The following is a 144,179-nucleotide window of genomic DNA, read 5'->3' on the forward strand; positions in this document are numbered from 1 at the left end:
GGGGGGGGGGGCTGCCTGTGTTAATTGTGGCCAGTGTAGTTAATTGAGGCTTGATTTACTTTTCAGTAAGACTAATTTCAGTAAGACTAATTTCAGTAAGACTAATGTCAGTAAGACTAATTTCAGTAAGACTAATTTCAGTAAGACTAATTTCAGTAAGACTAATTTCAGTAAGACTATTTTAAGTAAGACTAATTTCAGTAAGACTAATTTAAGTAAGACTAATTTCAGTAAGACTATTTTAAGTAAGACTAATTTCAGTAAGACTAATTTCAGTAAGACTATTTTAAGTAAGACTAATTTCAAGTAAGACTAATTTCAGTAAGACTAATTTCAGTAAGACTAATTTCAGTAAGAATAATTTCAGTAAGACTAATTTCAGTAAGAATTATTTCAGTAACACTCGTCTCAGAGACTAATTTTAGTAAGACTCATTTCAGTAAGACTTATTTCAGTAACACTCATCTCAGAGACTAATTTCAGTCAAACTAATTTCAGACCAATGGTATTTGTGGTATTTCAGTAAGACTTGATTCAGAGGACAGATTGTCACTCATCATGTTGATGCAACAGTAGCTAAGATGGGGAGATGTCTGTCCATAATAAAGTGTTAGTCTGCCTTCTTCAACTCATAAGTGTATATACTGTATTCTATTCTTCTGTATTTTAGTCTATGCCACTCAGACATTGCTCACCCTAATATTTATATATTTCTTAATTCCATTGTTTTACTTTTAGATGTGTGTGTATTGTTGTGAATTGTTAGATACTAGTGCGCTGTTGGAGCTAAGAACACAAGCATTTAGCTACACCCGCAGTAACATCTGCTAAATATATGTATGTGACAAATACAATTTGATTTGATAACAACACGATCAATGTACTCAGAGAGCTAACATTAATAATATGCATGTAAATCTCTCATGGTTCAAAGTGGAGGAGAGACTGACTTGATCACTACTTGTTTTTGTAAGAAGTATTGACATGCTGAATGCAATGAGCTGTCTGTTTAAACTACTAGCACACAGCTTGGACAGCCATTCATACCCCACAAGACATGCCACTAGTGTTCTCTTCACAATCCCCAAGTCCAGAACAGACCATGGGAGGAGCACAGTACTACATAGAGCCATGACTACATGGAACTCTATTCCACATCAAGTAACTGACGCAAGCAGTAGAATTGGATTTAAAAAACAGATAAAAATACAACTTATGGAACAACGGGGACTGTGAAGAGACACAGACACAGGCGCATACACATGATAACATACGCACATGTACTCTACACACATGTACTCATGGATTTAGTGTTGTAGATATGTGATAGTAGAGTAGTGGCCTGAGGGCACACACTTCATGTGTTGTGAAGAGTGTTATGAAATATAATATTTGTAATTGTACATAACTGCTAATGGGGGATCCTTATTAAATACAAAAATACAAATAACCCTCCGCGTGTTATGCAACATAACAAAATGAAACACTAGTACCACATAAAAACAAAGGAATGGACAGGCAACTCCAAGTTTCTAGTTAAGCTAATCAAATGAACAAAGCAGCAAAGGGCTGCTGTAGTAACACGTCCGCTCACGTGTCCCATCGCATCTTACTGCCTGAGGTCTGAAGGATGATGGCACTGCAGAGATTCAGCTAGGAGGCTTTGTCAAAACAGCTGGAATGCTTACAAATGTACCCACACAATGTATTGTAGGGTGGAAAATAATGAATCTTGAGGACTTTGTCTTGAAAGCTGCCAAATGTATTTCCTTAATGTTTAGAAAATGGGACCTTGGTAAGCACTTGTGAGAGAGGGTTGCCATTGACTGGCTCTATCATGATGGGATAAAATGCAGATTAGTTTTATAATTCGTAAAGGATTATTCTGAGGAGAATGGAAATTAAACTGGACACTATGAAGTGCTTTGAAAGGCTGGTAATGGCGCACATTAACACCATTATCCCAGAAACTCTAGACCCACTCCAATTTGCATACCGCCCAAACAGATCCACAGATGGTGCAATCTCTATTGCACTCCACACTGCCCTTTACCACCTGGACAACAGGAACACCTATGTGAGAATGCTATTCATTGACTACAGCTCAGTGTTCAACACCATAGTGCCCTCAAAGCTCATCACTAATCTAAGGATCCTGGGACTAAACATCTCCCTCTGCAACTGGATCCTGGACTTCCTGACGGGGCCGCCCCCAGGTTGCGAGGGTAGGTAGCAACACATCCGCCATGCTGATCCTCAACACTGGAGCCCCTCAGGGGTGTGTGCTCAGTCCCATCCTGTACTCCCTGTTCACCCATGACTGCACGGCCAGGCACGACTCCAACACCATTAAGTTTGTCGAAGACACAACGGTGGTAGGCCTGATCAATGACAACGATGAGACCGTCTATAGGCAGGAGGTCAGAACCTGGCAGTGTGGTGCCAGGACAACAACCTCTCCCTCAATGTGATCTAGACAAAGGAGATGATCGTGGACTACAGGAAAAGGAGGGCCCAGCACACCCCATTCTCATCGACGAGGCTGCAGTGGTGCAGGTTGAGAGCTTCAAGTTCCTTGGCGTCCACATCACCAAAAAACTACAATGGTCCAAACACACCAAGACAGTCATGAAGATGGCACAACAAAGCCTATTCCCCCTCAGGAAACTAAAAAGATTTGGCATGGATCCTCAGATCCTCAAAAGGTTCTACAGCTGCAACATCGAGAGCATCCTTACCAGTTGCATCACTGCCTGGTATGGCAACTGCTCGGCCTATAGAGGCACTATAGAGGGTAGTGCGTACGGCCCAGTACATCACCGGGGCCAAGCTGCCTGCCATCCAGGACCTCTACACCAGGCGGTGTCAGAGGAAGGCCCTAAAAATTGTCAAAGACCCCAGCCACCCCAGTCATAGATTGTTCTCTCTACTACCGCACGGCAAGCGGTACCGGAGCGCCACGTCTAGGACCAAAAGGCTTCTCAACAGCTTTTACCCCCAAGCCATAAGACTCCTGAACAGGTAATCAAATGGCTACCCGGACTATTTGCATTTTCACTGTCTTTTTACTGTTGTTTTTATTTCTTTAAAAATTGCACTGTTGTTAGGGCCTGTAAGTAAGCATTTCACTGTAAAGTCTACACCCGTTGTATTTGGTGAACGTGACACATTTGATTTGGTTTGAGAGACGCTCAGTGGGGTTTGAAAATAGCTCCCATGGTGTTCAGTGGCGGTATTTTTTATATGTTTTATTTCACCTTTATTTAACCAGGTAGGCTAGTTGAGAACAAGTTCTCATTTACAACTGCGACCTGGCCAAGATAAAGCAGTATACTATTACCAAATATCCCGGGATGGCACAATGTCGATAGGAAGGTATGACAGTCTGAAAACCACCCAAGCCTAATTAACATACTTCAGATCCGTAGAAAGGGTATCTGGGGCCGCCTCTATTGCACTCTCAGATGAACTGAAGGACTGCAGTACATGTATATGCAGTTGTCAAATTGCATCAGGATACATCAGGATGCATTCTGACAAGTCTCTGCACTGAAGCAGAGACTTGTCCTGTTGGCGAAGCCCATCAGGGCTCCTTATTGAAATTCCACATTCATTATTTAAAGTGGAGAGCTTAAGAGTGATTCATATATTGAACTTTGGTTTAGTCCACTTGAACTTTTTCTATTTTATAACTTTGTGTTTCAGTTGTCTTGTTTTCCCATTGGTTGTGTAAAAAAAAACTACCCCAGAACATTTTTAGAATAGATGTTTTATAATATATGTGAACATTATAAGAGTCATTTTAAAGTGAACTGATGCTGTGTAGATATACATCTCTCCTTCAGGATGGCCCAGTCAGAGTTAGCAGGTTTTAATGAACCGGTTCCACAGCATAATAGATGGTGGTCAGAGGGGATTGTAGCTCTGCAGGTAGATGACACCCTGACAAAACAGCATGCTTGCTATGTGTCAAATCAGAAAACAGCCAATACTGTGGAATGATGTACCCTGGACCGAGATCTGTTTGTGCTGTTTTGTTTTTAGCCGTGACAATGACCCTAGCAGTTGACAAGACAGCACAAACAGATCTGGGACCAGGCTATGGATTATTAGCAGATGAAGTAAAGAAAACATTTCAATTTAAACAATATTATCCCACAAACTTGTTAGAATTTGTTGATCAGGTTGTGAATGTTCTAGATGTTTTTACAACTGCTGACTATAACCGATTACAGTACTGCCGTCTAGCCTTGCAAAGATTACAGTACTGCTGTCTAGGCTAGCACCGATTACAGTATTGCCGTCTAGCCTAGCACAGATTACAGTACTGCTGTCTAGGCTAGCACCGATTACAGTATTGCCGTCTAGCCTAGCACAGATTACAGTACTGCTGTCTAGGCTAGCACAGATTACAGTACTGCTGTCTAGGATAGCACAGATTACAGTACTGCTGTCTAGGCTAGCACAGATTACAGTACTGCTGTCTAGGATAGCACAGATTACAGTACTGCCATCTGGCCTACTCTTTTAGAAAAAAAGGTGTTATCTAGAAACTAAAAGGGTTCTTCGGCTGTCCCCATAGGAGAACCCTTTGAAGAACCCTTTTTTTGTTCCAGCTAGAACCCTTTTGAGTTTCATGTAGAACCCTTTCAACAGAGGGTTCCCAGTACAGTACTGCTGTCTAGGCTAGCACAGATTACAGTACTGCTGTCTAGGATAGCACAGATTACAGTACTGCTGTCTAGGATAGCACAGATTACAGTACTGCTGTCTAGGATAGCACAGATTACAGTACTGCTGTCTAGGATAGCACAGATTACAGTACTGCTGTCTAGGCTAGCACAGATTACAGTACTGCTGTCTAGGCTAGCACAGATTACAGTACTGCTGTCTAGGCTAGCACAGATTACAGTACTGCTGTCTAGGATAGCACAGATTACAGTACTGCTGTCTAGGCTAGCACAGATTACAGTACTGCTGTCTAGGCTAGCACAGATTACAGTACTGCTGTCTAGGCTAGCACAGATTACAGTACTGCTGTCTAGGCTAGCACAGATTACAGTACTGCTGTCTAGGCTAGCACAGATTACAGTACTGCTGTCTAGGATAGCACAGATTACAGTATTGCCGTCTAGCCTAGCACAGATTACAGTACTGCTGTCTAGGCTAGCACCGATTACAGTATTGCCGTCTAGCCTAGCACAGATTACAGTACTGCTGTCTAGGCTAGCACAGATTACAGTACTGCTGTCTAGGATAGCACAGATTACAGTACTGTTGTCTAGGATAGCACAGATTACAGTACTGCTGTCTAGGCTAGCACAGATTACAGTACTGCTCTCTAGGCTAGCACAGATTACAGTACTGCTGTCTAGGCTAGCACAGATTACAGTACTGCTGTCTAGGCTAGCACAGATTACAGTACTGCTGTCTAGGATAGCACAGATTACAGTACTGCTGTCTAGGATAGCACAGATTACAGTACTGCTGTCTAGGATAGCACAGATTACAGTACTGCTGTCTAGGCTAGCACAGATTACAGTACTGAAAGTGATGAAGAGTATGAACTAGCGGTGCTTTTACGTTTTTTTTAGGAACAAGATCACATAATGTACAGTAGGTGAAGAGCTGCATTTGAATAATTAAGGTATGAGGGCATTCTGTTACCACAGAGACGATCCTTCTCTTTTTAAGACTTTCACACCCACTCAGAGAAATGATATGCAGAATATATTCCACACGCCATATCCATCTTTATTTAGCCAGGATAGTCCACTCAGCGATCTTGTCACGGTTTTCCAGTGTTTTCCACAGAACCGTGTTTTAGAACTATACTGAGACAATAGCTTTCCCCAAACGGCTGAAAAACACTTCTAGTGAACACGGTTTGGATCCTTGCAGAGAGCATCCAAAACATGCTGGCTAGTTTCAGTATATGGCTTGAGAATTAAACAGCCTGAGTATTGAAATGTGTTTGATATGCTGCAACGATGAAGTAACATTTGTAACATTAGCTGAGAAGATGTAATAAAATACTAGTAAACAAGATTATTCACTTCAATAGCTATGGAAGTTGCTGACTCAGACATGACTGTTGTTTCCCTGTTTACTTCATTATCTGTGAAATATGGGAACCCTTGACACAGATGCTCTCCAACTAAGCAAAAACAAACTGACGTCAATTAAGCAAAAATGAAATTGGTCATCACTATTTGGTCATCCTCCAGCAAGCAAGATTGTAACTTAGATGTAATTGTGCTATGAATGAGATGTGAATCATATAGTATAGTGAGTAGGCTCTATGCTGTATGTAAGAGATTTAAGAGAGAAAGAGAATGTGTATAATGCAGTATTGAAACAAGTGTGTGTACTGAGCTGCAAGTGGACCCCAGAAAACCTATATTTGACTGTCTTTGGGTTATTTGTGCAATCGTAAGGCATATTTACGGCCGGGACGCCTAGGGACATGCACGTATGTACATATATGCATTGTGACTGTGCATTAAAAATGCTAGGCTGGATATATGCAGCGAGGGCTTTTATGTGGTGGAATATTTTGTTGTTTGAGATATACCGTGTTTACTAAATAAACCCTAACAAACTTCCCTCTGGAACAGGCATCGGGAAAACACTTCATGACAAGAAGTACACACATCATCGCGAGACATCTGGATCATCCCGGCAAAAAAAGAGTAGGAGTCTTTGATGATTCAGCTGTGCTTCTTTTTCCTTTAAGTAAACGTTATAACACACTGAAGCATTAGTACCATGTTTAATGTTAGCCTCGTCACACTCATAATATTTACAATCAGATACTTTAATAGTAGTCTTTGTGCTGTTCTTTTTGGCCGGCAGAGCCTTTTATGGCGGTAGAAAACTTAGACTGCAACACCTGTGAGGTCAGTCTATTGATTTTCAACTCCCACGCGTTGTTCGAAAGAGCACTGACGAGTTACCGAATCCAAGTCCAAGTTACACTCAAAACGTTGGTCTTTCTATGGTCGCAACCAAAACAAGTTGCAACCTAAAGTGCATCTTCCAAATGTGTTTATCTAATGTATGTCCACTCCACATGGGTTTCTGATTCAACCGGGATAATGCAATCCATTACAATGATCATCCCTCATTATCGTCACTATAAAGAGCATAGACCGTATACAGTCTCATATCAACAAAGCCCAAGCAACCACAGTCAGGCTATTTATTTATGTCATTCTTAACCTCTTCTGAACTCTGAATGTCCACACACCAAAGATGCGTGTGCAGTGTGTGGACATTCAAATGAGACACGTGAACTGAACACATGGAGATATGTGGAGATATGTGGAGATATGTGGAGATATGTGGAGATATGTGGAGATATGTAGAGATATGTGGAGATATGTGGAAATATGTGGTGATATGTGGAGATATGTGGAGATATGTGGAGATATGTGGAGATATGTGGAGATATGTGGAGATATGTGGTGATATGTGGTGATATGTGGAGATATGTGGAGATATGTGGAGATATGTGGAGATATGTGGAGATATGTGGAGATACGTGGAGATACGTGGAGATACGTGGAGATATGTGGAGATATGTGGAGATATGTGGTGGGGTGGTATAAGACTGTGTATGACTTCCCCGAGGAGCGACACCGACCGCATCCATAAGAAACCAGGCTAGAAATCAAGAGAAATACTTTAATGGAAACCTGTCTGCTCATGTTCAAACAAGCTACAAGAAGTGAATAGAGAGAAGCCACTCCTAGCAACTAAGAAAAAAGGAGCAGACCAAAAGGCTGTATGATTAACCCTTTCAGGGAAGAATATCTAATCAAGAGATTTACTGTGGTTATGGCAACAGAGCTTTTCATTCCACAGCGTACTGTAGGTTGGATTTAGAAAACTTTTCAAGAATCGCTTCAGAATTGCCATTCCTGTCTAGGAACACGTTTGCATTAATTCACTGTCCTGAAGTAAGACACAACCCCTCACATGCTGTGCTCGATGAATGAATCAATCAAATCTGAGGCACACTTATTTGTAGCGTTTGTTTTGATTGGCTTTCTGCATGTAGGCGTCATGTTTACTCTGACGACACACACGGAAAGGCAACATTTCTGAGAAAAGGCACTTTGGAAATCTGGGGTCCACTTAAGTGCCTTGACCTCAGCACTATAAACTGTTTGGACAAAACAGCCGTCGTAGGTGAGGAAGACCCACCATGTACGCAGCTCGTTCAATCAACGTGTTTTGGAGATGACAGAAACGAACAGCTCACTCAGTCCTTCACGACTCAAGGCCTGGACTCCCTCCAGAATTTGATGCCACATAAATAGAATGATGATTTAACCATTTAGGACAAAAAGGACCAAAAGGCTTCTCAACAGTTTTTACCCCCCAAGCCATAAGACTCCTGAACAGGTAATCAAATGGCTACCTGGACTATTTGCATTGTGTGCCCCCCCAACCCCTCTTCTACGCTGCTGCTACTCTCTGTTCATCATATTTGCATAGTCACTTTAACTATACATTCATGTACATACTACCTCAATTGGCCAGACCAACCAGTTCTCCGGCACATTGGCTAACATGGCTATCTGCATTGTGTCCCGCCACCCGCCGCCCACCAACCCCTCTTTACGCTACTGCTACTCTCTGTTCATCATATATATGCAGTCACTTTAACCATATCTACATGTACATACTACCTCAATCAGCCCGACTAACCGGTGTCTGTATGTAGCCTCGCTACTGCTACTCTCTGTTCATCATATATGCATAGTCACTTTAACCATATCTACATGTACATACTACCTCAATCAGCCTGACTAACCGGTGTCTGTATGTAGCCTCGCTACTGCTACTCTCTGTTCATCATATATATGCAGTCACTTTAACCATATCTACATGTACATACTACCTCAATCAGCCCGACTAACCGGTGTCTGTATGTAGCCTCGCTACTGCTACTCTCTGTTCATCATATATGCATAGTCACTTTAACCATATCTACATGTACATACTACCTCAATCAGCCTGACTAACCGGTGTCTGTATGTAGCCTCGCTACTTTTATAGCCTGTGTTTTTACTGTTGCTTTTATTTCTTTACTTACCTATTGTTCACCTAATACCTTTTTGCACTATTGGTTAGAGCCTGTAAGTAAGCATTTCACTGTAAGGTCTACACCTGTTGTATTCGGCGCACGTGACAAATAAACTTTGATTTGATTTAACCTTTGACATGCATAGATAATATGCTCACTATGAGCTCATAAGCGACTGTTTATTCAAAGGCAATTATTAAATTATGTAACTACACCACACTGTATTTTGCCTGCTCAGTTTGCCAGATGTTGAGCAACCTTTCGCCCCCTGCTTTAAAAGTCAGAAATATCAACTAGCATTTACATTAGAGTGTTGCAACCGACAGACGATTTTTATGCACTACACGCTTCAGCACTCACAATAACAGTTAACCAGGCAGCTCTAGCAGGGCAGAAATTTGACGAACTGACTTGTTGGAAAGGTGGCATCCTGTGACGGTGCCACTGAGCTCTTCAGTAAGGTTATTCTACTGCCAATGTTTGTCTATGGAGATTACATGGCTGTGTGCTCGATTTTATTCAACTGCCAGCAACGGGTGTGGCTGAAATAGCCAAATCCACTAATTTGAAGGGGTGCCCACCAGCGGAGGCTGCTGAGGGGAGGACAGCTCATAATAATGTCTGAAATGGAGTGAATGGAATGGTATCAAACACAAGTGTTCCATTCACTCCATTCCAGCCATTATTATGAGCCGTCCTCCCCTCAGCAGCCTCCGCTGGTGGGCACGTACTTTTGTATATATAGTGTACGTCAACTAGCATTTACATTATTTCATACAGTTGAATGTCAGCTACAAACAGCTGTCTAATTGTTCAAACGTAGGACCACGTCACCACAATATGCCTGACAAATACTTGCTTTTTTCAGATGTCATTTTTTTATGGACATGGTAAAATTCATTAGATGTCAATGTTACAGCTATAGTAGAACCGTGCTAATGGCAGGGAGTAAGACCACAGGCTTATTAAAACATTTTTAGAACTGCTGATAAAATGAATGCTTTCATTTATCTTCCAAGTCGATGATCTCAACAGTAAACTATTACTAATAATGCTGATACGTTGATTTACCCATATCCAGTGTTTTCCATCTCAAACATCACATTCACCTTACACCTCTCCTCTTCACCACCTCTCTGTTCATCTCTCCCTTATACCTCTCCCCTTCACCACCTCTCTCTCTCTCTCTCTCTCTCTCTCTCTCTCTCTCTCTCTCTCTGAGGTGCTTGCAGTTCGTTCTCTCACGGCTCATTGTTGACACATGCAGTGGGGCCCTTGTCGCTGTCCACAAGGCCTCCACTGTGGTCCATTAGTCCAATACAACCAAATGACTCCCTAGGCTCCGGGTAATGTTCAGTAGGGCACACTGTAGGAAAACAATTTGCAAGAAAAAATGAAAATCTGTGTTCTTATTGGACATGTTCAGGTAGCTCATCCTCCTTTCTGTTTTGTCACTGCTGAACACGACCCAGGTACCCCTTCCCCTTCCTGCCTCTGACTCACTGTCTCTGACTCACTAACGAGGAACGTTTAGATTCAAAAGGGGATCATCCCGTTCACCTTCTCCTGCATAATCTCCCATCCCATATTGACACGACCAAGCCATACCTGGGAGTGCTACATTTATTATTGAAACAGACCCATTCATCCAACACCCACACTGAGCGAAACTGAGCAGCGATCAAAGAAGACCTGTGCAGCATATTCAGCAACATGCTCCTGCTTGTCGGCACCAAAAGCATGTAAGGGGAGGCTATAGGATGACCAGTTGCCCGTGATTGTGTTCTCTCCAAATAGGATGTAACTGAGATTCTAGATGCTTAAAGTGGTCATTCAGTGTTACAGTTGTTTGGATTTCAGTGCTAGCTTGTTTGGATATTCATGACCAGTTATGACAGGTTAGTCTGGAGACTTTATGTCAGGTCAAGTAGAAGTAAGGAATTACTGCTCCCAAATGTTATTTTTGTATAAAGGACATTTACTAAAGAAGTACGAGTTATAAATCTTTATACTATTGTTCCAACAGGCCTTGTCTTGCCGTACTTGCAATGCTTCCTGCCAAAATACAGTAGGATTATGACTCAACAACTTGCACAACACAGTTCATTTTAACATTTTAGAATGTACTTAAATAAGCTCATTTCGAATGACACTCTGCTACACTGGAAGTATTCACACCCCTTGACTTTGTCCACTTTTTGTTGTGTTACAGCCTACACACAATACCCCATAATGTCAAAGTGGAATTAATTTGTTACAAATTAATTAAAAATAAAAAGCTGAAATGTCTTGTGTCAATAAGTATTCAACACCTTTGTTACGGCAAGCCTAAATAAGTTCAGGAGTAAAAAAATGTCACACAATTACTTTCATGGACTCACTCTGTGTGCATTAAGTGTTTACCATGATTTTTGAACGACTACCTCATCTCTGTACCCCACACATACAATTATCTGTAAGGTTGAGCAGTGAATTTCAAACACAGATTCAACCACAAAGACCAGGGAGGTTTTCCCATGCCTCGCAAAGAAGGCCACCAATTGGTAGATGGGTAAAATAAAAAAGCAGACATTGAATATCCCTTTGAGCATGGTGAAGTTATTAATTATACTTTGAATGGTTTATCAATACACCCAGTCACTACAAAGATACAGGTGTACTTCCTAACTCAGTGTCCGGGGAGGAAGGAAACCGCTCAGGGATTTCACCATGAGGCCAACGGTGACTAGAGTTTAATAGCTATGATAGGAGAAAACTGAGGATGGATCAACAACATTGTAGTTACTCCAGAATACTAACCTAAATGACAGAGTGAAAAATATTCCAAAACATGCATCCTGTTGCACTAAAGTAAAATAAAATAAAAAATAAAACAATGAACTTTGTGTCATGAATGCAAAGCGTTATATTTTGGGCAAATCCAACACAACACATCACTGAGTACCACTCTACATATTTTGGTGGTGGCTGCATCATGTTATGGGAAAGCTTGTCATCGGCAAGGACTAAAGCGATGTTTAGGATAAAAAGAAATGGAATAAAGCTAAGGACAGGCAAAATCCTAGAGGAACACATGATTCTGTCTGCTTTCCAACAGATACTGGGAGGCAAATTCACCTTTCAGCAGGACAATAACCCGAAACACAAGGCCAAATATACAGTGGAGCTGCTTACCAAGACGACATTGAATGTTTCTGAGTTGCCTAATTACAGTTTTGACTTAAATGGTCGTGAAAATCTATGGCAAGACTTGAAAATGGCTGTCTAGCAATGATTAACATCCAACTTGACAGAGCTTGAATAATTTCAAAAATAATAATGTGCAAATATTATACACTCCTGGTGTGCAAAGCTCTTAGAGACTTACCCAGAAAGACTCACAGCTGTAATTGCTGCCAAAGGTGATTCTAACATGTATTGACTCAAGGGTGTTAATACTTATGTAAATAAGATATTTCTGTATTTAATTTTCAATAAATGTGCAAACATTTCTAAAAACATGTTTTCACTTTGTCATTATGGGGTATTGTGTGTAAATGGGTGAGACATAAAAACATTTTGAATTCAGACTGTAAGATAACAAAATGTGGAATGAGTCAAGGGGTATGAATACTTTCTGAAGGCACTGTATATGGCCAATATTCACCCAGTTCCATCTCAAGATAGCAATTCATATTGAATATGGACTGATACAAGCTATGGCAGTGTATTAAGGATAGTACTACAATCATAATGGAAGTGTGATGTGTAGGGTCTGTACAGACATGTGGTTGAGCATGCTCCAGAAACCCCTAAGGAAACCCTCTGTCACACAAGCAGGAGGACGGCACTGACTAAAACTGGTGGAACATTTCTAAATTGGTAGTATGTAGTGCCAAAGCCATCGCCATCCTATGTATGACCCTATAGGAAAGCCATCGCCATCCTATGTATGACCCTATAGGAAAGCCATCCTATGTATGACCCTATAGGAAAGCCATCCTATGTATGACCCTATAGGAAAGCCATCCTATGTGTGACCCTATAGGAAAGCCATCCTATGTATGACCCTATAGGAAAGCCATCCTATGTATGACCCTATAGGAAAGCCATCGATACATAATGATTTTTACATGGAGCACATGGAGCACATCGATACATAATGATTTTTACATGGAGCACATGGAGCACATGGAGCACATCGATACATAATGATTTTTACATGGAGCACATGGAGCACATCGATACATAATGATTTTTACATGGAGCACATGGAGCACATCGATACATAATGATTTTTACATGGAGCACATGGAGCACATCGATACATAATGATTTTTACATGGAGCACATGGAGCACATGGAGCACATCGATACATAATGATTTTTACATGGAGCACATGGAGCACATGGAGCACATCGATACATAATGATTTTTACATGGAGCACATGGAGCACATCGATACATAATGATTTTTACATGGAGCACATGGAGCACATGGAGCACATCGATACATAATGATTTTTACATGGAGCACATGGAGCACATCGATACATAATGATTTTTACATGGAGCACATGGAGCACATGGAGCACATGGAGCACATCGATACATAATGATTTTTACATGGAGCACATGGAGCACATGGAGCACATGGAGCACATGGAGCACATCGATACATAATGATTTTTACATGGAGCACATGGAGCACATGGAGCACATGGAGCACATCGATACATAATGATTTTTACATGGAGCACATGGAGCACATGGAGCACATGGAGCACATGGAGCACATCGATACATAATGATTTTTACATGGAGCACATGGAGCACATGGAGCACATGTGCTCCTAAATTGAAGAAAAAGTAGGAGAACATAAAGAAACTTAGGAGCACAATGACAAACATTTGGGGGATTAATGATAAGAATTGCCAGCAATTACAAAATATAGGGTTAAAAAGCACAAGAAAATAGATTTTAAAAATGTAGATGTAGCCTACATTGGGCCTATATGAATCCTAGATACTTTTGAAGCACATCTCCTGAAGAAGCTCTCCCTTTTCCTTTCCTTCTGTTCCACTAAATCTTATCATCTTGGTGATTAGTTTTTCTAGGAGCACTGGTGCTCCCAAATTAAAATTCCAGGTAGCACAGCAAAATATTTAGGAGCATATGCGACCAAAGTGGTAGCACTGTAGACCACCCAAAACCCACATAATGATATCAAACTATATATATTCCTTAACCTGTGGTAAAAGATCAGGAAACTGAAGTTATGACAACCGGCATGATATTGTCTAACTGTCTGGCCTTTCTACTTACTGATGCTGGGATAAACACTTTTAACAATAGATAGAACTACAGTACGCTGGTATAATGAGTAGCCTAACTTTATCTGGGACCTAATGATTTGTTAGTTTCAGCTCAGTGGGTTAAAGTGGTTTTAAGTTGTGTAGACAGTCAGAGTTCAATGTCTGGTCTGTCAACTGTATCAGCTGCTAGGGCTGTAGTGGGTCAAAGGGAGGGAAGTGTGGGGCAGGTGGTTCAGCGAACTATCTATCATGTGATTACAAGGTTTAGTGTCTAGTGTGGTCTGTATAATGTACACTGTCAGGTGTGATAAGCCATAATGCTACAGTGCCAGTGGTTGTCATATATCCAATGAAATGGAAAATTGTAGTTTGCTCTTAGGTTAGGCTATTGGTCAGATAATTGAACAATATTACAGAATCATCCATTTTTAATATTATAGCCTTCTGCTAACATATACAGATGACCAACATGTTTTAATTGTCAGAAGTAGATCTACTTACAAAGCAAATGTTTGAAAAGAAAACAACATGACAAGTTATGCTTTACATCTGAAACACGGCAGGTGTACTTCAGACTATGTAACCAATGGTAGGAGTGGGAAATAGATGCAGTGATTTTTAGTAGCGCATACTAAATCACAAGGCGTTACTTACCGTGTAGGCTGAATACGCTCCTCCCATCCAACTTACCAACATGCACATGGAAACTTTGTTGCATACGAACTATTCCAGAGTTGACTGGAGGAACACTCAGGAGAACTGCAGGCAGACGACACTTTGGAAAATACTCCGGCGTTAGTTTTATTCAAGGAATCGATTTACTACACAGAATAAGACATGTCTGAGCAGAAACAAGGGAAAGAAAGGGAGAGAGGTGGAAATAAAAAGGGTACAGGTAATAAAAAAGATAAAAAGGAGAAACCAACGGACAACTCTCCACCAGGTAAGTTGTCATTACTTTGATTTCTTAATACGAAATAATTAATTGCAAAAGTAGGCCAACGGGAAGCTATGGCTATTATGTAACGTGATCTATTCCAAGCCGGTATTTATGAAGTAGAAAGTCGAGGTGAGAGCTACAGGTGTTTGACTGACGGTAACTCAAGGCCACGAGCCTACGAACTTTCAGTTCCACTCACATTTCTTCTATTATTCTATTACGTCTAATGGAAACACATTTGTTCTATTATTCTATTACGTCTAATGGAAACACATTTCTTCTATTATTCTATTACGTCTAATGGAAACACATTTCTTCTATTATTCTATTACGTCTAATGGAAACACATTTGGACATTATTCGAATATATAAATGATTTGCCTTGACTAAATGTGACTACATTTTACATTACATTTTAGTCATTTAGCAGACGCTCTTATCCAGAGCGACTTACAGTAGTGAATGCATACATTTCATACAATTTCATACATATCATACATTTTTTTCTGTGCTGGCCCCCCGTGGGAATCGAACCCACAACCCTGGTGTTGCAAACACCATGCTCTACCAACTGAGCTACAGGGAAGGCTGGTGTCTGACTAGAGTAAGTTTGTTTGGATACAATTGTTGTTCCTCTCATAACCAGTTTAAGCCGAAAACATTGTCTTCTTGGTGCACGTGAGACACAATGCAGTGAAATTTTAGCAAAACTTCTCAGTTAATTATTTAATTGCATTGATTTTAATCAAGTTAAAGATTAATTTTTGGCATTGCAATGTACGTATTGAAAACTTGACTAGTAAAGTAGGCGCCCATCAAGACTCGTTTATATCACAGACCTGTGATTTGACAGGTGCAACCCATTTTAAATTCCTGATATACCTGATAAACTGTAGTTCCAAGTCAAAATGCTTCCTTTAACTGTCAGCCGTGGGAGTTCAATTTCTCAGAATCGCAATATCTAGGTCAGATCATTGTTTAATACTGGGAACTTTCATGGCTAACAAAAGAAGTGGCAATATCTTGGTTTTGACACAATCTTACCCAGCTTTGATCCATATTGTTTTGTTTCCTGCTTGTGGCATTGTCCATTTGTTGGCAGATGTGGAGTAATTTGGGGGTCTTGGGGGAACTTCCTATTTGACAGGTGTTGGGTCAGTTTTTGCAAAGCTCAGTAATAGCCAGACCTATGCTGCTTTTATCAGCTTCTATTGATCGTTTTATTTGTACAGATTCATAGATCTTTTGTCAACATGATGCTAAATGGAGTGCATTGGATTTGAAACGGCAGACTAACATCTGTGTCCATATTGATAGATGGCCTAGCTGTGTGTTTTGCCATATGAGAGTGAATAGTGCACATTGTCAAAGCAGATTCCACTGTGATATACAGTACCAGTCAAACGTTTGGACACTTCTACTCATTCCAGGGTTTTTCTTTATTTGTACTATTTTCTACATTGTAGAATAATAGCGAAGACATCAAAACTATGAATTGACACACATGGAATCATGTATTAACCAAAAAAGCTGTTAAACAAATCAAAATATATTTTATATTTGAGATTCTTCAAAGTAGCCATCCTTTGCCTTGATGACAGCTTTTCACAGTCTTGGCATTCTCTCAACCAGCTTCATGAGGAATGTTGTGTATCAATCATGTTCTAACTGTATAGGGATGTATTGTCCTGTGATCAACATGCACAGTAGTCTGAACCTACAGGTAGAGAGAGGCATAGTGCAAAGCATTGTTTGCTTGAGGCCTTTGACAATGCATTGTTCAATTCCATTTCAATTCAATACACCTTTTGAATTTTTCCTGCCCAAATACAGCATAGAGAGAATTCTGGCCAATGTGTTCAGCACTGAAATGAAATACAGGAATGCCTTCAGCAGTCCAATGGCCACCTCATTCCTGTACTGAACAGCGATGCATCATAATTACTGACAGTGGTTCATCAAACACATCCCTAGCAAAACTCTTCTGTTTGAAAATTGTGTAAATATGCTGCATTGTCTGATTTGTATAAATTAGCACACAAAAATGCTTTGATGTGATTGACAATGACAGTGGGGTTGGGACCATCTTACTGTATGGTTGCTCTCCTCTCTACCAGAATGACTTTGAAGACCATAACATCTGCCATATCCTTTTATGAAATTATAGAGAATTAGACTAAAACAGGGGGAAAACTCTGAAATAACCAAGCCAGTCACAATAGTCTTGGGTCTGCTGGTCAAGAAGCCTGGCGATGTCTGGACCGTTCAACTCTTGTCTGGAACACAGTATTAGATCATGGAATTCCTCCCTTACTGGGGTACCATGGCTTGGAATGTTGACTGATCCGTGTAAATTTGCGGTTTGAAAAACGCAGAGGAGTTCCCCCAAAGGGAGATCCTCCATGACATGGGGAAACAGCTGAAAAGACTGGCCCGGACTTAGCGCTGTCTCAACCCTGAGCAAACAAAGAGATGGGCATACATTAAGTTATCCCCCTTGCAGTTGTGCTCCCTCTATGCACTTTTATAGCCACAAGGTTCATTTCCAGACAACATATGAATGGAAAATGGCTGTTTAATGAACTCTGTCCATGTTGTTTGGCTTGGTGCTGGTTTCTGATATTTTGGTGCTGGTTTCTGATATTTTGGTGCTGGTGTCTGATATTTTGGTGCTGGTGTCTGATATTTTGGTGCTGGTGTCTGATATTTTGGTGCTGGTTTCTGATATTTTGGTGCTGGTGTCTGATATTTTAGTGCTGTAATGTGTCATTGACAAAAATATGAACGTAGATGTTCTCATTACATTTATTTTACTGGACAGATGATCGCATCTTCCTCCTCCAAAAAATATTTAATTCTAGCTAGGTTTCCATGAAATTGGCAACAGACTTTCATGCGAATATTCAAAAATCTACATAAAAACAATATTCCCCACCAGAGATGTTTCCATCAAATGATAACTGTGCATGATGACGTAGTGCACATAAAAATACATTTTGCATTAAATTCCAATCTACCAATATATATATATATATATATATATATATATATATATATATATATATATATATATATATATATATATATATATATATATATATTAAACAAAAGTTAAATAGGTTTCCATGGCATTTTCAACTCTACTGATGGTTTTCTCACAACAAAATAGTGTGTTATGTTACCAGTGTTCCCACTCTGGTCGTGGGCATACAGGGAGCCAACAGCTGGCAGATAGTGTGGGTATAGCCTACATGATGACATTATTATGGACAAAACGGCAGCCAAGTATCATGATCATGTCACCAGAATAAGAAGTCGATATTTATTAGAAAGGGGCATCACGCTGGTCACCTTGGCGATGCAGGGTCACCTGGCGGTTAAGAGCGTTGGGCCAACAACCGAAAGGTCGCTGTTTTGAATCCGTGAGCCGCCAAGGTAGGAAAATCTGTCATTCTGCCCTTGAGCAAGGCAGTTAACCCCCAATAACAACTGCTCCCCGGGCGCCGATGACATGGACGTCGATTAAGGCACCACCACGCACCTCTCTGATTCAGAGGGGTGGGGTTAAATGAGGAAGACACATTTCAGTTGTGCAACTGACTAGGTATCCCCTTTCACCACCCTGTGAAGTTCACAACTTATTTAATCTGTAGCCCAATAAACTGTTCGCTTTCCAGACAACGAGTCGTAGTGGGAGGACCACATAACATTTCTCGCATAATACATTTTACAGACACAAAAAAACTCCCACCTTGTGTATTTTATTTAATTTTTTTTCATTTGGACAGTTTACTTACAAATGTTCTGTTTTTAAATCAGACCTCTCATGCCTTTTTGTATCCAACATGTAACATCTCTTATTTGTCCACTGTCTGCATTGTGACCAGTTTAGCTGGTCAAATCAAAGTTTATTTGTCACATGCCCCGAATACAACAGGTGTAGACCTTACAGTGAAATGCTTACGTACAGGCTCTAACCAATAGTGCAAAAAGGTATTAGGTGAACAATAGGTAAGTAAAGAAATAAAAACAACAGTAAAAACACAGGCTATAAAAGTAGTGAGGCTATAAAAGTAGCGAGGCTACATACAGACACCGGTTAGTCAGGCTGATTGAGGGAGTATGTACATGTAGATATGGTTAAAGTGACTATGTATATATGATGAACAGAGAGTAGCAGTAGCGAGGCTACATACAGACACCGGTTAGTCAGGCTGATTGAGGGAGTATGTACATGTAGATATGGTTAAAGTGACTATGTATATATGATGAACAGAGAGTAGCAGTAGCGTAAAGAGGGGTTGGCGGGTGGCGGGACACAATGCAGATAGCCCGGTTAGCCAATGTGCCGGAGAACTGGTTGGTCGGGCCAATTGAGGTAGTATGTACATGAATGTATAGTTAAAGTGACTATGCATATATGATAAACAGGGAGTAGCAGCAGCGTAGAAGAGGGGTTGGGGGGGGGGGCACACAATGCAAATAGTCCAGGTAACCATTTGATTACCTGTTCAGGAGTCTTATGACTTGGGGGTAAAAACTAGTCTTTTTGTCCTAGACTTGACACTCCGGTATCGCTTGCCACGCGGTAGTAGAGAGAACAGTCTATGACTGGGGTGGCTGGGGTCTTTGACAATTTTTAGGGCCTTCCTCTGACACCGCCTGGTGTAGAGGTCCTGGATGGCAGGCAGCTTGGCCCCGGTGATGTACAGGGCCGTACGCACTACCCTCTGTAGTGCCTTGCGGTCGGAGGCCGAGCATTTGCCGTACCAGGCAGTGATGCAACCAATCAGGATGCTCTCGGTGCCTCCCTATATGCAAATTATTTGACAGATTCTTTCAAAATATTATTTATTTATTTTTGGGGTAACAATTAATGACGCCATAAGTCAATGATGCTAACTGTCAATGATTTGAGGCCGGTATAATGGTAATTTAAATTATTTGACCATGCAGGTCTGTTTACACTTGATTTATATCCAGACAAAATGTGTGCCTGGCTTTACTTTACTGACTTTATTGTCCCAATGGGGAAATTTAGTTGCAGTGTCATTAAATACAGTAGACATCAAATTGACAATACAAAGTTAATAAATTACATAGAGTATATACGGATGAAAGAAGACCAGCCTGCTGGCCTCACTGGTTGGATAGGAACTGTTTACAAGGGATATCACACCTTACACATATTATTGTCTACTTCTGTTTAGTTCAAACTACCTCACAATCAGATCACAATGTGTCACTTTCTTTTTAATTGTCTACACCTGTCTAAACATGTGTACACCTGTCTACACCTGTCTACACCTGTGTGGACAAGATCAGGACAAAGGGTGCATGTGAGCACCAGGTATAAATTATACCTTTTCTTTAACCTTTTATTTAACTAGGCAAGTCAGTTAAGAACAAATTGTTATTTTCAATGACGGCCTACCCCGGCCAAACCCTCCTCTAACCCGGACGACTCTGGGCCAGTTGTGCTCCGCCGCTCACGGCTGGTTGGGATACGCCTCTTGCACTGAGATGCAGTGCCTTAGACCGCTGCGCCACTCAGGAGCTCTTATGGCTCATTTTATTAGTTGTATGACTGTTGCTTATTAATCAACTCTCCTGAAATGAATGTAACAGTGCGTTAACAGTTATAGAACTGTAGCCTACTGGCCCCTCTCCCTAGTCCAGTCATGACTCAGAGCAGTGCCTCTATTGCTCACAGGAAGCACCACTAAAAGGATTAGGCTGAAACGAGAAGCTCTCAAATATGCAACTATGTGTAGGGTATTGTTTTGTCTGAGGTCATATTTTCTTTCAGTATTGTGCTGTATTCCAGGTATTTTTGTCAGCCTCTTCCTCGTCAGTGTCTCCTTAGATGCCTGTCTATTTTCACAGGCGTAATATCATGAGAATGTTAAAGTCCGCTGTCATTTTTTAAATTTTTCGGTTATCTGTGAGAACAGAGCTTTTATCTAAGCTTTTCAACAATTGGGAATGTTGAGAAAGTTAGTGTTAACACCTTGACACAAAAGGGCTCATGTTTCTTGTTTTGCACGAAGGCTAGAATTACTTTTCCTCCATTACTCAATGAATTCCGTCTAATTTCTTATCAGATGAAATATTTTCTTTTAAAGGAAAAGTTCCGGTTTGGGTTGGGCTCCTGCTCTCAGAAAATGATCATTGGGGAAGTGAAAGTATAGCTGCTCTGACTAAGGGAGTTTCCCTTTTGCAAACAAAAGGGCATGAATGAACACACACATGCCCTTTTGTGCCCCACTGATTTAGGTGGGAAACCCTTGTGATTTCCTTTAAGCTTTGCCCTGTTCAGGTGCTGTGAGCTCTGTTGAGGTTGGGCAACAGTTGTGTAATAATGACAGACCTGCCCAGAAATGAATGGGGTTTAAGTTTAACCCAGCCCAGAGAGATTGCAGTGTGTCTGGGTCCAACGTCTCCAGAGAGCTCTCGTAACATACCTGTGTCAATTATCTGTTCCTTCAAAGAACACCTGAGTTTGTAACCATGGAGATAAGATTCAGTCCAGCATTTGGATTGAGACTTTAGCTCTCTAATATGAATTTACATTGATGCACATATTTTTGTAAAACGTCAACTTCTGGCAAGTTAAGTGTCTAGAATAGTAAACTAGCATCCTCAACTATGCAAGAGGAACTTTTTATTTGACACGTTGACTTGTTCAAAATGGTTAAGAGATTGGTTGATAAAACCGGCTTGTTTTCACCCGGTGAAATCTCTCCTGTTTTCTATTTGACGAGGTTGACTAACTTCTGACACCATGTTATGATCTTAGTCAGATATGACTGTACGGCACAGCAGAACACGAGCAAATGGCTCAGCTTCAAAATGTTACTGTTCAATTTAGTGATACCCTGACCTACAGTTGAAGTCAGAAGTTTACATACACCTTAGCCAAATGCATTTAAACTCAGTTTTTCACAATTCCTGACATTTAATCCTAGTTAAAATCCCCTTTCTTAGGTCAGTTAGGATCACCACTTTATTTTAAGAATGTGAAATGTCATAATAGTAGAGAATTATTTCTTTCAGCTTTTATTTCATTTATCTCATTCCCAGTGGGTCAGAAGTTTACATACACTCAATTAGTATTTGGTAACATTGCCTTTAAATTGTTTAACTTGGGTCAAACGTTTCGGGTAGCCTTCCACAAGCTTCCCACAATAAGTTGTGTGAATTTTGGCCCATTCCTCCTGACAGAGCTGGTGTAACTGAGTCAGGTTTGTAGGCCTCCTTGCTCGCACACACTTTTTCTGTTCTGCCCACAAATTTTCTATAGGATTGAGGTCAGGGCTTTGTGATGGACACTCCAATACCTTGACTTTGTTGTCCTTAAGCCATTTTGCCACAACTTTGGAAGTATGCTTGGGTCATTGTCCATTTGGATGAACCATTTGCGACCAAGCTTTAACTTCGTGAGTGATGTATTGAAGCAACATCTCAAGATATCCACATCATTGATGCCATCTATTTTGTGAAGTGCACCAGTCCCTCCTGCAGCAAAGCACCCCCACAACATGATGCTGCCACCCCTGTGCTTCACGGTTGGGATGGTGTTCTTCGGCTTGCAAGCCTCCCCCTTTTTCCTCCAAACATAACGATGGTCATTATGCCCAAATAGTTCTATTTTTGTTTCATCAGACCAGAGCACATTTCTTCAAAAAGTACAATCTTTGTCCCCATGTGCAGTTGCAAACCGTAGTCTGCCTTTTTTATGGTGGTTTGGAACAGTGGCTTCTTCCTTGCTGAGCGGCCTTTCAGGTTATGTCGATATAGGACTCGTTTTACTGTGGACATAGATACTTTTGTACCTGTTTCCTCCAGCATCTTCACAAGGTCCTTTGCTGTTGTTCTGGGATTGATTTGCACTTTTCGCACCAAAGTATGTTAATCTCTAGGAGACAGAACACATCTCCTTCCTGAGCGGTATGACGGCTGCGTGGTCCCATGGTGTTTATACTTGCGTACTATTGTTTGTACAGATGAACGTGGTACATTCAGGCGTTTGGCAATTGCTCCCAAGGATGAACCAGACTTGTGGAGGTCTTTTTTCTGAGGTCTTGGCTGGTTTTCTTTTGATTTTCCCATGATGTCAAGCAAAGAGGCACTGAGTTTGAAGGTAGGCCTTGAAATACGTCCACAGGTGCACCTCCAACTGACTCAAATGATGTCAATTAGCCTATCAGAAGCTTCTAAAGCCATGACATAATTTTCTGGAATTTTCCAAGCTGATTAAAGGCACAGTCAACTTAGTGTATGTAAACTTCTGACCCACTGGAATTGGGATACAGTGAGTTATAAGTGAAATAATCTGTCTGTAAACAATTGACAAATGACTTGTCATACACAAAGTAGATGTTCTAACTGACTTGCCAAAACTATAGTTTGTTAACAAGAAATTTGTAGAGTGGTTGAAAAACGAGTTTTAATGACTCCAACTTAAGTGAATGTAAACATCCAACTTCAACTGTAGTTATTGCTGAAACAACAGGCCCTACCTGGCCCTACCCCGATGTATAATGATAGGCAGGTAGCAGAGCTCTAGCACACAGTGCAATGAAATGCTTATTTGCAAGTTCATTCTCAACAATGCTGTGTAAAAAAATTAATAATAATAATAATAAAAAGGAATTATGAATTCCTAGACGAGTAGAAGTTTTCTGAGTCAGTCGAGGCACTAACTGCCAGTCATTGGGTGGCGAGTCATCTTTCCTTGCATAATTCCTTAGTAATTACTTTCTTCGACAGCTGCACTGACGAACCATTACTCAGATACAAGTTCTGGTGTCCCATTTCACATAGTTTTCTTTGAATAAGCATTGTTGGGATTTTTCTGCTGCTGCTTCATTAATGAATGAATACTGTTGGTGAACAGAACAGTGGGTTGGCAGGTTATTCCAGATTAATACCCTTCCTCATGATGGAGTGGTGGTCTTCTGGTCCTGTTGTTGAATTCCTTGGGATTGTGACAATCGACTAATGCCTTCTTTCCTTGACAGGCCCAAACATTGATTTCTAAATATCCTACTAACAAGTCATGTCCCGTACTGCACATTGACTAGGCCTAATTTTCAGTAATCGCCATTTGTACAGTAATCACATTTTTGTTTGAGGAGAGGATTAAAGTGGTTGTACAGAATGTTTGCCTCTGGGGGTGCTCTTGAGCTTAAATGGGTCCTTATAGGCCCCCCCCCCCCCATCTACCCAGGGAGTTTACTACACCCCTTCAATGACAATAACAAGTGAAATCCAACAGTACGCTGCCCATCAATGTGGATATTTTTGCTATTTTGAAAATCTTTCTTACATTTTTCCACTGCTACTACGGTGTCGTTAGTGAAGTGAACCTGTTTTTTGTAAAGTTTTTTTTTAGGAGAACGGTGCTACCCATTCTGCCTCACTCCGACAGGAAGTGAACCTGTTTCGACCTGCTGTTGTATGACTGTTGACCTGGTTCTGTGTTGCAGCTGAGCCCAAGCTGAAGGAGATGAAGAGTGTGGAGGTCGTGGAGGGGATGAAGACATTCTTGAAGTGCGAGCTCGGAGCGGGGAACCCATCCCCCAAATTCAAGTGGTACAAGGAGGGGGTCGATTTAGCCAGCATCAAGAACAAACTCAAAGGCACCAAGTTAAAAAGAAAGAAAGAGTAAGTACCTCCGTTACAAGTTCTGAGTTCTTAATAAGTTTATAATACTTACACACTGTCCTTCAAAATTGTACATTTATCTGATTTAGAAGCTGTTTATTTGTGACATATGCAGAATCTGGCTGGCAGTTGCAGCGAGGAATGATTCATGACTTGGTAGCTTTTGGTTCTTGCTGAGGTGGCGTGAATGTTATTTACACCCACAGCCACCTCTAGTCTCCAGCACGCCTCTGATGCTATCTGACGGGGGCTCGACACCTGCCCCATCACCTCTCTGCCATATCAAATTGTATTAGTCACATGCGCCGAATACAATACACCTTACAGTGAAAGGCTTACTTACGAGCCCCTAACCCACAAAGCAGTTAAAAAAAAAATACAGATAAGAATAAGAAATAAAAGTAACAAGTAATTAAAGAGCAGCAGTAAAATAACAATAGCAAGACTATATACAGGGGGGGTACCGGTACAGAGTCAATGTGGGGGGGGGGGCACCGGTTAGTTGAGGTAATATCTACATGTAGGTAGAGTTATTAAAGTGATTGATGCATAGATGATAACAGAGAGTAGCAACGGTGTAAATGAAGGGGGGGGCAACGTAAATAGTCTGGGTAGCCATTTGATTAGGTGTTCAGGAGTCTTATGGCTTGGGGGTAGAAGCTGTTTAGAAGCCTCTTGGACCTAGACTTGGCGTTCCGGTACCGCTTGCCGTGCGGTAGCAGAGAGAACAGTCTATGAATAGGGTGGCTGGAGTCTTTGACAATTTTTAGGGCCTTCCTCTGACACCACCTGGTATAGAGGTCCTGGATGGCAGGCAGCTTGGTCCCATAATGTACTGGACCGTTCGCACTACCCTCTGTAGTGCCTTGCGGTCAGAAGCCGAGCAGTTGCCATACCAGGCAGTGATGCAACCAGTCAGGATGCTCTCGATGGTGCAGCTGTAGAACCTTTTGAGGATCTGAGGACCCATGCCAAATCTTTTCAGTCTCCTGAGGAGGAATACATTTTATCATGCCATCTTCACGATTGTCATGGTGTGCTTGGACCATGTTGGTTTGTTGGTGACGTGGACACCAAGGAAGCTCTCAACCTGCTCCACTGCAGCCCAGTCGATGAGAATGGGGGCGTGCTCGGTCCTCTTTTTCCTCTAGTCCACAAGCATCTCCTCTGTCTTTATCACATCGAGGGAGAGGTTGTTGTCCTGGCAACACACGGCCAGGTCTCTGACCTCCCCCCTATAGGCTGTCTCGTCGTAGTCGGTGATCAGGCCTACCACTGTTGTGTCATATGCTTGTTTAGAAGATGAGAGGCTCGTATAATTCCATCACAAAAGGGCCCATATTCATAAAGCCTCTCAGAGTAGGAGTGCTGATCTAGGATCAGGTCCCATCTGTCCTCATAATCATATTCATTATGATCTAAAATGCTAAACTGATCCTAGATCATCACTTCTACTCTGAGATGCTTTTAAGAATACAGACCCTGGTCAAGTCCATTGAATCCTAAATAGTGTCATTTTTCATTTGGAATAAACAAGACCCAGCGTTAATACTAAATGGAGAATAACTCCATAGTTCCCCAGGATCAACACATTAAACCCAGGAATGGTTTCAAATCATCTGTTTTAATAGTGTCGTGCTCAGGCCTCTATGTACTGTATATACAGTAGATGGAATACTCTGGTCATGCTCATTGAAACATGTTTCATCCCAAATGTGTCTGTCTCCTACAGAGGGAAAGTCTCTGAGCTCCACTTCAAGAAAACCTCTGATGCACATGCTGGCTCCTACACATGCGAAGCCATCAACAACCTGGGGAAAACCAGCACCGTCGGTAACGTGACGCTCCTCCGCGGTAAGACCATTCATAAACAATGTTTAACCTTAAGTTGACATGATTGCTTCATGACAGCTAATTGCAGAGGTAGTGTGCGAAAATGTGCGTGTTGTGTTCATGGGGGATTTGTGACTGAATTAGTAGCATTGAGGTGTCCCTCCTCAGGGCTAGACTGGAGATGTGGAGGTTAGGGTCCTCTAGGTGGGGGGGGCTAGGGGTCCTCTAGGTGGGGGGGGCTAGGGGTCCTCTAGGTGGGGGGGCTAGGGGCCCTCTAGGTGGGGGGGCTAGGGGCCCTCTAGGTGGGGGAGGCTAGGGGCCCTCTAGGTGGGGGAGGCTAGGGGCCCTCTAGGTGGGGGGGGGCTAGGGGCCCTCTAGGTGGGGGGGGGCTAGGGGCCCTCTAGGTGGGGGGGGCTAGGGGTCCTCTAGGTGGGGGGGGGCTAGGGGTCCTCTAGGTGGGGGGGGGCTAGGGGCCCTCTCATCATAGAGCCACACATCAGAGGGTTCTGACCTGACACTTGGTTTCTCTGAGGGAGAGTGAGCTCTTCACCTTGTGGTTGTCCATGCTCCTCACTGGCATTTTAGTCAATAGGGGGCAGCTGGCATTTCTAACCTGCCATTTCAGCTTAGTGGTACAACAGACCATTTTCCATGACACAACCCTTACCAATCCAAGCTAAAAGGGCCTTTATTGTAAGCTGTTCACAGATTCACCACCACAGGTAAGTCTGAACATTTTAAGAGTTTGATTTTGAAACACGTTTTACAAGTTGTGGTATACATATTGCAGCATGTTATAACATTTTAAGTCGTCACAAGATGTGGAAATACAGGTATAAACGGTGATGTGTAACTTGCCCAAAGCGCATACAGTTTGTTCTGCGCTAGAGCAACTACTCCTTATGTGCTCCGCCTTTTCTCGCCCCGCCGGTTTGCCAGTCTTGCCAAAAAACACTGACGTTAATCAACTTCTGACTGATAGAGGAAAAAATCCCGGGGCCATTAATATCGCAGACAGGTAAATGCTCGATGCCTCCAAGTCTGATCCTCTCCACTCACACACCATTTTGCGACATTGCAAGAGTGATCAGTATGCGGGCCAGTTTAAAGCGGCCACTTAATCACTTCTTTCAATTAGCCAGTAGTACTTCTCTGAACGGCTGCCAATGGAGAGAAAAGAGCCATGTCAGCCACCTCTTGACTGAGGAGTTAGCCCAGCAGAGACATGCGGTGGGAGCCCCTGGAAGCCATCTATGCTAATCACAACTAGTTAGCCCTGGTCAATGTGGACGGCTGGGAGACTCAGTCACTCATTGTGTCTTTTGTATTCTGCTGCTGCCACTGGCAGATGATATGATATTACCGTGGTCTGCAGTATCTTGTCAAGTCTCATTGTCTAATCACATTGGGCCTACTGACACACACAGACAGATCTGATTGGGTGGCTAAGGTTAGCAACACATGAGCACATCTGATATCTATGAGAACATACTGGGTTATCATCTTTGACATGCTTCCTGTCTGTTGGCCTCCTTGTTGTACATAACCAAGTTGTTGTCTGTGCCACAGTTTCTGCTTTAGCTGTACTCTGGTGAATTGGGTTAACTCTGCATGCAGATGAATTCCTGGGGTGATTTTTTTATTGATGTAATGTCTCCTCCATTTGCTGCTTCCTATTTATTACAGTCGCACAATGACAACTTGAAATAACGGTCTGTCCAGTCTTTCTCACATAAAGTCTCTCAGGCTAGGGTACAACAGAGAAATAATTAGTATACTTCAGTTTTTGCTGGGTATTACTCAGTTTTGCAGTGTAATGTGAAGGATTTTAACCTAACCACCTTCAAGTCTGTTGAAGACGTTTGTACCCACCTACCCAGACTTTTGCCCACTAGGTATTCGGCAGGGTTCGGTAGTGGTGGCCTGAGGAAGCCTGATCTAATGGAATGCGGACTTCAACTCCTTTACAGACTTCCTATGAAAAATGAATGGATGTACTAAAAATTCTCACAGTACAAGTTTTGTTGAGCTTTGCGGCACTAGCAAGGCCCTTTCCTAAACCAGCATGTCCCTGCTACTCCGTCCGCCTGTCCGGCATCTATTTACAGTGATTAGCTGGCTGCTTTCTGCTAGCTCATTTTGATGCTAATTAGGTTTTGGGGGCTAACGTTTGCGGTCGAGCAGTTTGATATTACTAACGTGTATTTGCAGTGTTATTCTATTCTCTGGGCGAAATGTGTGATTGACCTCTACTGTAATAGAAATAACCCACTCTGAAATCCTCTCTATGTTCTTCTAAGCTCTCCTCTAAGCTCTATAAGGTTGTGTGACTTGGTTTCTGGCTTCTCTACCTAGCTAAATATCAGGCTGTTACCCTAAACCTATCATGAGATACATTTAGATTATCATAGTTACATGGTTACCAACTAATTATCATACCAGTGTACAGTGTGCTCTGTGTGGCTACTACGATGTCCAGTAGGAACAAGATGCAGGCAGGAACTGTATACAGTATGTAAATAAGCAAGGTGAAGGGAAGGACTTCATGTAGCATCAGGAATGTCTCTTGGTACAGTGTGTTTTATTCATTATATTTGTTTTGCATGGACTATTATTAACTCACCTTGAGTGTATTGTTACCTGAACACTTCCATTTTGGAGCCAGTTCTCTCTGGTTTCAAGGAGTCCTACTGTTTTGCGAGGGCATTTTTGGCACCATGAGTGATGATCTCCATACTGTGCTGTGTGGTAATGGAATTGCCTACTGAGAGGGTGTACAGTGGCCAGGTTCCCAAGGGTAACAATCGTGACTGTGGATAACCTTGACATGCACAGACCGATGCACCCCGTGTGTGTGTGTGTGTGTGTGTGTGTGTGTGTGTGTGTGTGTGTGTGTGTGTGTGTGTGTGTGTGCCCGTCGTAATCCCAGACTGTGTCCTTTATTACAAGGGTACACAATAACAGCAAGAACAAATGTCAGATCATGTCTTAAACAACATTAAAAAGCCAGTCAACTAGAATCCCTGGATTGGATCTCAGCCAGAGCTGCCATTTTGTCCTTTTGTGTCATCTCCCTTCAATGAATAAACATTGGCATATATTCTCCTCTATTAGTTCATAATGATTATACAGGCCTTGGTTCGACACGCCATTGATTTGGGTGCTTATGTCTGCGTAGTTTCCCCTCAAGTTTCACCGTTTAACTAGCCCTTTTCTTACAACTTGACAGCTCAGGCCATCACTAGCCCATCCATGGTCACCCTCCTCTGCGTTAGCAGGGGCTCTTCATTTGTTTACCTTTTTAAAGGAAGTCATTTCTCAGTGTTTCCAGGGACATAATGACCCTCATTAGCCAATTGTAGCGGGAAATTGATGAGGCTTGATCAGCGATGGCGTAGTGTTGGAAGGTCACACAGAATGTGAAAAGCATGTTGGTCTCCTCCTCAAATAGTTTGAATATTTGAATAAAATTTGTCCTGTTCACCAAAAATCTTCATAACATTAGGTTTTGACATTTTGTCGATATTCTCTCTTTTTCAGACTTTTTCCACACTTCAGGTAGGAGTGATGGTCCCATACTGTGGCTTCTGACTCATCAAAAGTTGGAATGGGTTCAAAACCAAATTGCCCTTAAAAAATATACTGCCCTTAAAGGCTGTTTTGAACACCCACGAAATGTATGGATATTGATTTAAATGAACACAGCTTTTTAATCTGGACAGATGGTTGGAACGAGGGTAGGGGGGAAAATGGGCTCAGTGTTATAAAGTGGTGAGTGAGTTGACATTGCAGTTGGGGGAAAATGGATGGCTCGCGGCTTGTATTCGGCTGGCAGAATTAAACCGTTACAGAGATCATTAGCCTTGACCATTTGCATATTTAGGGCCCAGGTATAAATCTGACATTTGAACCTTGTCATCAGATGCTATTCTTCTTCTTCTCTGGATGTATATTCTATAAACAGATTCTGCTGACAGCTTCAACCAATCCCCATGAAGTGTTCCCCTGTATCGGCAGATACATCATTCAAATCAAATTGAATTAGTCACATGTGCCGAATACAACAGGACCTTACAGTGAAATGCTTACTTACAGGCTCTAACCAACAATGCAATTTAAAATAAAAAATATGGATAAGAAATAAAAGTAACAAGTAATTAAAGAGTAGCAGTAAAATAACAATCGCGTGACTATATACAGGGTGGTACCAATACAGAGTCAATGTGGGGGGGGGCACCGGTTAGTTGAGGTATTTGAGGTAATATGTACATATAGGTAGAGTTATTAAAGTGACTATGCATAGATGATAACAGAGAGTAGCAGCAGTGTAAAATCCAATGGGTAGCCATTGGATTAGATGTTCAGGAGTCTTATGGCTTGGGGGTAGAAGCTGTGTAGAAGCCTCTTGGACCTCGACTTGGCACTCCGGTACCGCTTGCCGTGCGGTAGCAGAGAGAACAGTCTATGAATAGGGTGGCTGGAGTCTTTGACAATTTTTAGGGCCTTCCTCTGACACCGCCTGGTATAGAGGTCCTGGATGGCAGGCAGCTTGGTCCCAGTGATGTACTGGGCCATACGTACTATCCTCTGTGGTGCCTTGCGGTCAGAAGCCAAGCAGTTGCCATACCAGGCAGTGATGCAACCAGTCAGGATGCTCTTGATGGTGCAGCTGTAGAACCTTTTGAGGATGAGGACCAATGCCAAATCTTTTCAGTCTTATTGGGGAATAGGTTTTGTCGTGCCCTCTTCACGACTGTCTTGGTGTGCTTGGACCATGATAGTTTGTTGTTGATGTGGACACCAAGGAACTTGAAGCTCTCAACCTGCTCCACTACAGCCCCGTCGATGAGAATGGGGGCGTCCTTGGTCCTCTTTTTCCTGTAGTTATTGCCCGGCCATGGGCATTCATGCCTAATTTGAAAATAAAACAATCTGAAATACTTACGGAGACATTTTCTTATGTTCGAAGAAGGCAATGTGATGCCGAAAAACCCAATAAATGACTGGGAAGCTTGTGTATAGAGTGTGACTCTTATTTGTGTAGCCTACAGTTTACTCTTCATTAGTCAGCACCTCCACTATCTGTTTTTGGGTGTACGCCAGCTCATGCCTTTCACTTGACATTTCTAATGTGAAACAATGTGCGTGTGTCATGTCACACAATGTGTTATCCAGGCCTGCTATGTTCTCATTGTGCTGGATAGAACGTTTCCAAAGCCTTGTCACTCCTCTCCTTCCAAGCAACAGTTTACTCATACAACGTGTCAGTATGGTGAGGGGTTGTTGTTTTTAAGAACAGGAACGTCTGTGGTCAGGTTAGCGACGCTACATGCTATAAGACCAGTCTGGAGCACATGGCCGGGCAATAAGCAGATGTTGGGCTGTGTGGAGGGATAGTATGTCAAATAAACCCACGTCAGTCATCCCAGGATAAAGCCTTTCTGCCAAGAAAACAGACAATGTCATGTCAGTGGTATTTGGACATGACGCCATTAACAAAAATACCAAACACATGTCATGTTGTTTTCATAAGCCCAGTATCTACATGGTTCTGGTTTCAAATACAGGGCATTAATAAAAACGTCTAGACATCTGACGTAGCGCTCGTCCCATTGGAGTGACTGGCCGGTTGTAGTCAGGGGAGCTTCCCAATGACAGGATTCATTTCCTGCAATTCCGCCTTGCTAGGATCATTGTAAATTGTTTTCGATGTGTTACGTTTCACAGGAGATATGAGGTTAATCTCTTCAATTTAATTTGTAATCCTTTCGATTACATTTTAGTCATTTAGCAGACGCTCTTATCCAGAGTGACTTACAGTAGTGAATGCATACATTTCATTTCATACATATTTTTTTTTTTTTCTGTGCTGGCCCCCCGTGGGAATCGAACCCACAACCCTGGCGTTGCAAACACCATGCTCTACCAACTGAGCTACAGGGAAGGCTGATTACACTTTAACAGGAAAAACAAACGTCTGCTATTAGTATGATTGGTTTTCTGAGTAGAAGAGGCTTCCATTTGGTATATGGTTTGAATAGGCCTAAAGGAGGAGAGTTTAACTTGGTTAGGGATATGAGGCTCTAGGATCTCTACATAGGCACACTATTGGTCTTGTACTCTTGGCTAGTTCCTGTTCAATGTTGTCAGAGAGGTTCATGAACACACAACATGCCCTCTGTTTGATCAGCCCTTGGGAATGGTGTGTCTCTCTTTCTCGGGGAATGGTGTCTCTCTCTTTCTCGGGGAATGGTGTCTCTCTCTTTCTCGGGGAATGGTGTCTCTCTCTTTCTCGGGGAATGGTGTCTCTCTCTTTCTCGGGGAATGGTGTCTCTCTCTCTTTCTCGGGGAATGGTGTCTCTCTCTTTCTCGGGGAATGGTGTGTGTGTGTCTCTCTCTCTTTCTCGGGGAATGGTGTGTGTGTGTGTGTGTGTCTCTCTCTCTCTTTCTCGGGGAATGGTGTGTGTGTCTCTTTCTCGGGGAATGGTGTGTGTGTGTCTCTCTCTCTCTCTCGGGGAATGGTGTCTCTCTCTCTCGGGGAATGGTGTCTCTCTCTCTCGGGGAATGGTGTCTCTCTTTCTCGGGGAATGGTGTGTGTGTGTCTCTCTCTCTTTCTCGGGGAATGGTGTGTGTGTGTGTGTGTGTCTCTCTCTCTCTCTCGGGGAATGGTGTCTCTCTCGGGGAATGGTGTCTCTCTCTTTCTCGGAATGGTGTCTCTCTCTTTCTCGGGGAATGGTGTCTCTCTCTCTCTCTCTCGGGGAATGGTGTCTCTTTCTCTCTCTCTCGGGGAATGGTGTCTCTTTCTCTCTCTCTCGGGGAATGGTGTCTCTCTCTCTCTCTCTCGGGAAATGGTGTCTCTCTCTCTCTCTCTCGGGGAATGGTGTCTCTCTCTCTCTCTCTCGGGGAATGGTGTCTCTCTCTCTCTCTCTCGGGAATGGTGTCTCTCTCTCTCTCTCTGGGAATGGTGTCTCTCTCTCTCTCGGGGAATGGTGTCTCTCTCTCTCTCTCTGGGAATGGTGTCTCTCTCTCTCTCTCGGGGAATGGTGTCTCTCTCTCTCTCGGGGAATGGTGTGTGTCTCTCTCTCTCTCGGGGAATGGTGTGTGTGTGTGTGTGTGTGTGTCTCTCTCTGGTAATTGTGTGTGTCTCTCTCTGGTAATTGTGTGTGTGTGTCTCTCTGGGAATGGTGTGTGTGTGTGTGTGTGTGTGTGTGTGTGTGTGTGTGTGTGTGTGTGTGTGTGTCTGTGTGTGTCTCTGGGAATGGTGTGTGTGTGTGTGTGTGTGTGTGTCTCTCTCTGGGAATGGTGTGTGTGTGTGTGTGTGTGTGTGTGTGTGTGTGTGTGTGTGTGTGTGTGTTTGTGTCTCTCTGGGAATGGTGTGTGTGTGTGTGTGTGTGTGTGTGTGTGTCTCTCTCTGGGAATGGTGTGTGTGTGTGTGTGTGTGTGTCTCTCTCTGGGAATGGTGTGTGTGTGTGTGTGTGTGTGTGTGTGTGTGTGTGTGTGTGTGTGTGTCTCTCTGGGAATGGTGTGTGTGTGTGTGTGTGTGTGTGTGTCTCTCTGGAATGGTGTGTGTGTGTGTGTGTGTGTGTGTGTGTCTCTCTGGGAATGGTGTGTGTGTGTGTGTGTCTCTCTGGGAATGGTGTGTGTGTGTGTGTGTGTGTGTGTCTCTCTCTGGTAATTGTGTGTGTGTCTCTCTGGGAATGGTGTGTGTGTGTGTGTGTGTGTCTCTGGGAATGGTGTGTGTGTGTGTGTCTCTCTCTGGGAATGGTGTGTGTGTGTGTGTGTGTGTGTCTCTCTGGGAATGGTGTGTGTGTGTGTGTCTCTCTGGGAATGGTGTGTGTGTGTGTGTGTCTCTCTGGGAATGGTGTGTCTCTCTCTCTCCTGGGGAATGGTGTGTGTGTGTGTGTCTCTCTCTCTCTCCTGGGGAATGGTGTGTCTCTGTTGTGTAGCAAGGAAGGTGAAGAGGGAGACATCTCCTTTTAATAGATCTAGATGGAACAAAGGTGCTGACTAGAATGTGTTTAGCTTTCTTGTTTTGATCTATTTTCTCCATCCGTGCCTGTAGGATGGCTTTGAAGTTTACAATCCCCTCGGGCACTCCTCCCCACATCTCATCCTCTGTTAATGTGTTACCATGATGACTTATATCCAGCAGTTTATTATGTCTTCTGACTTATCTTCCTCTTTTTCCTCTGTCCTCTTTTTCCTCTGTCCTCTTTTTCCTCTGTCCTCTCTCCTCGTGTCTCTTTCTCACTCTTAAAGTGACAACGGGCACTTTCTTCCCCATTTACACACAATTGCGTGGTCAAAGCGGGTGGATTTTACTTTCTCTGTATTTCTCATTGAATGAGTAGACATTTTTTGACATTTATTCTTATTTAACCTTTATTTAACTAGGCAAGTCAGTTAGGAACAAATTCTTATTTACAATGACAGCCTACCCCGGCCAAACCCGGACGATGCTGGGCCAATTGTGCGCCACCCTATGGGACTTCCTCTCTTTGGGTTTTGATATACCCCCGTTAAACAGACCCAAGAAGACTAAACAACCGAATTTTCAGAATATGTGACAAAATGACAAAGCCACAGGGATTAACAGCACTGCTGTCACTGCTGTCCCCAACAGTGGTTTAAGAGCAGGCGGCGTAATCACACAGCATGCTGCCTGGACCAGTACTGTAATATACTAGTGGGGAACAGCATGCTGCCTGGACCAGTACTGTAATATACTAGTGGAGAACAGCATGCTGCCTGGACCAGTACTGTAATATACTAGTGGAGAACAGCATGCTGCCTGGACCAGTACTGTAATATACTAGTGGAGAACAGCATGCTGCCTGGACCAGTACTGTAATATACTAGTGGAGAACAGCATGCTGCCTGGACCAGTACTGTAATATACTAGTGGGGAACAGCATGCTGCCTGGACCAGTACTGTAATATACTAGTGGAGAACAGCATGCTGCCTAGACCAGTACTGTAATATACTAGTGGAGAACAGCATGCTGCCTGGACCAGTACTGTAATATACTAGTGGAGAACAGCATGCTGCCTGGACCAGTACTGTAATATACTAGTGGAGAACAGCATGCTGCCTGGACCAGTACTGTAATATACTAGTGGAGAACAGCATGCTGCCTGGACCAGTACTGTAATATACTAGTGGAGAACAGCATGCTGCCTGGACCAGTACTGTAATATACTAGTGGAGAACAGCATGCTGCCTGGACCAGTACTGTAATATACTAGTGGAGAACAGCATGCTGCCTGGACCAGTACTGTAATATACTAGTGGAGAACAGCATGCTGCCTGGACCAGTACTGTAATATACTAGTGGAGAACAGCATGCTGCCTGGACCAGTACTGTAATATACTAGTGGAGAACAGCATGCTGCCTGGACCAGTACTGTAATATACTAGTGGAGAACAGCATGCTGCCTGGACCAGTACTGTAATATACTAGTGGAGAACAGCATGCTGCCTGGACCAGTACTGTAATATACTAGTGGAGAACAGCATGCTGCCTGGACCAGTACTGTAATATACTAGTGGAGAACAGCATGCTGCCTGAACCAGTACTGTAATATACTAGTGGAGAACAGGATGCTGTCTGGACCAGTACTGTAATATACTAGTGGGGAACAGCATGCTGCCTGGACCAGTACTGTAATATACTAATAAGAAACAGCATGCTGCCTGGACCAGTACTGTAATATACTAGTGGAGAACAGGATGCTGCCTGGACCAGTACTGTAATATACTAGTGGAGAACAGCATGCTGCCTGGACCAGTACTGTAATATACTTGTGGGGAACAGGATGCTGCCTGGACCAGTACTGTAATATACTAGTGGAGAACAGCATGCTGCCTGGACCAGTACTGTAATATACTAGTGGAGAACAGCATGCTGCCTGGACCAGTACTGTAATATACTAGTGGAGAACAGGATGCTGCCTGGACCAGTACTGTAATATACTAGTGGAGAACAGCATGCTGCCTGGACCAGTACTGTAATATACTAGTGGAGAACAGCATGCTGCCTGGACCAGTACTGTAATATACTAGTGGAGAACAGCATGCTGCCTGGACCAGTACTGTAATATACTAGTGGAGAACAGCATGCTGCCTGGACCAGTACTGTAATATACTAGTGGAGAACAGCATGCTGCCTGGACCAGTACTGTAATATACTAGTGGAGAACAGCATGCTGCCTGGACCAGTACTGTAATATACTAGTGGGGAACAGCATGCTGCCTGGACCAGTACTGTAATATACTAGTGGAGAACAGGATGCTGTCTGGACCAGTACTGTAATATACTAGTGGAGAACAGCATGCTGCCTGGACCAGTACTGTAATATACTAGTGGAGAACAGCATGCTGCCTGGACCAGTACTGTAATATACTAGTGGAGAACAGCATGCTGCAGTCTGTCATGCAAAATGCCTCCCACTCTGTTCAATTTGGGAAAAGGGCTCTGAACCGGAGGAGAAGTACTTTACTGTACCTCCCTACACTGCATAATGAATTAGGATCCTGTTAGAGGCATACTGCTGCTGAAACTCTCCCAGTCCACTTCTTACCTGCACACCTCTCTTCTCTCCTTATCACGTCGCAGGGAGAAGAAGAAACGTGTGAGAACGGCAAACGTTTTACGTGAAATGTGCATTCCCTCTCGGCGTTTGCTCAAAGTTTGCCTTTCATCTCCCCCCTCCCCCACCCGGTGATATATTATACAGAAAGCAAACGACTTCATTTCAATCAGTCTGCCAGTCTGAAGGAGGACATTTGGCTCGTCTCTCATTCGCTAAAGCCAATTAGTGTCCGTAGAGAATTGGGGCTGCTCTTAAAAGGAATGGTTGGTATTTGATGTATTTCACAAGGCCAGTGTGTGCGTTTCCCCCTCCACATGAAAGCAGGCCATGGAGACCACCATCTCCTTATCTTTCCACTGACAGTAACAGTCTTTGATCAGACAATGAGACGCTATTGAGAAATTGCACCCCAGCTTAGATAACGGCAAGATACACAAGCCCTTATGCAACTTTCTGACAAACTAGATGAAGTCCATAAATCATGATATCCGACATGGAGGCACAAGTATCAATATTGCTTTTAACTTTCCACGAAACGGCAGCTCACTCCCAAATTCTCTGTAGTCACTTATTCATCCAACACCCGGTATTGTTTCCTCTCTAACTGCATAATGAAACGTGTTTCCCAGCTTGTTTTTCTGGTTATTTGCATTTTATTTGATAGAGAATGCCCATTTTTTTTTATTTGAGGTGTTGGCTCTCAGGGTTGTCTTTTGGTGTTATGTCTCTTCTATCACCACTGTAGATCATTTATATTCTGATGTTTGATGATCGAAAAGGGGAAAAACAGCAAATGTAGCTATTTTCCTCACAGATCAGTCAAGAAAGTGTGTAAGTAACAGAGAGAAAAATGTCTTTGTTTGCTTCAGTTGTTGCTCTCAATGTACTTACAGAGGAAGTTGCAGAATCCTGTTACTTTATGGGCCTCCAATTTTACAACACATGGTAACACTCGCACACACAAACCTACTCTGTGGAGCACATATATGTATCCTCTGTTCACATACTGTTCAGCTTCTAAAAGAAGCATATTCACTTACTAATGGTACTACTGTCACTCCTTCCCTAGAGAACCCCTGGTCAGCACTAACGTGTCATTATCTAGGTATTGAATTAGCATTCAATAACATTTCTACAACATACAAATGACATTTTGCAGCATCATCTTCACAGCCCAATCAGCCAGCCCAAGAAAAACAGTGGCATTGCCCCCGCCCCTTTCCTCTCCTCCCTCAGGCAGAGATCAATAGATTATCACTAGTCTGCTGTAGCCTGTCACTTTGAGACAGTGTCACAGAGGAGCTGTCCCAAAGAGCAGTGCTGAATCTCTCTTTGGCCTCCGCCTCCTTCTCTCCCCGTCCTTAAAGACCACAGTAAACAATGAGACTGTGCATGCAGCACTAATGATAATGGAGCTCCTCCCTCCCTCTCCTCCATTGAATGACTGACTTCCTGCTCATAGTTCCATTATAGGCACAAGTTGTATGGGGCGGAGTGTGTGCACACAGGTATTTTAACCGGGAGACGAATGAGCCTCTACCGCGGGCACCAGGCTGGCGGACAGGGAGGCGAGGAGAGCGAGCCAGGGCACTCCTTTATTCTATCCCCTGTAAATGACTCGAGTGCTCCTTTTTTATATCACATCAAAGCCAGGGAAAGGAGCCAGGGAAAGGAGCCAGGGAAAGGAGCCAGGGAAAGGAGCCAGGGCGGGCACTATCCAGGGACTATCCAGTGGCCATTTTCTACATTTCGAAGCCCTCCATATGTTCCACCCTGAATGACTTGACAGACATGGAGAGTTTAGCTACAGCATAATCTCTGTGTTGTCTCGTCCCTGCCAGTGATCCAGCGCTCTGACAGGATGAAAATTGCCCTCTATTTAAAAGCCCCTCATTGTTGGAGCGTCAGCAGAGATGGAAGCATTATTGAATTCTAGCCTGCCTCCTCTTAGACCTCTACCTGTATTTGTTAATAAAAGTTGTGCTTGGCTGTTTTTGGCAAGAAAAAGCACATTCTCATCTCCTAATGCACTGGTAACCTTCTGCCTGCCAATAGGCAGTTACTCTGGCTGGCTTTGAAGTGTACGCTGGGATTTTACTAGGTCAGGTCCCTCTGTCTCCTCTTCTCTGACATAAATAATGGATTGAACTTCCTGCAAACGACTGCATGGAAAAGGAAAAATTAATTTATTCCCATTTAGCCGGCAGAATAATTACCACAGGCGAGGGTGTCCGTTTTCATTTTAGATTAGAGGCACATTACTGATTTTCTGCACTTATTGGAAGAATCAACATCTCTTTTCGCTTGTAGCAGTTTTGCTTTCAAGTGTTTTGATACACCAATGACCATCATATAAGGAGTTGGAGGATGAAAGATTCCACAGAATGTTACAAATATACCCTTTGGTCTTTTGATCAAGTTCAGAAACCACATTTTAAAGTGGACTACCTTCTAGCCAACAGTGGATTAAACATTCATTGTCTTAAACTATTTTGGATGCACTGACCTAAAGAACACAAGGACATTGTTGTGGTCTTTCTTAGTATGATATCTGGCAATCCAAGAATAGTTGGCAACACCTTTTGGCTTAACCTTTGACCTTGACTAGGTTTACTATAATCTGACTCCATCCAATGAATTAGTTTGACCTTACTGCAGCTGTTGTCTGTCTGTTGTAATGAAACACAACTGACTGATTCAGTGTGTGAAAGTCATTTACCCAGAATATGTCTCTTTAGATATTCCTGAAGTTTTACTGTGTCCTCAAAATGTGTATGACTGCAGTTCAATGCTACCCTTTAAATTCTACTTGCTTTATGTCACATTTAAAATCTTTCCTCTGGTGTCTTTCATCCCGCTCATTTGAAATGCATGTTCAGTAGCCCCCCCCCCCTTCCCTCTGTCGTATGGTCTGTGTCATCTTGAACGCAATTTGACACCCTTGACAATTTTTGTGGTATTAGATGATAAACTATCCCCTCCAAATTGAGTTTATTTCATAATGGCACCTGTGATATGATTCCATAGACATCAGTTGGTTTGCAGAGCTGTCTCCACGCCGACTATTTCTCTGTCTCCACGCCGACTGTTTCTCTGTCTCCACGCCGACTGTTTCTCTGTCTCCACGCCGACTATTTCTCTGTCTCCACGCCGACTATTTCTCTGTCTCCACGCCGACTGTTTCTCTGTCTCCACGCCGACTGTTTCTCTGTCTCCACGCCGACTGTTTCTCTGTCTCCACGCCGACTGTTTCTCTGTCTCCACGCCGACTGTTTCTCTGTCTCCACGCCGACTGTTTCTCTGTCTCCACGCCGACTGTTTCTCTGTCTCCACGCCGACTGTTTCTCTGTCTCCACGCCGACTGTTTCTCTGTCTCCACGCCGACTGTTTCTCTGTCTCCACGCCGACTGTTTCTCTGTCTCCACGCCGACTGTTTCTCTGTCTCCACGCCGACTGTTTCTCTGTCTCCACGCCGACTGTTTCTCTGTCTCCACGCCGACTGTTTCTCTGTCTCCACGCCGACTGTTTCTCTGTCGCCACGCCGACTGTTTCTCTGTCGCCACGCCGACTGTTTCTCTGTCGCCACGCCGACTGTTTCTCTGTCGCCACGCCGACTGTTTCTCTGTCGCCACGCCGACTGTTTCTCTGTCGCCACGCCGACTGTTTCTCTGTCGCCACGCCGACTGTTTCTCTGTTCTGTCGCCACGCTGACTGTTTCTCTGTTCTGTCCTGTCAGTGACTCACCATGCGTCATTCAAATCACTATGCCTCTATGGCATGCGTTTGGTCCTAGGTACGAGGTGCTATTGAATAAAAGATACCTCTAATGATCAAATGTGTGGTCCACTGTGGCTCAGTTGATAGAGCATAGTGCTTACAACGCCAGGATAGTGGGTTAGATTCCCGGGTCCACCCATACGTAAAATGTATGCTCGCATGACTGTGCCACTTTGGATAAAAGCATCTGCTGAATGGCATTTATTTATTTATTATCAAGCATCTCTTTTTAAATAGCATAAATGTACTGTATAGAATCACATGATGAGAATATCCATTTGACAGGAAGCCACTGTACTGTCCTATAGATGCCATTTCTGGTATTCATTCCTTTTGAAGATTGAAGAGGGTCATTTGTGTGTCAATAGGAAGTGTGTCATTGACCTGACCGTGGTCCTCTTCCTGGTTAAACTTCCCCCTCTTTCGTTTGCTCTCTCTCAGACCGTTAGTCTTTGGATTGTCCTCCCAGCCTGTTAGCACCGAGGGGGGGCTTAACAGCTCACTGGGGGATTTCTCCACATCTATCTGTCGCTGCTCAGGACCGTTGGAAGATTGTGCTTAAAGCCAGACATGCAAAGTGTGGATTTTGTGACCAGTAATCCCAGCTCCTCTTACATTGTGGCAGACGTGATTCGAGGGCCAAAGCCAATACGCCTGGGCCGTGTGACAAGCTAGCCATAAGTGTAGTAAATTGAGAATGTATTGTGCCTTTTTGAGCTGTGCTTCTGAATGGTAAGAAGCTGATCTGTTGAACTGGTTCTCTGTCCCATGCATTAGCAAGATATTATGCTTGCGATTTACTATTCAGCCTGTCCCAAACTGTTTAACTTAAAGTAATTTGTGTGTGTGTGTGTGTGTGTGTGTGTGTGTGTGTGTGTGTGTGTGTGTATAACTCAAAGTAAAGCATATGAAGAGATGGTCTATGTATAACTTGGTGTGGTAATACATGTATGAGTAAAGTAGTCCACTAAAGATGAGTCTTATGCTAATGAGTGGTCTGACCTCGTAGATGGGTATAACATCTGAGTTTTAACCATCTGAAGGTACCGTAAGGAGTCCCTGTGGGAAGCGGCTCTCTTTGCGCTAATGACTTTGGGTTTAGGACTCCAGATTTAGTGGGGTTACATCCCAATCGCTTTTTTGTTTTGCCTGGATTGTCCAAAGGTCAGACGTCTAGCCTTTTTTTCCCCCCCACACAGACACGCTCCAAAGCTGAAAACATGAAGACGTGTTATATTGAATTTAGATAAAAGATCACAGCATGCCAGGCTGTGAAACTGGACCACGTTCAGCTATGACAAAACTGTATTCATAATGAGAGTATCTAGATGGTGATGGACCCACGACTACCTACTGGGTTAGTTTAATGGAATGTGTCTTTCTTCTGGCTTTAACTCTGATTTTAATTATTATATATACTTAAGACTTTTAATTAAAGCCCACTGGTAATGCTTTTGGCAACATGTAATGCTAGTCTGTTCGTTACACCCTCATTTGGATTATGATTGGTGTGACTATGTATGTTTGAATAAAATGTCGATTTTTCTCGCACTCTTGATATACCTCAAGGAGTCAGTTCCTCGATGGTGCCTCAACGTTGTCTTAACGTTGTCCTTTATCCCCCTGAGTCAGCGCTACAAAGCGTCGTAACAGTAAATGTGATTTATTGAAAAATAAACCAAAAGTTTGGTAAATCAGGTAAATTGGTATTATTTTCTTTGACAATGACTGAAATATTACTTCAGTAATATTTTTCCTTTTCATTCACTTCAATGAAGGAAGATTCTGAGAGGAGCCATAAAACAATAGCTCATTTCCCTTGGGATGGATCAAATGTCTGTTTCACTGGCTACCACCCCTTGACAAAAAAAACACCCTTTTGTATTAACATAATCAATGGCCCAGGGAGGGAGGGAGGGAGACGCCAGAGCCGTCTGTTTGCCTGTGATTCGTTGCCATTCCCCCTAATTGGATCAAGTACGAACTTGCTTAGCTGTGTGCTTTGTGTTCAGACTGGTAGCAGCCTGAGAAGAGTGCGTGAACAATACCTCAGAGTAGGAGAGCTCTTGTAGAGAGAGAGAGGGAGAGGGTGAGAGAGAGCGAGGAGTGTAGTGGTGAGGAGAAAAAGGGGAGTGTCCTGAATTGTCTCTCCTTCCGCGATGTACGAGCGTGTTTCTCTCTCCACTAATGATCTGTTTCTCCGGCACTGCTGAGAGGAAGGGCACCTGCTGCTCCCTGGTGATTCAGCCCCTCTAGGCTGCTGCTTGAGCAGACAAACAGACCGACAGACAGACCGACCGACAGACAGACGGCATGTTGCTCCTGCCACCGCAGTGCCGGTCTGCTCTGTCCCATCTGTAGCCGCATCCTGCCAATAGCGTTTACACAGCAGCCGGCTCCACTCTTCAAGTCCTCAGGTGAGTGAGCGCACTACTGGTCCTGCCCAGGGAACTGAACCAAGAGATCTAAGGGAAGAAACCTCTTCTGTCTTCTACTTTTGTTGTAGCTCAGAATTTGATGTTTCTATTTCTGGACTTGTGTTACACGTTTCCCGTGAGAATGTCGTGAGAGCAAACCTGCGAAGAAAAAGTCTTGTCGGTTTACTTCCCAGACGTTAACAAGGTTACCCCACACTGCCGTGAAAAGCATCCTCCTTCTCCTACCCAACCCCCACCACTGTGATCTGATAATGGACAACACACTTTACGATACCAGCCAGCTGCCGTGCTCTTTGAGTTGAGTACAGGCGTCCAGAGAGCCTTCGGTGTGAGAGAGAGAGGGAGAGAGAGAGAGAGCACGAGGGAGGATGACTGAAGGAGTGGAGGCAGTGGACTCCTCCGCCGGGCTGGTCGTCCTTCCCAAATCAGCATCCCCCACCCTCTCCTGCGCCGATCGAGGACGAGCCCCAGAGGAGGCGGAGTCTGCAGCAGGTGGTGAGGGTGGGGAGGAGGGTGTCGATGGAGAACCAGCAAGGCCCCTGGGATTCTTGGGCTTGGCAGGGACCTGCTGTGTGTGCATAGAGATGGAACAGGTGCGTGGTTGCCTGCGTTCAGAGAAGATCTGCATCCTCCCCATCCTGGCCTGCCTGCTCAGTCTGGCCCTCTGCACCGCCGGACTCAAGTGGGTCTTTGTGGACAAAATCTTTGAGTACGAGCCGCCCATCCACCTGGGCCCAGATCGCAGAGGACAAGACCCCATCTATGCTGACCCCACAAGGGATCTGCCATTGTCATTTCCCCACCCCTCCTCCCCCGTCCCCACGGCGACAACCACCACCACAGGACAGCCTGAGGTCATAGTAGAGGGAAAACCCACCGGAGTGACTCAATACACCCCTACCTCTGCATTGAGGTACCGCACGGGCCCGCCCACCCCAAAACCAGTGAGCAAGGGAAAACCAACCGCCTACTCCCAAACTACTGTGGAATCTAATGACATTATTGTCCCCAAGTTCTGTAAGTACGCCACACTTTGTAATTCCTATGTATTTTAGTTTGCTCACAGTTGACTCTTGTCTTGAGTAAATACATTACGTTTGGTCTGTGTTGTACTGAACTGTGTCACTGGCACATGTAAGAGCAGAAGAATTTGACAGTTACAATAGCCTTTGACGTTTAATCTAGAAAGGATTGTGAACTTTGGTGTCGGATTAAGACAAAAACACACAACTATTAACTACAGTAAGCACGTGTCTTTTAATAAGGGAGACACATAATGTAGTCTGATGGTGCACGTCAACTGTCGGTGTTGAATTCCAACAGCATATTGAATACCAGCAGGCAGAAAGGAAATATCCATGTGATACTATTCAGTGAAATAGTCCAGTGTACCCTACGGCGCAATACACAACCCAAAAATGTCATTACCTCGACATGTTTTTAAAGCATTTAAAACGTGATGCTTTTCCTATTGTGCAACACTATGCTCAGAATAATAGTGCCTGTAGCTTAGCCCTCTGTCTGAAAGCAGACATGCTGTGAAGTGTAGCGCTAGTAGCCGTGACTAAGCTTCCGAAGAATTACCAGCCTGTGTAAGAAACAGAAACTCCCTTTCAAAACCACCCCAGGCAGTTAGTGCTAATAAGATCAAATATTAGTTGCTACTGCATAAACATGTCCCGTACCATAGCTGTCCCGTACCATAGCTGTCCCGTACCATAGCTGTCCCATACACCACATCCGATGCAGTAAACCGTTGTGATACCATGCTGGTTCTTATTTCTTATTTCCCTTAGCCTCTTACCAAACAGAATGCATATGTTCTCGTCAGCATATTTGAAATTAGCCCATGTTGACCAGGAAGTGAGCAGCTAAAGGGCCCCCAATGCTAGCCGCCTCATGATTTCCAGTCATTTCCAGAAAATATGAAAAATCAATAGCTGATGATGCACGACTTCCTAAAACTAAATGCTGCGGTGCAGTGGGACTTCCTCCTGCCAGGCCGGAGCTCCATTTCAAGGTCAGAGCCTGCTGGAGACTAATTGATTCCCCTTCTATCTCTGAGCCACAGAGAAAGACAATCCCAGTAATGCTATCTGACTGCTAAGCGGCTCTCTACCATGACTTTGCAAGCCACCGAGTTATAACTGCTGGAAAGCTGCCAGACTCTACCGGTACTTTTGTCCTCATGCAGCTTTATTCTCTGTTCCCCGTGAGATTTTCATTGAGGCTGTCCTCATTTCAGTCAGGTTGATGGTATTTATATTTGACCTTCGGTGGTGTGGGTCTGTGGGTCTGAGTCTACGGGGTGGTGTGGGTCTGAGTGAGTTGGGGGAGATATTGTGGTTCTTTGTGGCTTCCTTCCCTAGGTGCATTTCCTCATGCAAATTAGCCTCCAGAGTAATTCATTCACACTTGACGATTGTTCACTGATGTGCCTTGAGATCTAGAACTAGTGATGGTTACCATACACAGCTGGCCAAATCCTAACGTGAGAAATATGCACGGAGCGTTTTTTTGTGGGGGGGGGGGGGACATTTTAGAAATTGAAAGACCATTGTAGCGTGTCTGCTTCATGTGCATTAGTCAAATCAAGGGCTGCTCTGAGGCAAGACGCTCTCCCCTTTTCAGCTGCATGATCAATTGTTCGGGCTTTAAATTGGAAATATGATCGCCTGCTTTGGTAATCTCAGACCTAATCAATACCAAGAAAGCAGGTCAGCTGTCCTACCAGGAAGCATGGGAAAAGTGATAGTGATTTGTATTTGCCTTCGACACATTGAGCAAATTAGAAAACGGAAAGGAAGCTAACGAATATGCCAGTACGGATGCCATGTCAGTCTATGTAAAGGTGTGTCAAAGTTGTCTGCCAGACATTCCTAAATGACTGCGTGTGTGTAAGACCACCTACAACACACATGTAATTGTTCTGCAAAACCTTTCACTGGAAATGAAGTATTAATGACTCAATGTTTGAAGTGGTCCCGTGGTCCTGTGTGGCTCAGTTGGTAGAGCATGGTGTTTGCAACGCCAGGGTTGTGGGTTCGTTTCCCATGGGGGACCAGTACGGAGAAAAAAAATTATGAAATGTATGCATTCACTACTGTAAGTTGCTCTGGATAAGAGCGTCTGCTAGATGACTAATTTGTAAAAATGTAAAGTACATGGCATGCTACAATCGGTGCATCCTCTTTTATCTAATGTTCAAATGCACTTTCTTTCCCCCTTGGATGTTCACTAACAGCAATCTTTTTGGCATTCCATTTGGGTTTAGGCTGAACTGAAATGTTTGGAACTGCTCGTTTTGTCTTCATCCCATTGTCACAATTCCCTTGCTAATTTGGTTTAGCCTTAAGTTAAAGTAACTTCTTCACTCGAGTTCTGTATAATTGAGTTATTTATATTAAATATGACTTTCTCAGCAAAACTCAGCTTTGGAGTGCATTCACAGAACAGAAGGGTCTTGGCCTCACTTTGACCCATACTCTCCCAGTGGTCTTTCCTGTTCTGTTTTTAAAAAGCCTTTCATGGGTAAATTGTCCCTTCAGCTATCTTCTCAACACAGTCTCATCAGGAAACGGTGTATTGACAGTAGCACAGCAGAAAATGAATCTCAAGCTAAGCTAATGAGTTATTCCCCATAGAGGCCAGAACTCAGTAGGCAGTAGGTATAGGAAGCCATCTTGTTTTGAGAGATCCAAATACAGACTTTTGCAGTATGTATTTTCTGTTTCCATTTCCACATGAATCATTGTGGCTCATAGAGAAGAGCTGATATACCACCCTCCATGATCACAATGCTGAGCTTAACAGGCTCCTGTAGTGTTCACTGTTCGATACATACTGTTCTCCATGTATCCCACTGAGATTTAATGTTAATTAGAAACTAGGTGGGTTGAGACCTGGATACTGATTGGCTGAAAGCCGTGGTATATCAGACCGTATACCATGGGTAAGACAACATTTATTTATACTGCTCTAATTTCGTTGGTAACCAGTTTATAATAGCAATAAGGCACCTCAGGGGTTTGTGGTATGTTGCCAATATACCACGGCTAAAGGCTGTATCCAGGCCCTTCGCATTGCGTCGTGCGTAAGAACAGCCCTTAGCCATTGTATATTGGCCGTATAGCACAAATAGGCATGGTTACATTACACAATATAATGAATGTTAATGACATCAAGTGGAAGAACTGGAAGAGGGAGTGTGGAGAGGAAGAAGTGGGTCTAATAAAAAGTAGTTGCATTTCATATGACCACTGTGAGATGGGATTACTTTTCATAATTCAATGGCACCAGGGTATTAGTTAGTTTCCACTGAGCTAGTTTATAAATTGGCCTAAGCTCAGCTCCATATCAACAAGCTTCATTACTTTACTGATCTGCTGAATAGCCACAATTCAGCCTTTTATATTCTGCTTTGCAAAGTTCAAAGTTACAATTCTTTTGACTACATGGGAACTTTAACCTGGGTGGAGTTTTGCCGTTTTTCTCGATTTCAAACGGAAACAGTGTTGGGTCTGCCTCCCTGACATTGACCTTCAGTATTTGTGTACTTTACAATGACCTTGAGATATGATGTTTGCCTGAAATTGGTAATATTAGTCTTCCCAAACCTAGGCAGTGATTTGATTTGACTTTCTCCTTGACTTAAAATTGGATGTCAATAGCAAAACTTAGTATACATTTTAGTACGATGATAAACCAGTGGTCCTGTGATGAAGCTACAGGACCATCCATCACATCTTGTTTCTCTAGTATTAGAGATTACCAGTGGTACTGTGATGAAGCTACAGGACCATCCATCACATCTTGTTTCTCTAGTATTAGAGATTACCAGTGGTACTGTGATGAAGCTACAGGACCATCCATCACATCTTGTTTCTCTAGTATTAGAGATTACCAGTGGTACTGTGATGAAGCTACAGGACCATCCATCACATCTTGTTTCTCTAGTTTTAGAGATTACCAGTGGTACTGTGATGAAGCTACAGGACCATCCATCACATCTTGTTTCTCTAGTATTAGAGATTACCAGTGGTACTGTGATGAAGCTACAGGACCATCCATCACATCTTGTTTCTCTAGTATTAGAGATTACCAGTGGTACTGTGATGAAGCTACAGGACCATCCATCACATCTTGTTTCTCTAGTATTAGAGATTACCAGTGGTACTGTGATGAAGCTACAGGACCATCCATCACATCTTGTTTCTCTAGTATTAGAGATTACCAGTGGTACTGTGATGAAGCTACAGGACCATCCATCACATCTTGTTTCTCTAGTATTAGAGATTACCAGTGGTACTGTGATGAAGCTACAGGACCATCCATCACATCTTGTTTCTCTAGTATTAGAGATTACCAGTGGTACTGTGATGAAGCTACAGGACCATCCATCACATCTTGTTTCTCTAGTTTTAGAGATTACCAGTGGTACTGTGATGAAGCTACAGGACCATCCATCACATCTTGTTTCTCTAGTATTAGAGATTACCAGTGGTACTGTGATGAAGCTACAGGACCATCCATCACATCTTGTTTCTCTAGTATTAGAGATTACCAGTGGTACTGTGATTAAGCTACAGGACCATCCATCACATCTTGTTTCTCTAGTTTTAGAGATTACCAGTGGTACTGTGATGAAGCTACAGGACCATCCATCACATCTTGTTTCTCTAGTATTAGAGATTACCAGTGGTACTGTGATGAAGCTACAGGACCATCCATCACATCTTGTTTCTCTAGTATTAGAGATTACCAGTGGTACTGTGATGAAGCTACAGGACCATCCATCACATCTTGTTTCTCTAGTATTAGAGATTACCAGTGGTACTGTGATGAAGCTACAGGACCATCCATCACATCTTGTTTCTCTAGTTTTAGAGATTACCAGTGGTACTGTGATGAAGCTACAGGACCATCCATCACATCTTGTTTCTCTAGTATTAGAGATTACCAGTGGTACTGTGATGAAGCTACAGGACCATCCATCACATCTTGTTTCTCTAGTATTAGAGATTACCAGTGGTACTGTGATGAAGCTACAGGACCATCCATCACATCTTGTTTCTCTAGTATTAGAGATTACCAGTGGTACTGTGATGAAGCTACAGGACCATCCATCACATCTTGTTTCTCTAGTTTTAGAGATTACCAGTGGTACTGTGATGAAGCTACAGGACCATCCATCACATCTTGTTTCTCTAGTTTTAGAGATTACCAGTGGTACTGTGATGAAGCTACAGGACCATCCATCACATCTTGTTTCTCTAGTTTTAGAGATTACCAGTGGTACTGTGATGAAGCTACAGGACCATCCATCACATCTTGTTTCTCTAGTATTAGAGATTACCAGTGGTACTGTGATGAAGCTACAGGACCATCCATCACATCTTGTTTCTCTAGTATTAGAGATTACCAGTGGTACTGTGATGAAGCTACAGGACCATCCATCACATCTTGTTTCTCTAGTATTAGAGATTACCAGTGGTACTGTGATGAAGCTACAGGACCATCCATCACATCTTGTTTCTCTAGTATTAGAGATTACCAGTGGTACTGTGATGAAGCTACAGGACCATCCATCACATCTTGTTTCTCTAGTTTTAGAGATTACCAGTGGTACTGTGATGAAGCTACAGGACCATCCATCACATCTTGTTTCTCTAGTATTAGAGATTACCAGTGGTACTGTGATGAAGCTACAGGACCATCCATCACATCTTGTTTCTCTAGTATTAGAGATTACCAGTGGTACTGTGATTAAGCTACAGGACCATCCATCACATCTTGTTTCTCTAGTTTTAGAGATTACCAGTGGTACTGTGATGAAGCTACAGGACCATCCATCACATCTTGTTTCTCTAGTATTAGAGATTACCAGTGGTACTGTGATGAAGCTACAGGACCATCCATCACATCTTGTTTCTCTAGTATTAGAGATTACCAGTGGTACTGTGATGAAGCTACAGGACCATCCATCACATCTTGTTTCTCTAGTATTAGAGATTACCAGTGGTACTGTGATGAAGCTACAGGACCATCCATCACATCTTGTTTCTCTAGTTTTAGAGATTACCAGTGGTACTGTGATGAAGCTACAGGACCATCCATCACATCTTGTTTCTCTAGTATTAGAGATTACCAGTGGTACTGTGATGAAGCTACAGGACCATCCATCACATCTTGTTTCTCTAGTATTAGAGATTACCAGTGGTACTGTGATGAAGCTACAGGACCATCCATCACATCTTGTTTCTCTAGTTTTAGAGATTACCAGTGGTACTGTGATGAAGCTACAGGACCATCCATCACATCTTGTTTCTCTAGTTTTAGAGATTACCAGTGGTACTGTGATGAAGCTACAGGACCATCCATCACATCTTGTTTCTCTAGTTTTAGAGATTACCAGTGGTACTGTGATGAAGCTACAGGACCATCCATCACATCTTGTTTCTCTAGTATTAGAGATTACCAGTGGTACTGTGATGAAGCTACAGGACCATCCATCACATCTTGTTTCTCTAGTATTAGAGATTACCAGTGGTACTGTGATGAAGCTACAGGACCATCCATCACATCTTGTTTCTCTAGTATTAGAGATTACCAGTGGTACTGTGATGAAGCTACAGGACCATCCATCACATCTTGTTTCTCTAGTTTTAGAGATTACCAGTGGTACTGTGATGAAGCTACAGGACCATCCATCACATCTTGTTTCTCTAGTATTAGAGATTACCAGTGGTACTGTGATGAAGCTACAGGACCATCCATCACATCTTGTTTCTCTAGTTTTAGAGATTACCAGTGGTACTGTGATGAAGCTACAGGACCATCCATCACATCTTGTTTCTCTAGTATTAGAGATTACCAGTGGTACTGTGATGAAGCTACAGGACCATCCATCACATCTTGTTTCTCTAGTATTAGAGATTACCAGTGGTACTGTGATGAAGCTACAGGACCATCCATCACATCTTGTTTCTCTAGTTTTAGAGATTACCAGTGGTACTGTGATGAAGCTACAGGACCATCCATCACATCTTGTTTCTCTAGTTTTAGAGATTACCAGTGGTACTGTGATGAAGCTACAGGACCATCCATCACATCTTGTTTCTCTAGTATTAGAGATTACCAGTGGTACTGTGATGAAGCTACAGGACCATCCATCACATCTTGTTTCTCTAGTATTAGAGATTACCAGTGGTACTGTGATGAAGCTACAGGACCATCCATCACATCTTGTTTCTCTAGTATTAGAGATTACCAGTGGTACTGTGATGAAGCTACAGGACCATCCATCACATCTTGTTTCTCTAGTTTTAGAGATTACCAGTGGTACTGTGATGAAGCTACAGGACCATCCATCACATCTTGTTTCTCTAGTATTAGAGATTACCAGTGGTACTGTGATGAAGCTACAGGACCATCCATCACATCTTGTTTCTCTAGTATTAGAGATTACCAGTGGTACTGGCAGCTAATTTTAGAGATTACCAGTGGTACTGGCAGCTTGCAAAAACAACCGTTTTCCAGATCTACCTCTTACATTTGTCATTTAGCAGACACTCTTATCCAGAGCAATTGGGGTTATGCGCCTTGCTCAAAGGCACATTGGCAGATGTCTCACCTAGTCGGCTCGGAGATTCAAACCAGCAACCTTTCAGTTACTGGTTTATCGCCCTTAACCGCTAGGCTACCAGCCCTTAACCGCTAGGCTACCAGCCCTTAACCGCTAGGCTACCAGCCCTTAACCGCTAGGCTACCAGCCGCCGTCACACTATTATCATTATATCCCAACATAGCAATTAGTGAGTTGTCAGCTCGTACTGAATAAACAGTAAACTGCTTTCATTCTGTTGGCAATCCAGATGTCTCCATCTGAGATATCAGTGGGCTCTTCTCTGACATGTTATACTGTAATATTCTGGATGAGTGTCCTACTTAAATTATTAAGCTCTGAGGAAGAGTGGGAAAAGGAGAACTTATTGTATTCATAAAAGTTACTGAAAACAGAATAAATAACATATATTTCTGCCGTTTTATCTCTTCTCTGACGTTTTTGATGAATAAATGATCTTAGATAAGTTTCATCAATGTTTCCTTCACCCGGCCCTCTCCACGTTGCTCTCCACGGTCTGCCTGTGCTCTTATCGTTAGGTGGTTTACATGGACGTAATGTCAATGTTTTAGCAAATTAATGTCCCTCTTTATCAGCTTGGACACTCATCTGAAGACGTATCATCCACAGTGGGGTGGCAGGTAGCCGCTCTAACCACTAGGTTAGAGCGTTGGGCCAGTAACCAAAAGGTTGCTGGATCGAATCCCCAAGCTGACAATGTAAAAATCTGTCATTCTGCCCCTGAACAAGGCAGTTAACCCCCTGTTCCCCGGTAGGACGTCATTGTAAATAAGAATTTGTTCTTAACTGACTTGCCTAGTTAAATGAAAGATGAACAGTGCATTGTGTATAATTAATGTAATTGGAATAATCAACGGAAGGAAACGTATCATTTTTTATAGTTGACTCTGCAGGGGTTCTCAAATTACTTCAACTATACGATTTCTTTATTTATTCTGTTTTCATTCAATTTATATAAATACAATATGTAAAGTTGTCTCATTTTCCACTCCTCAGAGCTTTATAATTTAAGTAGGACACTCATCCAGAATATTACACTGACTCATTTAGTGGAAATCCTCTTGCAGTCTATTGGTGGATCTCCACGAGAGCCTCTTCATTTATTCCTCAACAATGGGAGCTGGAGATGTTTGTTAACATGCTAATCAGTGGCTCTGTGCTGTGGTGACTGATTTTAAAAGACATGCAAAAGGCTGATATTGTTTCCCAGAGGAAGACCGCTGGCTCGTATGGCATGCAGGGACAAGGTTTGGGTGTAGATCACCTTTTAAAACATCTTGCAGTGGCCTGACAATAGCTCACCCCCCTCTCCTCAGGGGCCAGCAGCTCTCTCCCTGGCCTATAAAGGCCTGCTTTGTATGTGTGGTCTTGCAGCAGCCATTCTCACCGCCACCAAGCGCCATCTGCAGAGCTAATTAGATGTCATGGCCAGGATGTATATTGTCTTGTGGGATGCCATGGGAATGCATTAGAAAGAGATGCATGTTGCCACTGACACAATCCCTCTGTCCCTTCGGCCGGAAGCCTCCATGACATCACAAGCTGAAGGTGTGACATATTCTACTATGTCTTAAGTGTGAATAAATTCTCCTGCCACTGTGCAGACAGCAGTGTGTTTTCGATCAATGGAAATTGGAATGCCAAGAAAATGCAGTGATTCCTTTATGACTATGAAATTTGGTATAATAGCCAACAAGCAGATCAATGTAAACCAGCAATGTCTTAATCAGTTTGCTTTTATCTATTTAATAGCCCTCTCTTTTGTATTTGATTCTTTATTTAATTTAATCTTTTATAAACAGTCCAAAACATACACATATGGCCCTCTGTCTTTTTACGAGGGTGTTGTGCATTGTGTTTGATGGTCCAGTATACAACCAGGTAGCGAAAGGGAGCATTTGAATGGGGTTAAGGGGTTAATGAATTCATTATTATTATTATTATGGCGAAAGGCCATCTGAAGCGACAGCATCTAATTTAATTAGGCTAGAATGAAGTGACAGCTGGGCAGTTTTGCCATCGATGAAGGTACCGCCGCCATTTTCCATTCAAAATGGATGACTGTAATGGCTCTCTGTGCGTTCCTTCGTCCCCATTAAGTGACTCAGCAAATACTAAAACAGTCTCTCTTCCAAGTCCTCCTCATTGAAATGCCTCATCACTCCTGTGTCTGTCCATTTAGGAATCCTCCGGTTTGGGTGACGTCACTACAAATCAAATAAGCTCCTCCCACTTCTGAATTACGGAAATTCTACTTCCGAAAAAGTGTAAATTCATTTTTTGAGGTTCTAGAACTTACAACGTTGGTTCTTTTCCGTGATTTAATGCTTAATTGTTGATGAAAGTGCATCCGTTGTGCTGTTTATCAAACAAGGTCCATTACCTAATGATGTCCCATCTGGTTGGCCTCTACGCTGAACCTGAGGTAATACCAGAAATCCCCATCCTCAATCCTGAGTGCCTTTTTAGCTGACGGATAGAGAAGGCTCTCTGGATGTTGCTCAGAGGTGTTGTGAAAATCTCATGCGGTGTCTACCCTAAATAATTAATACATAGGTCAGCTAGAAGAGGGTTTAAAACCAACTGTGTCTGGCAGGAAGACGTATTGTATTTAGGACAAATCTGTGAAAAGTTCTCACGACTGGATATTTTTTGGGTTCAGCTGTCATGCAACTGTAAATATTCAATTCTGGGCTCCCCCCCCCCCCCCCCGTTCAAGCTAATTAAATGGGAACACATTTCAGGTCCGTACCCAGACCTTACAATTTATCTCACCTATTTAGCACTACATTAACCAATGGCTTGGATGGGCATCTAGAGTCAATGGTCTTCAAATGTACTCAATAACATAGCTTCTGAAGGACTTCTGATTGTCACCAAATCCTTGACCATATGAAATAGGATCTATCAGCTACTGTGATATGTCAGCAAAAAGACCAGGGAAAACCTCCATCACTCTACCTTTGTCATAAACTTGGTTTCAGACTATAGTACTTGTATTTCCACCTTCAGTGTTGCCAGTAAGAGACAAATGGCTCAGGTGTGGAATGCACCCGTAAGCAATCTGGTTTGGATCCCTCCTCGTGCCAGACTGTCCTCTGGGATCTGACCATAGTGGCTCCACTGGGTGTGGCCCTGTCACTAAGACCGATGGCCACACGGTGTTTAGCCCAGTTTCATTCTCAAGCCATTTTGTCGTATTGGACTCTGGCCAACAGCCCAATGTATCATGTCAGTTTCATTATTGCCTCTTATGCCAAAGTGAACATGTCCTTTCCCACCATAGTCTCCTTGCACCTCCCTGTACATCGATACAGTTTTCACATGACTGCAGTGCTGTTACTCCACACACTGCTGAAGTGTTTTGGCAATCATAAAACGCCCAGCTAACGATTTAGAATATGCTACAGTAACAATGTGTCTCACTGGGGCCTGGATGAAATGCACTCTGACAAAAAGATGCCAAAATATCGATGAGTTTGCATCCGTTGCAGCGTGACCATAAAAAATAAGACATTAAAATGCCAATAAATACCATGAGTAACATTATCGGTGATTATAGTGAGACGGTAAAACCACCAGGGTAGTTTATTACGGAGCTAAACTACATCCGTCTCTCTCTCTCTCATCTATACCCTTGTCAGAGAAGCTGAGTGGATGAATCACTCAGTCTGTTTGTCTGAAAGACTCACACACAGATTCAAGGCGTTAAATGGAAACTATCATTAGCTATGCTTGGCGGAACCTGTTGAGACGACGTGATGTTACAACGCCGAATTCTGACACAGCGGTGAGTGGAGTTTTATGACAGGCCCTTTCTGTGTAATAACCCCCTGCTCACTGTAACGGTTGGCGTGTCCTTGTTTGTGAGGGCAGGACAGCTGTGCAGACAGAGGAGGACAAACTGTCCAAGGTTAGTACTGTGCCCTGTGTGATCCCTAGTCTTCCCACTCCTACTGTGCTCTGTTGGGCTCCTTCCCACCTTGTTGATGAGCTTTGCGCTAATTCCCCAAACGAGTCGCCTCAGTGCCCACAACACCTGGAGAAGACATAGATATTAAAAGTCTCTCCGGTGCCGTTGTTGACCGTCTGAAGACTCCTCTCTGGAGCACGGTCTCGTTATTCTCTTTCGTTTACAGTCGTGCATTTTCTTTGTGTCTGTTAACTCCTTAACCTTCTAATTTTGAAGTGTGGATTCAGTATATAGCACGTTAATGAGTCAGAAGTTGCCTGAGAACACAAAAATGCCTCAAGGAAATCCTTGAAGACATGATGTGGTGTACGGACCGGAGTTTTAAGCATCAAATTAAGTGTCACTCAGTTGAATGATGCAGGCATACTCGTATAATGCAAGCCGGGCTCGTATAATTTCATGCCAATTACTTTTATCATTTCTGCCTGACAAATCTGATTTGCCTCCATGTTTAATCAGTTTCTGTCAATTAAAGTGAATAAAGTGAAGACTATGGATTCTATGTTTAGAGACAGATGAGAGCGAGTCACAGCTTTGAATTTTGATTCATTGCATTGTTGGATGCAGACATGATGCACACGCAATCTATTATTAGGCTAATAAATAAAAATGCCATTCCTTCCTTGCTTGGTAGACAACACTGATTCAAGAGGGCTAAACCGGGGTGCTAATGGAAAATAGATTCTTATTGGTTTAGACATACGCTGAGTGTACAAAACATTAGGAATACCTTCCTAATATTGAGTTGCCCCCCCTCTTTTTCCCTCGGAACAGCCTCAGTTCGTTGGGACATGGACTCTACAAGGTGTTGAAAGCGTTCCACAGGGATGCTGGCCCATGTTGACTCTATTGCTTCCCACAGTTGTGTCAAGTTGGCTGGATGTCCTTTGGGTGGTGGACCATTGTTGATAAACACGGGAAACTGTTGAGCGTTTTAAAAATCCAGCAGCGTTGTAGTTCTTTACACAAACCGGTGAGCCTGGCGCCTACTACCTTACCTCGTTCAAAGGCACTTAAATATTTTATCTTGCCCATTCACTCTCTGAATGGCACACAATCCATTTCTCTGCTGTAACCAATAAGCTTGATCTTGACATCTAGCCACTTAGCTAGCAAGTTAGCATTGCTGGAGCGTTGAGCTGGATATAATTAGATTTCTTAATATAGTTATACTTAACGCTATAGCAATAAGCAGTGGCATGCCCCCCTCCCCCCCGTAAACAGTATTGAAAATCCTACCGTCCAGTATATTCGGTATATCGCCCAAGCCTGTACAGTATGTGTGAGGTTGTACAATAGGTGTTTTAGAATAGATGAAGAGCCCCAGTGAGGCCAACTTGAATAAACAATGCCCAGGTAACCAACCACAAGCAGTGTGAAGTCAGGGATGACGCAGGCTTGACGTCAGTCGAGGAAAAACCTTTTTCAGGCGTCATAGACAAAGGCGATGTCTGTAAAGCTTGATGAGCTTTTGGTGAATGATGCCTTGTTTTAAACCTTGGTATGTTTCAAACCTTTATAGTTATATACGCCGGCACAGTAATCTTCTATAGAATCTCATGGAGGTTAAAGTACTTCAGAATTTACATTTGACCATCAGGGATTACACTCGCTTGTCTGCTTTGTTGTCCTTCCTGAAACGTGACCGCTGTGAAGCTTTGACCTTGCCTACCTTTGACCTTGCCTACCTTTGACCTTGCCTACCTTTGACCTTGCCTACCTTTGACCTTGCCTACCTTTGACCTTGCCTACCTTTGACCTTGCCTACTGTTCACGGTAGGAAAAACATGACTCTCACATGTCAGTGGTGAAACTGTCCCACTGTTCAGAACACTCTTCTTATGCGTGGTAGATATGTGGAGTTGGGCTTAATGGTGGCATAGCCCTGGTGTGGTAACGATAACGGTCACTCAGGTTTATTGTCTGGCATAAAGCTCCATCTGATGTTGAGCCACGATTAGCGGTTTGGCATTAGCATTTGTCCATGGTCATGGGTCCGTTTTATTGCCTTTCTCTGGCTGTCCACAGTAGCCCATTGACATGATGACATTAGACTAAGCCACACAGCTATGAACATCTCCTAGCTTGGCTTTCTTGTGGGGTTGACACAGAACATGGGCAGCACAATTATTTGTGTGTCCCTAGTCATTTCTTACACTACGTGTTTATACATTAAAGCGGGAGAGGGCATGTTGTGCCTTTATGCTGCAATTGCATGCCCCTGAAATGGTAATCTTGTTATTTTTGGTACACTGCCTAATGTAAAGGATAATGTGTAGTTAGAAACGGAGGCAATCTGAGTTCTCCAAGGCCTGTATGGTATTATTCTACCCTCCTCTCCCATGTAACTATTCCCCAGGTCGTTGCTGTAAATGAGAATGTGTTCTCAGTCAACTTACCTGATAAAATAAAGAGTTAAATAAACAAATACATAAGGAGGTAACAAGGGAACTTGTTGATAAAAGCACTCCATCATCCTCCATAGTGGACTTCACTATTTTTCAATCAATTAGTAAGGTTCTGTTTTAACATTTTATCCATATGCTTCATTCTGTTGCTGTTATGAATGTGCAAGGAAGATGTACAAAGCCAACAAGAGTAACCGTTGACTTGACCACAAGAAATTAACGTATGGATATGGCTTTGAATTTTTCAACGACAATTATGATTAATGTTTCTTTTCAGTTTTGTGATAAGAAGGAAGATGTACCCTCAGGTCTTAGCTTTAAAATCTAAAACACTGCAATATTTAACTTTCTGGGCGACCCGACCAAAATTCACATAGAAATGTGTGTTATAGATCTGTCGTTCTCATCGAAAGCAAGTCTTAAGAAGCGATAGATATGTTCTTTATGCGCTATTTCTATGCTTCCCGTTCTTAAGTTTGAAAATACAATATTTTTGGTTATGGAAAAATATTTCACAGCGGTTTAGATGGTACAATGATTCTCTACCTGCTTGTTTTGTCACATAAACTGAAATTAGGCGAACTATTAGAATGTTAGCAACCAGGACTATCTGTGTAGTGCATCTTCAAATGGAAGATTCGTGATGCCGTTCCTAGTTTTATTGCTGCACGCCCAGCAGTCCTCAATCAATAGGTAGAGAGATATATTATTACTCATGTTTTCTTCCCCCGTGTGCATCACTCACTTGATTTTCAGTCTGTACGTGTTCAGGGGCCCACGCACAACGAAGTACATTTTGATTGTCTGAATCGCTTTCATCAAACATCCTCTTAAATGAAGTCCCATGTCACTCCATTTCCACAATCCCCTCATGGTTCTGCCTCCATTACCCTGTTGTTTTTCAACTGAGAGTAAGTTCTGGAAAAGTTCATCATTAAAATCAAAGCTCCACGAAACAAACTTTCTTTTTTTGACAACTTCATTAGTGCAACAATTCTTGGCTTCAGATCAGCTCATTCAGCCCCTAATGTGCCCAATGCAACTCTTCCTCATTTGCTCTACATGAGAATGTGCTCTCAATCAACTTCATTGGTTCAATAAGACTAAAGAGTCATCATGATAAGCTAGGTCTGTGACCATAGACCATTCATTTCTGTGAAATCCTCTTACTCCGGTTTCAGTGTTGCCATAACGACCCCTGTTGCCACATGACCCCTGTTGCCACATGACCCCTGTTGCCACATGACCCTAGTCTAATCCATCTCAGGCCTCAGGGATGGAGGATAAGGACATGCAGTGGGTGTCAGTCAGACCGTGGACCAGAGGAGGATGGAGGATAGGGACGGACAGTGGGTGTCAGTCAGACCGTGGACCAGAGGAGGATGGAGGATAGGGACGGACAGTGGGTGTCAGTCAGACCGTGGACCAGAGGAGGATGGAGGATAGGGACGGACAGTGGGTGTCAGTCAGACCGTGGACCAGAGGAGGATGGAGGATAGGGACGGACAGTGGGTGTCAGTCAGACCGTGGACCAGAGGAGGATGGAGGATAGGGACGGACAGTGGGTGTCAGTCAGACCGTGGACCAGAGGAGGATGGAGGATAGGGACGGACAGTGGGTGTCAGTCAGACCGTGGACCAGAGGAGGATGGAGGATAGGGACGGACAGTGGGTGTCAGTCAGACCGTGGACCAGAGGAGGATGGAGGATAGGGACGGACAGTGGGTGTCAGTCAGACCGTGGACCAGAGGAGGATGGAGGATAGGGACGGACAGTGGGTGTCAGTCAGACCGTGGACCAGAGGAGGATGGAGGATAGGGACGGACAGTGGGTGTCAGTCAGACCGTGGACCAGAGGAGGATGGAAGAGAACTCATCCAGTTTAGTCAGGCCTGTAGATCAAGTGGGATTTCAACATAATCCAGAGATGGCAAAGAGTGATGGGATTGGTTCCCATATCCACAACATGTGTTCTCAAAATGTTCTTAACATTCTTGGTGATGGGCATGTTAATGCAAGTTTTGGAGCGGGAGAGGCTAGAGTCCTAACATCATCATCATGCAACAATGGTGGACCTGGACAACCTCTCTAGCCCATGCATGATTCACGATGATGCATTCAAACAGTCCCACATCAAACCCAAGATCAAGGTTAGCATGTCCTTTGAACCCAGGATGTTAGTTTCAGTCTAACTGAATCCTCATTTTCTGCCTACAAGCAGAGATTACAACACTGTGTATATATACATAATATGACATTTGAAATGTCATTAGTCTTTTGGAACTTTTGTATGTGTAATATTTACAGCAAATTTTTTATTGTTTATCATCTATTTCACTTGCTTTGGCAATGTAAACATATGTTTCCCATGCCAATAAAGCCCTTAAATTGAATTGATATGAAGGATGTTAGTGGCCAGCCATATTTTAAGATTTCCCTTCAGCCTTGAGACAAGTTTGCTCAATGACAATATGGATTAGCATTTAAAGACCATTACATCTTCCTGTAATGGGCAGTTTTTACTTTGGAGCCAGGGTTAATTAATTACTACTGCAAAGGTGGTGACATAATCATTGACAGGAATATTTTAAGGCAAATCAATACCCTTGCAATACTTTCCCTCTTGGCTCAGCTACTGTAGTCCCTAATTATCATACAAGTCTCTTCAAAGTCTCTTCAAAGTCTCTCTCGCTCTCTCAGGGCTTTGGAAGTGAACAAATGCATAGTTTTACAAAGGGCATAGTCATGGGGGGATTTAAGGATACATGGTAGAGCAAAGCTATCCACTTAATCTTTGACAGTTTCAGGTTCGGTCACTCCCATCTACGATTGAACAATTCTGGAAATTTTCCCAGTTGGATGATGCCCTTCCTGCTTATTCCTTAATTATTCTGGGAAACGTCCAACCGGGATTTCTGAAAAACCTGAAATCTAGTTGTAAAATGGAGATTTTCAGTTATGTCGATTGTCATCCTTCACAGCCTTTCTTCCATTTATATCCGTTGCTGAGTCTAGACGATACAGGGCATACAAAACCCCCAAGCTGAGTAACCCTCAAACTGCTCCTCTTCCCAATGCCTTCCTCTGGGCTCGTCCCCAGCTGACTGTGTAGACTCCCGTGGGTTTTTCAGAGACGTCCTTTTGTTCAAATCTGTCAAGTCAGGGAGGCCTCAGTATGTTTAAACAGGAAGCAGCGCTGCTGGAGGCCCCGGGGCCAGAATAAAGAGAGCAATCAGGTTGGCCGGTCTCCCTAATGACTCAACAGCTTGCCGGTAGAAGAGCAGCCCCGGAGGCCTCCACACACTGGCTGGGAGGACTGCTGCGCTGTTGCCAAGGCATCCATCCGCAGCACGTGCAGGGTTCATAGACCTGAGATGAGGTTGTTGTCGGAGGAGGAGAAGCTAGAGCATTGACAAAAATAGGACTCTGTGGAAGTCTGTTGCATTCCAGGTGATGTCTATGGAGTGGATGTCTGCGTTTGTTCTCATCAGAACATACATTCGTAGTTGCCTGTACAAAGTCTCTCAGGTGTGGGAGAACACAAACCAATTCCTTGTCAACAGCTGTGATATATGATGAGGCTTCTCATCTTTGTACACAAAACCCTGACAGGAAATAAACAGAAGACCGCATGAGAGTAATTAGCCGATAAGGTGACACTGCTAATTAAAACAGATGATAGCACTGCTAACCTATAGCCAGGAGTAGCCCCAAGCACTGAGACTCTAATAGCCAGGAGTAGCCTCACACACAGGACGTGGTCTGAGACAATGGGCTTCCTCTCTAACAGAGCAGATAAGCAGGTAATTTGGTGCTCAGATAGGCAAGGGATGTGGTTTGTGGATAGGATACTCTATCTACAAGCATGTCACAAGTTTTCTTTATGTTGTAGCTAGCGACGTAAGGTTGGCTCGAGATGAAATGTTTATACCATAATACTCTCCTTGACCCTGCTAATTTCACTTTAAAGAGCCATTTTAAAATCTATAGGTAACATGGTGTTTGTTTCTAGAATGTTTAGTTGGACATTGCCAAGGATTATGATGAATATTCATCACTTACACAGTGTACATGTACTATATATACTTATTGTTATGTCTTCACATGCACTTGTGTAATTAATTATATCTGCCACTAAAGAACGGCACGTAGCTTTGAGGTTAGAGCGTCGGTCCAGTAATTTAAAAGGTCAGTGGTTTGAATCCCGAAGCTGACAAGGTGAAAAATCTGTTGCTGTGCCCTTGACCAAGGCACTTAACACCAATTGCTCCAAGGGTGGGGATATGCAACAACAAAAAACTCATTTAAATTCTACACTTGTACAAGTGTGTAACAGGACAAATACTGTATAAGCTAAACAGACATTTGGGGGGTCTGTAACAGTCTGTCAACAGCCATTGAAATGGATATCCAATCCCTTTTCCTTTCACTATCATTAGTTATGGTGTAAAATTGTAAGAATGGGTGTAAATTAACTCAGAAAACAGTATTTTTAGATTAATCAGAATCCTGCCTCTGGGTGTGTTTTTTCTGACTGGAATTTAAAGTGACTGCGATTTACAGCTATAGGCTGCATTAACAATGCAAGCCAGCCCAGCGTTTTAAACTCCACGCTTAGAAGCAATTTATTCAACTGGAAAATATTCGCCTCAAGGCTCCATCTCTGACAGGAAGTGCTTCCTTATAAGGATGTGAATCTACTCCCCCATTTTATATGCCATTTAGGACATGATTTTATCCAAGGGCACAGCAGGGAGTGCATACATTTTTGTATGGGTGGCCCCAGCAGGAATCAAACCTGCGATCCTGACATCTGAAAGTGCCATGCTCTACCAGTTGAACCACACGGGACCACATCACCATGATGTTTAGTTTGTTATCGTACCATCCGTCATCGTTGTGTAGTCCCACGCCGGCCGACGTCGGTTTCCCTCCCCTGTAGACATGGGCCTAGCTGTGGCCATATTAATCATCTGATAACACACACACACACACACACACACACACACACACACACACACACACACACACACACACACACACACACACACACACACACACACACACAGAGGCACACCTAGCCTGCTGGTCATCTGTCCTCACCAGATGCACACACTGCCAAACACACACAGGGGACTGGCCCATCAGGGGAGAGGAGAGGGTGGCCTTGCTGCACAGACAGTGACAGGGTTGTGTGTGTTCCCTCCCAAAGCATTCCCTTAAAACAAACCCTAATGGATCAGTGATGATCACCACGCCGACGAGTCAGGCCGCGTTTTTCCAGATTATTTTTTTTGACAGCACACTCAACAAAGCGTTGTGAAAACATCCTCATTAAAAGTTTGATGCCGTAGCTCTATCCGTTCCATAATGGCCAGTCACACTTTGTTATATATGTCACATTTTATTATCTGCATCCCAAATTTCACCCTATTCCCTATACAGATCCCTGGTCAAAAGTATTGAACTATGTAGGGAATAGGGTGCCTTTTGGGACTCAGCCTTTGTCATCACCCCTTACTTTGCTTGATTAATGATCCCAGTCGTTAGCCAAAAGCTGCTGGAAACCCTCTGCTCACCATTTGTTGAAACGTCTGTCTGGCATTGGGAGGGAGTCTTGCACTATGTTTTAATAAATCTGTCCTAAAATTTGCAGAGAAGATATGGCTCATTCATTCAGGTCATTAAGAGTCTTGATAATCCAACATTCTTTTGATAAGAAATATCAGCATTGATATCAGTTGATGGTAATGGGGGTGGTTGTTGCATAGATATCAGTTGATGGTAATGGGGGTGGTTGTTGTATTAAATATCAGCATTGATATCAGTTGATGGTAATGGGGGTGGTTGTTGCATAGATATCAGTTGATGGTAATGGGGGTGGTTGTTGTATTAAATATCAGCATTGATATCAGTTGATGGTAATGGGGGTGGTTGTTGTATTAAATATCAGCATTGATATCAGTTGATGGTAATGGGGGTGGTTGTTGCATAGATATCAGTTGATGGTAATGGGGGTGGTTGTTATATTAAATAGCAGCATAGATATCAGTTGATGGTAATGGGGGTGGTTGTTGTATTAAATATCAGCATAGATATCAGTTGATGGTAATGGGGGTGGTTGTTACATAGATATCAGTTGATGGTAATGGGGGTGGTTGTTGTATTAAATATCAGCATAGATATCAGTTGATGGTAATGGGGTGGTTGTTGTATTAAATATCAGCATAGATATCAGTTGATGGTAATGGGGGTAGTTGTTACATAGATATCAGTTGATGGTAATGGGGGTGGTTGTTGTATTAAATAGCAGCATTGATATCAGTTGATGGTAATAATTTTGCAGCCATACTCGGGGCAGTCATAATGATCGATCTATGCAAAAGGAAGCATCCTTGACAGCAGAAACATTTATAGAATATTGATTTCAACCAATTTAGTAATGCCATTAATGTGGAAACAAGATTGTTGCTTTAACATTTTTGCTCTTTCAGCCTTCTAGCTGAAAATCCATTTTTTGAAAATCAATTTCCATGAGAGAATAAGTTATTTTCATAAAGTATTGGTCTTAACGTTTTAAGGTTTCTTAAAGGCCCAGTGCAGTCAAAAACGTGATTCTCTGTGTTTTAAATATATTTCCACACTGAGGTTGTGATAGTCATGTGAAAATTATGATAATGCCTTTTAATGTAAGAGCTGTTTGAAAAGACCACCTAAAATTTCAGCCTGTTTTGGTGTGAGGGAGTTTTGGCCTGCCTGGTGACATCACCGTGCGGTGAATTAGTTAATAGATCAATAAGAAAGAGTTCCAAACCTCTCTGCCAATAACAGCTCGTTGTCAGTTTTCCCCTCCCCACTCAGACCACTCCGACAGTCCTAGCTAAATTCTTGCTTGAGAAATTGCTCTTTATTAAGAAGCCAATTTTGTTTATTTTTGACCATTTTTAATTGAAAACTTTTTTTAATGTCTAAAACCCAGCCTTGATTTCAACTATATACTACATGTTCCTGCATCATTGTAGTTAAACATATATTTCCAGTTTCCAATTTCCATATCGCCCAGCTCTCTTGCCAAACTATGATCCATGAGGCCGTTGGGATGCTCTCATCAACATGACAAAACAGCCTACATGATTAATCTTCATTTTGGGCGCAGTTTGTGTATGTGTAAAATTATGATCTGTTACATACTGTATGTTACAGCTTATTTTAAGTGTTGCGTAATGTTATAGCTCATGTTCAGTGTTTTCCAATGATCAGAGCACAGTCTTACATACTGTGCTGTCACAGTGTAGTAGGCAAGAGTAGTGTTGCATTATGTTCTCTGCACGTGTCTGAGGTGACCGAGTTCTAACCTCTGGTGTCGTGTCTGAGGTGATGAGACAGAGGTCCACTGGCGCAATGCATTATGGTCTGTCCTTGATCACACTTAGGGGAAACTGCTCTCTCAGACAATGTCCGCCGCAGTGGACTGCTTGGTCAGCAAAAATCCACCACTAGCCTGCCGTTGGCTCTACAGCATTATGTCTCTCTGCTTCCCGGTTTTGGGTTTCTTATTCACCAGCAAAAATAAATAAAAATGAAATGGAACTGAATCGATATCCTCCACTGCCTGCTTCCATCAGACACGACGGGGAAAAAACATGCAGCTTCAGCTCTCCAGCATTGTAACTAAATACCCCTTGTTAAAAATAGCCTCTACCGCCCTCTTCTCTCATTAAGCCTCTGCTGCAATATGAACAATATTTCATACCCTGTTTCTCCCTGTCTTGACACTGGATTAAGCCTCTGCAAGTAAGGAGTATGGTTACTGGTGACTGATTTGTACTGAATATTTACCGTTGCCGGTTCTAATGTATTCAATATGTTCTGATACATTTTAGATAACAATGCAGACTTTTTTTGCTGATTAAATCACTGGCAGTAATGGAGTTTGTATCGATAGCTGGGTGACATTTTGAAAGGTCCCAAATTAAAGCTGAAAAGGTCAGTAATGGGAATCCGATTTTTCCCCTCTCTGACTGGGAAATGACTCATATCTAACTGAGGAATCTTAGGTAGGCCAAGTTGCCTGTCTTGTAGTTGCAGTGCTAAGAATGTTTCAAACCTTCAAATAGAAACTGCCCCACAGTTTGGCCCCTGAAAGTTGGTGGGTTTAAAAAAGGGTCATATTGTTGGAATGGTTGGCATTAATGAAGGGTAATAAGGCAAATTGTATCAACATTTATGCACTTGTCATTGTTTTAGTAGACTTGCCTACTTGATTTGTTAACTGTCCTATTTAAAAAAATAAATGTTGTGGCTTATTTCATCCCTAATGTAATTGCATCATCTCTGTGAGGAGATTTGTCATATATTAGCTACAGTCTATCTGTATGCAGAGGGGAACATGCATTCCTTTCTTTTACAATGAACAGGAGGTTTCAGACTCTTGATTGATGTTCTGCTCCTATTGCTGCATGCAGTAGACTTCATGGTGGCATAGCAAGTCATTTGATCTGGGGAAGATAAGCAATATGTTGCATTGTCAATTATTCAACCAGTGGTATTTGTTTACTGGGAGACAGCAGTATGGCCCCTAGAGATTGAACTGTAATGTCTCTCGGTGTAACATGTTACCTGATGGGGTCTGTGACCTATGAAATCATGACGTCATCTAAATAATAATGTACGAGTTAACTCGATTGTCTGTCAGGAAGGAGACACAGGCAACGGCACTACGCCGGAATAGCCAACGGGCCCTAAACGGTTCACATTGGCATCCGGGTCAGGATCTGCTTACCATTGGATGGGGAACGCGTGAGTAACAGACATCATAGCGGGGAGGGTTTTTAAAAGGAGGAAATATGTGCAGCAATGCTCACCTCGTCAGGCTGGAATTAACCAGTATGAAAAAGTGGTCGTTAAGCAGACGATTAGTATGTGAAGACACATTCCTTCTGCCCTTGTGGTGCTGGAGAGGCTCTGAGACGGGGCCATTTAAAAAAAAAAACAAAACAAAAAAACGTTTTTTTTTACCCTGCTCACCGTCAGGCTGACGAGAGCGTGCGTCCATGCCAGGAAGAATGCCTGTTTGTCACAAACACAACCTCGCTCTGGCAGGTGTCTGGATTACGCTTTGCATATTTGTTTGGCGAGAGGCGACAACTCATTCCACCCCTCAGTCATTGAGCTCTGACATCTTTAAAATGCTTATGGGCTTTAAAGCAGTGCAGCCTGGTGAGGACCGGTAGTGGGGAGAGGCATTAGAGACCTCCAGCACACAGTGCTTACAACTCCAACCTATTGATCTACTGGGGCAGCACTGGGCAGAGCTGCTCTGATGGGCAGAAGAGGAGAAATGAGCCGCCACATTTCCAGACTTTTCAGAAACATCTCAGGTGAGCTCAGGGGCTCGAACTCCAATGCTTGTTTATTGAAGATAAGATTACCATTCTGAAATGCTTGTAGAATTTGTAAATTCTAGGTGAAAGTAATTAGGGTTAAAGTAATTAGATAGAGAGAAAGTAATGCAATCTTGAGGTAGGCTTTTTTTCTTGATAACATTTATTCAGAGATGTCTTATTCATGTTTGTTATATCGATGCTTTTAGTGTCTCTGTTGTTTTATTGTTGCATTTTTCAACTTGATAGGAAGTTTATGCTAATGGATTTTCATGTCTTACATCATTTCTTTGGGACTTGTCTCCTGCTATTGGGCTCAGGAATAGAACATTAATATTTGAGTTGCTGAAATGATCACTCTACCGAAAGAGGTGTTTTTTGTTGTAAAGATTTGCGTTCATATGTACAACTTTGTTATAAAGGTGTGTGTGTGTGTGTGCTAGAGCTTTTTGAAGATATATTCACTGTCAAGGATAGCTGTAGTCAATGAGCACATCCTGTCTGCGTGTGCTTCCAATGTTTGATTTACTATGTCTCTTATCATTATCTTCCCAGTCATTTTCCATTCTGCTGTAACGAAGGGCACAGGTATAAAACGTGGTACATAGTAGCTTTGTGCTAAGAGCTAGTGTTCAGCTGATCCACCCCCCCAGGGGTCCACTAGGATGCCTAAGTCCATTTCTCTCCCGCTAATCACCCCCTGGTATTTTCCTGCAGCTGTCACCAGCACCACCCCTGCGGTGAAGACCTCTAGCCATGTGACGGCCTGCAGCGACAGCGAGAAGAACTACTGCGTAAACGGAGGGGAGTGTTTCACCCTGGAGGTCACCCCCGGCAGCACCAAGTTCCTCTGCAGGTAGAGCATGATGAAACACCATACCATTCCCACCCACACCACACACTGGATACTATTCCGTCTGTGTTTGACTTAGTTTTAGCTGATAGAATTCCTGATGGCGTATAGCTGTTTTTCCCTCCTATTTAAACAGACTGACTGTGCTTCCTCACAATGCGTCAAACACAGCATCCACATCACACACTAGATACTATGCTGACAATGTTTGACTTGATGTTTGATACAATTCCTGATGGCTTATTGCTGCTATTTCTTCATATTTAACTGTGCTCCCACATGTTGGATCATTCTAGAAGTTTGCCAAGTGCTAACTTCAGAACGCTACTATACTGTTATATGTCAAAAAGTAGCTCACGGTAGATGCTGTCATAACATTTGTTATCATTTTTGAAGTGAGAATGCTATGTTGTCAAGACCCATTAATGGCTGATATGATAGACACCAGAGGTTTGGTGCCATTTAGGCCCCTGCGGCACGAAGTTTCATTTTAGAGCTCTACCACCAGCTCTGTGGGGAAAACGGAGCCTGGCAACATCAAACACTGCCTCGTCTTCGTCGGGAAATCGGAGGGAAAGTTGCCAGGTCTTTTTACAGTAAAGCCGAGGTGTCGGCTGAATTTTGGGGGAGGTGGGTGAGCTTTTAGTGCTTTTTAAGTTTGTTTCGTTAGATAATTTTTTAAAAATAATCACGGTTTTCAGTTTCGATTTACATTTTTTCCACATGAAATGCATTATTAATGCAACCATTAATAAGAGTCCCATGATGCTAGTGAATGTCCATTACTGCTTTTCACTAATTAACCATTATGTATTCACATGACTTACTTTACTTAAATAAAACAAATAAAATTCTCTATATTATTAGGTTCTATTTGACGACTTTATTATTTTTTAATTCCTTAAAGTCATCATGTCATCTCTGCTCAGGCAGTGCCAGCCAGCCAGCCAGTTAGCCAGACAACCATCTAGCGTTCTCTGTGCTCCCCATTGAACGAGTCATCCTATTTAGCTAGGCTAGTAGAAGCTAGCTGGCTGATTTTTAAATCATTTGACTAGTTCTTCAAAGTAGATAAGATACTTTCAAGACTGCTGATTACCAACTACTACAACTATCTGTCAGGTAGCTACCTCACCAACTGTATCTATCCGTCTGGTCGTTGTTGCCGATTCCTTTCTCATGCAGTCTTCTACAGTATGGTCTGTGTGTATATGCGCCTCTGTCCGTAGGTGGAAAGAACACTTGCAATGGATTATGGTCATTGTATTTAATTACCACGTTTCTGCGCTAAACTAGGTTGAATATTTGCCTAATGAAAACTACAAAATCAGCCCATCGTGATTGTGTTTTGTCCCCGTATGTTTTTCAATTTTTTTACGTTATTCTCGTATTTTTTTTTTTACCCCTTTTTCTCCCCAATTTTGTGATATCCAATTGGTAGTTACAGTCTTGTCCCAACTCCCATATGGACTCAGGAGAGGCGAAGGTCGAGAACCATGCGTCCTCCGAAACACGACCCTGCCAAGCCGCACTGCTTCTTGACAAGCTGCTCACTTAACCCGGAAGCCAGCTGCACCAATGTGTTGGAGGAAACACCGTCCAGCTGGTGACCGAAGTCAGCTTTCAGGCGCCCGGCCCGCCACAAAGAGTCACTATGGGACAAGGAAATCTCGGCCAGCCAAACCCTCCATTAACCCTGACGATGCTGGGCCGATTTGCGCCGCCTCATGGGTCTCCCGGTCACGGCAGGCTGTGGCACAGATTCAAGTCCTGCGACCGCTTCGCCACTCGGGAGCCCTTGTCCCACATAGTTCTTGACTTAATTTCTCTCGTGAATGATTTGATTTCTCTCTAGAGAAACGGTGCATTGAGTTCCCCAAAATAATGGACAAAATGGAATTCTAGTAATTAAACCGACGTCGGTCAATTCGTTTTTTTTTTTCTTCATGTTTGGTTAATCGCTCAGCGCACGTTTTGGGGTCAATCATTAAACAAACACCTGAGCAGAGATTAACAGAGTGTACTGAAGGGCTCTGCGCTTTGATGGGTCTTTTTGGGCGGCTATAGGGATAGCTGGATGGATGTCATGCTTTGCGTGACACTAGCTGGGCTGAGTGATGGGGAGAGCTGGGAGAACAGAACAGGTGGAGTTCCCGGGACTTATCCACAGCCTCCTCTGCATGTCTACATTATTAATATGGGCTCCTGTCATCGCCCAACCGCCACGCTCCAGTTCAGAACCCACAATCTATGTTGTATTTATTTATGAGATCTTTCCATCTTCTGCTCCATTTTCTTGTCCTCATTGGAACCAGTGCGCGTAGACCTGGGTCATGTTCATTGGGCATCAAGCGGAGCAAAACTGACTGAAACCGTGAGGGACTACTTGTACTTGTCCAATAAGAGACGCTCATTTCAGTTTTCTGTTACGAGACGTTTTGAAACGTTTTCCGTCGAGTGCCTTACTGTGCTGACATTGTGCTTCTGTCAGCTTCAACCGTGTCCTAACATTGATTTATTCTCCAGCATAGCGCTCTTGTTTTCAAGGGTGTATTTCAGCCCTGATCTGAGCAATAGAGTCTACAAGAGACTGAGGGAGCTTTCTCAGTGCTAGAAGACTATCCCCCCTGTGCCTTCAGCCTCAGACTGTCAGTCTGAGAGCTTGGTGGTCTCAACAGAGCTCAGCTCAAGGCCCTTGAATCATCCCGAGCAGCATAAACTGGCCTTGTGACATGCACTGTACACACTCGGTATGAGAGGCAACGGCATGCATCCGAGAACCACCTCTCTGCAGTCCTGTCCACATTCTCCATCATCGTCATTCATATGAAATCTGAGGTAAAAACAAAATGTATTATCCGGACAAATTGAACTGGAAGGCATTGAAGTAGTGTAGGCTGCATCACATCCGGCTGTGATTGAGAGTCCCATAGGGCGGCGCACAATTGGCCCAGCGTCGTCCGGGTTTGGCCGGCATTGTAAATAAGAATTTGTTCTTAACTGACTTGCCTAGTTAAATAAAGGTTAAATAAATACAAGTACACTGGTCTGACATCACTTCTAGCAAAGTGGGTAGCCCTGTAACAAGCATTCAGAGGTCCACTCTGCATAATTATCCAGTCAATATGATCATTTTTATCAACAGCATCTCACTATTTGTATTTTACGTCTTTTACATTTGTGGTTAGAACATCCAGTAGTTTTCAAAAGACATGCTGAGATGGTGATGCTGCATAGTGTCTTTCAACTGCGGCCCTACTCATTACACCTCACGGTTTTATCACTTCCCTTACAGCAGCAAATGCACGAGGAGGGAAATATTACTGCAGCTCCTCTCTCTAAGTGCCTGACACAAGGCTTGACATTGCCAAGGATACACTTTGGCTCTGGGCCATCCAATACATAAGACTCTTACCATCCAACACCAGATTGAGTTTCCTCTTAAATAGTTCAGTGACTAAGCACAAATATGCTTCTGTCTCCAACGGCTTTTGTATCCTTTAAGTAAGCCATGCAGATCGCTGTCACTGGAGGGAGGGGAGAAAAAAACATGTCTGTCTTCCTCCCCATTTTGGATGTTATGGATCCTTAGAAATAACTCTATCTGAGGAAATAACCTGTCTGCCAGGGGTCACCGGGGAGCCCGATTTTGCTGAAGCCTGAACAGTCGGAGCAGGGATTCTCTAGCAGGCACACAGCGTGGGAGGGTCAGAACATCGTGGAAGCAGCGCTCTACATCCTAATCCCCTCCTCCATTATTTATAGCAAATTAAATAGATATAGCCAATATGAATGTGCCTTTGACCATGGTCTTTTTTTAAATGCCGTTCAATTCTAATAACGTCCTCATGATGCTGTTGTCATGGGCTGGCCTTGTCAAAATCTCCCTTAAAATTATTGAACTACATTGAGCAAAAATATAAAGGCAACATGCAACAATTTCAACGATTTTACTGAGTTACAGTTCATATAATAAAATCAGTCAATTTAAATAAATTCATTAGGCCCTAATATATGGATTTCATCTGACTGGGCAGGGGCACGGCCTGGGAGGGCATAGGCCCACCCACTGGGGAGCCAATCAGAATTAGTTTTTCCCCACAAAAGGGCTTTATTACAGAGAGAAATACTCAGGTTCATCAGCTGTCCAGGTGGCTGCACTCAGACAGTCCCGCAGGAAGAAACCAGAAGTTGAGGTCCTGGGAAGGTGTGGTTATACGTGGTCTGTGGTTATGAGGCCTGTTGGACGTACTGCCCAATTCTCTAAAATTACATTTGAGGCAGTTTATGGTAGAGAAATTAATGTTTCATTCTCTGGCAACAGCTCTGGTGGACATTCCTGCAGTCAGCATGCCAATGGCACGCTCCCTCAAAACTGGAGACATCTGTGGCATTGTGTTGTGTGACAAACTGCACATTTTAGAGTGGCTTGATATTGTTCCCAGCACAAGGTGCACCTATGCAATCATGTAGTTTAATCAGCTTCTTGATATGCCACACCTGTCAGGTGGATGGATTATCTTGAGAAATGCTCACCAACGGGGATGTAAACACTTGTGCACAACATTTTGAGAGAAATAAGCATTTTGTGCATGTTGGAACATTTCTGGGATATTTTATTTCAGCTCATGAAACATGGGCCCAACACTTTACATGTTGCGTTTATATTTTTGTTCGGTGTAGATTTCCGCTGGGGAGACTGATTTATCTTGCCACTCATTCAGGACTCCCATTCAAGTGCATTTGGGATACATGCCACTCAATATTCAGAGAGTTTACAGTACTGTACCTAAAAACAGTCACTGACCTCTGTTATGGTTAAACCAGCATACATACCAGCTACAACTATCAGTTCCCTTCTATTTCTCATCCCTCTCTCCTCTCTATCCCCCTTTTTCATTCTGTGTTTGAGAGAAAGGGCTTGCCCAGCAGCCAGCTGCTGAGACCATGTAAGAGCTGAGGCACAGCTGGACTGGCTTGTTAGTGTCTCTCTCTCTCTCTCTCTCTCTCTCTCTCTCTCATGCCACAATCTCTTCTTTAGCAGGGCTTTACTCAGCCTCCTGCTCTGTCATCAGTCACCAGATGGCCAGCTGAAAAGTCTCCGTTCAGAATCGACCAGTGTTCGCCCCCAAAACCACACTTTAATGCATGCTTCAGTACACAAACTGAACTTACAAATGAAGAAGTTTAGAAAAAGGCTGTTTTTTTTCCTTCTAAAAACTCAGCATTGGACAGGATGTTGCAATGTTTTTATTAGCAAAGTCTCTAGTGATTTAGATTGTATTGAAAGGATTCATTTGTTCATGTGCCGCCACTTGGTAGACGTTACATCAGGCACAGGGTGGTGCCACCCATGTCTTATTGATGCCGCTGTCTGAAGTGGTTTACTGGTGTCTTAGTCATCCAACCTAACACTATCGAGGTAATTACAAAGGGTACATCTGAAGCACTATAGCTACTGTGTTTTACACAGATGTACTCTATATTGGGGGAGCGACAGGTAGCCTAGCGGTTAAGAGCGTTGGGCCAGTAACTGACAGTTCGCTGGTTCCAATCCCCGAGCCGAAAAGGTGAAAAATCTGTCTGTGCCCTTGAGCAAGGCACTTAACCTGAATTGTTCCTGTAAGTGGCTCTGGATACGAGTGTCTGCTAAATGAACAACATTTTAAATGTATAGGCAAAAGTAGACAAAATATGAACAGGTAAGTCAATGGAAGTGCTGGATTGGAACTGTTGACATCACCTGGATTCCATGCATTTGTTTTTGCCTGTGTTACATCTGTGTACTGTGTCAGTGCTGTGTTGTGCGTCTCACTCCCTCTCTGCTCCCCCAGGTGCTTAACGGGATACACTGGGAATCGATGTCAAGCCACTGTGCCTGTGAGAGTCAGAAACCCAAAACGTATGTGCATTCAAGTGAACCCAGCCACACGTGTCATCTCTGGTGTTTCATCCCTGTTCCAAAGTTCCAATCACTGTCTCTCCAGACGGCCAATCCATCCGTCCCAATGATTCGTTTAGGACAGGTGTGTGTGTGGAGTGGAGAGGCCTACAGATTACTAATAGACACACACACACTTTGATCCTGACTCAAATTCTCATCCGCTTCTGTGCTGATGCCTTTCTAAATTGATGGAAAGAGGTTGATAATGGGACAAATATTCGGGCATTGTGTCCACAGCTAATTGTAATTCATTCAATCTCCCTGGAATCAGAATGCACGAGCTAAACATTTGCTGAAATTTGAGGCCTGTTGAATAAGACATTGATTGGGACTTTTCTCTCAAGTACGTATGTTTTTCGCAAACATGACTGATGGCGATGTTTGCGAGACATATGGGTCGTCCTGACAACACCAGCGATGCGCGTGGGTCTTCCGTAGATCTGGTGTAAACTCATCTTCTCTTCTCTCTTCTGTCTGTCACTCTTCTGTTTCCCTCTCAGGTGTCCAAATGAATTTACTGGTGATCGCTGCCAAAACTACGTAATGGCCAGTTTCTACAGTACGTCTATTTCCTCTTCCTGTCTGTGCTTTTGATTGGAGCATGCTCAATCAGCGCTACTTCCTGTTGCTTCGTTTTCCTCTCAGGTTCTTTAGACAGACTTTTAGGTTTTTGTGTTTTTTATTATGTTGTATGTATCCCATACCTGCATGATAAGAGGATTTTGCCTTGTTTTGTTGACTTGGATGTCATTTGAAACCGTTTGAAGCGTTCTAGTTAACTGATTTTGTGTTTGTTATGTCACTCAAAATTATAGAAGAAGGAAAGTGAAACTCAAACGGTATATTCAGCTTTCCAAACCGGGACCTTCAAATATGAGGCAGGGGACAGTAGTGTAGTTTGCAATATTAAAAAAGCTCTGTGTTGATACTCATTGCCTATGACCGGGAACAATCTCAGTAAGATATCAGGTTTGAGTTGATCTTTAATAACAAGGCAATATATTTTCTTCCCTGAAGAGCAATAACACTTATGGTGGGGGTCATTGTGGATTATGGAGGCACTGTAAAGAACTGAACATACCCTGTTAAAGAGACCTCTTTGATGTCATGGAGAGGTCAAGAGGGAGATGAATGGCAGCTGCCCAGGCACTGGGCCCCAGTGCACTTTATCACTCTGACTATCCCACTCACCTTACAGCCCAGTAGCCTCAATTACCAGAGGTTACCTGGCAAAACAGCAAACAACCATGCTTTCATCTCCGAGGCGGAAGGAAATAAATCTTCCCATTGAGATGTAAATGTAACTCGGAGCGGGGAGGAACAGAGAGTTATATTTTGGGTCTCCCTGAGATGTCAGCTAGTGTATTGGAGGAACTAATTAATGGAATGCTGCTGTTGCTATCTGTTCGTTTCATCGTCGCAGCCCACTCCTTCTCCTCCCAGTCGGTGGCTTTTATCTAGCCAGGGACAAACGCCCTGTCTGGAACTACAGTGGTGGCACGCTGCCAGCTATGCAACAGGAGACCCTTACTGCTGCAGAGGAGGAGGAGGGATGCTGGTGGTGTTGTATAACACGAGAAAGGAAGCTCTATCCTTGACGATCAGGAAGTATTCTCCAAATGGGCGGGCGGGGGCTTTAATAAAATATTTAACATTACTTTTGTACTTTTGTACCAAATACTTTTGTATGGCTGTTGCCAAAACAGTCTTCTTTTTTTTTTACGTTCGCTGTGTGAACACAGCCGAGGTTGGAGAGGACCGATGTGAAGAATGACTCGTCAGCAGCTCATACGAGCTGAGACCTCTATTTACCCTTCGCCTCCTGGCAAGGTCTGCTGTGGGACACTGGCATGCTACTCAAAATGGAGGCAATTGTGGCGCCCACTTAGTCTGTTTAGAGTAGTCTTTAGGGAAGAGTCTTTTGCCTCGTATTTGACTTGTCCTTGATTGACCCAGCGAGAGTAGTTGAGGGTGTTGTTGGTATTGATTGTACTCTACTGTCCTGAGGGGTGACGGTTACCTATGACCATATAGTGAAAGTTACAGACCCTATGCAACTCGGTCAGCGGTCATACTATAGTGAAAGCGGGAGCGTAGCCTAGTGGTTAGAGCGTTGGACTAGTAACTGAAAGGTTGCAAGGTACAGCTGACAATGTACAAATCTGTCGTTCTGCCCCTGAACAAGGCAGTTAACCCACTGTTCCTAGGCCGTCATTGAAAATAGGAATTTGTTCTTAACTGACTTACCTAGTTAAATAGAGGTAAAAAAAAAAAGCAGGACTTTGATATTGGTAAACAACGAGATGAGTCATTGAATTGAAAACATAGTGGTTGTTATTGTTGTCCCACACAATGTTTAAATAAAGGACATGCGTAGGTTACCATGGAACATACTTGTAACCTACTGCCTGATTATTATGACAATATTTTGCCTAATATGACAATATTTTGTCACATGAGCATAATGCAACTAAATCTAATCCCTTTTATAACCCAGGATAAGGTAAAGTATTGGCAGAATTTCAATACATTTTTCAGAGCAGTGTTACTGGGCCAGTCATATGAAAGGTGCCTTGGAGCTTCTAAGCCGGGGGTTCACAAGTCAAACGCAATAAATAGGGCTAACATGATAAAGGACGCTGCTCACGTGCAGACCAGTCATCACGTTGTTTATGTTCTGCATTGTTTTTTTAAAGACAAACAAGACATTTGAATATGTCAGAATTACCTCAAGAATAAATATGCATTATGTTCCGATACTAAGTGTTATAATGAAATTGTACCTCCTTCGATAACACAGCTATTAACTAAATAACAGCATGTTAAGATAATTGTAGCCTATTGTCAAAGAAAGAATCAGATCACAGTAAGTTTGTAAACATCACAGTAAGTTTGTAAACATCACAGTAAGTTTGTAAACCCTAACAATGAAGAATAGATCCTCGTCCTTTACATCAAGGATGTTCAAGTCAATGGATAAAGCTATCTAAAGGCACAAACATTTTTACCATGGCTTTTACTCCTGTTGAGCCATTGTCCAGTTAAACAGTTGAAAGCTCTGCTCTTTTTCTATACCAAAGTCTTGTATTTGATGTTGGTCACTAGGATATGTTATGCAGTATTACATTTAAAATGTTCTATTTTTCTTATTTGTTTATTCCTGGAAACATATTTAACAGGCATGGCTGTTGATCCGAGTAATGACAAATGAGAATTTGGTATGACTAATATTGACTTTTGTAGGGAATGGAAACAGTGCATGGTCCTCACACAGCATGAGGTAGTGTTTACCAGGGAACGACAAGTGCCCTAACTAGTGCCCCTTAACCTGCCTAATTGACGTGTAGTGACATTACCATTGATAATGCAAGCAAAGTGATGTTTGCATGCGCATGCCACTGGACTGAGAAAGTACTTCTCACCTTAACGATTAGCAGATGGATACATTTGAATGCATTTTTGATGAACTCGGTATTCAATGGGTTTAGGTTTTTGATCACTTTTCGTAGTTGTGGTAAAATCATCTTACCATTTGTAAGTATCTAATAAAATGGATAATCACATAAGATACTTTAAATAGAAGTACAGTACACTTAAGCATTTTCTCCTTAAAGGAAAAGTTCACTTTTTTTTTTTTTTTATCTATTTTTTTATGTAAATGGTATGTTATAGAAGTGTCCAGACACTTTTTTTTCGGGGCGATTTTCACTTGGTTTTGACAAACTTACCCCACCAGCCATTGACTTCCTCAGGCTCGTTCTGGAGTGTCAAGGCAGCGATTAAAACATTTAACAAAGTTGAAAGTGAAAAATTACCAAGTGGAAATCGCCCCCGAAAAAGTGTCTGGACACTTCTACATAACATACCATTTACATCAATTCTGATCATACTGTAGGTTTCCTCTAAGATTGATTCTAGAATGATTCTACGTGATGAAAGAGTTGGGTATTATGCACCACTTTGATCTCCACATTCCATTCTCTGTAGAAACACTGATTAGCCATTTGATGAGCAATATAGTTCTGAATAACACCTCGTCTGAAAAATACCTCTTCTCTTTTTCTTTTTGTCACCTTTCTGCATTGGCAGAACATCTTGGGATTGAATTTATGGGTATGGATCGTTCCTTCCTCTTTAGTTTGCAAATGTAGGATTAGAAGCTTGAGCCTGCCCCCCACCCCCCCAAACTCCAGCCAGTTTCCTTGTGCCAATGAAGGGATCATACAGGCATAACATACCATATTTGTTATACAATGATAAACACACATACACATTGCAATATGTAGCTCAAATATGCTAATGACACCTTCAAATATACTTTTTGGGAAACCTCAACGTGATGGCGTATAGTCGAATTAACCCGCACACATACAAACTAAGAGTAGGTCCTAAAATGACCATCACACAAATTAAGTCCTACAATGACCACCATAAACTCACATTAGACTTATACAAGCATCTGAACTACAGTACACTATCTCTTGTGACTGTGTAAGACACACATTTATATAAGCTAGGTGGCCAGAGAGGCTGCAGTGTGGTTATACTGTATGATCAGATTCCCTTCAACTCTTGCTTTTGCCGTTACCCTGAACCCTCCTCTGTTCCACCCAGTGTTTAGCATGTCATGCCAAATACACTGACGGCATCCTCCCTTGCTACCCCTTTCATTTCATCTCTTTCCTGCCGGTCTTCCTATTTCCTACTGTACCATGTGGATGTATGTATGTGTCCATCACCCCAACTGTGTCCCTTTTTGTTCTCCTGTCATCTCATGGTTCCTACCCTTGTCTCATCAGTGATTGCAGTTTTTGCTGTGTCTTTTTTAAATGATGTTGTTGCTAACTCTGAACAATTGACAAATGATTGTTTTTCATTTAAAAGACTGATTGTTTGTAGAATAATTTGTTCACAGGACACCTAATACCTCAGCGAACCAACCATTTAAAAAAAAAAAAATAGGAGCAAAGTATGAACTAGGTGCGATAACAGAACAGTTCGTATAATTATACACTGAACAAAAATATAAACGCAACATGCAACAATTTCATCTATTTTATTGAGTTACAGTTCATATGGCAGAAATCATCAATTTAAATAAATGCATTAGGCCCTAATCTATGGCTTTCACATGACTGGGAATACAGATATGCATCTGTTGATCACAGATACATACAAGAAATGGGCCTCACAATGGGCCTCAGGATCTCGTTACGGTATTTTTGTGCATTCATATTGCCATCGATAAAATGCAATTGTGTTAGTTGTCCGTAGCTTATGCCTGCCCATACCATAACCCCACCGCCACCATGGGGCACTCTGTTCACAATGTTGTCATCAGCAAACTGCTCGCCCACACGACACCATACACGTGGTCTGTGATTGTGAGGCCAGTTGGACGTACTGCCAAACTTTCTAAAACGACGGAGAAATGAACATTCAATTCTCTGGCAACAGCTTTGGTGGACATTCCTGCAGTCAGCATGCCAAGTGTATCTGTGGTTGTGTAATGATAATTTTTGTTGTTGTATTTTACCCCCTTTTTCAATTACACAGCCACTAAAATATGTAGTTTTGTCTCACAATGCCTCATCGCTGCAACTCCCCAATGGGCTCGGGAGAAGGAAAGGTCGAGTCACGCCGCCTCCGAAACATGACCCGCCAAACTGTGCGCCTTAACAACCGCCGCTTAACCTGGAAGCCAGCCTCACCAATGTGTCGGAGAAAGCACTGTTTGAACTGACGACCGAAGTCAGCCTGCAGGCTCCCGGTCCGCCACAAGGAGTCGCTAGAGCACAATGAGCCAAGTAAAGCCCCCCTGGCCAAACCCTCCCCTAACCCGGGCGACACTGGGACAATTGTGCATCGCCCTATGGGTCTCCCAGTCACTGCCTGGGATCGAACCCGGGTCTGTAGTGACGCCTCAACCACTATGATGCAATGCCTTAGACCACTGCGCCACTCGAGGCCCCATGATTCTGCTTTAAATCAGCTTCTTGATATGTCACACTTGTCAGGTGGATGGATTCTCTTGTCAAAGCAGAAATGCTCACTAACAGGGATGTAAATACATTTGTGCACAACATTTTTTGAGAAATAAGCTTTTAATGCATTTGGAACATTTCTGGGATCTTTTATTTCAGCTCATGAAACATGGGACCAGCACTTTACATGTTGCATTTATATTTTTGTTCAGTGTAAATTTCACTTGATCCCCTAATCTGGTAAACCTGTAACCTCATACCTGTGAAAAGATTGAAATGCAAATATTCCGTAATTCCAAGCGTTGGGTCCTGTGAACAAACAATGCTGCACTGTTTGCAATATTAGAATATTAACATTTTACATCGGAGTGATTTTAACTGTTTTGATGAATGACTGTCTTTTATATATATGCATCTGTTGTATTAGTAACACGTGGGCTGGTTAGAATACATTGCAGAGAATGCATATTCTGTGGTATGCCTGGTCATGATTACTGAGCCCGACCTTGAACTAACACTTCCTGGCATTCCGACTGGACTCTGACTCAGCAGAACTGCCTCCTCCGATCAATGCATTACATTTCATCCGTCTCGGTTTTCAACCAACGCCCACTAATACAATGTTAAATCTGGGGGCATGTTCAGAACCCAAACGTTGGTGGACGTTGCAGATAGAAATGCCATGATTAGAGCCAACGTGATTCTTTATTCTACATGTCAAAGAGGCATTGTTGTTGGTTCTACAAAACGTATTTCTATCTGAACGTTCCTAAACGTTGCGTACTGCTGAACGCTCCCCGGGTTTGTTTGTTTCTGTGAATGTATAACCTTTAATATATAACCTAAAACACGTTTGTTCGTCTCCATTGGGTTTGGTTTGTATGTGACACTATAGGTCTGCATGTTGTGGAGTTTTAAGAATGCATTGTCCTCTTTTTCAGAAGCAGAGGAGCTGTATCAGAAACGTGTATTAACAATAACAGGAATCTGCATTGCACTCCTAGTGGTTGGAATCATGTGTGTGGTTGCCTACTGCAAAACAAAGTAATTCACGTAACATTTTTACGCTAAACTCAATCAGTATTTACTATTACGTATCCATGTCCTTATTACGTATTTTGAAGCTTCCATGAGATAATAGCCTAGAGATTTGAGCATTTGAATAATTTTATTGTCAATCACAAACTGGCAACCTTAGACAAAATCTGTCGTCCGTCTGTTTTTGTTATTGGCTATATGATTGGTCAGTCTCACGATGCAGTTTTGTCTTTCCGTGCACAGAAAGCAGAGGAAAAAGCTTCATGATCGTCTGAGGCAGAGCCTACGAAATGAGAGAAACACCATTATGGCTAATGGCCCTCAGATTTCTAACCCTCCCCTTGAAAACGTCCAGCTTGTCAATGTAAGTCACTCACATAGCTATTACTTGTAACAATGAGCACTACGCTAGAGTAACTCTCACTCTTAGTTTCCAATACATACAGTGGATTCTCAAAGTTTTCAGACCCCTTTACTTTTTCCACATTTTATTCTAAAATGTATTAAATTGTTTGTTTTTCCTCACCAATCTACACACAATACCCCATAATGACAAAGCATATATTTTTTTTGCAAATGTATCAAATTAAAAAAACGGAAATATCACATTTACATAAGTATTCAGACCCTTTACTCAGTACTTTGTTGAAGCACCTTTGGCAGTGATTACAGCCTTGAGTCTTCTTGGGTATGACGCTACAAGCTTGGCACACCTGTATTTGGGGAGTTTCTCCCATTTCTTTTCTGCAGATCCTGTCAAGCTCTGTCAGGTTGGATGGGGAGCGTCACTACCCAGCTATTTTCAGGTCTCTCCAGAGATGTTAGATCGGTTCAAGTCCGGGCTCTGGCTGGATGACTCAAGAACATTCAGAACTCCTGCTTTGTCTTGGCTGTGTGTTTAAGGTTGTTGTCCTGTTGGAGGGTGAACTTTCGCCCCAGTCTGAGGTGTTGAGTGCTCTGGAGCAGGTTTTCATCCAGTATCTCTGTACTTTGCTCCGTTCATCTTTCCCTCGATCCTGACTAGTCTCCCAGTCCCTGCCGCTGAAAAACATCACCACAGCATGATGCTGCCACCACCATGCTTCACCGTAGGGATGGTGCCAGGTTTCCTCCAGACGTGACACTTGGCATTCAGGCCAAATATTAACATTTTGCTTTCATCAGACCAGATAATCTTGTTTCTCATGATCTGAGTCCTTTAGGTGCCTTTTGGCAAACTCCAAGCAGGCTGTCATGTGCCTTTTACTGAGGAGTGGCTTCCATCTGGCCACTCTACCATGAAGGCCTGATTGGTGGAGTGCTAGATATAGTTGTCCTTCTGGAAGATTCTCCCATCTCCACAGAGGAACTATGGAGCTAGGTCAGAGTGACGATCGCGTTCTTGGTCACCTCCCTGACCAAGGACCTTCTCCCCTAGGAAGGGGAGAAGGTCCTCTAGGAAGAGTCTTGGTGGTTCCTAACCTCTTCCATTTAAGAATGATGGAGGCCACTGTGTACTTGGGGACCTTCAATGCTGCAGACATTTTTGGGTACCCTTCCCCAGATCTGTGCCTCGACACAATTCTGTCTCAGAGCTCTACTGCCAATTCCTTCAACCTCATGGCTTGGGACCTTATATAGACAGGCCTGTGCCTTTCCAAACCACAGGTGGACTCCAATCAAGTTGTAGAAACCGCTCAAGGATGATCAATGGAAGAAAAACAAATTTATAAATGTGCAAAGATTTCGAAAAACCTGTTTTTGATTTGTCATTATGGGGTGTTGTGTGTAGATTGATGAGGAAAACAATTTATTTAATCCATTTTAGAACAAGGCTGTAACAACAAAACGTTGAGAAAGTCAAGGGGTCTGAATACTTTCCGAATGCACGGTACATTTGTTGGCATGTTAGCTACAGTATCTGCACATTTCATATAAGCATGCATGATGTGATTTCATATTATTGACGCTTGATTTTGTTTTCCCTTATAGCAATTTGTGTCTAAAAATGCATTGCCTGCGCAGCATGTAATCGAGAAGGAAACGGAAACATCCTTCTCAACGAGCCTGTACACATCATCAGCACATCAGTCCACAACTGTCACCCACACCTCCAGTCAAAGGTAACCCTATACGAAGCTACACGACAGATTTCTTGCCTCCTCTCCTTCCATCTGTAAAAGTCATCCACTTTTACAAAGTGATGAGCTATAGCACTGGCTCTAAGAAGATACTGTAATAATGTGTCTTAGATAAAGTCCTATTTATCTCCTTCAATGTGTCATATTACCGCTGGGCCCTCTGAGCTATCTTAGTCGGAGTCTGTCTCGTTTCCCCCCCAGCCACTTCCGCTTTTCCTCTTTCCCTCTGTTCGTCGGGGGGTTTTGAAAAGCAATTCATTCACGTTGGTATCAGTCGGCGGTTGACACGATGATTACCCATCCTGTTGCACGATTGCCTGCAAATCACCTCGCTCACTCAGTGATATTCACTGGATTCAACAAAGACCATGGCCCGTATTCACAAAGCATTTCAGAGTAGGAGTGCTGATCTAGGATCAGGTCCCACATCTCCTACCCCTTATTCATGATGATTTAAAATAAATAACTGATCCTAGATCAGAACTCTGAGACACTTTATGAATCCAGGGCCTGCAGTTCTGTGATCTCAGATTGCACAAGCAAAACCTCAGGGGACAATGTATGGTGGTGCATCATTAGCTAGTATGGGACAACCAAGGCTCAGGGAGAATTGATGAGGTTTCCAGAGAACTTGTAGAGCAATGTGCAGGTCAAAGTGTCTTGTGGATTCTAGATCCATTATGAAGAAGTGAGTTTTATAGGCCAGTGTCTCTAACTATACGTTAGAATAGAGCAGACCTGGGTTCACATACTATTTTAAATCATTCAAATACTTTGTGCTTTGCTCTAGCCTGCCTGAAGTGCCAGATGGGTGGGGTAAGCATTGGTCCATTAAGCCAGGCAAGCTCAAACAAGCCCAGCTGAAGTATTTTAAATTATTTCAAATAGTATTTGAACCCAGGTCTGCAATAGACATGATTTACAGTGTTTACAGCTTAAGTCATTGTCGGAAGCGGCCATTGTTTTGACCTCATTTAAGAGAAGCAATTCATTCTCTTCTGTCTCCCCTCTCCATTCTCCTCTCATCTATTCTCTCACTCTCTTCTGTCTCCCCTCTCCATTCTCCTCTGTCTCGCTCCCTCTCTCTTCAGCTGGAGTAACGGCCACAGCGAGAGTGCCCTCTCCGACAGCCGCTCTGTCTTGGTGAAGTCATCGGGAGAGAACAGCCGGCACGCCACGCCCAGCCACCGGGGTCGTCTGAACGGCACAGGTGGCGCCAGAGACCTGAGTGCCTACCTAAAGAACTCTGGAGACACGCCAGACTCCTACAGGGACTCTCCGTACAGTGAGAGGTAGGAGAAAGACATCTGGAGCTCGTTGCTACGCTACGCTATGCACTACAACCGCCCTTCAGCCCATACACCTAATGGAGGGTTTGTAATTAATGATGGTGTCCCCTACTTCTACTGATCTGAGTTGTACAGAGATATTATTCAATGGATCAGTTATATTTTAAGGATTATACTTGGTGGTCATTTTTAGAGAATAACATGCATTTTATAAATTATGGCATTTATTTATGAATATACAGTAAACCAAGATTGAATCCAAGATTTGTGGTATTACCATGTTATCTTGGTGTTCTGAATGACAGTGTTTTTATTAGCAGAGGTCTCCTATGAGCTGTCCTATATTTAGACTTCACAGGCCCTCCTAGATCAAAGCTAGTGGACAATGACGACTTCATAAGTCCCCGTTAGTAAATCAATGTGTTGTTGATGAGCGCAGGTGTACCTGTGTTGTCAGTCGAGCTGCAGACAGCACAGCAGGTAGCACACCTGTCTCTGAGGTCACAGGTCGACTGAGTCTGAGAGAACCCATCTGTGCACATCACTCTGACATGCCAGGGCAGACGACCCTAATGACTGTCCAGGGCAGACGGAGACGACCCTAATTCTAACCCTAATGACTGTCCAGGGCAGACGGAGATAACCCTAATGACTGTCCAGGGCAGACGACCCTAATGACTGTCCAGGGCAGACGGAGACAACCCTAATTCTAACCCTAATGACTGGCCAGGGCAGACAGAGACAACCCTAATGACTGTCCAGTGCTCTTCAGTTCAGTGTCTCTGTCCTCCACACACATACCAGGAGAAAGGCCTATACAGTCCTACAGCGGATTTCTGAAATGGATTATGAATGAATGTGTATCCTGAACCAGACCGTGTAGAAATAAAATACTATTTGAGACCGGTGAATTTCACGCTAAAGGAGCCTACGCTCATCGGATGTGCCCTTGACAATTTGACTGTATGTACCTATAGGGCACAAAATCCATTATGTATTTATTTCAATTTAGCTAAAGCCATACATGTGATGAGCTATAGCTCAGACTGTACCGTGAATGTAGTGGACCTAAAGCCACTTTAACAAAATGGGTTCTTATTACTGATTCTGTTGGTGGTGTATTAGTGAATACACTTGTTTTCTGTTCCTAATTGATTGAGGATTCTCTCTTGGTTCTGCCTGTCAGGTATGTGTCAGCGATGACCACCCCAACCCGCCTGTCTCCTGTGGAGCTGCTCTCTCCCGTGACCCCGGGCTCCCCTCCCTCTGAGATGTCGGCCCCCTTGTCCAGCCTGGCCACCTCGGTCCCCTCTGTGGCCGTCAGCCCCTCTGGCGAGGAAGAGCGCCCCCTGCTGTTCACCACCCAGCCGCGCCCCGACCACCACATCAGCCAGTCTAAGAGGAAGTCTGCCCACTACAACCACGGCCATGAGGCCCACAGCCCCCCGCCCAGCCCGCTGAGGATCGTTGAGGACGACGACTATGAGACCACGCAGGAGTATGAGGTGGTCGGCTCCGCCGCCACAGTAACGCCCATTCCCCCGCAGAGCCTTCCTAAGAAACTTGCCAAGAACAGCAACGGCCGCCGGGCCAATAGAACAAAGCCCAATGGCCATGCAGCGGGCCACAACATGGAGTCCATCGACCTAGGTAGCAGTACAGAGAGCGAGATGGAGGAGGAGCGCGTGGGAGAGGACACACCCTTCCTGAGCTTACAGAACCCCATGGCTATAGGTGTGGAACCTCTCGCAGATGGCAGCAGGACTAACCTAGCACTCCGACTCTCCCCACAGGACAACCTGCAAGCCAGGTTATCCAGCGTCATCTCCAACCAAGATCCAATTGCTGTATAAAATGAAAAAGATAGCTTAGAAAAATACTTGTCGGATTCAAAGAAATGTCACTATTAAACCTTTATTTTCTATAAATTAAAGTATTTGCGGGGAAAATAATAAAAAAATATATATAAATAAATAAAAAACGTATTTTAGCGAAGTAGTGAATAAAGTCTTTTATAAATAAATAAATGTGTACATGTTCATGTCATGGAAGAAAGTGGAATAAACTAGTATGTAGCAATGGTTCGCAGTATTTCAATGGAGAAAAATATCAATGGTGCCTTTTCATTTCCGTTTGGTGTGCTTATGGGAACTGCATGCCTCTGGCCCATATATTCACGACTTTCTGTTGACATTTCTACTCCACTCTGAAAACAAAAATATCCACCAGCACTATAGTATGCATTTACTATAATGACCTGTATGAACTGGTCACTGTAAGCTCCTGAAGCTCCATACAGTGGCAAACTACTGCAGCTGTGGCATTGCTTATGTGTTCATGGGCATGTAGTTTTCACCTCATTTACAGTCCTAACCTACTAACAGAGGTGCATACAACAAAGTATTTAGTGTTTATCTAGCTAACACAACACCCAAATATTATTATACAGGTTTTCAAGATTTTCCCACTCATCGTTTGGTCGATTTTAAATGGTAAAATAACATTTGAATTGAATTTTTTATTTTTATTTAATGCATTTCTTGGACCATTAGCTATCATAATAATATATTGGTTACCAAGGCAATCAGCTAGGGAGAATGTTGAATGTGTAATCTGATTAACTTGTATCAATATGTTGATACTAGAAGCATGAATGAAGTCAAAGTTGATTTGGATATTATTTTCAGATAATTGGGTAACTGTTAGATTTAGTCTCGGGACATGTGATACATCCCATTATTGAATGAATGCTCTCTATATCTATCCTCTCTATCTATCCTCTCTCTATATCTATCCTCTCTCTATATCTATCCTCTCTCTATATCTATCCTCTCTCTATATCTATCCTCTCTCTATATCTATCCTCTCTCTATATCTATCCTCTCTCTCTATCTAGCCTCTCTATCTATCTAGCCTCTCTCTCTATCTAGCCTCTATCTATCCTCTCTATATCTATCCTCTCTATATATTGCGTTCTATATAATGGAACACATTTTCTTCTAAAGCCAGATGGTCAGATGAGAAGTAATTTATGTATTTAGTCATCTCTGGTTAAGCAATACTCTAAGATTCTTGCTCTCAATATCATGATTTGCAAGTCCAAATTGTGGAGATATGTACCAAATGAATGATTGTGGAGATATGTACTGAATGAATGATTGAATATATGGCTCACGTGTTCAGTCTTTCAACAACACACCCGTGGGTTCCTAAGTAATGCATTGTGGGGATCAAAGCTGAAGCACCATTTTGAAATAAGGTAAATAGCGAGAGCCTTTTCATTTGTTTCAACTGTGTTTTAGTACATTAGTCAACTTCAGCTTTTTTTGTCCTTCCAAACATTCATGTAAAATGTTACATTATCCAAAGTGTTCCTTTGTGTTCATATAGTGCATATTTGTTTTCAACTGTCTGACTTTGTGTTAGTACGTAAAGTTATCTGTGTAATATTATCGACATTATCGCCTATTTTATTATATAGTAAGTTATATCCCAAGGATACTTTCAGGAGTCATGCTAGACATGAACCACAGGAAATATGGTTCCATGAGAAGTCGTACCCTGTCCAAGACTCTCACCAATAATTTATCACTACAATGAATAGGTAACTATACACGTTTTCTTTACTATATTATAATTTTTCGGGCTACATAACCAAACCGTTAAGATTCAGTGTTTCCGAAAGGTAATTTCATCAAAACAATCTAGTCTAGTCAATCTGATTGTTGCCAGCATTGGCATGACACTGGTATAAAGGCTTTTTTTGGCCCTAAAGTATACTGTTTCTAATGATGTCCCAATCTGAAATTTATCAACTTTTTTTTTTTGTATTTATATTATTTATTTATTTATTGTTTATTTATTTTGTGGGCCTTATGTTATCTTTTAATTACAGATTCTATATTTTAATCAGTGTTTTATATATTTGGTTGGTATATATTTGAAAAGATCGGAACTTTTATCTTTTATAAGCATTGTGTTTGCCTTTTATATATTTTGACTTAATTATGGGGTCAAATCTCTCTTTGCCTCTTAGCATTGATAACCGCTCTGTTATTCAACATATAAAAAATATTAAAATCTAAAAAGGCACAAGTGTACACTGATTAGCTGTGTTTAGAAACCAGAACTAAATCTCCCGTCAATCTCGGCTTTACATACCCCATGATGCATTGCTTCCAAACCAAGGTGTCTTTCGATTTTATGTAAATACACCATGAAAACCTTGAGTACTTTTTTTTTTGTATTAAAATATTAAACCAATGTTTTGTGTTTGTTTGAGGGCCACCACCTCAAAGCGTTTGTCTCTGTCCTAAATATTTTCCATAACCATACATATTATGCTAAACTTTTTTTGTAGTGCTTGTCTCCATACCAATTGTTTCATTAACATGACTGCAGTTGTACGCGTATGTAAGATCAGCACACTAACTTGGTTGTCAAAATAAAGGCCAAACCTAATATTCTGTCATGTCGAGCCATTATCAGCACAAGGAGGGAATGAAAGCAGCTAAGCACAGGTGTGAAAGTTACTGTTGTGGAACATGCATGACAAGATCAAACGCAGGAATGCATTTCAATAGAACAAATATTGATTGGGTTGTCTTGATCAGATCATGAAAGCACATCTTAATGCAAGGACCATAAATATGCCTTTTTTGAGAAAGGGAATCCACAAGACTAGAACCTGTGACCTTCCAATACCTAGCCTTCTATGTATTTATTTATTTCACCTTTTATTTAACCAGGTAGGGCAGTTGAGAACAAGTTCTTGTTTACAACTGTGACCTGGCCAAGATAAAGCAAAGCAGTGCGACACAAACAACAACACAGAGTTACACATGGAATAAACAAACATAGTCAATAACACAATAGGAAAAAAAGTCTATATACAGTGTGTGCAAATGAGGTAAGATAAGGGAGGTTAGGCAATAAAAAGGCCATAGTGGTGAAATTATTACAATTTAGCAATTAAACACTGAAGTGATAGATGTGCAGAAGACGAATGTGCAAGTAGATACTGGGGTGCAAAGTAGCAAAAAAAAGAAATAACAGTATGGGGATGAGGTAGTTGGATGGGCTATTTACAGATGGGCTATGTACAGGGGCAGTGATCTGTAAGCTGCTCTGACAGCTGGTGCTTAAAGTTAGTGAGGGAGATATGAGTCTCCAGCTTCAGTGATTTTTGCAATTCGTTCCAGTCATTGGCATCAGAGAACTGGAAGGAAAGTCGGCCAAAGGAGGAATTGGCTTTGGGGATGACCAGTGAAATATACCTGCTGGAGCGCGTGCTACGGGTGGGTGCTTCTAGGGTGACCAGTGAGCTGAGATAAAGCGGGGGCTTTACCTAGCAAAGACTTATAGATGGCCTGGAGCCAGTGGGTTTGGCGACAAATATGTAGTGAGGACGAGCCAACAAGAGCATACAGGTAGCAGTGGTGGGAAGTGTATGGGGCTTTGGTGACAAAACGGATGGCACTGTGATGGACTGCATCCAATTTGCTGAGTGAGTGTTGGAGGCTATTTTTTAAATGACATCGCTGAAGTCAAGGATCAGTAGGATAGTCAGTTTTACGAGGGTATGTTTGGCAGCATGAGTGAAGGATGCTTTGTTGCGAAATAGGAAGCCGATTCTAGATTTAATTTTGCATTGGAGATGCTTAATGTGAGTCTGGAAGGAGAGTTTACAGTCTAACCAGATACCTAGGTATTTGTAGTTGTCCACATATTCTACGTCAGAACCGTCCAGAGTAGTGATGCTGGACGGGCGGGCAGGTGCAGGCATCGATTGGTTGATGAGCATGCATTTAGTTTTACTTGCATTTAAGAGCAGTTGGAGGCCAAGGAAGGAGAGTTGTATGGCATTGAAGCTCGTCTGGAGGTTAACAGTGTCCAAAGAAGGGCCAGAAGTATACAGAATGGTATCGTCTGCGTAGAGGTGGATCAGAGAATCACCAGCAGCAAGAGCGACATCATTGATGTATACCGAGAAAAGAGTTGGCTCGAGAATTGAACTCTGTGGCACCCCCATAGAGACTGCCAGAGGTCCGGACAACAGGCCCTCCGATTTGACATACTGAACTCTGTCTGAGAAGTAGTTGGTGAACCAGGCGAGGCAGTCATTTGAGAAACCAAGGCTGTTGAGTCTGCTGATAAGAATGTGGTGATTGACAGAGTGGAAAGCGCACAGTATTGTCTCTTATCGATGGAGGTTATGATATTGTTTAGGACCTTGAGCGTGGCTGAGGTGCACCCATGACTAGCTCGGAAACCAGATTGCACAGCGGAGAAGGTACGGTGGGATTCAAAATGGTCGGCGATCTGTTTTGTTAATTTGGCATTCGAAGACCTTAGAAAGGCAGGGTAGCCAGGTTTCCTGGTACTCCACGGGCACCAGTTACATTTTCCCACATGTTTAAAGCTGTTCAGGCCGAAAGTTAGAAACAGAAAAAATTGGTAGATTAGAAATGTAATTTAGGTAACAATTTTGAGTAAGGCTGGAAAACAAATGTCACAAATGGGATTTGAACTGGAAACCTTGCGGGTCACAACCCACACGTAACACCCTCCATCCACCTCCAACCTGCCTCGTGCAAGGCCTCTTAAAATTTGACTCTCACCTGTGAACTCCACCCACTGACCTGTCACTCTAAGCCTTGCCCACTGAGCTTCCATCCAATCAACTCACCCGTCAACCTCCGGAGGTGGTCAGGACGATCGAATCACAGTCAGTTCTTAAAAGCCTTGTTTATACCGGGTGTTAACATAACATGGGTACTTTCTCCTGAACTTATCCACATTTTGATGCCCACATTGTAACTGTTGCATCTACACATGGTATTAAATGGGTCTCATATTCGTACACTGTGTGTCCTCTAAAATCATTGACAGGTGACGCCCTTGATTTAGGAGATCAATATGTGTCAAAATAAATAGATACATATTATTTTGTAAGAATCTGAAATTATTTCCATACATGGCGGGACCAGGAAATCTGGTGACAATATTTCACAGTGGACGGATATGAGACATTATTACTATTTTGTCGAGAGATTAGAATGTAGACAAGATCAGGACACACAATACATTTTACTGCCAGGTATATCAGGGGCTTCTCATTAAACTGTTCATTGCCAACTTCAATGCTGTGGCATATAGTATGCAGTGTCTGGAGTCAAGTTAGAAGTTCAGAATGAGAAAGTTTAGGCTATATAGAAATAATTGCGGTCTAATTGAAAAATCATTAAATAAGGATTTCTATCAGCCTAATGGAGATGTATACTATATCTTACATTCCAGTGTTCGAACTTGTAAACAAGACTGCATGGGATTTAATTTAATACGACTGCAGCGAATGGTGATGTCCGCTTTAGGTATAATGCCAGGAACCGCTTGTGGATTTAACAGCTCTAACACAGTTCCACCTCCAACACCATCAATACATTAGCTATGCGGATGTCGGCTAAAGTGGATCTTATTGAATTGGGCCCTAAATCGCTGCTATCGATCATTTCTGAGCAACATGGCACATATGTTCAATGGAAATACAAAATTAGTACGCAATAAGGATTAATAATACATGTATCGCTTGTCAAATGCTGTCCTATAATCCCAAATAAAATACAGAAAATAGACTATTGGGAAATTAAAAGAAAAGTTGGCGTTGGTTGCACCAAACTGGAGATTCTGGGCGGAGAGCAAAAGTAATGTTTTATTTGGCCCTAGTGGTTGATACTGATATCAATAGTGTTTTTGTTCTGGTACCCCTACAAACATAAATGATGAAGGATTCTAAGCTGGTACTTTACTAGGGGCTCATTAGGCTGACAGTGTGATTCATGGGATATGTTCCTACTGCTGACTAACAGAGACTCCTCGGAGATACATTTGCCTCCATTGTTTAACTTTCAGTGACAAGCTCCAACAAGAATGGCCAAGGATCTGCCTTCTGTCTGTTTTGAATTCAAAAATATAACTTTTAAAATTGTCATGAGGCTTATGTTATTATCTTTTATGTTTTTGGGGTCGGAATATTTAATAGGATTAACTGAGGACATGCAGTTGTTTCTAAAAACACAGTGTTTCTCTTCCTGCAAGTGTCCGTAATGCCCTATAGTTCACAACTCTATGATATTGTTCCCGTGTCCTCAGCGTTGTGTCAGTTTCATCGACATGCCCGGGCATGTCCCCTGGATTCATGCACTGTCCACATTCCTGTCATACATTCCTCTTGACTTAATCAGCAAATAGATGAGGTAAATGGGTCAATTGCATGCACAGTAATAATTCAATATTAAACTGATGGCAGTAGGCAGAATATGCAATAGTCATGTAAACACTTTACTTAAATTGGCCAAAGTAAGCATTCGCGATTTTTTAAGAAAAATATGGATTTCTGAGCATTCTGTCCAATTATTAGGACATGTACACACCTTAAAAGGGCAGTCAGCAGTTGCTACATCCATTTTTGGATTTATAAACATTGGATGCCAACTGCCGATAAACCCCACAGAAGAGGCGAGGCGACAACGAGCTATAGCTAGTACACACCGGTAGTGTCCTTAGCACCCGCCTGTCAGGTACTGTTCTGTTAACGGCAGGCAGGAGCAAAGGACACAGTGTGTTAGCTTAGCCAGTTTGTCCTAAGGAGGACTCCGGTACACAGCAGGCAGGAGGCGACACCATGTGCTAGCTAGCTAACAAGCAAGCAAGCTAGCACAGTGTCACCCCTCCCTCCAACATCGGTAGACAGTGTCCTTTGCCCCAGCCTGTCGGGCACGGTTTTCTCCGGTACACAGCAGGCGTGAGGTGGGGGTGACACCGTGTGCTAGCTAACTAGCAAGCTAGCACACAGTATCGCTAACTAGTTAGCGCATGGTGCCGCTCCAATCTTCCACCTGCTGTACTAGCGACAGGTAGACAGTGTCCTTTGCCCTGCCTGTCAGGCACTGTTTTCCTGCAGTGACGGCAGGCAGGAGCGAAAGACATGGTCTACTCAGATAATACTTTTATTTCCCTTTTGACCCACATTCAAAAGTGTCACATACGCGTGAAGATGTCGTGCTCAACAGGAACCAATGGGATGCTTGAGATGGGGAGTTCCTGCAGATGCAGGAATGCCCACATGCAGGAACACTGAACGTATGCATCTGAATGTATGCATCTTATAAAGTTTGTGAAAACTACTTCTATGTCCGTACTCAGAATCAAATATGCATGGTTGCTGTGGTAGAACGTTTATTTGCATGATTCCAAATGTATCCATGTAAACAGGATTATTAGGGAAATCGCTCTTCTTGCAAAGCATGTAAACGTTTTAATCAAATTATTTTATTAATCTGACCATCCACAATAATTTCATTATTGTGTAAACTGGTTAACATAGCTAACATACAAAAATCAGTGGTAGTCAAAGTTGTTTTTAAATGAAATGCAGCTGATTGGTACTGATGACGTTATGTGTTGGGGTTGACATCCATACAAACATTATTATCCGATTTGTACCTCAACATAGTGTGTAATACACGTATAAACAATAGCCTAAATGTAGGATCATTTTGATGGGGGGAGATTCGGGATCTTTCCTCCACGGCCCTTTCCTTGTCGAGTTCAATTGACCTCTTTACCGCATCTATACCTTGCTTACCCATTTTATCATTATCTCTGGTGTAGCTCACTCACTGAAGAGGATTGCACTTTAGGGACAAGGGTGAATCCCCACTTGACAGATAATGAGGTTAAAGCCAATCAACAGCCTTCTGAATACATGAGGAACTTAGCCCCTCTTGGCTGAGATGCTTGAGCTGACATCCGCAGCATTTACCAGTTTGATACAGCAGGAAAAGAATCATGCAGCAACAGGAAATTATTTAGAGAAGGTCATACCAAAGATCATTTAGCTATTTGTTTTTTAATTTTAAGACGCCTTGAAGTATAAAAAAAATATACAGTACTGTTCAAAAGTTTGGGGTCATTTAGAAATGTCCTTGTTTTTGAAAGAAAAGCAATTTTTTTGTCCATTAAAATAACATCAAATTAATCAGAAATACAGCGTAGACATTGTTAATGTTGTAAATGGCAATTGTAGCTGAAAATGGCTGAGTTTTAATGGAATATCTACATAGGCGCACAGAGGCCCATTATCAGCAACCATCACTCCTGTGTTCCAATGGCACATTGTGTTAGCTAATCCTGGTTTATAATTATAAAAGGCTAGTTGATCATTAGAAAACCCTTTTGCAATTATGTTAGCACAGCTTAAAACTGTTGTGTTGATAAAAGAAGCAATAAAACTGGCCTTCTTAAGACTAGTTGAGTATCTGGGTTCGATTACAGGCTCAAAATGGCCAGAAACAAAGCACTTTCTTCTGAAACTCGTCAGTCTATTCTTGTTCTGAGAAATGAAGGCTATTCCATAAGAGAAATTGCCAAGAAACTGAAGATCTCATACAACGCTGTGTACTACTCCCTTCACAAAACAGCACAAACTAGCTCTAACCAGAATAGAAAGAGGAGTGGGAGGCCCCGGTGCACAACTGAGCAAGAGGGAAAGTACATTAGAGTGTCTAGTTTGACAAACAGACGCCTCACAAGTCCTCAACTGGCAGCTTCATTAAATAGTACCCGCAAAACACCAGTCTCAACGTCAACAGTGAAGAGGCGACTCCGGGATGCTGGCCTTCCAGGCAGAGTTGGAAAGAAAAAGCCATATCTCAGACTGGCCAATAAAAATAAAAGATTAAGATGGGCAAAAGAACACAGACACTGGACAGAGGGACTCTGCCAGCATCCCGGAGTCGCCTCTTCACTGTTGACGTTGAGACTGGTGTTTTGCGGGTACTATTTAATGAAACTGACAGATGAGGACTTGTGAGGCGTCTGCAAAAGGGTTTTGTAATTATCATTAAGCATTTTAAAATGATAAACTTGGATTAGCTAACACAACATGCCATTGGAACACAGGAGTGATGGTTGCTGATAATGGGCCTGTGTACGCCTACAGTATGTAGATATTCTATTAAAAATCAGCTGTTTCCAGCTACAATAGTCATTTACAACATTAACAATGTCTACACTGTACTTCTGATCAGTTTGGTGTTATTTTAATATTTTGAACAAATTTTTTTATTTTCTTTCAAAAACAAGGACATTTCTCAGTGACCCCAAACTTTTGAATGGTAGTGCATATTAAAAAAATGTTGGTGCTGACTGCTATTAGCCCATAAACCCATTGAATAACAGATTCACTACATGGAACAACAGATAGTCCCTCCCAAAAAGTCTAAAGAAAGTTTGTTCTGAAGTGTCTGTCCTATATCTGAGAGATATAAGAAAGATCAGGAAACATTTGTTATTTTTGTATTTATTTTTACATAATGTTTGGACACACCTACTCATTCAAGGGGTTTTCTTTATTTATACTATTTTCTATATTGTAGAATAATAGTGAAGACATCAAAACTATGAAATAACACTCATGGAATCATGTATTAATCAAAAAAGTGTTACACAAATCAAAATATATTTTATAGTTGAGATTCTTCAAAGTAGCCACGTTGAGACTTACCTTTGCATGCTCTCGGCATTCTCGGCATTCTCTCAACCAGCTTCATGAGGAATGCTTTTTAAATAGTCTTGAAGGAGCTCTCACATAAGCTGAGCACTTGTTGGCTGCTTTTCCTTCACTCTGCGGTCCATCTTATCCAAAGATATAATATTTGACTAAAACATACAAATTCGAAACCTTGCTTACATTTCTATACAATCACATACACTACCCGGCCAGTTTATTAGGTACATCCGTCTAGTACCGCTTCGGACCCCGCTTTGTCTCCAGAACAGCCTGAGATCTTCGGGGCATAGATTCTACAAGGTGTCGGAAATGTTTGTTGCTCAATTGGTATCAAGGGACCTAACGTGTGCCAAGACGTTAGGTCCTGTGTGAATTTAAATATGCTCTCTCTAATTCTCTCTTTCTCTCTTTCTTTCTTTCTCTCGGAGGACCTGAGCCCTAGGACCATGCCTCAGGACTACCTGGCATGATGACTCCTTGCTGTCCCCAGTCCACCTGGCCGTGTTGCTGCTCCAGTTTTAACTGTTCTGCCTGCGGCTATGGAACCCTGACCTGTTCACCGGACGTGCTTGTTGCACCCTCGACAACTACTATGATTATTATTATTTGACCATGCTGGTCATTTATGAACATTTTAACATCTTGACCATGTTCTGTTATAATATCCACCCGGCACAGCCAGAAGAGGACTGGCCACCCCTCATAGCATGGTTCCTCTAGGTTTCTTCCTAGGTTTTTGGCCTTTCTAGGGAGTTTTTCCTAGGGAGTTTTTCCTAGCCACCGTGCTTCTTTCACATGCATTGCTTGCTGTTTGGGGTTTTAGGCTGGGTTTCTGTACAGCTCTTTGAGATATCAGCTGATGTACGAAGGGCTATATAAATAAATTTGATTTGATTTGATTTGAAGAAAACATTCCCCACACCAGTACATCACCTCCACCAGCCCGTACCAGGCAAGATGGGTCCATGGACTTAAATCCTGACTCTGCCATCAGCATGACGCAACAGGAACCGGGATTTGTTTTCTACTCTTCAATTGTCCATTGTTGGTGATCGCTTCTTCTTGTTTTTAGCTGATAGGAGTGGATCCATGTGTGGTCGTCTGCTGTAATAGCCCGTTTGTGGCAAGGATCGATGAGTTGTGCATTCCGAGATGCCGTTCTGCACACCATTATTGTACTGCACCGTTATTTGTCTGTTTGTGGCCCGCCTGTTAGCTTGTACGATTCTTGCCATTCTCATTCAAACTCTCTCATCAACAAGCTGTTTTCGCCCACAGTACTGCCGCCGACTGGATGTTTTTGGTTTGTCGCACCATTCTCGGTAAACCCTAGACACTGTTGTGTGTGTGAAAAGCCCAGGAGATACTGGATTCGGCGTGCCTGGCACCGGCGAGCATACCCCACACTCAAAGTCGCTTTTCCCATTCTAACGTTCAATCGAACAGAAACTAAATGCCTTGATGCCTGTCTGCCTGCTTTTTATAACAAGCCATGGCTGCATGACTCACTGTCTGTAGGAGCGATCCATTTTCGTGAACAGGGTGGTGTACCTAATAAACGGTCCGGTGAGTATATACAGTTTACATACACTTAGGTTGGAGTCATAAAAACTCGTTTTTCAACCACTCCACAAATTTCTTGTCAACAAACTATAGTTTTGGCAAGTCTGTTAGGACATCTACTTTGTGCATGACACAAGTCCTTTTTCCAACAATTGTTTACAGACAGATAATTTCACTTATAATTCACTGTATCACAATTCCAGTGGGTCAGAAGTTTACATACACTAAGTTGACTGTGCCTTTAAACAGCTTGGAAAATTCCAGAAAATGATGTCATGGCTTTAGAAGCTTCTGATAGGCTAATTGACATCATTTGAGTCAATTGGAGGTGTACCTGTGGATGTGTTTCAAGGCCTACCTTCAAACTCAGTGCCTCTTTGCTTGACATCATGGGAAAATCAAAAGAAATCAGCCAAGACCTCAGAAAAAAATTGTAGATCCCCACAAGTCTGGTTCATCCTTGGGAGCAATTTCCAAACTCCTGAAAGTACCACGTTCATCTGTACAAACAATAGTAGGAAAGTATAAACACCATGGGACCACGCAGCAGTCATACTGCTCAGGAAGGAAACACGTTCTGTCTCCTAGAGATGAACGTACTTTTGTGCGAAAAGTGCAAATCAATCCCAGAACAACAGCGAAGGACCTTGTGAAGATGCTGCAGGAAGTACAAAAGTATCTATATCCACAGTAAAACGAGTCCTATATCGACATAACCTGAAAAGCCAGACTGCAGTTTGCAACTGCACATGGGGACAAAGACTACTTTTTGGAGAAATGTCCTCTGGTCTGATGAAACAAAAATAGAACTGTTTGGCCATAATGACCATCGTTATGTTTGGGGGGAAAAAGGGGAGGCTTGCAAGCCGAAGAACATCATCCCAACTGTGAAGAACAGGGTTAGCAGCATCATGTTGTGGGGGTACTTTGCAGCAGGAGGGACTGGTACACTTCACAAAATAGATGGCATCATGAGGGACGAAAATTATGTGGATATATTGAAGCAACATCTCAAGACATCAGCCACGAAGTTAAAGTTTGGTCGCAAATGGGTCTTTCAAATGGACAATGACCCCAAGCATACTTCCAAAGTTGTGGAAAAATGGCTTAAGGACAACTAAGTCAAGGTATTGGAGTGGCCTTCACAAAGCCCTGACCTCAATCCCATAGAAAATGTGTAGACAGGACAGAAAAAGTGTGTGCGAGCAAGGAGGCCTACAAACCTGACTCAGTTACAGCAGCTCTGTCAGGAGGAATGGGCCAAAATTCACCCAACTTATTGTGGGAAGCGTGTGGAAGGCTACCCAAAACGTTTGACCCAAGTTAAACAATTTAAAGGCAATGCTACCAAATACTAATTGAGTGTATGTAAACTTCTGATCCACTGGGAATGTGATGAAAGAAATACAAGCTGAAATAAATCACTCTCTCTACTATTATTCTGACATTTCACATTCTTAAAATAAAGTGCTTATCCCAACTGACCTAAGACAGGGCATTTTTACTAGGGTTAAATGTCAGGAATTGTGAAAAATTTAGTTGAAATGTATTTGGCTAATGTGTATGTAAACTTCCGACTTCAACTGTATCTATTATGTGTGAGAATTCTTTGGAACAGATTTCCAAAATGAAATCTACTTGGAGCTGATTTGCTGGTGTTTTTATCCTTTTTTATGTCCAACAATAAAAAACTAAACTTGGGGGCCAAAGAAAATAACCGACAGCTGGGGAACCCTGGTATATATTATACTCTATATACAGTAACTACTATTAACATGTATGACTAACGTCCACAATGTAATTAACCACTTCTAGTGATACGTGCCACACATGTTCACAAACGAACAGCTCCATCAATGAGGTGAAGTGACACACAATTCAGAGGATTCAGTGAAAGTAAAGGGATGTAGTAAGTGACAGGAGGAAGATGAAGGAAAGGCAGTATCAAACGTGATCTTGGACCCAGGGCGTTAGACAAATGGGGCATTTACATTCTACTCCAACAGTTTCCCAGCTGTCAACTTCGCACAGAGCAGCATTTAACAGAACTATTACTTTTACATCTTGCATATTTGATCATGTACATCGCATACATTATTTATGATGTGCATATGGGTCTTTCTATAAATAATGGGGCCAATATGGGACATTGGGATCAACATTTCAAAATGGTTTGAAACAAAAATTACAATTATTTTCATGCAGTTCCACATTTGAATAAAAGTGAATATATGCAAATTGCCCCTAACCTATACAACAACATAGGCCAAGGACTATACATCCTTAAAGCAGGGTTCATACAGACATTGGAAAGTCAAATTCAAGGACTTTCAGGGACATTTTCAAGCACTTAATTGTACTTTTCATGGACCTCAAGGTTATACAATTGTATAATTTATATAACTGTACATATTGGGCTTAATATAGAACCCCCCCCGACTAAATAGACTATTGGATGCCTGGCACCATCCCTACGGTGAAGCATGGTGGTGGCAGCATCATGCTGTGAGGATGTTTTTCAGCGGCAGGGACTGGGAGACTAGTCAGTATCGAGGCAAAGATGAACGGAGCAAAGTACGGAGAGATCCTTGATGAAAACCTGCTCCAGAGCGCTCAGGACCTCAGAATGGGGTGAAGGTTCACCCTCCGACAGGAGTGGCCCTAGCCAGAGCCCGTGGCCCTAGCCAGAGCCCGGACTTGAACCAGACCTAACATTTCTGGAGAGACCTGAAAATAGCTGTGCAGCGACCCTCCCCATCCAACCTGACAGAGCTTGAGAGCAGAAGAATGGGAGAAACTCCCCAAATACAGGTGTGCCAAGCTTGTAGCGTCATACCCAAGAAGACTCTATGCTGTAATTGCTGCCAAAGGTGCTTCAACAAAGTACTGAGTAAAGCGTCTGAATACTTATGTAAATGTTATTTTTCTGTTTTCTAAAAACCTGTTTTTGCTTGATCATTATGGGGTATTGTGTGTAGATTGATGAGGGAAAAATATTGTATACATTTTAGAATAAGGCTGTAGCGTAACAAAATGTGGAAAAAGTCAAGGGGTTTGAATGCTTTCTGAAGGCTTATTATTATTTATTATTCAGAATTTTCAGGGAGTGCTGCAGCACCCTCAGCACCCCTATTTTCCATGGCTATGTAGGCTAGGATATCTTGATATCTTTGAATGGAATTGGAGAGCGAGAGACTGCTCGCACATGCTCCGATTTAAAGCAACGATATTTGAGTGATAGGCTGTTTTAAAACTCTGCAGCTGTAATTTAAAAAACTTTTAAAAAATATGGTGACCCTGAAAGCCAGGTGGAGATGTGTAAATTAGACGCGCATTCGGTCATTATATTACTGTAGCATAGGCTACGCTGCAGTAAATGTAGGCCTACCTATCACAATAAAAAAGTTGCCATGATGAGATGATACACTAAATATACAAAAGTATGTGGACACCCCTTCAAATTAGTGGATTCAGCTATTTCAGCCACACCCGTTACTGACAGGTGTATAAAATCGAGCACACAGCCATGCAATCTCCATACACCAACAGTGGCAGTAGACTGGCCTTACTAAAGAGCTCAGTGACTTTCAGCGTGGCACCGTTATAGGATGCCACCTTTCCAAGTCAGTTCGTCAAATTTGCCCTTTTAGAGCTGCCCCGGTCAACTGTAAGTGCTATTATTGTGAAGTGGAAACATCTAGGAGCCACAACGGCTCAGCTGCGAAGTGGTAGGCCACACGAGCTAACAGAACGGGACCGCTGAGTGCTGAAGCACATGAAAAAATAATCTGTCCTCGGGTGCAACACTCACTACCGAGTTCCAAACTGCCTCTGGAAGCAACGTCAGCACAATAACTATTCGTCGGGAGCTTCATAAAATGGGTTTCAATGACCGAGCAGCCGCACACAAGCCTAAGATTACCAAGCGTAATGCCAAGCATCAACTGGAGTGGTGTAAAGCTTTCCGCCATTGGATTTTGGAGCAGTGGAAACACATTCTCTGGAGTGATGAATCAAGCTTCACCATCTGGTAGTCCGACAGGCGAATCTGGGTTTGGCGGATGCCGAGAGAATGCTACTTGCTCGAATACATAGTGCCAACTGTAAAGGTTGGAGGAGGAGGAATAACGGTCTGGGGCTGTTTTTCATGATTCAGGCTAGGCCCTTCAGTTCCAGTAAAGGGAAATCTTATTGCTATAGCATGCAATTACTTTCTAGACAATTCCCTAAACTGTTGCCACAATAGTTTGGGGAACTCCCTTTCCTGTTACAGCATGACAATGCCCCCGTGCACAAAGCTTGTTCGAGATCGGTGTGGAAGAACTTGACTGGCCTGCACAAGACCCTGACCTCAACCCCATCGGGATGATTTGGAATGCCGACTGCAAGCCATGCCTAATCGCCCAACATCAGAGCCAAACTTCACTAATGCTCTTGTGGCTGAATGGAAGCAAGTCCCTGCAGCAATGTTCCAACATCTAGTGGAAAGCCTTCCAAATCAAATTTATTTATATAGCACTTCTTACATCAGCTGATATCTCAAAGTGCTGTACAGAAACCCAGCCTAAAACCCCAAACAGCAAGCAATGCATTTCCCACATGGGAAATGGATCAAATATAAAATATGACTGTGAAATTGATAAAAGGTACAGGTAAAGGTATACCCAGTGGATAGAACAGTCTGAAATCTAAGCATTGACACATGCAGTCAGTTCAAGACTATTATTATTATTATTATTTAAGGTAATTTAACATACTGTGTGCAATGACACTTTTATCATCTGATAGGAAGTCACAAGGAAGAGGTGCATGCCATAAAGAATGCATTTATCTGGGATGTTTTAAAAGCCTGACAAGGAAGGGTGCAGTAGTAGTATTTCCTCAGAGCCCTTGACTGGTCTGCCTAGATTCCAGTTTATCTAAATCACTTGAGTGCACAGAGTTTCTGAGTACAAGTGTGTGAAGCCCAAACAAAACAAGAAAGGAGGAGAATGCGCACCCCTTGGGGAATTCCAGATACATTTTTTATCAGATACACAGCTAAGGTACGACTATAAATGTGTTCACAGAGAACAACTAGTTCTGGCCAACAAAACCTTTCTCTCTTTGCCGTTTAATACTTTTTGGAACACTGTCACAATACCACGCCATTTTAATTCACAATGCTGTTAGTTAAAGCACATTGTTGTTTATATTGGAAGGTGAAACAAAACATGGGAGTATTCCATTTTTACATCGCAACTTCTTGGTAACGGCTAAACCAATAACCAAAGATTAACAGCTTTAATTGTGAAATATGACACTTTTTTTTTACCCTTTTTATCATCCTAGATTATGATACAAGAGCTATTTTTCATGATTTTGTGTGGGAGAGGAACAAGCTTATGCACTGTGGAAAGAATGAATCTTCCCCAATATTCCTAAATCTCTTCTTCAACATAGCCCTGTGAAAAGCCCATCTCTGGCTGAGTGTCAGGGCTGTGCTTAGATGCTCCATTCCTGAACATCTCTAAAACTATGAGCATTGCATTTGGTACAAATCATTCCCTAAGTTCTACACCTCAGCTGAATCTGATAATGAATAATGTGGCTGTTGAGAAAGTTGGGGAGACTAAATGCTTTGGCGTTACCTTAGATTGTAAACTGTCATGGTCAAAACATATTGATTCAATGGTTGTAAAGATGGGGAGAGGTCTTTCTGTTACAAAGAGATGCTCTGCTTTTTGACACCACACTCCACAAAGCAAGTCCTGCAGGCTCTACTTTTATCTTATCTTGATTATTGTCCAGTCATATGGTCAGGTGCTGCAAAGGAGGACCTAGTTATGCTGCATCTGGCCCAGAACAGAATGGCACATCTTGCTCTTCACTGTAATCACAGGTCTAATATCAACACTATGCATGCCAGTCTCTCTTTGCTAAAAGTAAAGAGACTGACTGCATCACTTCTTTTTACAAGAAACATTCATGTGTTGAAAATTCCAAATTGTTTTCATAGTCAACCTACACATAGCTCTGACATACACACTTACCCCACCAGACATGCCCCATTAAAGAAAACGTACAGTATTATATAGAGCCATGATTGCATGGAACTTCCATCTCAGATTGCTTAATTGAACAGCAAACCTGGTTTTAAAAAAATCTAATAAAGCAACACCTCACGGCACAATGCCTCTCCTCCATTTGGCCTTAAATATTCTGTGTGTGTACTGATATGTAGCCTACAGCGCCTTCAGAAAGTATTCACACCCCTTGACTTTTCCACATTTTGTTGTGTTACAGCCTGAATTTAAAATGGATAAAATTTCGATTTTTTTTGTCACTGGCCTACACACAATACCCCATAAATGTCAAAGTGGAATTACGTTTTTAGACATAACAAATTAATTACAAATAAAAATCTGAAATGTCTCAAGTCAATATGTATTCAACCCCTTTGCTATGGCAAGCCTAAATAAGTTCAGGAGTAAAAACTTGCAAAACAAGTCACATAATTAGTTGCATGGACTCACTCTGTGTGCAATAATAGTGTTTAACATTATTTTTGAATGACTACCTCATCTCTGTACCTTACACATACAGTTCTTCAGCTTGCAAGCCTCCCCCTTTTTCCTCCAAACATAACGATGGTCATTATGGCCAAACAGTTCTATTTTTGTTTCATCAGACCAGAGAACATTTTTCCAAAAAGTACAGTCTTTGTCCCCATGTGCAGTTGCAAACCGTAGTCTGGCTTTTTTATGGCGGTTTTGGAGCAGTGGATTCTTCCTTGCTGAGCGGTTATGTCGATATAGGACTCGTTTTACTGTGGATATAGATACTTTTGTACCGGTTTCCTCCAGCATCTTCACAAGGTCCTTTGCTGTAGTTCTGGGATTGAACTGCACTTTTCGCACCAAAGTACGTTCATCTCTAGGAGACAGAACGCGTCTCCTTCCTGAGCGGTATGACGGCTGCGTGGTCCCATGGTGTTTATACTTGCGTACTATTGTTTGTACAGATGAACGTGGTACCTTCAGGTGTTTGGAAATTGCTCCCAAGGATGAACCAGACTTGTGGCGGTCTACAATCTTTTTTCTGAGGTCTAGCTGATTTCTTTGGATTTTCCCATGATGTCAAGCAAAGAGGCACTGAGTTTGAAGGTAGGCCTTGAAATACATCCACAGGTACAAATGATGTCAATTAACCTATCAGAAGCTTCTAAAGCCATGACATTTTCTGGAATTTTCCAAGCTGTTTAAAGGCACAGTCAACTTAGTGTATGTAAACTTCTGACCCACTGGAATTGTGATACAGTGAATTATAAGTGAAATAGTCTGTCTGTAAACAATTGTTGGAAAAATGACTTGTGTCGTGCACAAAGTAGATGTCCTATCAGACTTGCCAGAACTATAGTTTGTTAACAAGAAATTTGTGGAGTGGTTGAAAAACGAGTTTTAATGACTCCAACCTAAGTGTATGTAAACTTCCGACTTCAACTGTATGTCCCGTAACGTTTATGGGGGGCCAATTAAGAAAGACATCCTCTTCTGCAAACCACTGGAAACCAGGACAACAGGAGAGGATATTTTTAAAGTACTGGACAGCTTTGTGACATCAAATGGACTTTGGTGGTCAAGATGTGTTTGTATCTGTACTGATGGCACAAAAGCCATGACAGGGAGACATAGTGGAGTGGTAACGAGCGTGCAAGCTGTTGCTCCCGACGCTACTTGGGTTCACTGCAGCATCCACGAGAGGCTCTTGCTGCCAAGGGAATGCCTGACAGCTTGAAAGATGTTTTGGACACTACAGTGAAAATGGTTAACTTTGTTAAAGCAAGGTCCCTGAACTCTCGTGTATTTCCTGCATTACGCAATGATATGGGCAGCGACCATGTAATGCTTTTACAACATACGCTGGTTATCAAGGGCCAAAGTATTGACATGTTTTTTTAAAATTGAGAGACGAGCTTAAAGTTTTCTTTACTGGCCATAATTTTCAATTGTCTGACTGCTTGCATGATGACAAGTTTCTCACACGACTGGCCTATCTGGGTGAATGATCTGCCTGAATGATCTGAATCTAGGGTTACAGGGACCTCAACTATATTCAATGTGCAGGACAATATTGAGGCTATGATTAAGGAGTTGGAGCTGTTCTCTGTCTGTATTAACAAGGACAACACACAGGTCTTTCCATCATTGTATTATTTTTTTGTGTGCAAATGAACTCAAGCTTACAGACAATTCAAAATGTGATATATAAACCCCTTTTTCTACCCAATTTCATGGTATCCGATTGGTAGTTACAGTCTTGTCTCATCACTGCGACTCCCGTATTGACTTGGGAGAGGCGAAGGTTGAGAGCCATGCGTCCTCCGAAACACAACCCAACCAAGCCGCATTGCTTCTTGACACAATACCCACTTAACCCAGAAGCCAGCCGCACCAACGTGTCGGAGGAAACACCGTACACCTGGCGACCTCATCGCTAGTGCGCGATGGGACAAGGACATCCCTGCCGGCCAAACCCTCCCCTAACCCGGACGACGCTGGGCCAATTGTACGCCGCCCCATGGGTCTCCCGGTCGCGGCTTGGCTGCAACAGAGCCTGGATTCTAACCCAGAATCTCTATTGGCACAGCTAGTACTGCGATGCAGTGCCTTAGACCACTGTGCCACTCGGGAGGCTGAAGTTGGAGCTATTATCTGTCTGCATTAACAAGGACAACACACAGGTCTATTTTTTTAAGAATAAATTGACAAATGTCATACAATCCAGATCTGGAAAGCTCTCTGAGATTTACCCCAAAAGACTGACAACTGTAATCGCTGCTAAAGGTACATTGACAAAGTATTGACTCAGGTGTGTGAATAATTGTGTAAATTAGATATTTCTGTATTTCATTTTCAATAAATTTGCAAAAAATTATACAAATTTGTTTTCACTGTCATTATTGGGAATTGTGTATAGATAGGTGATAAAAAAATAACTTTAATACATGTTTAATTCAGGCTGTAACGCAACAAAATGTGGAATAAGTCAAGGGGTATGAATACTTTAAGGCACTGTATGTGTGATGTTTCAAATGAATGTAGTTCTGTTCTTGAGTTGTTCTTCTCTATTAATGTTTTGTGTCTATTGATGTTCTGTATTATGTCATTCTGTATTATGTTTCATGTTTTGTGTGGACCCCAGGAAGAGTAGCTGCTGCTTTCGCAACAGCTAATGGGGATCCTAATAAAATACCAAATACCATTCTCCTGATGGGTGAGAGGATAACCCCCAAGAGTCCAATGAAAGTGTTTATCACTGTTATTTCTACAGCTGTTGCATAGTTGCTAGGGTAACTCCATAGGAAAAGACAGCAGAGATGGTCAGAGATGTTCACAAGGTTCAGTGGAAGATCAGGGAGACAAAGGCTGAGAGGATTTAGACAACAAAAGTTTGGACACACCTACTCATTCAAGGGTTTTTTGTTATTTTTACTATATTCTACATTGTAGAATAAAAGTGAAGACATGTAGTGACCAATCAAAAGTGTTAAACAAATCAAAATATATTTGAGATTTGAGATTCTTCAAAGTAGTCACCCGTTGCCTTGATGACAGCTTTGCACACTCTTGGCATTCTCTCAACCAGCTTCACCTGGAATGCTTTTCCAACAGTCTTGAAGAAGTTCCCACATATGCTGAGCACTTGTCTGCTTTTCTCTCAATTCGGTTGAGGTCGGGGGTGATTGTGGAGGCCAGGTCATCTGATGCAGCACTCCATCACTCTCCTTCTTGGTAGAATAGCCCTTACACAGCCTTGAGGTGTGTTTTGGGTCATTGTCCTGTTGAAAAACATGATAGTCCCACTAAGCGCAAATCAGATGGGATGGTGTATCGCTGCAGAATGCTGTGGTAGCCATGCTGGTTAAGGGTGCCTTGAATTCTAAATAAATCACAGTTTCACTAGCAAAGCACCCCCACACCATCACACCTCTATGCTTCATGGTGGGAACCACACATGCGGAGAACATCCGTTCACCTACTCTGCGTCTCACAAAGACATGGCGGTTGGACCCAAAAATCTCAAATTTGGACTCATCAGATCAAAGTACAGATTTCCACCGACAAGTCCTTTGCTTGTGTTTCTTGGCCCAAGCTAGTCTCTTCTTATTATTGGTGTCCTTTAGTAGTGGTTTCCTTGCAGCAATTCAACCATGAAGGCCTGATTCACACAATCTCCTCTGAACAGTTGATGTTGAGATGTGTTTGTTACTTGAACTCTGTGAAGCATTTATTTGGGTCGCAATCTGGTGCAGTTAACTCTAATGAACTTATCCTCTGCAGCAGAGGCAACTCTGGGTCTTCCTTTCCTGTGGCGGTCCTCATAAGAGCCAGTTTCATCATAGCGCTTGATGGTTTTTGCAACTGCACTTGACGAAACGTTCAATGTTCTTGAAATTTTCCGGATTGACTTACCTTCATATCTTAAAGTAATGATGGACTGTCGTTTCTCTTTGCTTATTTGAGCTGTTCTTGCCATAATATGGACTTGGTATTTTACCAAATAGGGCTATCTTCTATGTACAACACAAGTGATTGGCTCAAACGCATCAAGAAAGAAATTCCACAAATGAACAAGGCACACCTGTTAATTGAAATGCATTCCAGGTGACTACCTCATGAAGCTTGTTGAGAGAATGCCAAGAGTGTGCAAAGCTGTAATCAAGTCAAAGGGTGGCTACTTTGAAGAATCTCAAATATATCTTCATTTGTCTAACACTTTTTATGTTACTACATGATTCCATGTGTTATTTCATAGTGTTGATGTCTTCACCATTATTATACAACGTAGAAAATAGTAAAAATAAAGAAAACCCCTTGAATGAGTAGTTGTGTCCAAACTTTTGACTGGTACTGTATGTAAACCACTTCAATAACTTGACTTAGATAGTATTGTCAAGAAGAAGTAAAAAATGTTTTATTACTAATAAGTACTGACTCGCACGGAGATGCCGTTCTACTGGAAATAGGTAAATGAGTGAAACTAGTTGGAACACATCTGAATGGTCTATCTATTGATGTAGATGTCTGTGGGTGGCCAAATGCACAGTTAAAGTGAGTTCAACTTCTTATGCTTAGCATCCAATTAAGGGTTACACCGGAGGCCTTTTCCATCAGTTAATATAGTAATATGAAATTTGTGTCTACTTTAAATAATAAAACATCATTCTCTACCCTAGAATTGGGATGCAGTCATTTGAAATCCAGTCCCTTATTAATTAATTATTAATATTTGCAAACTATTATAAAAGGGCTTTAGAATATTATAAAATATTCCCTTAAGCAATCAAATGTCTTCCGAAGAGATTTGTATCAAAGTGCTTGTTCTCTTCAGTTGATCTTCTTGGAATTGAAACGTATTAGTCTGAAATGCTTGAAAGAACCGGCAGCATGTTATCCCATCAAAACTATCCCTTGACTCTTACAGTGACAAACAAAGCGAATGCAGCCTTGACCACAGCTGTTGGAATGTTCAGAAAAATCTAGCGTTCATTACTGGATGTCCTTTTGAAATTTGTCTGACAGAGTGAGAAACCACAGATTGCTTCAGTACTGTTTATGAACTCTGGTCTCAAAAACTATTCTACTCTGTTTTTGATATAAAGAAATAGAGTTTTTAGCCGTCAGTGAGTGTGTGTGTGTGTGTGTGTGTGTGTGTGTGTGCTTACGTGGGTGCATGCATGCATTTATGCTGCAAATACAAATTAAATCAATCTTGCTCCGTTAATGGTCAGAGTTAAAATGACAATTATAAGCAGGGTAAACCAATCTAATGATCAGAGAATCAATGTAAAACGAATCAGAGAATCAATGTATTCAGACCCCTTCCCGTTTTCCACATTTTGTTACGTTACAGCCTTATTCTAAAACTGATTAAATCAAAAATTTTCCTCATCAATATACACACACAATACTCCATAATGACAAAGCGAAAACAGGTTTTTAGAAATGTTTGCAAATGTATAAAAAAAAGAAATCTGAAATACCGTATTCAGACCCTTTGCTATGAGACTCGATAACTGAGCTCAGGTGCATCCTGTTTCCATTGATCATCCTTGAGATGTTTCTACAACTTGATTGGAGTCCACCTGTGGTAAATTCAAATGATTGAACATGATTTAGAAAAGGCACACACCTGTCTATATAAGGTCCCACAGTTGACAGTGCATGTCAGAGTAAAAACCAAGCCATGAGGTCGAAGAAATTGTCCGTAGACCTCCGAGACAGGATTGTGTCGAGGCACAGATCTGGGGAAGGGTACCAAAACATGTCTGCAGCATTGAAGGTCCCCAAGAACACAGGGGCCTCCTTCATTCTTAAAATGGAAGAAGTTTTGAACCACCAAGACTCTTCCTAGAGCTGGCCGCCCAGCCAAACTGAGCAATGGGAGGAGAAGGGCCTTAGTCAGGGAGGTGACCAAGAACCCGATGGTCACTCCATAGTTCCTCTGTGGCGATGGGAGAACCTTCCAGAAGGACAACCATCTCTGCAGCACTCCACCAATCAGGCCTTTATGGTAGAGTGGCCAAATGGAAGCCATTCCTCAGTAAAAAGCACATGACAGCCCACTTGGAGTTTGCCAAAAGGCACCTAAAGGACTCTCAGACCATGAGAAACAAGATTCTCTGGTCTGATGAAGATTAAACTCTTTGGCTTGAATGCCAAGCATCACGTTTGAAGGAAACCTGGCACCATCCCTACGGTGAAGCATGGTGGTGGCAGCATCACCATATATATTTTTCAGCTGCAGGGACTGGTAGACTAGTCAGGATCGAGGAAAAGATGAACGACGCAAAGAGATCTTTGATGAAAACCTGCTCTAGAGTGCTCGGGACTTCAGACTGGGGCGAAGGTTCACCTTCCAACAGGACAACGACCCTAAGCACACAGCCAAGAAAATGCAGGAGTGGCTTCGGGACAAGTTTCTGAATGTCCTTGAGTGGCCCAGCCAGAGCCCGGACTTGAACCTGATCGAGCATCTCTGGAGAGACCTGAAAATAGCTGTGCAGTGAAGCTCCGCATCCAACCTGACAGAGCTTGAGAGAATCTGCAGAGAAGAATGGGAGAAACTCCACAAATACAGGTGTGCCAATTTTGTAGTGTCATACCCAAGAGGACTCGAGGCTGTGGTCGCTGTCAATGGTGCTTCAACAAAGTACTGAGTAAAGGGTCTGAATAGTTATATAAAAGGTGACATTTTCGTTTTTTGTATTTTTTTCTATAAATATGCAAAGATTTACAAAAAAAAAGTAACGTAACAAAATGTACAAAAAGGGGTCTGAATACTTTCAGAATGCACTGTATAAGCTGGGTAGACCCATCTAATGGTCAAAGTTAATATGATAATTATAAGCAGGGTAAACCCATCTAATGGTCAAAGTTAATATGATAATTATAAGCAGGGTAAACCCATCTATTGGTCAGAGTTAATATGATTGTCACGTCCTGACCATAGTAAGAGGTTATTTTCTATGGTAGAGTAGGTCAGGGCGTGACAGGGGGTGTTTTTTGTTTTTCTATTTCTATGTTTAAGTTCTAGTTTTTCTATTTCTATGTTGTTTTTTGGGTTGATCTCCAATTGGAGGCATCTGGTCCTCATTGTCTCTAATTGGAGATCATATTTAAGCAGGGGTTTTTCTTCCTGGGTTTTGTGGGTTATTATATTTTGAGTAGTGTTTGTTTCTCTGCGTCACGGTTTGTTGTTTTGTCAATTCAGTTATATTTACGTATTGCAAAATTTAATGGATTAAATCAAATGTGGAACTACAACCACGCTGCACTTTGGTCTGCTCCTTTCGACAGCCGTGACAATGATAATTATAAGCAGGGTAAACCCATCTATTGGTCAGAGTTAATATGATAATTATAAGCAGGGTAACCCCATCTATTGGTCAGAGTTAATATGATAATTATAAGCAGGGTAAACCCATCTATTGGTCAGAGTTAATATGATAATTATAAGCAGGGTAAACCCATCTATTGGTCAGAGTTAATATGATAATTATAAGCAGGGTAACCCCATTTAAAGTAATGACTCTTGTACAGCTTGTGAAGGCTTTGAGCTGCTCTACAGAGAGCCTAGCTTATCAGTCAGACGTTTCCTTGAACTGAAAGCTGCTCTTTGAACTCTCCCCGATCCCCCAAGACACACAATGCGTTTTATTCTGCTTCAGACAGTGAAAGGGAACGTTACTAATTAGTTTATAATAATAATAATAATAATAATAATAATAATAATAATTAGGGTTTCGTGTGAAGCAAAGAAAGTGCATGCATCCCAAATGGCACCCTATTTCCTACATAGTGCACTTCCGCTATGGGCCCTGGTCAAAAGTAGTGCACTATATTGGGAAAAGAGTGCCATATGGGATGTATCCAGCGACATGTCCTCAAACTGGCAGCCCTCCATGAAGATGAACCTAGTGCAGCTAATGAGGACATCACATTTACGGGCCATGCAGGTTATACTAGCCGGCTGATGTTGTTACTACATGCAGTAAGAATAAGGCTGATAACAGGGCTGTATAGACCTCATCACAAACAATTAGGGGAAAGCTATGTGATAATTCGTACCATTGGTCAATTCGACCATTGATTCACAAAATCTGGTTTGAATTTAAAATGTTGCTATTGAATTTAATCAAAAGTTTTATAACCTGAAAATAAAAACAATAGGTGACAAGAAAACCAAATGATGTCGAACATATTGCATTCTTTAAAGAACTGCAAATTGGCCCCTTAGGACTGCCTGACTCCTGTGTCTGTATCCAGTTAAGAAACACCCGGAGCCATGCTAGTAGGAAGGGTTTCCAGAGGTTAGTTCCAACTTCGATATACCAACAGCACGAATATCTTGCAAGCGTAATAATGACTTACTCTCCGCCAGCAACAGCCATCTACAGAAGGGTGAGAGATGCACATCAGGTGCAATGAAGAACGGGAAGTTGGAAAAGAGTCGACTCATCGGTCATCTGACTCATATGTCCACCCTCTTGAAACACCATTAACCAGCTGCGCCACCGAAAAGCTAGTGGAGGTGGAGGTATTGCAACCAACTCAACTCTGTTACAGCTAATTAAAATGTAGGAAAACAGTAGCATACTGTAGAAGGTAAACGTCACTTCCCCTTGCCCGCACCCGATTCCCAAAACAATGGCCTTCCTAAGGTTCCAGCCTGTTAGTTAGGTCACAATTGGCAACAGATTCCTGAATAAATATGAATTCTACCAGGTTAAACTAACTGCAGGAGACTATCTTGAAAGAGAATGGTCATGGTTGACAGTTTGTCAATATATCCCAGGAGATGAATTCAAAAAGTGAATTATTTTCAAAGAGGAAATATCCGTTCAAATTATGTTTCAATTAATCTCCTGAATTGATTGCAACTGAAAGGAAATAGGTCCAACCAAAGCAGTGACACCACCACCCCAACTTCTGCACACCATGAAGCAACGTACATATTTTTGGTAGCTGTATATATTGAGTATTCCACACTGTCTATATAAGGGCTCAGGGCCAGACACAGATGCAGACACAGGAGGCAGATGGTTTGAGTGTTTGATATTTATTAGTTCCAAAAGGTGTAGGCAAGAGAATGGTCGTGGACGGGAAAAAGGTCAAAACCAGATCCAGGAGGTACAGTGTGGCAGGTAGGCTTGAGGTCAGGGCAGGCAGACTGGTCAGGCAGGCGGGTACAGAGTCCAGAAAACAGGCAAGGGTCAAAGCCGAGAGGACTAGCAAAAGAGAGAATAGCAAAAGCAGGAGCACGGGATAAACACGCTGGTTGACTTGAAACAGACAAGATGAACTGGCACAGAGAGACAGGAAACACAGGGATAAATACACTGGGGAAAATAAATGACACCTGGAGGGGGTGGAGACAATCACAAGGACAGGAGAAACAGATCAAGGCGTGACAGTCCCCCCCAGAGACGCCACCTGGCGCCCTACCTGGGCGCATACCTGGCTGACCGGGATGTCGGCAGTGAAAATCGGCGATCAGGGCCGGGTCCAGGATGTCTTTAGCAGGAACCCAGCACCTCTCCTCCGGGCCATAACCCTCCCAGTCAACCAGGTACTGGAAACCTCTGCCCCGTGGTCGAACCCTCAGGAGGCATCTCACTGTATATGCTGGCTGGCCATCGATGACCCGTGGGGGACGGATAGGCCTAGAAACAGAAGACAGAGGACTGTGAGACAAGGGCTTAATCCTGGACACATGAAAAGTGGGGTGAACACGGAGGGTACGGGGCAACAACAGACGGACAGCAGTGGGACTAATGACTCTAGAAATGGGGACAGGACCAATGAAATGGGGGGAAAATGTACGCGATTCTACCCGGAGGGATAGGTCCCGAGTGGACAACCATACCCTCTGCCCGACCCAATAGCGAGGAGCCAGAGTCCGGTGGCGATCCGCTTGTCGACGATACCTGGAGGTGGTCTTGAGAAGAACCGCCCGAGCTCTTCTACAGGTACGCCGTCAGAGGCGGACAAACATCTGGGCTGAAGGTATGTTGACCTCCACTTCTTGCTCTGGAAAGAGCGAGGGCTGATACCCCATGGATTATTTGAAGGGGGATAGTCCAGCAGCCGAGCAGGGGAGAGTGTTCCTGGCATATTCCACCCAGACCAGTTGCTGACTCCAGGTGGTGGGGTTACTGGCAACAAGACACCGGAGTGCCGTCTCCATATCTTGGTTGGCTTGCTCCGACTGGCTGTTAGATTCAGGATGAAACCCCAGAGGGCAGGCTGGCTGACGACACGATAAAAGTGCAGAATACCTTCCAGAATTGGGACGAGAACTGAGGAGCCCGGTCCGAGACAATGTCAACCGGGAGTCCATGGATTCTAAAGACGTGCTGCACCATAAGCTGAGGTGTCGCCTTGGCTGAAGGTAACTTTGGAAGAGGGATGAAATGGGCGGCCTTGGAGAATCTGTCAACCACCGTCAGGATGGTGGTGTTGCCGTCTGACAGAGGAAGCCCAGTGACAAAATCCAGGAAAATATGGGACCAGGGGCGATGAGGGACAGGGAGTGGCTGTAGGAGGCCAGACGGAGCTTGCCGCGGAGTCTTGCTTTGAACGCACACCATGCATGCGGCAATGAAGGCCCAAGACATCAGGAACCATGGTGGGCCACCAGAAGCGTTGACGGAGGAAAGCCAGTGTTCGACGAGTACCAGGATGACAGGTAAGCCTGGAGGAGTGAGTCCATTCCAGGACCTGAGACCGGACCGAATCCAGAACAAACAGCCGGGCCCCCCCCAGGGTCCAACTGGGAATGCTGTGCCTTGCGAACAAGAGCCTCAATTCCCCAAACAGAAGTGGGCAAACAAGAGGCAGGGAGGATGGTCTCAGATTCAGAGGGAGTGGCAGTGGAACTGTTCAGATGGGATAGTGTGTCCGGCTTCACATTGTTTGACCCTGGTTGGTAGGAGATGGTGAAATTGAACCTGGTAAATAACAGAGCCCAACGAGCTTGCCTTGGGTTGAGGCGCTTGGCAGTACAGAGATATTCTAAATTTTTATGATCTGTCCATACCAGGAATGGATGTTCCGCCCCTTCCAGCCAGTGTCTCCACTCCTCCAGAGCCATCTTTACAGCTAGGAATTCCCGGTTCCCAACATCATAATTCCTTTCCGCAGAGTTGAGACGATGGGACATGAAGGCACAGGGATGAAGCTTTTGGTCTTGGACGGATCGCTGGGAAAGAACGACCCCTACTCCCTTGTCGGAAGTATCAACCTCCACCACAAACTGACGAGTTGGGTCCGGATGGATGAGGATAGAGGATAGGAGCAGTATTGAATCGCTGCTTAAGATCCCCAAAAGCCTTGTCCACTGCTGGAGACCATGTGAATGGTACCTTGGGAGAAGTGAGTGCAGAGAGAGGAGCCACCAGGTTGATGTGGCCCTGAATGAAACGGCGGTACAAATTAGCAAAACCCAGAAACCGTTGGAGCTGCACACTGTACGCGGGATGGAGTCTATCCACCACCGCTCTCACCTTCTCCGGATCCATCTGTACATTCCCCTCAGCAATAATGTATTCTAGAAAGGAGATAGTGGAGTGGTGCAACTCACACTTCTCAGCCTTTACAAAACGACTGATTCTCCAAAAGGCACTTAAGAACCTGTCGAACATGGAGAATGTGTTCCTGGGCAGAACAAGAGAAAACCTGGATGTCGTCGAGGTAGACAAAAACAAAACGATTCAAATGTCCCGGAGCACATCGTTGACCAGAGCCTGGAAAACAGCAGGCGCGTTGGTGAGTCCAAACGGCATGTACTCATAATGTTCACTGGCAGTGTTGAAAGCTGTCTTCCACTCGTCTCCTTCACGTATCCGCACAAGATGGTAGACATTCCGAAGGTCCAGTTTGGTGAAGATAGTAGCCCCCTGGAGAGGTTCGAAAGCTGAGGTGAGGAGTGGTAGAGGGTACCGATTTTTAATCGTAATATTATTGAGACCCCAGTAATCAATACATGGACGCAGTGACTTGTCCTTTTTCCCCACAAAGAAGAATCCTGCGCCAGCAGGAGAGGCAGAAGGGTGAATGCTCCCAACAGCCAGTGAGTCCTCGATGTACTCCTCCATGGCCTTGGTCTCAGGACCGGACAGGGAATATAGCCGACCTCGAGGCGGTGTGGTGCACGGGAGAAGGTCAATAGCACAATCGTAGGGACGATGTGAGGAAGGGAGGTAGCACGAGCCTTGCTGAAAACCTCCAGGCGGTCATGATACTCTGCGGGCAAGGCAGAGAGATCCGTGGCCGTACTTATTCCTGGAGACAGACGTTTTGGAGATGGCTGTGCCGCCTTTAGGCAGTGTGAATGGCAAAATGGGCTCCAACCCAGAATGGAACCCATAGTCCTGTCAAAATCTGGGTTGTTTTTTGGAGCCAAGAAAAACCCAAAACAATTGACTCACTGTGGTTTCCAGATACCTGCATATTTAGGGGAATTGTGCTGTGTGTGACTCTACCAATGGAACGACCATCCAGTGCCCTGGCATCTATGGGAACAGAGAGGAGTTGAGTAATGATACCCAGTTCTGATAGCAGGGTAGCGTCCATAAAACTATCATCTGCCCCAGGGTCAATAAGCACCCGGATAGACTTAGACTGGTCTCCCCACAGCAAGATCACATAAAAAGGAGTACGGGTAATGGGACTTAGAGGATTCCCAGTCAGACTCACCAGAGTGCTTGTACCTACTAAGGTGTCCAGTCTCTTAACTGGGCAGGTGGCTATATAATGCCCTACAGCTCCACAATACAGACAGCAATTGGAGCTTAGCCTGTGGGAACGTTCCCTAAGCGATAACCTAGCCCTTCCCAGTTGCATAGGTTCTGGTGTGTCAGACTCACCTGTCATCGATCATTCTCGAGGAGGCTCGGGTGGCTTCGGATCCTCTCGGAAGAAAAGCATTCGGGGACTTCCGGATTCCTTCCGAAGATGAGAGAGTGTGACCCAGACCTCCTCTCACTCCGGCGTTCCCTTAGCCGCCCATTAATTCTAATGGAGAGGGCAAAGAGGGAATCGAGGGCCACCGGCAATTCCCCAGCAGCTAGCTCATCCTTTAGCACCTTAGATAGTACGTGAAGGAAGGTATCGAAAAGGGACTCTGGATTCCAGGCACTCTCACGCGCCAATGTGCGAAAATCAACAGCGTAGTCTGCCACACTACGGGAATCTTGACATAATTCAAGATGGATGAGGATAGAGGATAGGGGTGGAGACAATCACAAGGACAGATGAAACAGATCAGGGCATGACAGTCCCCCCCAGGGACGCCACCTGGCGCCCTACCTGGGGGCATACCTGGCTGACCGGGGTGTCGGCAGTGAAAATCGTAAAGTATCATTGAGTTTCTATTAAGGTATCTATACTTTTACTCAAGTATCACAATTGGGTACTTTTTCCCCAACACTGGTTGTAATAACCATATATTCAATGTGTTTAATGATTAAGATAATAGGTACATATTGTAGTAAAACAATACAGTCTAGCTATGTTTCATACCTAAGAGTATTTGATGCTGTTAAAAATGGATCCATGCTTCAATTCCAATATGGAATCTGAAGATATATAATGCTCATCTGTCTCTCATTAAAAGCCCCATAGCTCCCTCTAAAGGACACAGTGGTACATCATATTAAGAAACAAAAGTCCTGCTGTTCAACAATCATTAGACTAACATGGCCCTTTGAGTTTAGTAGAACTGTTTAAACCCTATCATGACTGAAGAGTGTAGTATTAATGTTTAAACCCTATCATGACTGAAGAGTGTAGTAGAACTGTTTAACCCCTATCATGACTGAAGAGTGTAGTATTACTGTTTAAACCCTATCATGACTGAAGAGTGTAGTATTACTGTTTAAACCCTATCATGACTGAAGAGTGTAGTATTACTGTTTAAACCCTATCATGACTGAAGAGTGTAGTATTACTGTTTAAACCCTATCATGACTGAAGAGTGTAGTATTACTGTTTAAACCCTATCATGACTGAAGAGTGTAGTATTACTGTTTAAACCCTATCATGACTGAAGAGTGTAGTATTACTGTTTAAACCCTATCATGACTGAAGAGTGTAGTATTACTGTTTAAACCCTATCATGACTGAAGAGTGTAGTATTACTGTTTAAACCCTATCATGACTGAAGAGTGTAGTATTACTGTTTAAACCCTATCATGACTGAAGAGTTTAGTAGAACTGTTTAAACCCTATCATGACTGAAGAGTGTAGTAGAACTGTTTAAACCCTATCATGACTGAAGAGTTTAGTTTTACTGTTTAAACCCTATCATGACTGAAGAGGAAGATAAAAAGTAAATAAACAACTGTTTAAATATACATTAAAACAAGCATGTCGACTTCATGGACTCGGTCTTTGAATTTGACAGTGGTTGCATTTACCCAACAGCATTTCTAAAGACAAGTATCTGTTTTCATGCACTGAGGAACTGTACATTTCCTGTTTCCTGTCCACTATTACTGAGGATGACTCTTGACTCAGAATGAGAATTACAGTAAGAGCTGAAGTAACAGTTGAAGTTAATTGTATTTGAGCAGAAGTGTGTCAAGATGGAAAATGATGAAAATATACTGCTCAAAAAAATAAAGGGAACACTTAAACAACACAATGTAACTCCAAGTCAATCACACTTCTGTGAAATCAAACTGTCCACTTAGGAAGCAACACTGATTGACAATAAATTGCACATGCTGTTGTGCAAATGGAATAGACAACAGGTGGAAATTATAGGCAATTAGCAAGACACCCCCAATAAAGGAGTGGTTCTGCAGGTGGTGACCACAGACCACTTCTCAGTTCCTATGCTTCCTGGCTGATGTTTTGGTCACTTTTGAATGCTGGCGGTGCTTTCACTCTAGTGGTAGCATGAGACGGAGTCTACAACCCACACAAGTGGCTCAGGTAGTGCAGCTCATCCAGGATGGCACATCAATGTGAGCTGTGGCAAGAAGGTTTGCTGTGTCTGTCAGCGTAGTGTCCAGAGCATGGAGGCGCTACCAGGAGACAGGCCAGTACATCAGGAGACGTGGAGGAGGCCGTAGGAGGGCAACAACCCAGAAGCAGGACCGCTACCTCCGCCTTTGTGCAAGGAGGAGCAGGAGGAGCACTGCCAGAGCCCTGCAAAATGACCTCCAGCAGGCCACAAATGTGCATGTGTCTGCTCAAACGGTCAGAAACAGACTCCATGACGGTGGTATGAGGGCCCGACGTCCACAGGTGGGGGTTGTGCTTACAGCCCAACACCGTGCAGGACGTTTCGCATTTGCCAGAGAACACCAAGATTGGCAAATTCGGCACTGGCGCCCTGTGCTCTTCACAGATGAAGGCAGGTTCCCACTGAGCACATGTGACAGACGTGACAGAGTCTGGAGATGCCGTGGAGAACGTTCTGCTGCCTGCAACATCCTACAGCATGACCGGTTTGGCGGTGGGTCAGTCATGGTGTGGGGTGGCATTTCTTTGGGGGGCCGCACAGCCCTCCATGTGCTCGCCAGAGGTAGCCTGACTGCCATTAGGTACCGAGATGAGATCCTCAGACCCCTTGTGAGACCATATGCTGGTGCGGTTGGCCCTGGGTTCCTCCTAATGCAAGACAATGCTAGACCTCATGTGGCTGGAGTGTGTCAGTAGTTCCTGCAAGAGGAAGGCATTGATGCTATGGACTGGCACGCCCGTTCCCCAGACCTGAATCCAATTGAGCACATCTGGGACATCATGTCTCGCTCCATCCACCAACGCCACGTTGCACCACAGACTGTCCAGGAGTTGGCGGATGCTTTAGTCCAGGTCTGGGAGGAGATCCCTCAGGAGACCATCCGCCACCTCATCAGGAGCATGCCCAGGCATTGTAGGGAGGTCATACAGGCACGTGGAGGCCACACACACTACTGAGCCTCATTTTGACTTGTTTTAAGGACATTACATCAAAGTTGGATCAGCCTGTAGTGTGGTTTCGACTTTAATTTTGAGTGTGACTCCAAATCCAAACCTCCATGGGTTGATAAATTGGATTTCCATTGATTATTTTTGTGTGATTTTGTTGTCAGCACATTCAACTATGTAAATAAAAAAGTATTTAATAAGATTATTTCATTCATTCAGATCTAGGATGTGTTATTTTAGTGTTCCCTTGATTTTTTTGAGCAGTGTACATATGCCAATGCAAGTTCCTTCAGGGCCAGCCCAAGAGAAGGAACAATATATTTCCAGTGGTGGAAGAGACCCTCCAGAGCTGCTGCAGTGTGTCTGGGGCTGCTGTGTGTTCTCCTACTGGCTGGGATCATAAGCCTGTCTGTCTACCAGAGAAACCAATCGACCAGTTACAACAACCTGACTAAAGCGAGAGACCAGCTACAGAAGGAGAGAGACCAGCTACAGAAGGAGAGAGACCAGCTACAGAAGGAGAGAGATCAGCTACAGAAGGAGAAAGAAAACCTGAACAAGAAGATCAAAGGGAGACGCTGTCCAGAAGGCTGGAGAGAGTTTGAATTCAGCTGTTACTACATCACCAATGAGAATAAAGCCTGGTCTCAGAGCCGTGAAGAATGCCAAGAGTTTGGAGCTGATCTGGTGATCATAAACAGCAAAGAGGAACAGGTATTTATCAATGGATTAAACCAAACAAAAAATAATGTCTGGATTGGTCTTACTGACTCAGTTATTGAAGGGACCTGGAAATGGGTGGATGGTACACCACTGACCACAGCGAATTGGGGGAAAGGGCAGCCCAACAGCAACAATGGAATAGACCAGGACTGTGGAGAAATTTGTACATCGTCCAACTAGTCAAGGGTGGTGGAATGATGAGACGTGTTCCATTAAAAATAAAGGGATCTGTGAGAAATAGGATGATCATAGGTCCTCTCTCTGCACTGCTGTTGAAAAGGGACTATGGTGATGGTCTGAAGATGGATGTTTTTGGTAAAATAGTACATTGCATTAGACTAGGGAGAGAAAGGCACAGGCATGCACACACAGTTACCATTTCACACAATGTGTATATCATTCAATAAATTACTTTAAGTTTTAGTTATCCATTCATTTGAAATTACTGAAATATTAATATTGTAAAATGTTATTGTTAATTTTGCTTCCATTATGCTGTACATAAATAAGATGTACTTTCTGCTTATTCAATAAACTGAACAAAAATATAAATGCAACATTTAAAGTGTTGGTCCCATGTTTCATGAGATGAAAAAAAAAGATTCCAGAAATAGCCCATACGTATAAACAGCTTATTTATCTGCACAAATTTGTTTACAACCCTGTTTGTGAGCATTTCTCCTTGCCAAGATAATCCATCCACCATGTAACTCAGTGAAATCTTTGATGCGTGTTGTGTTACTATTTTTGTTCAGAATAAACATGGAAATTAAATGTTTTCTTATGACCGTTTTATTAGAGTTTAAAAATGCAATACAAAGTTACTGTAAAAACAAAGATAAAAGCAGTATGGTAAATTGACATTTTCTCACTTTCATTATAACTCACATTTCATGGCTTCAGTGAAATAACAAGACCAAAGAGCTCTCCAAGGATGTCAGGGACAAGATTGTAGACCTACACAAGGCTGGAATGGGCTACAAGACCATCGCCAAGCAGCTTGGTGAGAAGGTGACAACAGTTGGTGTGATTATTCGCAAATGGAAGAAACACAAAAGAACTGTCAATCTCCCTCGGCCTAGGGCTCCATGCAAGATCTCACCTCGAGGAGTTGCAATGATCATGAGAACGCTGAGGAATCAGCCCAGAACTACACGGGAGGATATTGTCAATGATCTCAAGGCAGCTGGGACCATAGTCACCAAGAAAACAATTGGTAACACACTACGCCGTGAAGGACTGAAATCCTGCAGCGCCCGCAAGGTCCCCCTGCTCAAGAAAGCACATATACATGCCTGTCTGAAGTTTGCCAATGAACATCTGAATGATTCAGAGGACAACTGGGTGAAAGTGTTGTGGTCAGATGAGACCAAAATGGAGCTCTTTGGCATCAACTCAACTCGCCGTGTTTGGAGGAGGAATGCTGCCTATGACCCCAAGAACACCATCTCCACCGTCAAACATGGAGGTGGAAACATTATGCTTTGGGGGTGTTTTTCTGCTAAGGGGACAGGACAACTTCACCGCATCAAAGGGACGATGGACGGGGCCACGTACCGTTAAATCTTGGGTGAGAACCTCATTCCCTCAGCCAGGGCATTGAAAATGGGTCGTGGATGGGTATTCCAGCATGACAATGACCCAAAACACACGGCCAAGGCAACAAAGGAGTTGCTCAAGAAGAAGCACATTAAGGTCCTGGAGTGGTCTAGCCTGTCTCCAGACCTTAATCCCATAGAAAATCTGTGGAGAGAGCTGAAGGTTCGAGTTGCCAAACTTCAGCCTTGAAACCTTAATGACTTGGAGAAGATCTGCAAAGAGGAGTGGGACAAAATCCCTCCTGAGATGTGTGCAAACCTGGTGGCCAACTACAAGAAACGTCTGACCTCTGTGATTACCAACAAGGGTTTTGCCACCAAGTACTAAGTAATGTTTTGCAGAGGGATCAAATACTTATTTCCCTCATTAAAATGCAAATCATTTTATAACATTTCTGACATGCGTTTTTCTGGATTTTCTTTGTTGTTATTCTGTCTCTCACCGTTCAAATAAACCTACCATTAAAATTATAGACTAATCATTTCTTTGTCAGTGGGCAAACGTACAAAATCAACAGGGGATAAAATACTTTTTTCCCTCACTGTAGTAACTAAAAAAGTGTTAAACAAATTAAAAAAAATCTTCAAAGTAGCCACCTTTTGCCTTGATGACAGCTTAGCACACTCTTGGTATTCTCTCAACCAGCTTCATGAGGTAGTCACCTGGGATGCATTTCAACTAACAAGTGTGCCTTGATAAAAGTTCATTTGTGGAATTTTTTTCCTTTTTAATTTGAGCCAATCAGTTGTGTTGTGACAAGGTAGGGTTGGTATAGAGAAGATAGCCCTATTTGGTAAAAGACCAAGTCCATATTATGGCAAGTACAGCTCAAATAAGCAAAGAGAATCGACAGTCCACCATTACTTTAAGACATGAAGGTCAGTCAATACGGAACATTTAAAGAACTTTGAAAGTTTCTTCAAGTGCAGTTGCAAAAACCATTCACTTCTTTGGGATAGGGGGCAGTATTGTCACGGCCGGATAAAAAACGTACCCGATTTAATCTGGTTACTACTCCTGCCCAGAAACTAGAATATGCATATAATTAGTAGATAATTAGTGGATAGAAAACACTCTAAAGTTTCTAAAACTGTTTGAATGGTGTCTGTGACTATAACATAACTCATATCTCAGGCCAAAACCTGAGAAGATTCCATACAGGAAGTTCCCTGTCTGACAATTTGTTGTCCTTCTGTTGCATCTCTATCGACATTACAGCATCTGTGCTGTAACGTGACACTTTCTAAGGCTTCCATTGGCTCTCTAAAGCCGCCAGAAAGTGGAATGGGGTGTCTGCTGTCTCTGGGCAAAGTACAGCAGCAGAGTTTGTAAGTGGTCAGCCTGAGGACAGTGAGACTGGAGATGTGCGGTCACGAGAACTCGCCATGTTTTTCTTTCAGTCTTTGAATGAATACAACGTTGCCCGGTTGGAATATTATCGCTATTTTACGAGAAAAATAACATAAAAATTGATTTTAAACAGCGTTTGACATGCTTCGAAGTACGGTAATGGAATATTTTGAATTTTTTTGTCACGAAATGCGCTCACGCGTTACCCGTCGGATAGTGACCTGAACGCACGAACAAAACGGAGGTATTTGGATACAACTATGGATTATTTGGAACCAAAACAACATTTGTTGTTGAAGTAGAAGTCCTGGGAGTGCATTCTGAAGAAGAACAGCAAAGGTAATCCAATTTTTCTAATAGTAATTCTGAGTTTAGGTGACCCCGAAGTTGGCGGATGTCAAAATAGCTAGCCGTGACGGCCGAGCTACGTACTCAGAATATTGCAAAATGTGCTTTCGCCAAAAAGCTATTTTAAAATCGGACATAGCGATTGCATAAAGGAGTTCTGTATCTATAATTCTTAAAAGAATTGTTATGTATTTTGTCAACGTTTATCATGAGTAATTTAGTAAATTCACCGGAAGTTTTCGGTGGGTATGCTAGTTCTGAATATCACATGCTAATGTAAAAAGCTGTTTTTTGATATAAATATGAACTTGATTGAACAAAACATGCATGTATTGTATAACATAATGTCCTAGGAGTGTCATCTGATGAAGATCATCAAAGGTTAGTGCTGCATTTAGCTGTGGTTTGGGTTTATGTGACATATATGCTTGCTTGGAAAATGGCTGTGTGATTATTTGTGTCTATGTACTCTCCTAACATAATCTAATGTTTTGCTTTCGCTGTAAAGCCTTTTTGAAATCGGACAATGTGGTTAGATTAACGAGAGTCTTATCTTTAAAATGGTGTAAAATAGTTGATTGTTTGAGAAAATTGAATTGTGGTATTTTAGTTGGTTTTGTATTTCGCGCCGTGCGATGCCATTGGCTGTTGGCTAGGGGTTCCGCAGGCGGAACGGGGTTCCGCTAGCGGAACGTCTGTCCTCAACAGGTTTTAAGCTCTATGATCAAATTGGCTCTCACGAGGACCGCTACAAGGAAGGAAGACTCAGAGTTACCTCTATTGCAGAGGAAAAGTTCATTGACGTTACCAGCCTCAGAAATTGCAGCCCAAATAAATGCTTCACAGAGTTCAATTAAAAGACACATCTCAATATCAACTATCGACTACACATAATAGTTACAGGAGGAACGCGTCGCTCTACCTAAAGCATGCCTAAGTTAACAGAGAGCCAAGGTGCCCCAGTAAACAAAGTTTTCTCTGAGATAGGAAAATCTGACGTCCTCCCAGGTCCCCGTCTCTATTCTCCCTCAGCTCCTCTCCTGGCAAACCTATATAGAGGAAGACACAAAGCAATTAGTAGGCCCAGGTATGTACTAATTTGCTTTACACCAAGTATCTATCCCTTGAGGAGGGTGCTGTCGTGTCTTCTTCCTCTGGCTGGTCACTGAACTCTCACATGCCTTCCCTCCCAAGATCAACCCAGAGGGGCGTGCGCCAGATGAGACCTCAGTGTCTCGACGGGATAGTACGTCTGCATTGCTGTGTGCTCTCCCCAATCAGTGAACCTCCTGGAAATTAAAATGATTGGAGCAACAGGAAGCATCTTGTTATTCGGCTGTTCGTGTCTCGCTTACCCGCCAACCACTGGAGGGGCGCATGATCCGTGACCAGCCGGAATCGCCTCCCAAGGAGATAGTACCTCAAGTATGCTAGGGCACACTTAATTACCAGTGCCTCCCTCTCTATCGTCGCGTACTTCCACTCCCGGTAGGACAGCTTGCGGCTTACGTATAGGACGGGAGGTTCCTCCACCTCGTCCTCTTGGGACAGTACAGCCCCCAAGCCGGTGCTGGAGACGTCGGTGTGGACAGTGAAGGGCTGCTGGAAATCTGGGGCTCTCAACACCCGTTCCGAGCAGAGTGTCTTTGAGGTGGAGGAATGCCCCATCGGCTTCAGATGTCCATACCAAACTCACCGGGCTTCTCTTCTTTGTCATGTTGGTCAGTGGGGTGGCAACGGTGTCGTAGCTTGGGATGAACCGCCTGTAGTAATCCGTTAGGCCCAGGAAGGAGCGGACTCCCTTCTTGTCCCAGGGCCGCGGCCACTCCTGGATGGCCCGGGTCCTCTCCACTTGTGGTTTGATCAGACCGCTGCCAATGGTGTAACCGAGGTATTCAGCCTCTTTCAGTCCCAGGTGGCACTTCTTTGGGTTAGCTGTCAGGCCGGCAGCCTCCAGGCTGGCCAGCACAGAGTGCAGCTGGCGGAGGTGGTCCTCCCAGTCCTCACTGTGTATTACAATGTCATCAGCAGCGAAGGCCTGATGAGGATGTAACTGCATGTCTAATAAGCCTCTGGAAGTTGGTGGCCGCGCCGTGCAAGCCGAAGGGGAGGCAAACGTACTGAAATAGCCCATATGGGGTGGCAAAGGAGGTTTTGTGGCGATCTTCGGGGACCAGAGGCATCTGCCAGTACCCCTTTGTGAGGTCAAGGGTCGATATATAGCGTGCTTCCCAAGCAGCTCGATCAGCGTTGAGGGCTTGGAAATCGTTGCAGAAGTGAATAGACCCATTGGGTTTCGGCACCAGCATGATAGGGCTGGACCATTCACTGGTGGATGGCTTGATGACCTCATCTTCAACATCTTCCTCCCTTCTTTCCGTACCAGCTCCCGGCGTGCTTCTGGTACCCTGTAGGGTTGGAGATTAACCTTCTTCCCTGGCTCTGTGGCTAAGCGGTGGCAGAGCAAGGTCTGCCCCGGAAGGGGGAGAAGACCCGTTGGTTCTGGTGGACAACCCTTCCAAGGTCTCGCGCCTGCTGAGCCGTAAGAGTGGGGCCAAAAGGCACCTTTTCTGTCAGTCGTTCCTCTCCGTCTGCCTTAAGTTCCATCAGCACCTGCACCTCTCATTCCACATAGGCTTTCAACAGGCTGATGTGGTATATCTGCTGAGGGCGCTGTCATCCTGAACTACTCACACTGTGGTTTACCGGGGAGACTTGCTCTGTCACCACATATTGGCCATGCAACCGAGCCTGGAGCTGGTGTTCCGGCTTGGGGACGAGGACGAGTACCTTATCTCCTGGGTGGAACTGTCGCGGCTGGGCCTTTCTATTTTACGCCCAGGCTTGGGTTTCCTGCACTTTGGCCATGTGTTCCCTCACCCCCGGCCATATCGCTGCCATTTTATCCTTCATGAATATGATGTGTTCGATGAGGGTAAGGTACTGGCAGGGTTTCCATCGTCCTCAGACGAATAGTCTCTGCGAACTTCATCGCATAGTCCACCACCAAGATGTACTCATGTCTGCACGCCGAATGCGGAAGGGGTCCGGAAGTGGTCCCACCAGGTCCATGGCTATGTGCTCAAACGGGGTCTGTATAATTGGGAGAGGGATAAGAGGGTTACGGTATGTTCGCTTGGGAGCAGTGCGTTGGCAGGTGTCACAAGATTTGCAATACTTAGCGACATCTTGGGTAAACCCATGCCAATAGAAATGCCCCAGTTCGTGGTCATCTCCTGGGCGTGGTGGCCCCCTAGTGTATGGGCCATGTGTAACACCACATCTCTGTATGAATGGGGCACCATTAGCAGTTCCTGTTCTACCCCTCTACGTTTGGCCACCCAGTACAAGAGACCCCGCTTGATGGCGTAATAAGAGTAGTTGACTCACCTTCCGAGCCGATATTCTTCCCATCTATCCTCTTCACCTTCCGCATTGCCTGGTGAAGGTTGGGTTCATGGTGTTGAGCGGTTCCGACTTGGCCCATTAGTTCTTCCGACGGGGAAGTTGTGCATGCTGGGGTGAGGGAGGGGGTGCTCCTGGTCAGGTCGGATGACTCCGTGCCAAACTCCCTCAGGGTGCTCTCCCTCGATGACTCCTGAAACACCTGGCGTAACTGCTCCCTCTGGAGCTTGTGGACTTGTCGCTCTCGAACCCCCTCCAGGTGTCTTCCTCCGTGGTCTTTTGGAACAGGTGCCTCAGACAGTCATCATCCTTACCCCCCTGATCTGACGAGGAATCCCGGTAGCCCTGCAACGCCTCCTTAGTCTCATCTCGTCCCTTCCCCTCCGGGTGGGCTCTGAGTGCGCCAGTGCCTGGCGATTAGAGTTGTTCAGTCTCTGTGCTCGACCGGGGCCACTCCCTCGCCCCATCTTCCTCCACAGAAGCTCGAACAGGGGGCAGTTCCTCCCCAGTAGCACTGGTACCTTCATTTGGGGAACAACCCCAACACTCAGGGTGGTCTTACCGGCAGGGGTATGGAAGCTGACTCGGGCTGTTGGGTAGCGTTTGCTTTCCCCGTGGATGCAGGCTACAGCGGTTGGCCAGGACCTCCTCCTGTACCAGAGACACACTGCTTCCCGAATCTAGGAAGGCCTCCCAGACCGCCCCTCTTATGCGCACTGACGCACTTAGAGCCGGGGCCAGCTGCACATGCAACATACCTGTGGCACGGGACATTCCACCTGGTCACGGGGGGGTGGCTGATGATACAGTGGGCATATGGACGTCTACACTGGGGGAGTGTTTAGCCATATGACCATATGTGTTGCACGTGTTAACACTGTATTAGGGTCCTTAGGCGTGGCCTTCTAAAAGTATTGACTATGGTGCTAGGTGCTGGCCTTGTCGACCCTACTGCTAGCCATGGGGCGTGCCACCAGTTGTCATCTCGCCCCTGCTAACGGCAACAAGGCTTTTAGTAGACAAGTACAACTCGATGCACTGAACTAGGTGGTCAACTGTAACTGGATTTGCCTGACCGACTATCCTCTGCATGGTGACGGGTAAGTCCCTCAAACACTTGTCTATGACCAGGGTTTCTAACATTTCAGCTGTGGCTTTTGTGGGGCATAACCACCCCCTTACCAGACTGATAAGTTGGTAAAGCTGGCCCTTTGGTGACTCTTCTTCGGCGTAGTTCCAGTCATGAAATCTCCGGCCCGGTCTCTGGGGTTCAGCTGATGGCGGGCCTGAATCTCCACCTTCAGACGTGCGTAATCCGCGGCAGCCCCTTCTTCAATGTCATAGTACACTGCCTGGGCTTTGCCTGTGAGCAGGGGAGCCAGGAGGCCCGCCCAGTTGTCCTGAGGCCATCTCTCTCTCTGCGCCGTTCGTTCGAAGGCCAGGAGATGGGCCTCCACATTGTTGTCCTCCGTCAGACGTGGAATCAGAGCGTTGACATTGGGCATCCCACATTCCCTGGGAGACGGGCGGTCTGCTATTTCGGACCTGAGGAGGTCTAAGGTCTCCTGTTGGGCGATGGCGCAGGCCGTTGACGTACCAATTCTTCACTCATGCCTATCAGCGGGTGTAGCGGGCTTCCAAAAGATAAAATTTAAAATCAAAGCCACCGGAAAGGGGAAAGCTTGTGGTCTTGCCTCAAGATGCCTGCATTCTTCATCAGTTGTCCGAAACCCCCTAACACAGGCAGGAGACACAACATGAACAGACCAGAGGCAGTGGTTGCGATTCCTTTTCTTGTGAAAGTTTACTAAACAGGCTTTCTTTCACCCGACAAAATAACTCCAGTACAGTGTAACATCCAAACACCCGTGTAACAAAACAAATAAACATAAACTAAGCCTTTGACCAAAAGGCAGTGGCCAAAAATGGGAAGCAAAAAACAACTACTCCTGTCTTTAGACTATTGTCTACACATAATAGTTACAGGAAGAACACTTCTCTCTACCTAAAGCCTGCCTTGGTCAACAGAGAGACAAGGTGCCCCAGTAAACAAAGCTTTCTCTGAGATCGGAAAATCTGACGTCCTCCCAGGTCCCCGTCTCTATTCCCCATTCTCCCTCAGCTCATCTCCTGGCACACCTATATAGAGGAAGACACAAAGCAATTAGTGGGCCCAGGTTTGTACTAATTGGTTTTACACTGAGTACCTATCTTCCTCCGGCTGGTCACTGAACTCTCACATTATATCTATTCTTTTGTTGTAGCCTGTTTTGCATGTTATTTTGGCATTAATACGTGTCACATATCAGTTTGCAAACAATGTAAAAAATATATTTATATATTTGAATTAATAAAGTCGCATACAAACATGGTCTCTTTTTTGCTTTCTTGAGTAAGGCAGCTCCAAAATGCTCCAGAGTTTCATCGTAGCTCAGTGCTTTCTGTGGTGGTGGGGAAGCCAGCGGAAAATACAGAGCGCAGGGGTTCATAATGTTGTCTAGTTGCGCTGTGATTGGCTCAGCGTTCTGTCACTGATGGGGACACTACGTCACCGCAAAATCTACAGGCAGAGCAAAAAAATTCAAGCTCCCTGGGTGATGCCATAGAACTATATAAGAAGTGCCCATCCAAGGATTAAGCGGCACACAGATCAAACCAGATCCTTTATACGCATTATTTGGGGTTTCCTTACCCACATTATAACTGACCAAAATGAATAAGGATGTAATTGCCTTCGTCACTTTGTTTAATGAGATGATTAATTTTACTGAGATGGAAATCCTCTGCACCCGCGTCTCATGCTGTTTGGATTAAATATGTTTTGAATTACATAAAGTTGGAAGAAATTAACACACACACTCAATGGGTCTATAGATAAATTCTGTGCAATGTGGGCTCCCCTTCTTTCTTATGTTAAATGACTACATTTCCCTGCAGTCCCAGAGTGATGTATATTTATAGATCGGTGATGTAAGAGACCTGATATGTGTATACACAGCATCTCGGATGTTTAGGAGGACTGTATTATCTGTGCTAGTTGACCTGTAACAACTATATCAAAATATATATATTTTTTGTCTTTGTTTTTTTTGGTTATACAGTAGGGGGAAAAAGTATTTGATCCCCTGCTGATTTTGTACGTTTGCCCACTGATAAAGAAAGGATCAGCCTATAATTTTAATGGTAGGTTTATTTGAACAGTGAGAGACAGAATAACAACAAAAATATAGAGAAAAACACATTTCAAAAATGTTATAAATTGATTTGCATTTTAATGAGGGAAATAAGTATTTGACCCCTTCTCAATCAGAAAGATTTCTGGCTCCCAGGTGTCTTTTATACAGGTAACGAGCTGAGATTAGGAGCACACTCTTAAAGGGAGTGCTCCTAACCGCAGCTTGTTACCTGTAAAAAAGACACCTGTCCACAGAAGCAATCAATCAATCAGATTCCAAACTCTCCACCATGGCCAAGACCAAAGAGCTCTCCAAGGATGTCAGGGACAAGATTGTAGACCTACACAAGGCTGGAATGGGCTACAAGACCATCGCCAAGCAGCTTGGTGAGAAGGTGACAACATTTGGTGCGATTATTCGCAAATGGAAGAAACACAAAAAAACTGTCAATATCCCTCGGCAAGATCTCACCTCGTGGGGTTGCAATGATCATGAGAACGGGGAGGAATCAGCCCAGAAGTACACGGGAGGATCTTGTCAATGATCTCAAGGCAGCTGGGACCATAGTCACCAAGAAAACAATTGGTAACATACTACACCGTGAAGGACTGAAATCCTGCAGCGCCCGCAAGGTCCCCCTGCTCAAGAATACATATATATGCTCGTCTGAAGTTTGCCAATGAACATCTGAATGATTCAGAGGACAACTGGTGAAAGTGTTGTGGTCAGATGAGACCAAAATGGAGCTCTTTGGCATCAACTCAACTCGCCGTGTTTGGAGGAGGAACGCTGCCTATGACCCCAAGAACACCATCTCCACCGTCAAACATGGAGGTGGAAACATTATGCTTTGGGGGTGTTTTTCTGCTAAGGGGACAGGACAACTTCACCGCATCATTTGACGGGGCCATGTACTGTCAAATCTTGGGTGAGAACCTCCTTCCCTCAGCCAGGGCATTGAAAATGGGTCGTGGATGGGTATTCCAGCATGACAATGACCCAAAACACACGGCCAAGGCAACAAAGGAGTGGCTCAAGAAGAAGCACATTAAGGTCCTGGAGTGGCCTAGCCAGTCTCCAGACCTTTATCCCATAGAAAATCTGTGGAGGGAGCTGAAGGTTCGAGTTGCCAAACGTCAGCCTCGAAACCTTAATGACTTGGAGAAGATCTGCAAAGAGGAGTGGGACAAAATCCCTCCTGAGATGTGTGCAAACCTGGTGGCCAACTACAAAAAACGTCTGACCTCTGTGATTGCCAACAAGGGTTTTGCCACCAAGTACTAAGTCATGTTTTGCAGAGGGGTCAAATACTTATTTCCCTCATTAAAATGCAAATCATTTTATAACATTTTTGTGGACTTTTTTGTTGTTATTCTGTCTCTCCATGTTCAAATAAACCTACCATTAAAATTATAGACTGATCATTTCTTTGTAAGTGGGCAAACGTACAAAATCAGCAGGGGATCAAATACTTTTTTCCCTCACTGTAGGTCTGTCTGACTCTTTGTTTTGCTGTATTGTTGCCTTTGATGTGTTTTATGTTACTAACAAATAACTTACAAGTGCAATTATCTTGGAAATGCTGGTGTTGAGAATCCAATAAACAAACTAAAAAATAAAAAAATTAAAAAAAAGAATAGCCCATCCAAGAACGCTCAAGGTCATTGGCCACAGATAAAAAGTACATCAAATCCCGTTCTATCTACAGTAGCTTTGATTGGGCTGATCATGTCAACATCATACTTTCAAAATCCTACTTTCAAAATCAGTCATCATAATGAATCAAGTCAACAATGATTAAACTAGGCAAGTCAGTTAAGAACAAATTCTTATTTACAATGACGGCCTACCGGGGAACAGGGGGTTAACTGCCTTGTTCAGGAGTAAAACGACAGATTTTTCCCTTGTTAGCTAGGGGATTCGATCCAGCCACCTTTCAGTTACTGGCCCAATTCTTTAACCACTAGGCCACCTGCCGCCATTTCTTAGAGGAACTATAGATAAACCGTTACGGTGCTCATCGGCCATTGGACATAAACATTACACAAGCTCGAAATCGCAAATTCAACAACGAGTGGTTGGGTAGGAATCAGTGGCTAACTGCAAGCATTGCAAAGACATCACTAGCCTGCTATTCAGTGGAGTGGGCCTGTGGTCCAAGTGTCTCTTCTCCAAGCTTAAAAGGATAAACATTCAACATTGGCCATGCTGTAAATCCAGCATGACTTCTGCACCTTTCAAAACAACTGGAAACTCGCAACTGGAAAATCTCAGACTTCAGTGAGTTCAAGACAACTGGGAACTCAGAAATAACGACGCGCTCCGACTGGGAAAACGGTCATCCAACTCAGAATTCTACGTCTGGAACTCAGACCTCGTTCTAGAGCTCCGACCTGAAGATCACTGACGTCATGATTCAACCTGGTTTTTTCTTTCTCGAGTTCCCAGTTGTCTTGAGAGCAGCATATATCCAGAGAATGCCAGACTTATGACAAAGTATGATGATAAAAGCGTGACAAAGTTCAATTGATGACAAAGTTCAATTGAGCACAGCACAAGGTGAGTCCAAAAATGTTGTGTATGCTGCTGCATAAATGATGTAATATGCCAGGGAGATATGTATACTGTAGCTAAGAAAGTAATACTAAGTGTATGTTGTGTAGTAAGCTGTTAGTAGCCCATGTGCCTCACCCTAATAATTTGGTCCCTTTTCCCTTCATCATTTAGCCTACTGTTCTTGGTGGTGCACATGTAGCCTATAGCCTGTTTTAGAGAAATGTCATCATTGAATATTGTACAGGAAGAATAGCCCATGTTCTGAATTCTGTCGCTGTACATTTCAAAAGTGCTGAAAATTGTTACATTGACTACATCTGTCCTAGCTTGCTCATTAATGTCTTAATCAAAATGACAGATTGTCTTATCCGCTCGTCGTCCCCTGATGCCATAGTTTGTACATCTCAATTATCAGTAGAAACCACTTTTGGTTAACATAGCATATCAGCTATGCTTTTTTTTAAAAGGCAGTAAATTAGGCTCAATGAACTGTTTCGCATCCAGACAAGGCTCCACTGATAGCCAGGTGTAGCAGTGGTAAGGTGTTGGGACAGCTTTATGTAGGTCCTAACAGTTTGTGGGCACCGTTTGTCATCATTCAAGCTCAATTAATGTATTGTTTAGTGTTGTGTTGAGTAGTGGCTTTGCTGCCACATATTTATTTTTTGCCCCACCAAGATTTACATGCTAAACTGCACAACAGAATGAGAAGGAGGTATTTACTTCCTTTTTATCTGCCCAGTGTCCTAATGGACCTATTCACCTCTGAATTTACACTACATGACTAAAAGTATTATCACAAGTCATCCAAATGGGAGACAATGCTAACCGTGGAACATGTACACTACATGACCAAACAATGTGGACACCTGCTTTTCAAAAAATCATGGGCATCAATATGGAGTTGGTCCCCCTTTGCAGCTATAACAGCCTCCCCTCTTCTGGGAAGGCTTTCCACTAGATGTTGGAACATTACATTTACATTTACATTTTAGTCATTTAGCAGACGCTCTTATCCAGAGCGACTTACAGTAGTGAATGCATACATTTCATACATTTTTTTTTTTTTTTCCCTGTGCTGGCCCCCCGTGGGAATCGAACCCACAACCCTGGTGTTGCAAACACCATGCTCTACCAACTGAGCTACAGGGAAGGCAAATATATGTAACAGCCATTTCACATTCCGTCCCTCTCTTCACCCCAACCCGGGCTCGAACCAGGGACCCTTGCACACATCAACACCTGACACCCCACGAAGCAACGTTACCCATCGCGCCACAAAAGCCGCAGGGACTTGCTTTCATTCAGCCACAAGAGCATTCGTGAGGTCGGGCACTGATGTTGGGCGATTAGGCCTGGCTCGCAGTCGGCCAGTCAAGTTCTTCCACACTGATCTCAACAAACCATTTCTGTATGGAGCACACTTTGTGCACAGGGGCGTTGTCATGCTGAAACAGGAAAAGGCGTTCCCCAAACTGTTGCCACAACGTTGGAAGCACAGAATCATCTAGAATGTCATTGTATGCTGTAGAGTAGTGAGTGTTGCAACTGAGGACATATGATTTTTACGTGCTATGTGCTTTAGCACACGGCGGTTCCATTCTGTGAGCTTGTGTGGACTACCACTTCGCGGCTGAGCCGTTGTTAGGCGTTTCCACTTCACTATAACAGCACTTACAGTTGAACGGGGCAGCTCTAGCAGGGCAGAAATTAGATGAACTGACTTGTTGGAAAAGTCCCATCCTGTGACGGTGCCACGTTTAGTCACTGAGCTCTTCAGTAAGGTCATTCTATTGCCAATGTTTGTCTATGGAGATTGCATGGCTGCTGCTCGATTTTATACACCTCTCAGCAATGGGTGTGGCTGAAATAGTTGATCCACTAATTTGAAGGGGTGTCCACATAACATAATACACCATATATACAAAAGTAAGTTCCAGACCCTTTACAGAAATAGTGGTTTGAAGTCCAGCTTGGAGCTATTTGATGCATAGCGCAAATGTGCCATTAAAATAGACATTTTAGATATTCATTTTAGGTTTATTTGGGTTGCATGTGACTGACCAATCAGGTGAAAGGTGAAGGTGAGAATAGAGTTAACATGAGGTTCAGAGAGTATTAATACATCACATAGAAATAATGTAAACATATTGTTGTTCATCCTCTTCTCCATGGTTTTATTCTGGCAGACATTATAAAACACTATGAAAATACCAGATTTACATTTATCCGACTCATAACTGACATTGCTGCTGAAATGTATCCTGCAGGTAAGATTATTGTGGAAAAGGTCATGTGTTAACCTTATCTAGCAGGTTTCCTGACCGGCACTGTGAAACTACTTAATTAACATGGGATGTCAGATGATAACACATTATATTGATCAACGGCATTGCAATATTACTTGAGTTTCTTCAAGCGACATTTAAAAAAAAAAAAAAAAAAAAAGACCCAGTAAACTAGATAATCTATTGCATCATTCTTACATACTTTTCTGGAACCAAATTGTGTGTTCCAACTTTGGAGAGAGAGTCCAGGACTAGGCTTAATCTAGAACTGGGAAACCAGTCCTTAAAGAAGGCTGCCCGGAAACAGATTAGGACTAGTACTGGACCAAAAGACAATTTGAATTCCAAAGTGATTTTTAGTCCAGGACTAGTCTTAATCAATGCCAACCCTTAAGGTTAAATGGCTGCAAATTCCCCAGGTACGAGGAGTAAGAAGTGAACAAATTAAACCACAGAGAGCGAATGGCAAACTGACCTAATCTGTGGATAAATCTATCAGACAGAACATAGCAGAAGACCACACTGTACTGTACATATTTTCCCCTCTGCAGAGCGGTGGACATTCAGGGCTGCAGAGTCAATGAGCATTAAGTGCCTTTGCTGGTGTATTAAAAAAAGTCCTGTGCTTCAAAGACTTACCTCTAAGAAATGGTTCAACAACATGCTTTGGGCTCTCTAAGGTTTTGGAATACCCCACCGTGACATCACAATATGTCCTCACAATTTCATATACAAAACAAAGCAATATAAATCTGCTGATAAGAGCACATTGGCCTACGAGGCCTGGGGGGCTAGGAGAAGGTGTCCGTCAGGTAAGCAAGTATAATCAATGTGTTTAATGATGAAGATAATAGGTACATATTGTAGTAAAACAATACAGTCTAGCGATGTGGATCCATGCTTCAATTCCAATATGGAATCTGAAGATAAATAATGCTCATCTGTCTCTCATTAAAAGCCCCATAGCTCCCTCTAAAGGACAATGGTACTTCATATTTAGAAACAAAAGACTTGCTGTTCAACAATCATTAGACTAACATGGCCCTTTGGGTTTAGTAGAACTGTTTAAACCTTATCATGACGGAAGAGTTTAGTAGAACTGTTTAACCCCTATCATGACTGAAGAGTGTAGTATTACTGTTTAAACCCTATCATGACTGAAGAGTGTAGTATTACTGTTTAAACCCTATCATGACTGAAGAGTGTAGTATTACTGTTTAAACCCTATCATGACTGAAGAGTGTAGTATTACTGTTTAAACCCTATCATGACTGAAGAGTGTAGTATTACTGTTTAAACCCTATCATGACTGAAGAGTTTAGTAGAACTGTTTAACCCCTATCATGACTGAAGAGTTTAGTAGAACTGTTTAAACCCTATCATGACTGAAGAGTTTAGTAGAACTGTTTAAACCCTATCATGACTGAAGAGTTTAGTAGAACTGTTTAAACCCTATCATGACTGAAGAGTTTAGTAGAACTGTTTAAACCCTATCATGACTGAAGAGTTTAGTAGAACTGTTTAAACCCTATCATGACTGAAGAGTTTAGTAGAACTGTTTAAACCCTATCATGACTGAAGAGTTTAGTAGAACTGTTTAAACCCTATCATGACTGAAGAGTTTAGTAGAACTGTTTAAACCCTATCATGACTGAAGAGTTTAGTAGAACTGTTTAAACCCTATCATGACTGAAGAGTTTAGTAGAACTGTTTAAACCCTATCATGACTGAAGAGTTTAGTAGAACTGTTTAAACCCTATCATGACTGAAGAGTTTAGTAGAACTGTTTAAACCCTATCATGACTGAAGAGGAAGATAAAAAGTAAATAAACAACTGTTTAATAAATATACATTAAAACAAGCATGTCGACTTCATGGACTCGGTCTTTGAATTTGACAGTGGTTGTATTTACTCAACAGCATTTCTAAGACAATTATGCGTTTTCATGCACTGAGGAACTATACATTTCCTGTTTCCTGTCCACTATTACTGAGGATGACTCTTGACTCAGAACAAGACTTACAGTAAGAGCTGAAGTAACAGTTGAAGTTAACTGTATTTGAGCAGAAGTGTGTCAAGATGGACAATGATGAAAATATATATGCCAATGCAAGTTCCTTCAGGGCCAGCCCAAGAGAAGGAGCAATATATTTCCAGTGGTGGAAGAGACCCTCCAGAGCTGCTGCAGTGTGTCTGGGGCTGCTGTGTGTTCTCCTACTGGCTGGGATCATAAGCCTGTCTGTCTACCAGAGAAACCAATCGACCAGTTACAACAACCTGACTAAAGTGAGAGACCAGCTACAGAAGGAGAAAGAAAACCTGAACAAGAAGATCAAAGGGAGACGCTGTCCAGAAGGCTGGATGGAGTTTGAATTCAGCTGTTACTACATCACCAATGAGAATAAAGCCTGGTCTCAGAGCCGTGAAGAATGCCAAGAGTTTGGAGCTGATCTGGTGATCATAAACAGCAAAGAGGAACAGGTATTTATCAATGGATTAAACCAAACAAAAAATCATGTCTGGATTGGTCTTACTGACTCAGTTATTGAAGGGACCTGGAAATGGGTGGATGGTACACCACTGACCACAGCGAATTGGGGGAAAGGGCAGCCCAACAGCAACAATGGAATAGACCAGGACTGTGGAGAAATTTGGGATCATTCAGGGTTGTGGAATGATGAGAAGTGTTCAATTAAAAATAAAGGGATCTGTGAGAAATAGGATGATCATAGGTCCTCTTTCTGCACTGCTGTTGGTGATGGTATGAAAATGCATGTTTTTTGGTAAAATAGTACGCTGCATTAGACTAGGGAGAGAAAGGCACACACAAACAGACTCACGCACGTACACAAATACACACGCAGTTACCATTTCACACAATGATGTGCATATCATTCGATAAATTAGTTTAAGTTTTAGTTATCCAGTGATTTGAAATTACTGTAATATTAATATTGTAAAATATTATTGTTCATTTTGCTTCCATTATGCTGTACATGAATAAGGTGTACTTTCTGCTAATTCAATAAACTTTACAAAAATATAAACGCAACATATAAAGTGTTGGTCCCATGTTTCATGAGCTGAAAAAAAAAGATTCAAGAAATTGTCCATATGCACAAAAAGCTTATTTCGCTCATATTTTGTGCACAAATTTGTTTACATCCCTGTTAGTGAGCATTTCTCCTTTGCCAAGATAATCCATCCACCTGACAGGTGTGGCATATCAAGAAGCGGCTTTAACAGCATGATCATTACACAGGTGCACCTTGTGCTTGGGACAATAAAAGGCCACTCTAAAATGTGTAGTTTTGTCACACAACACAATGCCACAGATGTCTCAAGTTTTGAGGGAGCGTGCAAATTGTATGCTGACTGCAGGAATGTCCAACAGAGCTGTTGCCAGATAATATAATGTTGATTTCTCTATCATAAGCAGCCTCCAATGTTGTTTTAGAGAATTTGGCAGTACATCCAACCGGCCTTACAACCGCAGTCCACATGTATGGTGTTGTGTTGGCGAGCGGTTTGCTGTTGTCAAAGTTGTGAACAGAATACCCCATGGTGGCGGTATGGTATCGGCAGGCATAAATCCAATTTTATTGGTCACATACATATGGTTAGGAGATGTTAATGGGAGTGTAGTGAAATGCTTGTGCTTCTAGTTCCGACAGTGCAGTAATATCTAACAAGTAATCTAACAATTCCACAACAACTACCTAATACACACAAATCTAAATGGATGCAATAAGAATATGTACATATTTTATTTTTATTTTACCTTTACTTAACTAGGCAAGTCAGTTAAGAACAAATTCTTATTTTCAATGACGGCCTAGGAACAGTGGGTTAACTGCCTTGTTCAGGGGCAGAACGACAAATTTGTACCTCGTCAGCTCGGGGATTCGATCTTCCAACCTTTCGGTTACTAGTCCAACGCTTTAACCACTAGGCTACCCTGCCACCCCAAAATAAATATATGGATGAGCGATGACTGAGCGGCATAGGCAAGATCCAATAGATGGTATAAAATACCGTATATACATGAGATGAGTATGTAAGATACGTGAACATTATTAAAGTGGAATTATTAAAGTGAGTAGTGATCCATTTATTAACCTCTCTTGGGCAGGTGGGACGCTACCAGCCAGTGAAAAATCAGAGCGCCAAATTCAAAACAACAAAATGTCCTAATTCAAAGTTCTCAAACATACGACTATTTTACACCATTTTAAAGATACACTTCTCCTTAAAATGTAACCACATTGTCCGATTTCAAGAAGGCTTTACGGCGAAAGCATAAAGTTAGATTATGTTAGGACAGCTACAACAAGAAAAACCACACAGCCATTTTCCAAGCAGGAGAGGGGTCACAAAAACCAGAAATTCAGCTAAAATTAAGCACTAACCTTTGACGATCTTCATCAGATGACACTCCTATGACTCAATGTTAGACAATACATGTATGTTTTGTTTGATAAAGTTCATATTTATATCCAAAAACAGCATTTTACATTGGCGCGTGATGTTAGGAAAATATTTTTACTCCAATACTGCCGGTGAATTAGCACAATTTACAAAAATACTCATCATAAACGTTTATAAAACATTAAACTGTTATTCAAAGAATTATAGATAAACATCTCCTTTATGCAACCGCTGTGACAGATTTCAAAAAAGCTTCACGGGGAAAGCACACTTTGCAATAATCCGAGTACGGCGCTCAGAAAAATACACCAGGCAATACAGATACCCGTCATTTTGGAGTTATCTAAAATCATAAATAGAATTGGGTCTAGGGTGGCAGGTAAGGTGGAGGTGATTTGATCCTTGACTAGTCTCTCAAAGCACTTTATGATGACAGGAGTGAGTGCTACGTGGCGATCGTCATTTAGTTCAGTTATCTTTGCCTTCTTGGGTACAGGGACAATGGTGGCCATCTTGAAACATGTGGGGACAGCAGACTGGGATAGGGAGAGATTGAACATGTCCGTAAACACACCAGCCAGCTGGTCTGCGCATGCTCTAAGGACACGGCTAGGGATGCCGTCTGGGCCGGCAGCCTTGCAAGGGCTAACACGTTTAAATGTCTTATTCACGTCGGCCACAGAGACGGAGAGGGGCGGCCCGCAGTCCCTGGTAGCGGGCCGCGTCTGTGGCACTGTATTATCCTCAAAGCGGGCAAAAGAAGGTGTTTAGTTTGTGCGTAAGGAAGCAAGACATCGGTGTCCGTGACATGGCTGGTTTTCTTTTTGTAGTCCGTGATTGTCAAATGCTGCCATCTATCCACGATTTCTGGTTAGGGTAGGTTAATAGTCACAGTGGGTATATTATCGCCAATGCACTTCCTTATAAACTCACTCACCAAATCAGTGTATAAATCGATGTTATTCTATGAGGCTGCCCGGAACATTTCCCAGTCCGCCTGTTCAAAACAATCTTGAAGTGAGGATTCCGATTCGTCAAACTAGAGTTGAATAGTTCTTGTCACGGGCACATCCTGTTTGAGTTTCTGCCTATAGGATGATGGTAGCAAAATGGAGTCGTGGTCAGATTTACCGAAGGGAGGGCGGGGGAGGGCCTTGTATGCATCGCGGAAGAGTAGCAGTGATTCAAGGTATTGCCCGCACAAGTGCTACAATCAATATGCTGGTAGAATTTAGGTAGCCTTGTTCTCAAATTTGCTTTGTTAAAATCCACAGCTACAATAAATGCAGCCTCAGTATATATGGCTTCCAGTTTGCATGGAGTCCAGTGAAGTTCCTTGAGGGCAGTCGTGGTATTGGCTTGAGGGTGGGATATACACGGCTGTAACAATCACCAACGAGAATTTCCTTGGGAGATAATACGGTCGGCATTTGATTGTAAGGAATTCTAGGTCAGGTGAACAAAAGGACTTGAGTTCCTGTATGTTGTTACAATTACACTATGAGTCGTTAATCATGAAGCATACACCCCTGCCATTCTTCCCAGAGAGATGTTCATTTCTGTGTGCGCGACGCATGAAGAATCCCAGTGGCTGTACAGACTCCGACAACATATCCCAAGAGAGCCATGTTTCCGTGAAACAGAGAATTTTACAATCTCTGATGTCTCTCTGGAAAGCAACCCTTGCTCTAATTACGTCTACCTTGTTGTCTAGAGACTGGACATTGGCAAGTAATATAATCGAAAGCGGTGGGTGGCTCCATCTACCTCTTCTGCAGCGACGTTGTTTTGGGTCGGCCTCTGGGATTAGATCCAATGTCCTGGAAGGTTGTATTCCTGGTCAAAATGTTTGTAAGTTGATGTCACTCTGATATCTTGGCTGTATGTATTAACATTTTCTGGGCTAACAATATAAGAAATAATATATAAAAAAACTACTGCATAGTTTCCTGGCGACAGTCGGCGCCATCTTGCTAATGCTACGGACAACAAACACAATTGCATTTTATCGATGGCAATTTGAATGCACAGAGATACCATGAAGAGATCCTGAGGCCCATTGTCATAACATTCATCTGCCTCCATCACCTCATGTTTCAGCATGATAATGCATGGTCCAATGTCGCAAGGATCTGTACACAATTCCTGGAAGCTGAAAATGTCCCAGTTCTTCCATGGCCTGCATACTCAGATATGTCACCCATTGGGATACTCTGGATCGTTGTGTACAACAGCGTGTTCCAGTTCCCGCCAATAACCAGCAACACAATCAGCAACACCGTAACGTAACAAAATGTGGAAAAAGTCAAGGGGTCTGAATACTTTCCGAAGACACTGTATGCAAAGGAGATGTGTCACGCTGCATGAGGCAAATGGTGGTCACACCAGATACTGACTGGTTTTCTGATCCACTCCCCTACCTTTTTTTAAGGTATTTTTGTTCAGTATAGAACATGGAAAGTAAATGTTTTCTTATGACCATTTTAACAGAGTTTAAAAAATGCAATACAAAGTTAACCTGTCTGGGCAAGGTGGGACGTTTGCGTCCCACCCTAGTCAACAGCCAGTGGAATCGAGTCGTACGAAATACAAAACCTCATAAATGCTATAACTTCAATTTCTCAAACATACGACTATTTTACACCATTTTATAGATACACTTCTCCTGAATCTAACCAAGTTGTCCGATTTCAAAAAGGCTTTACAACAAAAGCAAAACATTAGATTATGTTAGGAGAGTACCCTGCCAACAAAAAAATCACACTGCCATTTTCAAAGCAACTAGCATGCATCACAAATACCCAAAACACAGCTAAATGCAGCACTAACCTTTGACAATCTTCATCAGATGACACTCCTAGGACACCATGTTACACAATACATGCATTTTTTGTTCGATAAAGTTCATATTTATATATAAAAACAGCATTTTACATCGGCTCGTGACGTTCAGAAAATATTTTCCCTCAAATGCTTCCTGTGAATCAGCGCTACAATTTACAAAATTACTATTCGAAAACATTGTTAAAATGTAATATTGTCATTCAAAGAATTATAGATTAACATCTCGTGAATGCAACCGCATTGCCAGATTTAAAAATAACTTTACTGGGAAATCACACTTTGCAATAAACGACGTGGTATGCTCAGAAAAATAGGCTAGGCGATACATGTTAGCGCCATCTTGGAACCATCTAAAATAAAAAATACTATCGTAAATATTCCCTTACCTTTGATTATCTTCATCAGAAGGCACTTCCAGGAATCCCAGGTCCACAACAAATGTAGTTTTGTTCGAAAAAGTTAATAATTTATGTCCCAATAGTTCCTTCTTGTTAGCGCGTTCCGAAGGCTACTCATAATGTACTGAAGCGCGCGGGACTTGTCGTCACGAATGTGCAAAAAATATAGATTTACGTTCGTTCAAACATGT

The 144,179-nt window shown here is 42.9% G+C and overlaps 2 protein-coding genes and 1 pseudogene across 10 annotated transcripts; all 3 read left to right on the forward strand.

Annotated features, from left to right (window-relative positions):
• Positions 1–15,070: 15,070 nt before the first annotated feature.
• On the forward strand, positions 15,071–87,487 carry nrg1 (neuregulin 1). Of its 9 annotated transcripts, XM_029710357.1 has the most exons (11): positions 15,071–15,333; positions 24,822–24,999; positions 26,732–26,853; positions 68,764–68,902; positions 75,344–75,402; positions 78,933–78,956; positions 81,769–81,871; positions 82,109–82,229; positions 83,837–83,967; positions 85,077–85,277; positions 86,461–87,487. In XM_029710357.1, exons 1-11 carry the CDS (start codon positions 15,228–15,230, stop codon positions 87,125–87,127), a joined length of 1,851 nt encoding a protein of 616 aa, XP_029566217.1. In that variant the 5' UTR covers positions 15,071–15,227; the 3' UTR covers positions 87,128–87,487. The 9 variants fall into 9 exon arrangements, with proteins under 9 accessions (XP_029566217.1, XP_029566218.1, XP_029566220.1 ...); XM_029710358.1 differs by lacking the exons at positions 75,344–75,402; positions 78,933–78,956 and adding an exon at positions 74,734–74,801; XM_029710360.1 differs by lacking the exon at positions 78,933–78,956.
• A 29,107-nt stretch (positions 87,488–116,594) lies between these two features.
• LOC115159825 (CD209 antigen-like protein C) lies at positions 116,595–121,836 on the forward strand (annotated as a pseudogene).
• Positions 121,837–136,918: 15,082 nt separating this feature from the next.
• On the forward strand, positions 136,919–139,370 carry LOC115160078 (CD209 antigen-like protein A). Its single transcript, XM_029710362.1, has one exon. It carries the CDS (start codon positions 138,398–138,400, stop codon positions 139,037–139,039), a length of 642 nt encoding a protein of 213 aa, XP_029566222.1. The 5' UTR covers positions 136,919–138,397; the 3' UTR covers positions 139,040–139,370.
• Positions 139,371–144,179: the final 4,809 nt, after the last annotated feature.

This window comes from Salmo trutta, chromosome 23 (assembly GCF_901001165.1).
Source record: "Salmo trutta chromosome 23, fSalTru1.1, whole genome shotgun sequence".
NCBI classification, from domain to species: Eukaryota; Metazoa; Chordata; class Actinopteri; order Salmoniformes; family Salmonidae; genus Salmo; species Salmo trutta.

Excerpts from the sequence above, each read along its gene's own strand:
- nrg1 (XM_029710352.1), top strand. The coding sequence starts at position 44,009 with ATGACTGAAGGAGTGGAGGCAGTGGACTCCTCCGCCGGGCTGGTCGTC. Across the intron at positions 68,903-75,343 it reads AGCACCAAGTTCCTCTGCAG|GTGTCCAAATGAATTTACTG; the intron begins GTAGAGCATGAT and ends TTTCCCTCTCAG. Across the intron at positions 85,278-86,460 it reads GACTCTCCGTACAGTGAGAG|GTATGTGTCAGCGATGACCA; the intron begins GTAGGAGAAAGA and ends TCTGCCTGTCAG.
- LOC115160078 (XM_029710362.1), top strand. The coding sequence starts at position 138,398 with ATGGACAATGATGAAAATATATATGCCAATGCAAGTTCCTTCAGGGCC.